A 132,985-nucleotide genomic window follows, 5' to 3' on the forward strand; every position below is an offset into this window, starting at 1 on the left:
CCCCCTCCGGCATCAGGATCGCTGCTCGGCCCCGCGTCGTGCTCCATGGGGCCGCGGCCGTGGCCGGCTGCCCTGCGCTGCCCTCCGGACCCTGGCGCGGCTCTCCCGGCTCTGCACGAGAGCAGAAAGAATCGGTGGCTCGCGGGCCTGTGCCAGTCCCTGCTCACGGCCACCAGATCTGCCTCCATCCCGGCCACCCAGGCTCGCTTTTAACCCCATGGCCGCAGCCCCCTGGTCCCGTGGCCTTTGTGGACGTCCCACGTGGCTCCCAGGCTGCGCCATCGCGCCCCGCCGCGGCCGAGCTTGGCGGGGCCAGGACACCGCTCGCCTCTCACGTGGGCCCCTGGGGCTGGGCAGGAGGCAGAGGCCACGGTGCCAGTCCAAGTCCACGTCCCCTCTCACCCACCCACCCACGCACCCACACAGGGGAGATGAAAGCAGCCCACGAGGGACCAGAGCCATCCCTGGGCAGGCGGCAGGGCTTACCCGCCCCTGGGATCTCTGCATGGAAACCTGCAAGCGCCTGATGCAGGGGGAAGGGAGCAGGACCCCCCACCCAGCCACGGGCACCCCTGAGCACATGCAAACATCTCCGCCCCCTCTGCCACGGCCGGTCTCGGCTTCCTAGTGTGGCCCCCACACCCTGTCCCACAGCTGCCCCGGGAACTGCTGGGCACCAAATCTGCAAGCAAACCCATGCCCAGCTCCAGCTGCCCCCAGGCCCAGGCCCCTGCAGGGGGTGGGGGGAGGAAGCCCCGATGACTGGGGTGTGACCTGCTGCCGTGCAGCCTCCAGGCACGTCGAGCCCAAGGAAGCCCCAGCGCTGCCCGGGCACCACGCACCAGGCAGGGCCGTGCACCCATGAAGAGCGATGGGCAGGTGAGCGAGCCCCTTTCAGCCCTCCGGCCCACAGGCCACTGTTACCTGGATCCTGGCTTTGCAGCACGCCCAGGGGGCTCCTTTCTCCCCAGCCGCCTGGCCAGCAAGTCCTACCCCTGCCCTGCCATCCCCGCCCCAAGAGGGACAGGAGCAGGCACCAACCGGACACCGTGGTGCCCCTGAAACACAACCCCGGCTCTGCTACGTGACTGTCCCGGGGCAGGGACAGCCCCTCCTGGCTGGACCGGGAACAGCCATGCCAGACAGTGCTGGCTCCACTGTGACTCCTGCTGGTTTAACTGGGAGCGGTGGGAGCCGGGGCAGGTGCCCCTCTGCGACAGGCGCCAGGCACCCCCACGGTCCCTGCACCTGGGGCAGCTGCTGGGGCTCCAGGCCGGCGAGCTGCCCCTGCCAAAATAGCACTACCCGTCGCGCCTGGGATCCGGCAGCAGAGCCCCGGCGCGACGCAGTCGGGGGTGCCCGGCGAGAGGAGGCCGCGGCCTGCTTACCTGGAGAGGCCGGGCGCGGCGGTCAGACCTGGCGAGGCAGCAGCAGGCGGCTGTGGAGCGGGCGGGGATGGAGCGGCCCCCTTCTATACTGGGTGTAACAGAGCTGGATTAGCACGGGGAGAGCAGTATCCTTTACACCCGCCGGCCACCACCGCCGCTGCGCGGTGCCTGCGGCCACCTGTCGCTGCTGGAGCCCGTTCAAAGGACACTCCATTCTTCCTGCTGCCCTCTGCCCGCAGGAGACGGCCCCGAGCAAACAGAAAACAGATGATGGTGCTTCTGGCCCCCTGCCCCTCTGCGGGCAACGCGGCATCCCGCCCCGGGGACCTCCTCCGCCCAAGGGACGGGGGAAGGCAGGTGCCAGCCTGAACCTGCGCCATGGGAGTGCAGGCGGAGAGGGGGCAGGAAACTTCTTCTCCGAGGGAAGCCCCCGGGGAGCGAGGGGTGCCCAGGTGCCCTTCCCCACGTCGCCAGCTGCCCAGGGCCCCTCTGCCCTGGGCCGTCAGGGGAGGCAGCCGCGGCTGCGCTGCCCTGTGCCCAACAGCTCCTGGGACCTGCCCCGTTGCAGAGGGGGAAATCCCCATCCGAGCTCCCAGCAGCACATCCGGGCTGCCCTGTGGGTCACATCCAGGCTGGAGCAGTGCCTCTGACCCTGGGCTCAGCGTGGTGCTGCTGGGTGCCCCTAGATGCCTGGTCACCACCCAGCAGGTCGCCTATAGCCCTGGGACAACACGAGCAGCAGCACCCTGCGCTTGGGCTGAGGGCCTGTAAGGGACCCCCCGCCCCAGGCTCTGCTGGCACCTTGCAGGGCAGGTGCGGGGAGCCAGGGCTATGCATGGGGTCGTCTGTAAGATGCCCCAGCCCCGAATCAGGGCCTTGCCCAGCTGACGAGTAGAGGTCTCGGCGTCTCGCCACGTGACAGGAGCACGGGAGCCACGCTGCAAAGGTGCCCGAGGCCCAGCAGTGCTGGCACCGGACCCCCGGGTTCTGCTCCTCACAGGCAAGCCAGAGGGACACGGGGGTGGCTCCACGGCTGGCTGGCCCCGAGCTGCAGCTCCTCCCGGGCTGTTTTGGGGCTGGCAGGGTTCCTAGCAGAGGCTAGGAGCCTGAGCTGCAAAGTCACCTCCGGCTTCCCCGGTGCTGCCCCGTGCCAGGGCCATCGTCTGGCGGGTCCGCAGCCTCCTGCTGCTTGGAGGTCACAAGCTTTGAGTCATCCGTGCTCACAATCCCAGCGTCTCCCCCACCTTCCCTGCACGCAGCAGGGACCACAGGCTCCAGAGACCCGCGGTGCTGGGGATCCAGAGCAGAGCTCTGAGTTCCCATCGCCGGTGAGCCACGGCTCGAGGGCGGCTCGCACCCAGGCGCTGGCGTTCCTCCTCCGGGACGCAGCCGCTGTTGGCATGCAACACGCGGCCGTCAGCACTGAGCACCCCGAGGCGCTCTGCATCCAGGCCGAGCTGCGCTCTGGGGAGAAGGGGGAGGCGAGATCAGTGCTGCTTGATAGCGAAGAGGACAGGTTAGACGCCACCCCTCCAGCCCATGCATGCCAAGCTGGTGCCAGGCAAGTCTGGGATGCCTCCGGGCACTGGCTACACTCAGGGCAAGGGCTAATGACCTCCCACCCCACAAGCCCTCCGGGCTCCCATGGCTACCAGGACCCACCCTTCCAGGCCACGGCTCTTCCCCAGTTGCTGGGGCCTGCAGAATCCCCCTTTTGCCCCGCACAGTCCCCAGGAGGGTTCAACAGTTTGGCCTGGCCTTCAATTCCCCACTCTGCCACTGCCTCCAGCAGTGCCCTCGGGTGCATCACTTGCCTCTGCGCTCCCACGCGCTGCAGCCCTGCCCTGCATCCCAGGGGGCTGCGTGTCATGGAGCCAAAGGCCCACAGCACAGCCAGGCCTGCCCCCATGCCCCCCCAGCAGGCAGGCTGTCAGCCAGCCCAGGGAGACCCCGTGTTTGTGCAGTCACTTCTGATCCCAGCACAGCCCTGGCAGCCAGCCCCCACCTGGGGATCTGCACCATGGCCAGTGCTGGAAGCACCTCCTTCCTCGTGCCCGCTAGAGGGGACCCAGCCCAGCAGGAGCTCTGCACAGTACGGACCCGGGAGACCGGGCCGGCGCGCTGTCCTGCGGCCTGGCATGCTCAGAGCACTGCAGCTCCCGGAGGCCTGGTAGCAGAGCCCAGCAACCGAGATGCTCTGTCAAGCCGCCAGCTCCGCGCTTCTAGCTAGTCATCAGCTTCCTCAACTCTCGTGCTGGGAGTCGGGTTTAACGAGCGGCGGAGCCAGGACGTGGGCACAACTGCCTTCAATTAAAAGAGCCCTGCTAATTGCTGTCAGGCTGGAGTTGGAGCAGAGACTCCGCTCCTGCTTTCACCTTTGTAGTTTTGGGGGACTGGGTTGCTGTGGGGTGCCGAGTCCCGGGAGGATGAAAGGGCAAGTTTGCCAGGGTTTGTCTAGAGCCCACCAGAGCCCCACTGCTCCCAGGCAGAGCAAGCAGCTGGGCAGGCAGCATCCGGGATAGGAGCTGCAGCGCAAGAAACCCCCTGCGCCCCGGCCAAGGGGGAAGCAGGGCTGAAGGAGAGCCCCTGGAAGGCAAGCAAACCCCCTTTTCTTCCCAGCCAGGCTGGTGGGTTGCTCGTCCCCTGGCACCATGTTGCTGAGGCTTCAGCAAAACCATGGCCCCTTTCAACCCCTTCTTTTAAAGAGGTCTCTGCATCCAACCAAGCCTCCCTTCCTGGGAGCCACCAGGCTGCATTGGGCTGCCAAAAGTGCAAGGAGCAGGGAGGGCACGTCCAGCCTGTTGCAAATCACACCTGGGAGAGGGGGCATTGTGATAAGGTGGGGGGTTAACAAGGAGGAATGAATGCCAGACAGGGCACCTGCCCAGGGACTGGTTCTCGTATGCAGGCATTAGCACCCCACACGTGTCCAGGGTTATTCAGTGTATAACAAGGGTATAAATGATGCAACTTCCATCCCATTTTGGCTGCATAAGCTGCCGGAGGGCTGGCTGCACAGTGAGCAGAGGCTCTCCGGTTAGAATCACCACGGTAAGTTTAACAAGCGCCACGTGCAGCCAGGCAGGGCCCAAGCTGAAGCGTGCGGGACTGAGGCCTGGCCAACACAGCCACTTGCAACACGAGCGCCCAGAGACCTCACCTGGGACAGCCTGGGCTTGCCCACAGCTGCGGCTCACTGGAAACCAAGGAGCCTTGTTCTAGCCCTTGAAAGAGGAAGAGCTGGCAGTCGGCCTGCGTCCACTTCTCATGCCTCATCTACTCATTCTCTCTACTGCACTCACAGCACGAGCGATGTGGGGTGGAGGCCGAGAGAGCTCGGACCCAGGGAGGAAGGAGTTTGCAACAGCAGAGTTGTTCTGAGAGAGAAACTAGAGAGGCAAGGGGAGCAGGGGTGACTGGCCACAACCGCTGGCTTCCACCGTGTGCATGAGGCAGGGGCAGGGGTGGGGACAGCAAGGCATGGCTCTGAAGTGCACTGAGCATTTGTGGCACCGATAGGCTTTGGCCCCGTTATGCTCAGGGAGGTGCAGGGCCTGCTCACAGCATGGCTCCAGGCAGGCAAATGAGGTTCTTAGCAAGTCCCAAGAACCACGTGACGGGTGTCCAACACATTCCACACCCTGCACCCGTGTCTGTCACACCAGCAGGCTAGTGCTAGGTGTGTGCATTTGCAGCTGGCTGCGTGCCGTCAGGCGTAGGCCAGGGAGCGCGGTGAAGGCAAGAGGAGCCAGATGGGTTCTACCAGCAAGGAAGGATATAAAGAGAGGCCTGATCTTTTGATCTTGCCCATCCAGGGCCTCTTGCTAACAGGGCTAGAAATTCCCTCCTCTGCTCCCCGCAGCAGCCAGGACACCCAGGAGCCACCTCCCTGCGTCATGTCAGGCACTTGTTGCTGCCTCTTCCCACCACAAGCCAAGAAAAGAAGAATGAGTCAGTTTGCCTTCCCTGGCATAGCAGCAAGTTAACACCCCAAGGCTATTCCATTCACCTCCTCAGCCCCTTCTGAAGTAGGCTATTTCCCAGCCAACAGCAGCAGGGCTACGAGGTGGCCTAGCGAGATGCAGGGCAAAGACACCTGAACGACAGTGGGGAGCAGAGCCCACGGGTGGGGCCGCAGCAGGTCTGTTGCTCAGCACGCATCGCATGGAGGTGCACGGAAGCAGGACTTGCATACGAAGATGGAGCTGCGGGCTGCGCTGGGGGCCAGTCATGCAGAAAGGCAAAAGCATGCTTGGCAGCTGCGAGCCCATAACCCAAGCTTCCAGCTAGCACAGATGCAGAAGCAAGGACAGACTGCCTTCAGGCCACCTAGAGAGGTGCAGTGGAGAGGAAATGCCCTACATGGGGCAGGGTGGGAAGACACGGAGCGGGGGTACAGCAGCCTTGCTGCCGACATCCCACTGCCCTGTGGGGCAATCAGCACCAGCTTGCAAGGCTCTTCCCTGGGAACCTCTTCCCAGCCCCTGGGTCCAGATGGGACAGTTTAAAACCAAGCTGCCCCTCAAGTGTCTGATGTAGGGGGGCTCTAGAGAATGGGAAGTGAACGAGAAAATGCCAAGTTTTTTTTTTCCACCCAGGAACTTGAGCCAGCATCCACATTGGCTCTAGCTGAAAAACAGAGTGTCCTGGGGATACTTGGCATAGCATCAAGCATGCCAGTTCCCTAGCTACACAGTCGTCACAACTCTGAGCAGCACACTTTAACCTTTATGCTTTTCATGGGCTTGAGAAGCCTCATCACACAGCCAGACCTTGTCCGTTCTCCAGGAAACTTTATACCTGGTCTAAATTGAGCATCGCAGCAGGCTACAAGGCAGATGGCCTCAAGATTCAGAATGAGAACAACGATCCCAAACTGAATCCAGGCCACAGCACTGTAACTTAAGACTGTGCCTGTGCTGGTCGGGGTGAACCCATGTAGTCAACAGCTTCTTAATTGCTTCCATCAGCACTAAGAACTTCCCCAGACAAGCTCTGATCATGCTGCGATAGGTACCATTCAGGGGATGGGGGAAAAAGTCCCAACACTGTGGAAATGTGATTGCTCAGAGCAGTGCCACAGAGGACACCCACTAATGATGCTGCTGGTAGCAAGATCCACAGGTGTTGATCTCAAGTGGTCAGGAAGGTAGGAGCAAGAGGAATGTCTCCTGGAACTTCTCTGAACACCCAACAACCTGACAGCCACCGCTTAACTGCCTGCCAGCAGCAGTGGTACCAAGACATCTCCCAGCACATGAAGCACGCATCACTCCATGCAGCAAAGATGACCTGGAAGCTGTGGAATTCAGAGAAGCAAAGAACACAAACAGTCCGCTTGCCAGCCAATAGCCGAGTTTTTATCAGCAGAAAAGTGAGGTTCTCCAGACATGGCATTTACTGTTGTTGACTTTGTAAACCCGGTCAGTGAGGAAAAGGCAGCAAACCAGAAGGAAGACAGCGGCCTCATTCTCTGGCTCCAAAGATGCCATTGCTTGTGAACGCACTTGTCTTTTAGTGGTGTCGTGCTCAGGAGCAGGCCTCTCGCTTCCCACTTCTCTGGGCTTCAGCTAAGCATTTCAGTCTTTGTTGCTAGTAAGGTTCTCTCTCCCCCCTCTCCCATTCCAGCCTTCTCCTTCAGCTTCCTGCTCTCCTGGAAGGCAAATTCTGCACCCTCTTTTCAGAGAATGCCCTACCTTGGGCATCTGGCAATGCCTCTCCACCCGTACCCCTCGCAAGGTGAGCACTTTGGGGACAGTAGCTGGGCCCTGCTCTTAACATGCGCTGTGGGAACGGAAGTATTTGCTGTCAGCTACAGATTTAGCCTCCCTGCAAAGGGTGCACCTCTCAAGTGGAAGGGATGGACTACCCTGTTTGCAGTAGAGCAAATGTCCTTGAGGGACATTTTCTACCACTCCAAGAACCCTCACATCTGCGAGGGCAGCCGAAGCAGAGGAAGACCAAAGGCAGTGCACTTTGCGCCAACCACTGTGAAGGGCCTAGCCTGACTCCAGCCTCTGGCTTTGGCTACTCTCTGAAACAACCCTCATCCCAGTGAGATCACCACAGAGAATCCTGGAGCTACACCAAGCTTAAAGCATCACTTACACTGGAGACTGTACACCTGAATAGCATCTAAGTATTCTAGTCCGTAAGCCAATAGAGGGAAGATGAGCCCACAACAAGCCCTTGGATGCCTTTCCAGAGGGGCTTGCTGATACAGATGCTTCGGTGAGCCTGGAGTTAGCACTTATTGAAGTGAACATCTCGGCTGTTATTCCCAGACTGCCCCCGTTTGCTAAATCTAGTTTGTTACATGCCATCACGTTCTCAGCAACCATGATGCCTGGAGACCGATTTCTGACCCAATGCTTCCCTTCTGGAAAAGGCAGCTAGACAGAGATGGCTACACCCCTTGTCTGTGAAGGCAATCTGGATTCAAGCCAACTTCCCAAGGGAAGGAACTGAGGCCTAGCAGTGAGACTCATCAGCTCTACTAATCCCTTTCATTCTCTTGACACGAACAATATTTTATTTGTACACAATATCGAAGCCTGGCTCAGTCATAACATGCTGGGCCAGGATGTTACTAGCCATGCCCAGCATGTCTCAGCCAGGTGCCTCAATGAAATTACACTACTCAGAATAAAATAAGGGAGACAGGACTGAGTTTGGAATAAGGAGTCCCAAGTAAAAAAAAGAAAGAAAGAGAGAGAACGGTCTCCCACTCCACCCTGGCGGCTGGGAGGGGATAGCTCCCATGCCCCACACTGCTTTGACATGCATCAGCACCGGAATCTGTCTGAAAAGTTGGGAGACCTTGGTGTCGTCAGTGGCTGGTCACTGGGCTTCACTTCCACGCTACGGTACTTGCGAACTGGGTTTGCCTTGTGCACCTGCAAAAGATAAGGGCAAAGGAGGGTGACGATTGCTGGGGCTCTGGCTGCACTCATTTCACTTCCACCACAATGCAAAATCAGCCACCCATTGGATGCAGCTAAGGGGGTTGTTGAGGCACGAGAGTAAGGCCCGTGCTCGAGATGCGAGGACCAACACCCAAAGCAACAGGATGTTCTGGGGGAGCACATAGGTGCTCTATGCAAGGTGCTGCTGCCCAGGCTGTTTTCTTAGTTTGGTCCAAGTGTCGCTCTAGGCACATCTATACGGCACAAGGCAGTGCCAGGCAGAGGCCTCAAGCTCTGGAACTGGAAGCAGCACAGCGCAGTGCAGGGCCTGAAATCGGGTGGCTAATATAGCTAGGCTTTAAACCTAGCAGCGAAGCAAGGGGACAGAGGTCAAAGTTGGCCTTGACAGCCTCAGGAATGAACTCCAATGCAATGTGCTCAGTTCAGACAGCGGTACATTTAATACATTACTAAACCCAGCCAGACTCTTGTGGTCCTTGCCCAGAAAAGCCTGCTCATTTACCAGTTCTTGTCTCAGCCTGGCAACTTCTTCCTTGCTTTGTTCCTCCACCTGCCGTCTGGCCTCTTCTTGAAGCCTCTCTTTTTGGGCTTCCAACTCAGCCAATCGCTTTTCAAATTCTTGCCGCTCTTTAGCCCTCTTCTCTGTTGCCAGCTCAAAGCTGTCAGGAACTACAGAACCAGAAATGCTCTCTAAGTTTAGAAATAAAAAGGATAACATTGGTGCAACCAGACAGCAGTCACCCAAAGCACAACAATGTTAGTGCGAATAGAGACAGCCCCTTCTTGCAGAGTTCCACGTTTCAGGCAAATGGTGCTGGGATTTGGGGAGGCAAAGAGAGAAATTGTGCTCACATGCATGTGAAGAGCTCAGCTGCCAAGTGCAATTACCCCAGACATGGCAAAGATCTCACCCCAGACAGGGAATAGAGATGCTGGCCACTGTAAACAGCTATATAAAAATGGACTCCGCTCTACCTTTTAATAAGAGTTCCCAGTCCCATAAACACAAGCCTTGGCCACCTCCATCTCTTAACAAATGGAAAGAGAAAGGAAGACTGGCAGCTGTTATGGAAAAGCCAGCTGTCGCTACAGGGAGCTCCTTGCATGCTCTTTACCCTTATCCCAAACTAGTACCCATCAATCATCTGCCAATTGCAACATAGCTGTTAATGCAGCTGCCATGTTAGAGCGGGGGTGGGGGGTAACGAAGAGGAAACTCCTCCATTCCCTGGGGGGACAGGCTGTTGGGAGGATTTGTTGATTAAGTATTGCACAAGCACTATTGGCCACGTGGATGCAGAGGCAACAGCAGGTCTGAAGGCTATTTAACTGTCAGCCCTCCAAGGCAGGCCAGGGCAGCATGGCAAGGGGCTGTAATTCCACCTGATAATGGCTTGTTTTCTTTCTTTGGAAGGAAAGGCTCCTGGTGCACCACAGCGTTGGGACGAGCTTTGAAACAGGCAGCCTCTTTCTGTCGTTTCAGGTCGTCTTTGATCTGGGAGGGGAGGGGAGAGACAGCCCGTCAAACCCTGAAGTAATGAACACACCCCACCACTGAAAAAGCCAGTTTAGGACTTCAGGTTTAAACAGCTGGAACACAAGGCTTGAAACCTCAAAAGGAACATAGCCCAGCAGCTACTGCCTGCCTGTTCCTGTTGGGTAACTGGCTGGGAGAGCAGCTATGGAAGCTGAGTTTTGCAGGGTTTTTGCAGCACAGCAAATTCCAGTATCATATGGACCAAGTAACAACACACACCTCTTACACAGCACTTTTGCTGGTACATTTGAAAGCGTTTTCCAAAAAGGTGGTGAGCAAAGAGCTCTCATTGAGCATGCCTATTGGGGAGTCGCTAAACAAGTGCCTATGGGCTGCCGATAAACCTGGCAGTTTGACTCCCCCCTTTAGGGCTGCCGGTTTTGGCAGGAGGCTGGTATTTACATCAAGATAATTCATCCAACAGCCATTATCAATAACCATTTATGAGATGCAACAGTAGAAACAGTAAACGAGTCAGGATATAGGATCTGCATGTCCCGTTTCTGCTCAAGCAAGACACTTCAGGTAGAAGCCAGACTTTTTCAAGCACAGCTAGGAATCGGGTTGCTGCAGTCCCATGCCTTCAGTCATTGTCCCATTAGTCTTACCTGTTGCTTCCAGTTCTGTAACTTCGTAGCTCCCCGTTCATCGATCTGGAGGTGGAAGGGTTCAGGTTGCGTTGGGTTCTTCACCTTCTTTTCTGGCAGGTTGACATGGTCAAACTGAGGCAGGGGGAGTGCTTTGAACTTTGGCACCTGCAAGAAAAGTTGCAAAACAGCGGTAAAGCAGACAGCTGGGCACAAGGGCTAGTCAGGCCAAGAACTTGCTTTAAAATTTTCAAGTGGCAGATTTAAAACAATTAAGAAAACCCCTCTGTGCACACAGCCTGTCCAGTTCTCTAGCATGGGGGAGGCCACAGCCCCTGTTTTCAAAGGAAGTTACATGCACAAACTCCTATTGAAATGCAATCGATCCTGGGCACTTCCCTCCCTTAGGCACCTTTGAAAACTCCAAAAAAAGCCTGTGTTAATCTGAACACTTCTCTCTTACATCTTCCTCAAAAGCATCTACTAGCAGCCATTAAACTGTATGGCTAAGTGACCTGGTCTAAACACGAAGACTTGGAAGTCAGGCTGCACTGCATTAAGCCTTGGCTTTGGCAATCCCACACGTTTCTCAGCACCTACCTCCTCTTTCTGCAGCTCTTCAATTTTTTTCTCCTTTTGTATTAATCTCTCTCTGTCTCGAGCATCAAAAGAGAAGGGGCAGACTTCCACATGCCTCTGCTCTGGGACTTTAGGCTTGAAGGGCACTCCGTAGTGTGGCATAGGGTTAGCTTTGATTGCCGGTACCATCTCCTGTTCCTAGACAGCAGTATTAGAACAGATATGAAAAGGCCTCTAAGCACAATAGGTCCCAACCAACACTCCCAGATGACAGCAAACGTAGGGCTTTTGGCAAAGGAGAAAGATGCCAAGTGCTGCTAAATCTAAGGATCAAACACAGACAGTAGCTTTGCTCAGCTGGTAACACATATTCCCAATGAGGACTGAGAAGGGTGACATCCCAAATGCAAAGAGACTAAATGCAAGTATCAATCTTGAGACTGCCTGAGCCACAAGTGAGGATTTTGCACTGTTCCAAATTCTGCAACTCAGAGGCTCGAGTGTAGTTTTTCAACTCAGTGCAAGGCCCCTTCCTCTGCACAGGACGGAGGAAGGAGGATGCACCTTAGCTAGAAAAGCCTTTTTCCTACCCCCACAGCCCTAATCATTATAGAAAAAAAAAAATGCAGATCCCCAGCACCCTCTTCCCTTCTCCACAGTGGAGCGTGCACAGCCAAAGTCTCCTGCGACTCCAGAAGCAGTGCAGCATCCCTCAGATGGAAGATATGCAGTCAACTCTGGCAGACACTACTAGGGCTCTGAAGGAGACCGATGTCTGTGACCAGGTAGTCTGTTTTAGCTAGGAGAGTTAGTCTCCATAGGGCGAGTAATGACAACTGGATTTTTGCAAGCGAGTGACTGGGGCAAAAAGATGTTAAACTACTCCTTGCACACCCTTGTGCAAAGGCAAGGAGATGGTCTGACAGAACCACCATTACTACTTGAAGTCCTGCTACGTACTGGGACCCAGCAGTCTCCAAAGGCTGTGTGATGCAAAAGACCTCAGTTGCCATACTATAGAGCCTAGAAACCCTCTCACCTTTTCTTCCTCTCGAGTAAGCATTCGGACTCTGTCCTTCAAGGCAAAGGCTGGGGATTTGGGAACTGTAACAGGAAGTTGCTTCTTTTCTGGAACGCCCTAACAAGGAGAAAAAGGAAGAAGTCGGACACCTTACCTCTAGCTAGGCAACAGCTGAGGGGAGCAACTTGGTGCAAGAGAAGATAAGCATCCCCTGCAGTTCTTCCTTGATGCAAGACACAACATTTGGAGATCTCTAGCAGACACTAGTTGCACAGCACAGCTAGTAGGGAGGTACACTCCAAAGTGCTATTGCCCCCCAGCAGTTTTTCCACACTGGCCAAAACTGCCTTGCAAAGATTCTTACCACGACATCCTCTAAGATTTTAGTCGGGCATGGCCTGGAATGGAATTCAAAGGGCTCCTCCTCTTGCTGTTTCTTACTCTCTCGTTCCCGAATCCGTTTCTCTATTTCCAAGTCAAACCCAATTGGTTGTGTAAGCTCTTTTGCAGGGGGCTTCTTGGGTAGGATTGGCCCACCCTCCAAGATCCTGGGGTCCAGCTCCTGAGCTTTGAATTTGTACCTGCATGGAAAATAAGTATGTAGGCAAGCAAGCAGGAAAGAGCCTTTAGCAGCTACTCCCTCACCAGAGAATCAGCTACAGCAACTGGCAGTTCTGCCCTGCATATTTTACAAGTAAAAGGAGCTGTGCACTGGGTAATTAGCACTGATTAACTATGCCCCTCCTCACATTTTAGACATGGAGCCCTCCAGGTCCACCCTTCCATTCCGTATTAATGCTGGAATGCTTTATCTTAGGCCCCAGCTTCAGAAGTTCAACAAGTCTGGCTACAGAAGAATTCTGTAATGCATGCAGAGACTGTACTCCCACGACAGGCCAGCATTTCTCTCAGCCAAGAGAAAGTCCCCGACAGCACTTCTGATGAACTGGATTGTTTTAATTTCTTCTTGCATGTCCCATAGCCCTATGGTTTAAATCTGGCTACTCTGATTCCCTTTATATTAGTGCTTATTTTTAAGCTGTGTTCGTTCTTCAAGTCACAGTTTGGCACCTCACAAGAATGTTAGGGTGGGTGACAGGTTGCCTTGGGACAGGGTTGCTCTTTCAGGCATCTTCCATAGTATTCTACTTACTGCTGGATTTTCTCTAGTTCCTCTGCCTCCAGCTCTGCTGTACTTTTGCAGGTCACAGGTCTCAGACGCCGCTTTGTTTGAAGCACTGGAGTTTTGGGGTTGGTAAGCCTGGCCTTCAGGGGCTTTGCTGGAATTGGACCTACAAGACCAAACGATAGAAAATGAATGGCTATATTTGCAAAAGATGCAGATGCCCAGACCTGGAGAGACTCCCTCACTGCAGACAGAATTACATCCTGCCTCACTGTTCCTTTGCTGCCCAGATTCCCAGCTCACCACTTTGGTGGGATGCAGTAGCTCCAACTTACCTTCGTCAGACTTCTTGCTTCTTAGATGGTAGCGAGAGGGAGTGCGTTTCTGGAATGATTCAATCTGCTGAGCAAGGGAGACGTACTCAGCGGCAGTTTCTTCAAACTTCCTTTTGTTCCCTTGGGAGAGATTGAAAGGCTTGGGGACAGTGAGCCCCTTTGCCACTCGTACCTGGAGACAGAAGTTGCTGTCATTATGGCGCTCCAAATACAAGATGCTCTGCTGAAACTTCCCATTTGTGGTGGACTAGAACATCCATAAAAAGGGCCAGCACCAGCATGGTAAATAAGCGGGGCACTGAGTAACTTTCCTGAACCTTCTGAATGCCTGCCTATTGTCACAGAATCAAAAGACTGCAGACATTAATCTAACACCACACGGGATAACACAGCCAAGCCTTCCACTTGCATTAAATGAAACCCTTAAGAAATCTTCTTCTCCTGGGACCAAATTGATAGCAGAAGCTACTACCCATGCAAGCTACCCAGTCCCTTAGCTGATAGATGCAACTACAACCTCTAAACAGCATGTTAAGTGGATCTGTACTCCTGCTTGAAACCAATCCTTGGAATTGGGACTTCATTTCTGATTGATTATGCTATTTTAGCCAGAAAGAAAGGATACGTAGCTCTCATCTTGGAAAACTGAAATGTAGGTAAACTAGCAAAGCATGCGCCGCATTTTACATTATTCTCTTTTTGGAGTTTCCTGGGAGCCGAAACAATTAAGCAGCACCCTTGTTGCCCTCTCCTCTCACCGGAGAAGGAGGATGCTTCCTCAGGCCGGACACAAAATTGACCTCCTTGTACTCATTTCCAGGCTGGCTTTCTGTGTGCTGCTTGATTCTCTCCTCAGTGCAGAAATGGAAGTCGACTGGCTTTGTAACCTGAATGATGGCTTTCTTTGCAGGTTGTCCTAAAAGAGGAACCACAAGACTGAGCAGTAGTGAAGCAAGGTCCAAAAACCTCAGGGGGTTGTTTAAAGGACTGACACTGCACATGGTATTCCTGTAAGAACGTGAGTCGGCCCCCTCTCTCTTTTAGAGCACAGAAATTAAGTTTTCTACTTCCAAGTTTTGTGAACCAGTGCAGCAACAAGAACCCTACTCAATGCTGGCACAAATGTGGGCAGAGAGAATGAGCTTGCTCTGCTATCACCCTCCTGCTACTCCCGAGTCAGTGCTTCACCTGACCTGAGCCCCATATAATTATCCCCACCCCTTTACCCAGCAAGAACTTTGTGCCTTGGGAATTCCCTGCAGAGCTCAGACTGTATCTCCTCACATTGAAAGATGCTCTAACAAAAGCAGAGTGCAGCAGCATTCCTGCTCTCCCCTAACTGCTGCCAGGATTCTGACTGTACTGGACACCGGCTGAGAGTAAGCTAGACTCAAAGACTAGAGCAAGTCTGTTATGCTACTTAGCTCATATGAAAGCCTGTGGACTAAAACCCCTTTCGGTCACTTCGTGCGCGCACGCGCGCACGCACACACACTTTGCTTAAGTCACAAGCATTAGGTTCACACCCATCTCACTGTAAACATCCTATTCAATTCCTTTACCAGCTTTGCATCTCTAGGAAGGATTGGCTGAGGTTACATCAAACAAGGGAGATCATCTGGAGAACTGGAGCCAGGGTGTTATTCCCACATGTACACAAGTGTTAGTGTTTCAAAAACAGTTGTTGAAATAGGCAGTTTCTTGCAGCTCCACGTTGGAAACGCTCACTCCAACCTGCAGGCCCTTTCAACACACCAGCTTTCACACCATTCACTTGAGCACAAGGATTTTACAGTCCTCAGAGACAAGGCTGAGAAGTACTTCTGTTCCACCATAATAGCTGGTACCAACCAGTAAGAAGCAACCATGACTGAGTGCTCAAACTGCATGCCATAGTTTTGGATCTCTCCAGCAAGGAGAACGACTATTTGTTGGCTTTTCCCTTAGGCTAGATTAAGACCCAGTAATCACTAGGTGGGCCTGCCACACTTGAGGCCTCCAGGTTCACCTAGAGCCTACCTGCACCAGCAATAGCTGCTTTCAGGGACTCTTCGTTCCTCTTACGCAGTTCAACCACCTCCTGCTGCAGTTGCTGCATCTTTTCCAGCTCCTGCTCCTCTGTGCTCTTCAGCTTGCCAGAAGGATTGCTCCTTCTGAAGGGAGGAGTAGGTCAAAAAAGCAGAAACAAAAACTAGTCCTAGCTACGAGGTTTACCCTCTCCGCTCTGACTGCCCGAGATGCTCCTACTACAATATATATGACAGTAGGTAACCCTGGATCAAACAGGAATAGGGGGTTTATGTTCTTTAGCATCATAATACCACTCAAACAGCAAGATCCAGAAAGCAGGGCAGTGATGAATTATGCTGCTCAGTTTCTGGAGGCCTTTCTACAACTTTGGCCTTTACCCTACATAGCAGATCAGCCTTTGATTCCCTGGCCCAAGATAGCATTCAGATAGACAGCAGGGATGGAAAAGGCATCTCCTCTGGGCTTGTGATTTACAGTATACATGTCTGCAACCCCTGCAAGAATGTTCTTCCACCCAGCCACCCTCCACTATTGAAAGTTTTCTTGGAATAACCAAGTTAACAGTTTAGGCTTATTTTACTACTATAGCTATTGGCACAGAAGAAGTGATCCTTGTTCAAGGAAAGCTACCTACTTCAGCAATGTTGGTGTAGTGTGCACATTCAGCTTGCCTCTGGGTTTTGTTGGGGAGCATTCAGTATTGTGTAAGTGTTCACTCTCTGTGGGTATTTCGGTCAGCACTTCTCTGCTGCTGGAACTGCAAGGAAAAGACAATGATCAGTGCAAACTGGACAAGCTGTTCTCAAGCTGCCAGCATTTTCAGTGCAAGATCAGTTCCAACTCTCACCACTGTGCACAACAACAAACACCTAGTAAGTTCTCCTGTGGTCTAGAGCAGTGATTCTCAGCCAGGGTGTTGCAGAACTTGGGGTGCTGCCAGATCCTCTGAAGGTGCAAGAAGGTATGAGGAGATAAGTAGATAAGCACAGGTTCAGGCTTGTTCCTGCCTGGCTGAATCCCCACCCCCACTGCCTGGCCCCTCTGCAGGGAGACAAGCATTGTCATATATAAAGTATTTTTTTGAAATTGGGTGCCACTCAATTCACAGAAGTCATGGGGCAGGGAGCTTAAGACCAAAAAAGGTTGAGAACCACTGCTCTCAAGACATCCCAAAGTATCTTACCTGGCTACACAACATGGCACAGAGGATTTAGTTTTCCCTGGTACTCTGTCAAGGCAGCAGAAAGGAAACTAATTACTAAGGCTTCAGAAATCATCTTTTGCTTCACAGGTGGACTTTGCATGAACACGCTGTACTTGCTGCTAAGTGAAGAGTGTAGTCCCTGCCTACTTTGAAGGAATACATTCAACAGCAGGTACATTTGGGATAGAAAAAAACCAATAGTTTTCTAACTTAGGACAGTGTTGCATTTAAGTTGAATTTAAGAGCCATTCTAGCTAGAATCCCTTCCTACTCTGATCTTTTGACTCCGATCTCCTGAGCAGCATGTCACGTTTAAAATGAGTTCACACAAACACCGTGTACAGAATGACAAGGCTTAAACTCAAAGCAGTGTCACTCACCTCCCTGGTTTAGCACCTCCCTTGGGCCCCAAAACTATTTCACTTGATTTTTTTATGGAAGCAGTATCATGAATCAGGTCCCCATCACCTCTCCCAAGCCAGCTCTCATACACCTCCACTGAGATGGAAGCCTTTCAAGAGAAAGTGTCCCACTTCCTGGCTCCAAGTAAACCTCTAGCAACATACATTTTCTGCTTTTTCAAGGGTGGAATCTCTTCTTTTTTGACTGAGGCAACTGCATGCATCTCTGCTTTGACTTTGGCCAGGCGTTTGCGCTGCTGTGCATTTTTCTGTTGACCAGACAGTCTTCTGGTCATTCTACAGCAGTGGTGGAGAAAAGATTAAAAAAAAAATGTCCGTCAATTCCCTGATGAGGTTTTTGGAATACATCACGTGGGCCTGCCTGTGGCCCCAACATCTATGAGAAAGCATCACCCAAATACAGAACATGCTACATGCAATTATGTTTCACAGAGGAGAGCAAGGACAGATTACCACTAAGGAGGCTTTGAAGAATTTGATTTCTTAATCAGTAAGTGATGATAAACGTCGATTTCACCTCCCACCGAGCTCAACAAACAAATATTTCCATCATTGATAATCAACATGTATAGAAAGGAGGTCATCAGAAAATGTGATAGCTGACGGAGTGTGTGACGACAGGGGGAGCAGGCCTACAGAATCGTGCTGACTATTTTGGACCGCAAGTCCCGGAAACCCCAGGGGACTGGGAACAAAGGAAAAGGAAGTGACAAAGTGGACGAGGGAGCTGCAGGCGAGTGGAGCCAGGACTGCTGCTCCGCTAATGGCAGTCCTATAGTAGTTACATTTGTCATTAATAAATTGTCCGCCTCCCCGCTCTTAATTCCACGCAATCCTTAAAAATTTAAAAATTGATAAAAATCTAAATAAAGGCTGTAAAATAAACATTGATATTATCTGTCAAAATTATTTAAAAAAAAAAAAAATCAAATTCCGTTCCAGGGGAGCCTGCCTGGCCACACCAGTTCCAGGTGGTCACACACTCTACAAGACTGCCGGCACCACAGCTGAGGAAGTCCCTTCCCAACCCTGCCAGCAGGGACTCCAGGTTTGAGGCAGGCACAACAGTAGGACAATATGGAGAAGCTTGTCTGAGCGCAGTCTTCCCACCTGTACTCTCCATTCAGGCACTTGGCGTATGGAGCTACTCCTGGGCACCGTGTCCCACCCTATCAGGCTCCTCCCTATTAACAAGCCCCTCCTGGGCTACTGGCTCCTTGGCCCCTTTGGTTGCCAGCTGTGACCCAGTCTTTAGCCACTCTCTGGGCCCTGGCCCTGCTCCTAGGCCAGTCAAGACCCTTGGGCTCCTCTGGCCCAGCCAGTCTCCAGCTGTGGCTCTCTGAAGCCTTAAGCTCCTCTCTGGGCCCTGGCCCCACCCCTGGGCCAGCAAGACCCTTGGGCTCCCCTGGCCCTGCTGACACTTGTCTCTCCTGGACACCAACCCTTTGGGTTCTCTGGCCATGCTGACACATGCCCCATTTATGGGCTCTGGGCCCTTTGCCCCTCCCACTCTGCCCTCACTCCCAGGCCTGCTGGGACCTCCTGGTTTGCTTATCCCAGCTCGGATGTTAAAGCAGCAGTGTGCCTATACGTAGCCCTGCTGCCCAGGAGCCCCTCTCCCACAGTTTTTAAGACCAGACTGCCTGACCAGCTCAGTTACTGGGCTTATATGCTCCAAAGCCCAGGCCCCTTCTGGTCTGGTGTCTCTCTAACTGGCCCCTGCCACACCTGCAGGCTGCTTTTCAAGCAGCCTCTTCTCTTAGTGACAGATGCACTAAGCAGCCTGTCACATTCACCTAGTCTAGGACACAGTGCATGTCCTGAGGATAAGGGTTATCACAAGACTCTGCGTGAGACTTGGTTAAGTTTACAGTGGGCATTCTTACCTTTGAGAAGTTCCTGCAGGGGCAGAAGCATTGTTGGAGGTGGTTCTCCAAGTTGTCAGGGAGCCAAAAATGTTCTTTGTAACCAAGGTTGCCTGCACCTGCCCTGTTTCTGCATCCTCTGCATCATAATTTTCACCTAATAAAAGCAACAAGGAAGGTTAGTTTCTTCCATCCTATCTTGGTGTCTGCTTACAAGCAAGCCACAGACAAATTTACTAAGCAGTAGCAAACCAAAAGGTCCTGGACTGACCACAGACTGAGAGGTTTTTTCCTTCCTGTTAGAGACCAAGGCTCTAAAGGGCAAGTCTCTGAAAGTAAAAACAAAAGATCTAATTCTGTCAATCCATGCCTCTCTCCCCCAGCTTTCCCAAGATAGTCTATATGCTGATTAACCCCTACTGTTCTCCCAGTAGTTGTAGGGAGCGTAAATTACTTGTTTCAATTCTCTTTTCTGTAACTTAATGCAGAAGTTTTTCATTGAGTTTAAACTTTGGGGAGATACGAGCCTAGGTAGGCTGAGAGAACTCTTTATTTTATTTCAAATCCGTCTTTTTTTATACTAAGAAATCTTATTTTATTAAGAACTCTACTGTTAAGTAGTTTTTACGCTGTTCTATACCATGGAAAAAAGTCAGCCAGACAACCTGGTAAGAGAGGGCCTTACAAGAGTGTTCTGAAGCCAGGGCACTCCACACACACCTTGGTCCAGGGAGAATTAACACTTCCAGTGGAGCTTTCTGCAAAAGGGTTGAGCAAGTTATGCTTAAGGAAGAATACCGAAGACCTCAGAATAGGGGACAGATGGAGCTGGCGCATTGGTGATGTGTATACTGTAACGGTAAGACTCTTACAAAGCCACAACTCAGTCCAAGAGCTTGGGGCAAATCTAGAATTCTTTCCATGAAGATTGGCAGACTCAGTGTCTCAACTGTCTTTCAGCTTGGTCCCAACGCTAGACCGGTTACATTGTTAGAAGAAAAGGAAAGTGTTAAATAGAGAAAGCCAGAAGGGAAAATGCTGAAGAGTCATCTTTCATGGTAGACAGTTGAGAAGATGGAGAATCCCCAGCCTGGTCAGATAAGAAAGATCCCAGAGCAGGAAGAAAGTTTTGACCAAGCATGTCCACAGTGCATTTCTAAACCTTGCCAAGGGTCCATGAAATCTGTAAATCAGGCAGGGATGTTGAGCACCTCTGGGAACTTCATAGGATCATACTAATCAAGTCAAGCTTTAAACCACTCTGCACCAAGCCCGCAGGTTATCTTCTGCCAGGTGATGAACAGGTTGCCCTTCCTCTCCCACCAACTGTGTCAACTTACTGGATTTTACCATCTGGACTTCTGGAAGGTTAGCTTTCGAAACAGCAGGCGTGTTCTGCAAGACAGAGACCACATCCTGCGTAGGAAAGACATTCTCCAAGTTGTCTGTACGATCTGTGAGAAAAATGTAAGTACAGCATAATCAATTATTACTGGGGGCCATAGCAGCAGCATTCATGATGAGTCCACTGTAATACCTGCAAATTCTGCTAATACTCCAAACCACGATTTTGACCCTACAAATTGATCAACTACAACCAATTGTAATACCTTATGACTGAAGTAGACACAAGCCCTCCTTAGGGCCAGTATTGACAGTACTATCCACAAAACTTGAAGGGTTTTCAACAACCAAAAAATGAACTGATTGTAAACCAGTGTAATAAAGCCCAGTGCTATGTCTTGTGCTTACAAGAGACGTGTCAAGGGCCTTATAATAACCATCCTTCAATACCTGGAATTACTATGACTACTGGAGACCACACAGGCAATTTGGAAGTGCCATTCAGAAGCACCAGCACCTCACCAGCACTCAACCCCTCAATGCCACAACTGAGAAGATGCGACTACAGACGTGGAACAAGAGGCTGAAGAAAATACCTGACAGCAAATAAATGAACATCCAGCACCTGAGTCCTTACTATCAGAGGCTGACGAACCATGGCAAAAGTGGCAAAATGTCTCAACTGCCTATGCACCAGAGTTGGACGCTTCAAGGAACTAATGAAGTGGGGCTATACCATTGGTTCAGCCACCTGGGATTGTGGCACGGAGCCTCAGACTATGCAACACCTGCTGCACTGCCCACTGCTTGAAGACACGTGTACAATGAAAGATCTCGCAAAGTACAACAAACGAGCACAAGCATGTGCAATAAAATGGTCAAACGTGGTGCAAAGACACAAGAAAGGATGATCAATTATTCATTACGATGCCACAGAGTATAACTGTGAGAATAACTAAGCCTGCTGTCAGCTCTTATCTCGATAGAGGCGATGTCACCAGTCTTTACACATGCTATTGGCCAGCATAAATCAGCATGATATATTTGCTGTAGAAGCCGGGCCTAGTACAAGACAGCGTTCCAGATTGGGGACGCATTTTCCTTTCCCCAAGCTTTACCTAAGCATACGGTCTCCACCTGCAAGCTACTTACCAAACCAGGAGTCGGCACTATGTACGTCGTCATCGCTCAGAGCTGCAAAGTTGATATGGGTGTCCGGAGCATCAAAAGAATAGCGAGAGCTTGGATGAGGCATCTTTAACCCACCTTGCCTCCAGAAGTGTCACTTGTGCCACTGCAACCAACCAACGGTTCCAATTAATGACTAGAAGAAAAAAAAAAGCCCACTGTTTTAATCTGGGTACTATTTATATAAATAAACTGGGGAAGGATTGGACAGTTTCACAGGTTGTGAACAGCATGAAATCAGTCACAGACCCGCCCATTTTATTCTACTGATGAAGGGAAAAGCTAGGGCAGCAGCTTTGGCATAGTGGTCAGGTCACTTGAACAATCATAGGGCTGGAAGGGACTCCAGGGGGTCATCTAGCTCAACCCCCTGCTCCAGGCAGAAGCAACCCTGTCTAAGGCTCCTTGAGAAATGTTTGTCCATCCTGTATTTAAAACTCTCAGTATCAGCAACATGGGGCTCAGATCCATACCCTGATGTCTTGTGCTCAGACTGAGCTGCTGAAATACAACATAGCCATACACACACAATCCAGCATGGTGTCACAACCCAAAGTTGTGATTTTTTGTTTGTGTGTGCACTTCGGCACCGCTAAATTATTTCCCGCCAGTTTGTCGCTTTCTTTGCACGGCAGAGCTCTCTGCTGCGAGAGAGAACTCTGGTGCAGCGGGGGATTTCCCGCCGAATTGCAGCTTCTTTGCAGTGTGCATCTCTTTCTTGCATCGTAGTGATGCACGCTGTAAAGAAGTTCCCGCCATTTGTATTAGGATTTACGCCACATTATTGGCCCATTCCTAATATAGGCACACGTGGCGGCTAGCGATTGGCTTGCTAGCTGTACATAAGGCTTGGGTAGCTTCCGCCCAAGCCGGAGGAGGGAGGACAAGAGAGATTCTGTGTGAAGATCTCCAAGCGCTGCGGACCCGGTGCGCCTCCCCTCAGCAGGCAATAGAGGCGATAGAACCGAGCCTACGGAGCTTTCGCTTCTCGCCTCTCCCCGTCGCCGAGCGCAATCCTAGACGTATCCCTTTCCTGAAACTTTGGACCCGCGGAGCCTAAGTAACTCTGGGGAAACTTTTCGAACCCAACTTAACCAGACCCGCGGAGCCTAGCAAACTCCGTGGGAGCAATCGATTTGTCGGAGTCCTCCAACGAGGGTTCAAGTGGGAGCTGTGCCTGGAAACCTGTCCAGCCTACGCTGATACCATCTTTGGGTGTAAGTAAACAATCTTTTCAATCAACCACTACGCCTCCGTAACTAATTCTAACTCGCGTGCGCTAAACTGCCCCGCGGTTCTCTCCAGCCCCGTGTGCCCGGGCTGCTGGCCACAGCCCGCGTGCACCGAAGACGGGTCCGGTTCGCCCCCGGCTAGCTCATGGCGGCCAGAATGGGATCGGAATCACCGCCGCCCATGGTGACGAGGACGGGATCGGGGCCCGGCCCGCACACACGGCATCAGGGTTAGAAACACGTTAGTGTTGGAACGTTTAATTCTGCAGAAAGAGAGACAGCTTGACCTTCTGGCTCTCCACGTGTGCCAGGCAAGGCTCACTTGTTACCACTCAGTAGTTTTTCCTGATAGTTTGTCTGATAGAGGGACTCCCCATCACATCTCAGCGCAGCCCTCCCAGGCCATTTTGGAGTCCCGCTACTCCATTTTGCAGCCGGATGAAGGAATCTTAGCAACGCTCAAAACGCCTATTGTGTTCTTGCACAGAGAACGCTGTCTGGCAACGTGACAGAAACGGACAAGCGTATCAACAATCCCACAGCGCAGTCTTAGGACAAAAACGGAGAGGTGCTGTGTAAAGCCCTGGAGAACGCTACAGCACTGCCCCCACCTGCCTGGGCAGGTGATAAACACACTGAGTACAACAGAGCAGCGGCAGTAGCTGCCACCACCTCTGAACCAAAACTGCCACCTTTTCTTAGGAAGTGGTGGAACATGGGACTTTAAACAGGTTCAAAATGAGAGAAACAGCCCAAGAATTAAGTTACAAATCCTTATGCTGAAAGTCTGCCTTTCATCAGGCATGCAATGAAGTAGAGCACAGCCCAAGACGTCATTGCAAAGATCCTCTGCTGCTGTCGGAACGCTGCTTTTATCCAGTACAAACATTTTTGAGGCAGAAAAATACTCTTGTTCCAGAGCAACGGGAGAACAAAGCTAGCTGCCAATCCAGACCATCCCCATTTCAGCCCAGAGCAACATATATATGCCTAAAAAAGGTTGGCTCTAGTCAACAGGAAGGTTTGTCCGTGCATAAATCAAAGCTGCATTAGCAGGTGCCACCATAATTTACAACCCATGGTCACTCCTCTCTAAAGTTGGCTGCGTAGCGAGAAACCTCCCGTTCCCCTGCACAGAAGTGCTGTAGTTAGGGAGAAAGTTGTCATTAGAGAAGAGTCAGCTACATGATTGTGAGGATGTCTGGGCAAGAGCTTAAAAACCCCATAGGAGGCAAAGCAGAAGAGTCACAGCCAAAACCAACTGTAACTGAGCTGAAGACATGGCTGGAATTGGATGCTTTCCTACCCCCCCCTCAACCAGGATCCAGTTTCTGTCAACACTGCTCACTTTTTTTAAAATCAAATGCGTCATCTGCATTCTCCCCTCCTCCCCAAACAAATCAATCCGCCAAGCTGGAGCACCAGGCATCACGTTTCATAGATATTTGTACCCAGAGCGAGACTCTGCTGCCAGACTGATGTAAAGTTAGAGCAGTTTGCTGAAGCCAAGTTACTTCTGACTTTTTACTGTGAGAAACCTAGCAAATACTCCTGCTCAATGGGCACAGGTTTTTGCATGAGAAGTGTGCTCAGGTACACTTCTCTGCAAACCTGCATGAGTTGTCCAGCAGCCATTAAGAGGAAATGCTCCACTGGGCAGTCGTAAATGCTACAAGTTTCTTAGAAAGCCAGCAGGAAGCAGGGGATGATTGTGATTAGATTATGGACTACAGCAAACCTAAAACAGACCAGTTTTGTATGTAAATAGTTTGCTTCAATTGATTTTTGTGCCCCTTTGCCATTCCCACACAGGCTATCACTGCTGAAATAAACCCAGATGCACAGGACAGCAGTGGCCTCTTGGACTTGTGTCAGACTTTAGGAAAAGTTAGGGAGTTTATGGTCACTTCTCATCCCCCCAAATGTGTTTATTCCAGCAGTTCTGTAACCCAAATAAATGCAGGCAAGCTGTTTTGTGCATACTCCACTCCCCTCCAAAGGTAGATTGGGATTTGGTAATCCCTAGCACACTGGAGGCAGAGCAAAGGCTTCCTGCACAACAGTTAAACAACAAAATGGCATTCATTTCTCTTTCATGCCATCTCCACTTGGAAAGTGACCTGTTTATTGCTGGATAGTTTACCCACACTACCAAACACAGGGGGCATTAACTTTGCTAAGGTCCCCTCTGGCTCTGGTCAGCTAGCTGACCTATGTACACTGCATGTGTGAAGGATGCACGTGCCGAGTTACATAACTGCACTTTGCAGAAAGCAGAAGACAAAGGCTTATAAAGGGGAGGTCAATTTGTGTTCAAACAATGGGTTTGTCTATACACAGGATCACTCCTGTGGGGGTTTGCTCTAAAAGAGTGACTTGCACCCGTTTTCAAAGCAGACCGAGCTATACTGGGACAAGGCACTCCTGTTCCAGGATAAGAGTGCCCAAGCATGGAATAATTCAGGAACAGCTTTGCACTGAAAGCTTACTTTATTCCAAATTAGCTTTCAAGTGTATACCAGTGGTTTTCAACCTGCAATCCACAGACCTCTGGGGGTCTGCAGGCTAAGGGGTCCATGAAAGAGGACTATGACCAGTCAAAAGCACATGAATACCCACACTTACAATTCAAAGGGGTCCACGCCTCCATTCAAAATTTCCAAAGGGGGCCACAAATGAAAAAAAGGTTGAAAACCCTGGGTGTAGACAAACCTTCAGGTGGCAGCAAAATTGCATTGACCCCTCATGTCTTTTTAGCTTCTTAATTCTTTAGAAAGAGGATAGATTTCTTGAAAATTAAAGTTTAGTCTTGTCAAGACCGGGTATAACTGAGGAGCTGCAGAGGGACCGAACAAAGTTAAAATATGGTCCTGTTAATTACAATACATTGCCTAGCTCATGACATGTGTTAAGACGTAATTCATGCTATACATTTATGGTCTAAACCAGTGGTTCTCAATCTTTTTTGTACCAGAACCCATTTGTAAATATTGATGACGCCTTGACCCAGTACCCCTCACTCCTGACTTGCTGCCCCGCATCCCCAGCCCTCCAGTTTGTGGGGCAGGGGGTGGGAGTGTGGGGCAGCAGGGCCCCCAAGCAGCCCCTGGCAGGCTGGAACTCAGCCAACCTGCAAGGGAAAAGCCAGGGTTTCCCATGTTTTTCTCTTTTAAAGGACAATCCATATTTACAGTTTGTTCACAACCCTTCCATATATTCTTGTGACTCACTTTTGGGTCATGACCCACAGGTTGAGAAATGTTGGTCTAAACTGACCAACTTCTTGTGGTAGAGCACTCTCTCTTTGACAACCAGTCTGCATCGAGCCATAAAATGCTAGGACGCATACAGAATGGGATTGAAAATCCTAGTGTTTGTACATCAATGCCCTCAGCGCACAGCAGGAGTTAAAGTGAACTGTTGAGGAAGGGCAAGTCAGCAAGCAAGCAAGAGTGTCCGTCTCAAAAGGCCAAGGGCTCATCCATGAAGTAGAAAGACAAGTTTCTTTAACAGGAATGAATCAGTGTATTGTCACAAATATCACTGACTTCCAGAGCTTAGCAGGATTGAAAAAGGAAGATGAGGCACTTCCAGAGGACATCCACAATTATCTAACTGGATCAAGTTAAGGTATACAAGTCACCCTGCTTCAGGGCACAAGCCTGACAATTAGGGTTTGGCAAGGGAGAAACTTTCCCTATGTTCATGTTATTACATAACTGCACGTTGTGGGAATTCCAGCTGTTCCTCTGAAGCCTCTGGGTCAGAATAGTGTTGGAACAGAGGATGCACCAGTGCTATTATCCAAATGGTAATTCCTGTGCAGCAGAATCCCCCCCAGCCACTGGGTCACCAAGTCAGATCATTTTTAAAAGTACTGCTTATGCCTTTCCATACACAACCACATCTGTGCTCTGGGTCACTTGAACACAACAGTGTCTTGACTTTTCCTCTGGCCTGGTGCAGCATTCAGATTGTGCCTTTCTGCAATTCAGCACTCTTTGAACACAGCTTTTATAGGAGTGGGATCCAACCCTTTTGCAGGGCCAAACACAACCTGGAAAAAGCTATCCTCCGCCAACTCTCAGCAGTAAGAATGAGGTCCCTCATTGAGGTGCCATGGAAACCTCTTGTCTTCATATATATTCTGCCTGATGGGCACAAATGAACTTTCTGCTCCCCATTCTCAGCATGGCAGAACATGGTCAGATCACGAGGTTTTTAATTTTGTTTCCAATACTACAGCCCCCTCCAGCCTCTGGGCAGCCTGGAGTGGAGCCAGGGTGCCACGCTACTCTAATGACATGACTAAATCCAACTACAAATAAAGCTATGGAGGCCACCGGTTTTGAATGCGCTCTCTCCCCCTGCTCCCCCTCCCCAAACAGATACGTTACAGGACTGCTGAGCACAAGCCAGAGTCTATATGCGCATAAATATTTGGGTATCGGGGATTCAAAACTTCCTTTTGACTGTGTGGGGAGATGGGAAGGGGTGAAGAGCAAGACAATGCTAGCCTTTCAGAGCAATGGACTTGCAACATTTGATATTTTGATTTCTCAAGGACTATTAGAGGGCTCATCACAACGGTCAGTCGTGCTTTCCCTCCCAACAATGTTAGAACCATGTTTGTTTGTCCGAAACTGGGGTTTTAGTTTCCCTTTATCCCCTCCAGAATTCCTTTACCACTTGCTATCCGCGTCTCCTTAGCCCGTACGCTGCAGCAACATTCCTTCCTCCCGAGGGTGCCCCGGCTGAATTCAGGTTCTCGGATCCAACACCGTTTTACATAACCCCGCTCACTATTGTAACATCTGCATACCAATCTCTTAAGAAATGAGATCTTCAGCTCTGGGTAGATACCGGATCAAATCCCAGCAAATTCTGGAGATCTACCAGCCCCTGTCAACATAAATTAGAAGTTCAGGGAGTGGCCAGAGAGAGGAACGAGTGAGCAGGAACAGAATTTCCCACAAACATACTATGCCCCAGTAATAGCTCTTCCAGTCAGTCTCCCCTCCCAACAACCCAAAAATAGATAGCCCTGACATCTCATGCTCTGTAAATCAAGTTTTATACTACACGAAGTCAGGGTGTTCTAAAAATAGATATTCAAGCCCCAAACATATCATTTTAGCCAGTCTAGCCAATACACTGTCACAGAAATAGGCATTTCCTTGGGTTTTCAAAGCCTTCAGTGGCCAATGATATCAGTGCTATTTATACACCATTTACCCGAGAAACTTGGTCCAGGTAAAGCAGACGTCCGCTAGCTGTCACAACTCCAGACCCTTGTCTAAGGGATACGAAGCAGCCGCGCTAGCGCAGGGCTACACGACCCGGTGAGATTACGCGCCTGTCAATAAAGGCACGCCTGTCAACGTGGCTCCCTCGTTTTACATTTAGGAGGCATCACAACATGCGCAGGCGGGGGGCAGGCAGACGGCAGGCGCGGCGCTATTAAGCCGATTGTAAGCAACTTTGAGAAGCTGAAGAACTCTCGCTCGCCACGTTTCCCGGCTCCTCGTTTCGCTAGGAAACATTAATCTCTTGGCATTAAAGCACGCCCTCACAGAGACACGCGATTTTTGACAGAGTTTGGATTCCAAGCACGGCTGTTTTATTGTTTAAAACGACGTGCTCGCGTGGCGCAGTCGCAACAGCCGTGGGCCTTTTAACGAAACCTGTAGCCGAAGGGGGGGAAAGGCGGCGAGCAGATAACCCGTGCAGTACAGCGGGTTCGCACAAGCGTAGGGCTGGAAGGGCCCTCGCGAGATCGTCGGGTCCGGGGCAGGAAGGGCTGTGGGGGGTCAAACAACCCCACGCGGCGCGCGCCCCATCTCCCAGGTTGCTGCCCGCGAGCCTATTGCGGAGTCTGGGCACACGAACCGTGAAGACGTTTTTCCTTGTATCCAGTGCGAAACCTCCTCCCAGGGCTCGCGGCGAGCAGCGGGCACTGCCAACGGCGCCACCCGCACCCCCAAACCCGGCAGAGCCCAGAGACAGCCCCCCAGAGGGGCGAAAGACGCGTCACTGTCGGGGTGACCGAGGGGCGCAGGTCACCCCGGGAGGCCTGGCCTCTGGACGATGCCCGGCTCGGGCAACATTTCCACCGGGCCTTCCTTTTGGCGGCGTCTCGTCGTTTCTTTGCCTCGGGCTGAAAATGGCAAGCGCCCATCCTTGGTCGCCGCTCTCTCGGGGGCGCGGGAGACCGCTCGCTGCCAGCCGTTTCTGCGACGCCTCAACGCAAACGGCCCCCCGGTGTTTTTCGGCCCGGTTTCCCAGGTGCGACACGAACCAGGCCTCAAGTGCTGAGTTCCAGAAGCGGGGGGAGGCGGGGTGTTTAAGGGACTCCTGGAGCTACCATTTATGGGGCAAAGCGCCGGCCAACAGCCCCTGCGAGCGCCTGTGCAGGGAGCGGGGCGCCCTGCGGACCCCGCGCCCCAGGGGACGCTCGGGGGCTTCGCGCGACCCCTTTTCGCCCCTCCTGGCTCGCCGTCGCCCCCTCTCGGCTCGCTGTAGACTCCTCCGCGGCGAGCCCGGCCCGGGGACGCGGCCCCTCCCGCCGCCGCCGCCGAGCACCGGCAACCCCCCACGGGAGACATCAAGTGTGACCCGGTTTCGCAGCCCTCCCGCCCGGCTCACCTCAGGCCCGCGGCCGCGCCGCTCACCGCGCTCTCTCGCTGCCGCCACCGCCGCCGTTAACGACTTTGAAACATGGCTCCCTCGTTCAAACCCACCAATCAGCGGAGCCCGGCCGCGCCGGTTGGGCCAACCGCCGCCGGGGGGCGGGGAGAGGCCCGGGCCCCCGGATGAAAACAACCCGCCCCCTCCGCTCTCCCCGGAAGCCAGCCGCGAGCGCTGAGGCTGCTGGGATATGTAGTGTGCCTGACTCGAGGCGGCCTGCAGGGAGAGGAGCGGAGACACTACAACTCCCAGAAGGCACCACCAAGCGGAGGAAAAGGAGCGTTCACTAATGGCAGCAGCTGGCCAATCAGTGCTGAGAGGGGGCGGGGCTTCGCTTCCCACCAGCTTTCGGGGGGGGGGGGGGAGGTATTGAAGATGCTGGACTAGTCCATTGTGCAGCTGATGGGGGCGGGGTGCGGACAGACCACAGGGCTTCGCATCTTTTGTGTCCTGTTATTTCCTTCCCGTCCCTTATTTTGTGGGTGTGACATGCGCGCACCTACAGACCCGGGGGAAGGGGCTGCTGCCAGCCCCCCTTGCCTCCCCCACTGCGAGGTGGTATGTTCCCCCTCTCCAGGGTGCAAAGTTGCACGCACCCCAGTTACCCCCCAGCCCCTGGGGTCTCTCCTCCCAGTGCCTCCATGCACAGGTAACTGCATTGCACGCACTGGCAAGCAATCTCCAGGGCAGGCATCACCCCAGGGGCTAGCAAAACCCCACCACGTTGAGCAGCTTTTTTTGACACTCCAAGAACATGAAGCCAGAGCCTTTCAGGATGCTAAAGCTGGGGTGCAGACTCACCCGCACAAGAAAACCTCAGTCTATTCAACAAGAGCACTGGAGAGAAAGAGACTGGCTAGCTGTCACTTGGTACCTCGAACCCTACAGAAGCAGTGAGCATATGCAGCGGCCTTGCGGGCCCCTAGCAATGGGATAAAGTTCAAGGCTTCTCTCCCTGTTTGCCATGACTCAGCAAGAATTGGTTTGGCAAAAATAAAGTGTTTTTCAAGGCTGGTGGAGTCACAAATGAACCATATCCCCAGAGGCAGTGCAATGCAGTCCCACAACTCATTATCCCAATGCAGGAGCTGCAAACACGCACCATGCTTTGGTCAAACTGATTTACTAGCAGTAGCTCAAAGTTGCAGAAAGTAGGTTCAGATTGCACATTGGGAGAAACTTCTTCACAGTTGGGAGAAAGACTGTGGAGTGGACTAACTGCCTAGGAAGGTCTTGCAGAATCTCCATCCTTGGAGGCTTTCAAGAGGCTGGAGAAGCTATGCCAGGAGTGCGCTCTAAAGAGCAAATTTGGAAGACCAGGAACCCTGGTTGGGGTATCGCGAGAAGGGCTCTGCAGTCCAGAGCATATGGGTACTGGAGAAGACCAGCGAGCCAAGAGCCTCTTCCCTTCCACTTCGGTTCAGCTATTTGTATACAGGTGTCTACTGGGGAAGGGAGGAGGCTCTCTGTTCGCTAGCAAGAGAATGAAGCAGAACTCCAGAACGGGCTTAGCGATAAAAATTGATAGAGCTGGAATAAGTTTATGGAGAAGACGGGGTCATGGAAAGGAGAGTTCTAGCTGCAACATGTGTGGGGTTTGCTGTCCCCAGTTGCTGAGCAGAGTGGATGGGGGTGTTTTCTCCAGGCTTCTGGGCTTTGCTGGTTGCCACACAGGGCCAGGAAGGATTATTTTTCCTTTCCCCCCTGTCCTGTGTTGGGCAGGGACTGCCTTCCTCAGCCACACTGGATGCTGGCTACAGTAGTAGGACACTGGCAGTGCATTACCTGTGGCAAATTACAGTTTGGGGGCAATATACCTTGTAGTTTTGTGACAGGGTTGTTTGTGTAATTTTAAGAACAAGCTAGGCAAGCACTTGTCTAGGTTGGGTCAGAAAGAGATGATCCTGCCTTGAGCAGTAGACGACATCCTGAGGACCTTTCCAATCTATTTTTCTAGGATTCCATGACTTGCACAGAAACATTTGGGGGAAAAGTGCCCAACAAGATTCTTTGCATTGCCACACTGCCCAAGAGCAGAGACAGAACAACAGCATTTCAAAGCTTCACCCTGAAATTGCTGCTTAAAAGGAGCATTAGTATCGTGCTTTCAGGGCAATTTGACAAGTCATTCTGGAGACTCACATTCCTCCTAACCACTAAATATTCATTCCTACCCAGCTGTAAGGTATACTTTTAAGATACTTAAAGGTAAAAAACAAACAAACAAACAACCCAAAACAAAACCATTGCCAATGATTTAATTTTTAAGACTATTTTAAGGACTCAGTTCTCCCCACCTTGCAGCTCCCAGTCTGATTTATTCCTGTGTAGAGCAGTTGAAAACAGTAGCAAATCAGAACAGTTACTCAATCACAAGATTACACAGTCACACACAAAAGCCAAAACAAAGCCAGATGGCTCAATTATAACAACTGCATTAATGTCCTGTTTTGCAGGCAGCAAGAATTTCAGATGGTAGCGCACAATCACCACTGCGAATTTACAGAATCACAGAACTCAAATGGTAAATTAAGGACCATTACTTAATGGCTTGCTTTATTCTTCTAATTCTTGTTTGGAAGACTAGGTGCTACACCAGTTAAAACAGATCATACTTCATGCCAAATGGGAAGTATGCATTCACAACAAAAAAAAAGCACAAAAAGTCACAAATAGTAACTTTTGAGCATGACTGTTCTTATATTGTTCTTTATATAATATACTAAGAATATACCTGTTCTCTAAAGCAGCATTTTCAAAATATAGGGCAAGCACCCTGAAAAGTTCCTGGAAGGCAGGACCAGAGTTTAACAGAAAGCAAACAAACAAGCAAAATATGACTCGACAGCACTGAACAAAAACTGTCAGCTAAAGGTGATGGTAAGGAGAGAAGTGGCCAGCTTTGCTGTAATGCAGCATGGACCCCAGAAGTTTGGGAAATGCTGCTCTACAGAAGTCCTACCGTAGTGGACACCAGTGCAGGTCTATAAGGGATGCCACTCAATGGACTCCATGAGGATGAAGAACCCCCGATCTTGGTTACACCCGTCTCCATCACCTCTCTCTAGCCTACAGCAACACAGTACACCTGGCAGGAAGCCATCAGCTCTTAGGAACTCCAGCCAGCAAAGAACAGGTTTCTCCTTGTCATGAAGGCCTATGTGAACACACCCATCCTGCCCTGCCCTTTCTGCATTGGCTTCCCGGGGTAGAGCAGTGCCAGGCTCACCATCACAGCTGTTCAACAGTGGAGTTGTTAGCTGTGTGCTCTAGGTGATCTTTAGATGTGCCACAACTCCTCTGCTTGGAGTTTCTCACCAATAGGGTCCAGCACACTCATGCAGGACACAGCACTCCCCCAGGACCCAACTGAAGGGTAGGCAGATGTGTCCAGAACCAAGGCCCACTCCAAGCCCCCTGTCCTTCTCCCCATTTGTGTCTACAGTGACCACTGACTCTCCCTATGCCTGAAGGAGGATATTGGTACCCAAAAGCTTACAAAGAACATTTTTTCCAGCTATTTAGTTGTTCTAAGGAAAGATATCGCATGTACCCAAAGAACTTTGTTTTTCAGTCCCCATACAGACACCATGCAGCTTACACACTAGAAACCAAAGCAGTCCTACCCTGCCACTGCATTGCACACGCTTCACCCTGGGGCCAGGGGGAGGAGAGAAAAGCAGAGCAGCCCATGACACACGTTGCTCAGAGAATGCCAAAGTGAGCAGGGCACCAGGGCAAATGCACAGCACCTTGATGCACCCTGGGGTAAGGCCAGAAAGGGGATGGGTACAGATTATGGTGGGGTGGGGGGAGGGGGGGTCCTGCAGCTCCCTGCCACCCAGGCCAGGAAGGGGATGGGTGAAGATTATGGTGGTCTGGGGGGGGGGGGGGGGGGGGGGAGGGCAGTTCTGCAGCCTCCTGAGCCTGACCGAGCGTCTCTACCCCTCCCTTTCTCCCCTCCCCACCCAACAGCATAAGAAGGACGCGGGCCCTTTAACACCAACCCGCCCATTCCCCAGTGCAGCCGAGAGGGGGCGCCAAAGCCCTACGCTCTGACGTAGCCAACGTCCTGCACATGCTCACTGGGTCAACAACGCCCCCACCCCCTTCTTGCGCATGCGCCACTACTCACCCTCCTACCCCGCCCCGGAGTGGCGCATGCGCCCTCGGGGCCCCAAGCCGGCACGGCCCTCGCGCATGCGCACTCCCCTCCCTCAGCCGCTGAGGAGAGCGGCTGCCGCTGAACGGGCGATGGAGACGGCGGCTGGGGGCCGCTGAGGCGGCTCGGGGCCCTGAGGGGCGGCCGTAGCGCCCGCTTCCGCCGGGGGAGGGAAGGGGTAGGGGCTGGGCCCTTCAACGGCCTTTCAGGTGAGGGCGGCGTGACGGACACGGAGGGCAGCCAATGGGAGCGCGCCGTCCGCGGGTCCCCGCCCCCCCGGCCGCCTCCCTGCCTGGGATTGGTGCGGAGGCGGGGCACAGTAGTTCCCCAGCCACGCGAACGGGGATGTCAACCCCAGCAGGACCCCCTGGCTGGTTGCCATGGAGACTGGGGGGGGCGCCCCCTGGGCACCCACACCAGGCCACGGTGCCCTCTCCTTCCAGCGTGTGGCGGCCGTGGGCTGTCCTCGTAGCCTCCGCTCCGGGACAAGTCTGCGCCACGGGCGGCTCACGAAACCCCCGACTCACCCTCCTGGGTGGGCAGCGGAGGGCGCCGCGAAACCCCGGCTCGCGCAATGCGAAAGGGCCCCACAGCGCGGGCGCTTCGCACCGTCTTCGGACACCTGAACGTCGCTCCACGAAGAGCGGACTGGAGCCCGACTCCCTTGGAGGTCGCGTCTCCGCCTGCACCCGAGGGACGCCGCAGAGCCCCAGGGAAACTCCGCCGTCTCGGTCCCCGGTGGGAACGTCCCAGCAGGGGAAGCGAGAGCAAGGCTGAGCTGGCACGGTTTCAGCGGGTGTTGGGAAATCCCACCTGGGCTGACAGAGGTCGAAAAATCTCTCAAGATTCCCCTATACGAATAGCCGAACCAACTGCATGGTCTTTTAAGGCAAGCCTTAGTTTTGTATCTGCCACCCTGGCGCTGCGGTGAGGAGCCTTCCAGGGGTGCCCTAGAGAGGGAGAAGCGCTGGCATGTATTGAGTTCCTCCCAACATCTGCCCTTTAGCAGAGATGAGTAGGGAGGGACTTGGAGAGGGTGGGGGCGGGGCTTGTGCCTTGGGGGCGGGGAAGGGAGTAGGCTCTCTGTGTCAAATTACTAATTTGAAGTGTCTCTGCAGCTGGTCCAGGAGGCGCAGCCTGCTGAGATTTCCCAGCCCAGAGTTTTCTCCCTGCAGCTCCTCTCTGGGGGTGAGTACAGAAACACACATGCTCCTTCCCCAGCACGAATCCAGAGAGCCTGTGTGTCTGTCCCTGGTGCACCCGGAAAGGGCGAGGTGGGGCCACCCGGCGTGTCCTCTGCCCCCAGGCCTGAGCATGGGGTGGAAATGGGGCAGAGAGCAGCTGCTTCCAGTGCAAACACAGAAGTGAGGACAATCCTGTAAACAAGGAGTGCTGAGATGCAGGCAAAGCCAGTGCAGAGGCTGCCGGTCCAGTGCATGCTCTGTGGGGAGGGAGCTCTTAGCTCTGAAACAGTAAGGTTTGTTAATAATCTGGTTCCAGAAAAATGACTGCTTAGAATAACATTAGGGGTAAGTCACTTCTCCACTACAGAGAGTGTCTGTGGTGTACTGGGAAAAGAACGTATCTAGGACACACTTCCTCAGGGGCATTTCTGCTCCTCTCTTATGCCAGCGTAAGTCTCTGGAATGCTGGGGTTTCCCTCAAAATGCTGCTGGGCGTTAGATCTTGTCTTTCCTTATCTGTGAGTGTACATGTTCCTCCTCCTACTGACCTATTAACTATGTAGGTAAGTAATACTCTGTAGATTAATAGGCTTCTAGTTTTTCCCAACTTCTTAGGAGCACTACAGCTCTTTTGTGTTCCTTCCTTTGCCACTGTTCTTGAGAGGAGAGGTTTGGGGAGTGAGCCTGTAGCTCCTGGGATCCCACTGAAATGCAAGGGGTCCATTGTAACACTTCCCGAGGTCTGGCCAGAGGAACTGCGTACCTTCAGCACACCTGGGAGCTGGTGAAACTTGACCCGGGGCTAATCCTTTCCAGAAGGGAAAATGGAAAATGATGCTTTAAGCTTCAAACAAACTCCCTTGTGCTGGCTGCCAGCTGCTATTGTTTCAGAGCCTCCTTCATTGTTGGGAAGAGCTTTATGATAGGTGTAAGAGGGGGCCTCATTGTTCTTTTAATGTGCCATTGTTGGTCAATAGAGCACAAGCACATATTTTGAAGGCCTCACCCAGTGCTGGTCCCTTTAAAAAATTCAGGAAGAGCTTTGATCCTCTATGGGAGGCGGAGACCGAGGGGGCGTGAGGCTGAGAGGGAAGGAGGGAGGGCCTTTTGCTTCTCTGCTGCAGAGCTGCAGCACTCAATCAAGGTAATGGAGGAATAGGCAGAGGGTGAGATCCTGGGGCTTCAGGGCCTCGCTGTGCTTTCGTGTTTCCAGCATGCAGCATGGCATGATCACTTCAGCCAGAGCTGCTTTTCCTTCTGAGGCTTTGCCTGAGACAAGGCAGAGCTGGAGGCTGGAGACTGAGCCTCCTAGACCTTTAGCAGAGGGGGTAGACCCCCTAGACCCTATGTGGAGCTACATCACAAAGGAGCTCTCAAGCTGTACCTGGACCATGTAAGGCGGCTGAATGGGATGTGTTGCGCATGCATGCGACTTGCAGTCGTTTGTAAAGCAAATCCAAGGGGGCTTAGCCTAGTTGTTGCTGAAATGGATGTTTTGCTGCCAGTTTTCTGGGCGACTAAATCCTGAAGCCTGAGGTGTAGCTTCAAGGATGCTTGCTTTCTCTGAGCAGTAAGAAGCTGCTGTTGTTAATGCTACAAGTGGAAGTAAAATGCTGCATTGCTAATATGTTCTTGCCTCTTTTTCTTCCCTGCTCTCTAATTGTCTGCTCAGAGGTCAGATGCTTGCACAGATCCTGGAGAAAAGGAGAGTCTGGACTGGGTAAGCACACTGGTGTTCTGGACCATGGACTCGATGAGAATCTCCCTAGTGTGAAAATGTCGAGCAGCAACCGGGAATTAGTGATTGACTTTATATCCTACAAGCTGTCACAGCGAGGACACAGCTGGAGTCAGCTTGAGGGGCAGGATGAGACCAGGACTGAGTTTGCAGGAGAGGAGGACATGGCAAGTGTCCCGAACGGGAGTCCGTCCTGGCATCCCGCTGCCAGCCACGTAGTGAATGGGGCTGCTGGACACAGGAACAACCTGGAAGCCCAGGAGAGTGTTCCGGCGGCTGAAGTGCGGCAGGCGCTAAGGGAGGCGGGAGACGAGTTTGAGCTGAGGTACCGCAGGGCCTTCAGTGACCTCACATCCCAGCTCCACATCACCCCTGGCACAGCATACCAGAGCTTCGAGCAGGTGGTGAATGAACTGTTCCGGGATGGAGTGAACTGGGGGCGCATCGTGGCCTTTTTCTCCTTCGGAGGGGCCTTGTGTGTGGAGAGCGTCGACAAGGAAATGCAGGTGCTGGTTGGACGTATTGTCTCGTGGATGACCACCTACCTGACCGACCACCTCGACCCCTGGATCCAGGAGAACGGCGGTTGGGTAAGAAGCTCCTTCTCCAAGGGAGAGCTCCCCATTCTCCTCTGCCTTGCTAACAGCATTGCACATCCTAGCCCTTGTCCCTGGTGCCCAGGGTGGAACAACTGGTGCAGGGCCTTTCCCATTGTGTTCTTTGCTATGAAGGGTCACTCCATTGTGGTGGAGCAAGGGGATGCTACCCAGGCTTGCCCTCTGGTGGGCCCTTTTCATCCCGCTGTCTTGCCTATCTCCTTGGCCATTCTGTACAAAGGCCTGTTTCCCAGAGCCTTGTGCACCTACAATCCAGGCTTTGTCTGAAACAGAAGGCCCATCTCTTAGGTCTGACCTGGAGTGTCCGTGACCCAGCCCAGGGCTGAGCCAATTCTTTGTTCAGTTGGGACCTCTTAGTGCTAGGCCTGGACTGTTTGGTGTGGTGAGGTCTGAGGCAATGGAAACGGGAATCCCTGGTCTGCTTCATTTGCAAGTGAAGTGTGCTAGAGATTGTCCTGCTTCCTGTGGGCCTCTGCATTACCTGGCAGCCTGGCCCTAGATCAGCAGAGCGTTGCAAGGTAGCACTGAAGTGCAGAGTCAGTGCAAACAGCCTGCTGCTGCCCGCTGGATCCTGAGCAGTGTACGCAGGGTGCTGTCCACAGGCTTGTATGAATGTTACTGCGTGTTCCAGAGACATGCTCTGGTAGCGTCTGGGCTGCCTGAGTTGTGGAAGTGCTTAGGCCTGTGAGATTTTGCTGTGGAATTTTGCCAGGGGGAGGTATTATGGTCTGCGGATGATCTTGCTCACTATTTACTCCCACGTCCCTGTGATGTTGCCTGTATTAGTATTTGCCGAGAAGGGAGGACACAGCGCCAGCTCCTGGCATTTAAATAGAGGAATATCACACCTTTGCACATTGGTGAGCCTGTGGCAGTGGGGAAAAGCTGCATTCACCTTAACACCTCTGTAGCCATAACCACTAATCCCTCCCCAAAGCTCTGGGGGAGCATGGGGACTAGTTCCTTTCAGCCCAGCCTCGCATTCTGGCTGCTAGTGGCACAGGTGACTTGGAAGGGCCTCTTGGAGCTTGTGGAAAGCCAGTGTTAGGTCCAGCACCAGGGTGGAGGCAGCAGGGAGCCTGAGCACCCAGGGCCAGGAATGCCTGGAATGTGGTTGTCCTGGGGCCGCTGCCTGGGGCGTGGCTGCCTGAACAGACTGGATTTTTTTCCAGTTACAAGCAGCCCCCTTGTTTTGTGGATGGCGCTGGGGTTCTTCCCTGCTTTGCAACCCCCATGCAAGCAATACCCCCCACCAGCTTTGGCTCTTAATGCCAGAGATTAGTCCTAGAACCGAGAGCTTGAGTAGAGGTTTGCGAGTCCATGTGGCTGCTGCTGGTGAGGATTGGGTTGTAGCCTGGAGACACTGGAGATAATGCAGTCTGATTTTTTTGTAAGTGAACTCCCTGGGGATTTAGATTAAATCACTGATGGAAAATCACTGGTCCCTCTTGTTGGGAATGTAATACCCTTTCCTCCACCCCCCTCTCCCCTTTCCCCCAACCTAGTATCATTGCTAAGGCTCTTTCTTCTTGTCTGAGCACAGATTCCGTGTTTGGAGCAAATATTTGTTTAGCAGATTGCACGAGGGGCAGGATTCTTGTGTGCCTGACACACCCACTGGTTCCTGCTCTTCAGATCTCCAGCCATCTCCCAGCAGGAGAAACAGCTTTTCTCTGTGCTGCTAGCTTCCTGGGGTGGGTTTGACTGTGTTAGCTGGGTGGTACCATTAGTTGCCAGCTGGTCAGATGGTGTCATACAGGCAGCAGTGTTTCGGCTGTTTGTAAGGTGTGTCAGGCTGCCAGCTGTGGGTTGCAGCCCTAGGAGTCCCTTAGCTGGGGTTTGGGACCAGGCTCCAAACTGGTTGCTTTTTGATGACTGTCATTGGGCTTTTGGCCTTGTCAGCAATAGCGTCTCCCAGCGTCTCTGCTTCATTCTGGTACCAACAGTACTAATGTTGAACCAGTATCACAGGTAGTTGTAAAGGCTCCAGAGCAACTTCATTGTGTTTGGTTTACAGGTGCACCTCCGGTTCACTCCATATCCAGCTGTGTTGAGAACTGGTAGCTTCCATCCCTCTTTCTGCCACAGGCCCTTTGCTCCCTGCCTGCCTGCAGCGACAGGGCCTACCTACACCGGGTTACTGGTCCCAGGCTGAGCAGGCCAATCCCCCACCCTCCCCCCGCCCATTCAAACAATGCTCTTGGAGAGGTGCAGCAGGCAGGCAGGTCCCAAGGAGAGGCATGCAAGTTCTGGCAAGCCTGCTGCTGGCATGTACCAGACGACTGGTGTTTTCTAGAGCGTCTCAGTGTTTCACTTCCTGGAAAGTCTCTGAGGGGGCAGGAGAGCAGTAGCCTCCGAAACGAGGAGTCCCTGCTCTCCCATGGCTTGTGCCAGTGCAAGGGCTGTCTTAGTGCCTGAGATAGAGGGCTGGGGCTCCAATGTCAGGCAGAAACCTTTGCTTTCCTGAGGTGGGCTTGACTGATGGGGCTGCATTCACCATCATCTGGGAGGTTCGCCTACTGCCTTTGGTACCCTGGGCCCCGAACCCTGCCCAACTGGTCATACATGTGGATCCTTAACATCTTGGATTTGTGTGGATGGAGTCACGGAGAACCTGTGAAATGTTGGCACCGTGCAGGCAGAATAGTCCAGGATGGCTTGCGACTAAGCAAAGGCAGCTAGTATAGGTAGTGAGGCTCAAACCACCCTCTGGAAAGAACTGTTTCAGCCACAGGCTGTAATAGAACAGACTCCGGAGGGAAGCGGGGGAGATGCCATGATAGGAATTGTGACAGACTGGACTGGACTGGAAGGGGTGGACCAGGGAGAACATAGTTACACCTTCCTCCTCTTACCTTGCCCAAGTATTAGTGGTCACTGAGCACTAGCCAGGCTGAATCCGCTGTGTGGTCTTGCTGCCTTGCAGGCCAGAACTTGTGGCTGAAACTGGGGAAAACCCTTCCAAAGCTGCAAGAATAGAGAACCCATTTTGTGATTTTTTTTTTTTTTTTTTTTTTTTGAATGATGGGAAGTGACTCAGATGCTTGTCATATGACAGGCTGATGCAGCTGGTAACTCGCCCTCTGAATGCTGTCAGGGCTAGAGCCAGAGGTGTTGCTTCTTGACCCTTCAGGAAAGTCTTCCCTCCTTCTCCCACTGCAGCAGCACAAGGGGGCTGGGAGCAGCCTGTCTGGGATTTCAGTTTTGCCCTGCAATGTTCACAGTGCAGTGACTATAGGGGTGGACTCTGCGGTAGTTTCTGACAGGCCTGAGTGCCGGACATGAGTGCAGGCACCAGTCTGGCTTTAACTGGAAAAGCAAATTATATGGTCTCCCAAACCTACCTGTCCTGTGGGATATATGCTGCCATCTTAGGGGGCCTTAGCCACTGTTAGTGCCTCTGCAAGTTTTGCTGGTCAGGGTTTTCTCAGCCTGCTTGGAGGGTTTGGGTCACCCAAACCTGGCAGGATTTCTGTCATGTGATGTGACACTCAGAGGCTAACTCTTATTATTGCAAGTGATTGTAGCAGGTGTGGTGTGGTTCAGAGAGCTTACAGCATGCATTGCATCTTCCAGGGGGAGGCAGCTTCGCTTGAGTGTGATGCAGCTACTGCTGAATGCAGCAGCACTGGACAGCACTGGATGAGTGCTCTAAGGCACAGATTCTCAACCAGGGACCTCAAGATCCTCTGAAGGGTGCAGCAGGAGGTGCGAGGAGATAAGTAGATAAGGGTAGGCTCAGGTTTCAGGTGCCAGAAGATAAGCAGTTATCTCTCCCTGCCTGACTGCTCCCCCACTTCCACCCCCTGGTTCCTCTGCATGGAGGTAAACACTGCAATATATAGATGAGGGTTTCAAGTGGAGTGCCTGCCACTCTGTTCACAATAGCTATGGAGGGGATCTTCAGTGTAAAAAGGTTGAGGACCACTGTTCTGAGGCATGTAAGGAAGAGCAGGCACTTGGATATGGTGATGAGCAGTGTTGCCTCCAAGGTAGAGGAGCAGTGTCTATGTGAACCTGCTAGGAAACCCAGATCAGCAAAGCTGAGAGGTGCTGAGGCTGTGGGTTTAGCACCTGTACACATCTGAACAAGTGCTGTGGCACCTGTAACCCCCCAGTGGTCCAGGCCTTGAGAGCTGCACCCCCAGGTATGCACCGTGGTAACTGCAGGACATTTGCTGGGCTCTGACCTTTCATAAATCTGATGGGGATTGGGATCTAAAGCTAGGGCTCTGTTCCCAGGCAGCGGTGCTTGGCTCTTCTCTTACTTCTGCCTGAGAACCTGCCCTGTGCCTCTTCTCTGCTTACCATTGGGGGGGCAGGGGAAAGACCTAGGCCTTGCCTTCTTGTGAGGCATAACTACTGTTCCAGGCATCAGGCAGTTCCCTTCTTTCCTTGTCGGAGCCCTGGCAAGTCCTCCTCTCCAGGCTCACAGCCTTGCTTGATGGATCAGCAGGACAAGATCCAGGAACTCCCTGCATGAAGATCCATTTCCTTAGGAAAACTCACTCAGAGCTGGCTGGGGAAATGGGCTGGCTAGCACCCGGTTGCTGTAGCCTGGAAGCTGGGATCGGCTGCAGGCCCTGCTCAGCAGTGGCTCAAGCTGATTCGGAACTGGGAGGTTTTTCTGTAGAGCTCTTCAGGAAATGCCATTGGAATGACTTCCATGCTGCTTCCTGTCCCAGCCCAGCAGCAGCATTCCTGCCGACTAGAAAGTGAAAGATGGAAAGGAGTCTTTTCAGCACTGCTGTGTTCGCCCTTCCTCTCTTTGGGGCCCTCTCTCTTCCTATGTGCATGTCTGTGTTGCATAATTTGATGACATTTCTCTAAGAGTTGCGGTTAGAGCAGGCATCTGGAATGCAGAACTTTTGATCTGCACAGCCTGTCACTGACTGACTTGGGGTAGTCCCCCAAGCCCATGGCTTTCAGTAGTAAAAGTGGAGAATGTTCCCCTGCCCCTCCACGGAGGGTGGGAGACTCTGCGCTCGTAAAGCGCCCAGAGATTCTAGGATTCAGAGAGCGAAGTGTCCTGACTGCTTCTGATTGTCAGCCTCCCTCATTCATTTGAGCCCCCCCTCCACCCCAATTTCTCACTTCTGTTTGGAGTCTGAGAGGAGCCTGCAGGTTTCTGCTGTGGGGATGTGGGCGCTGACCCTGCCGGACATGGAGGTGGGAGTGCGGAGCTCTTGTTGGCACTGTGGACATGGCTGCCATGTGTGTGCATCTGGCATGCACGGCTGCACTTCATTTCTGGGTCCCTGGCTGGATGGCGAGGACTGCGTAAACCTCCCTTATATAATTAGAGTCGGCCTGGGGCTGAGCGTGATGGAGGCTGCGCAGTGAGGGGAGATTCTGGGGTCTTTGCTTTCACTGCTTCCGTCAATATTTTCCCCCTAAATAGTTGGGTAGGAAGCTGTTAGTACAGAGTTCTCAGCAGGAACCAGGACCACCGCTCCGGTACCTAGCTCCCTAGCAATAGTGCTGCTGAACTGGTCCCAGGAGCAATGGGGCTGAGGGGCCCAGGGCAGGAGCTCAGCCTACAAACATACCAAACCTGGGGTAAGCCAAGGAAAGCGCTGCTGGTTACCGCTGAGACAGCAGCGGCAGAGGTCTCTCCTCACCTCAGTGATACTTTGTGAGCCTGCATGGCTGTGCGGGCTCTGCTTGCTCTTGGCATCTTATGGGCATGGTGCAGTGTTGCAGCACTCATGTCACAAATGTCAGCTGGGGGGCAGGGTGTTGGAGAGGTAGGAGAGCACTGTGCTGCCCTCTTCCCCTGCCCCCTACCAGAGAACTTACCCTTGGGTGCTCATTGCTCTGAGTGAGTAGTCAAGATTAACACGGAGAGGAGAGTGGGAGGTACGCTCAGTCCCTCGGTGCCAGTGCCCTGAGTAGGGTGGTGTTCAGGGCCTTCTGGTTTGACGTAGCTCGCATTCTTGTGTCTGAGCCTTCCCGTGACCCAGCGGGCACTTCGTCACTGCCTGTCCTGCGGAGGGGACCCACAGACCTTGCTGCTGAGCCTGCCCGAGCCATCTGTGCTCCATGATCTTGGCCTTCAGCTGCATGCAGAGGGGGACACAGGGATGCATCACTTCTACCCTCTGGGGTGTCGTTCATGGTTGCAGCATTCAGGTGTGGGGATAAGGTTACACTTTGCCACACAAGCAAAACGGTTCAAGCTGGGTGAGGGTGCAGAGAGCCACATGGAGGGCAGAACCGTTAGCAGATGGCTCCAGCTGGGTCTACGGGGCAGCAGGTGTGGGTTTCAGTAGGGGAGCACTTGAAGAGAAGCATGGCAGTTTTGAACCCAGGAGGCTTGTGAGACTGGGCTCCTGCTTCCTCAGCTAGCTAGCCAGGGAGCCGGGTGACCTAGTTATGGTGCTCAGAGCTGTGTGCCCAGGCTTTTGTTTTTAGGTCTTTCCCTTTCTTTTTATCCCCATGTTGATTTTAGACAGAGGCAGGGAGTGACCACACAGGAGCTGCGTGGGGTGGGAAGGGCTGCCTCCAGACGGAAACGCCCAGCCCAGCTCCTCTGCGCAGCCAGCCTAGCTGCATCCGCACGTGTTTTCTCCCGGGCGCGTGCTCACGTGTACTGGCCCTGCGCCGTCTCTTAGGATCCCTTTAATTGGGAACCAGATGCCCTTTGCGCTGCTGCTGCCTCTGGGGCTGGGGGGAGGGCAAGCGGACGGAATTGGGAGCTGCTCCCAGAGCTCTTAAGCAGGGCTGGATGCGCAGCCATGGGGTTGGTTTGTCCGCAGCTTGGCGTGGGGTTGTCTTGGGCTATTCTGTACCTGAAAAAGGAGTTGAATAAAGGTGGGAGTGAAACTCTTGCCCTCAGTGTTCTCTGGACTCACAGCCAAGTGCCTCCTCCAGTGGGAGAGCGGTAGTTCTCCCCCTTTGGGCAACAGCATGTGCCTGGGAAGCAGGCTGGGGTGGGAGGAGGATCTCTGGTTCCCACCGGGGTGCTGTAGAAAGGACCATATTGCCTCCTCTCTGGTGAGGTAGAGGCTGATTTAGGATACGGTAGTAGCCAGCCCCTGGCATCCGCACACCCTGCTTAGGGCTTCTCAGCCCTTGCGATGAAGGCTGTCACAGAGAGGCAGGTAGCCCAGCCCACCGCTGGCTCGGCTGTTGCGAGCCATGGTGGGTGAGACACCTTCCCCCTCCTACACACAGCCATAACTCCTAGGCTTGAGTGATGACGTTCACAGTGCAGCTCAAGCATCGAACAGAAGGCAGCTGGTTTCTCTTGACCCTCCAATGCCCTGAAAGCTCGAGGCAGAGGCTTGGAGCTGGTGCCCAGACCCGGCAAGCTGCAATGCTCTGTCGCACGCACGAGTCCCACGAGAGACCAGCACTTCTGAAACAAGACTGTGGCTTGGGCCTGGGTTGCGCTGGGGTTGTGAAGTGCCCTGCCTGGGACAAAGCAGCAGGTGCTGCAAAGCCTGGCTCCGTATGCATAAGCTGTAGAGAAGGAAATGTGGAGAACCGTCTGTTGGACAGCACAGGTGTCCCTGCACCTGGAGGCCTGGGGCCTGGAGAACGAAAGCTCTCTCTTCCCGCCCCAGGGCTCTGGGCTCTGCCTTAGACTGAGAGAAGGTGGGGAGACTCTTGACACCTGTGACAAGGGCTGCTCCCACCACAGCGTCAACCATTGCATGCTTGGACAGCAGTGCAGAGAGCAGTGGGGCAGCAGGTGCATGGATTTCGGGAGTGATCTTGGTCCACTCACAGATCCTGGGAGTTTTGCCACTGATCTGGCTGGGATAAGGCCAGGGCCTTTATTGGCATAGTGCTGTGGTGAGGCTTTATGGAACTGGAGGCAGGGGTATGTTGCAGGGCAAGTGGCTGTGCTGGCTGGTCTGCCTGGGCCCAAGAGGGGGCTGGGTGCCTACATCAAGAGCCCTCAGGCCAAACTCTGTGTGAGGGCAGCTGGTGTTAACCCTGTGGTCCCAGTAAGCACCTGGCTGTGCTTCCCCCCTGCAGCAATGCAGCCTGCCAGCATGTTGGGCACAACCTCATCCCCCTCAGGCAGGTACCTGAGAGCAGCATGGGGGCAGCCTGTCTTGTGGCAGGGACCTCTAACACCCACCTCCCCCTGCTGCTGGACCAGCTCCCAGCTTTCAGCTCTGCTCCCTCCCCCTGGAAGTCAGGAGGCATTTGGCTCTGAGTGACTTCATGGGCTGAATCATTTAAGAGTTCTTTTGGATTAACAGGAACTGAAAGTGAGCACATCTCCCTGCACTGCTGCAGTCCTCCCCCCTCCGCCGGGCTGCAGTGAGAAGGGACACCAGTATCTGAAATCAGAGACCTTTCCGGCTCTTCTGGGGCAGGAGGGGGAGTGCAGGGCAGGGACCTGGGTCTTGGCTTGTCTATTCTAAAACCAGCCCTTTCCCACTGGCAGGTGTGTCTCGGGGAGCAGGCTTTGGTTCCGAGCCTTGTTCAGGAGGCTTCTGCAGTTCTGGCAGGGCTTGGTGTCCAAGGGAGGCCCCGCAGGCATGGCCCCAAGGCCTGGAGGCCTGGCTGGGTACACGGAGTTGGGTGCTGGGCTCCTGGTGCAGGACCCAGAACGTGTGCCCCTGCACATACAGTCTCCGAAGAAAACACCTCCTCCTTTCCTCTGCACCCAGTTGCACAAGGCCCACACGATTGCACAGGAAGTTCTGTAATGTTGGGAGAAGGATGTGGCGAGGTGGGAAGTGAGCTCAGTTTCCCACTCACTGGGGGCATGATCGTGCCCTCAGAGGCGTTGCTTATACACCCGTCGCTGGCTGCACACTGGCAGGGCCTGAGCAGGTCTGAGGACTTTGGAGAGCTGTGAAACTCAGCTGGGTATCTTCCCACTGCCCCCAGCTCATGCCCCTCACGCTGGAGAGAGGCAGCCAGCTAGGACTCAAGCACCATCTGTCTGGGGGGCAGGGGAAACCTGCCCAGAGCCTGCTTTCCACGGGGCATTAAAGGGGATAGTCCCTGGGAGTGCAGTCCCATTCCCAGCAGGTGCTAATCCCCTGCGTGGATCCGGCTCAAGTGAGACGTGTTCCTCCGGGCGCCTCAGGCTTACGGCTCTCTGCCTCCGCTCCCCGCGCCAGTGCAGCCGTGACGCTGCACTGGGCACTGGAACCTTGGCCCAATTTGTTCCAGAGTAACCCTGATGAAAGCAAATGCAAGAGGATTAGTCATTCATGGGGCCCTTGCTTTGCTGTGCATGGATGTGTCAGCTGATCGGAGCCCTCCTGACGCAGAGTGTGCCAGTGAGACTTGGCTTTCCACACCCATGTGTGTGCCCTGAGTCTGGGGCTGGGCTGAGCTGGGGCAGGGCTTGTCTTCTCCAGAGCAGTGGGGTTGCTGTAGGTGCCATGTGGCTGGGGAGGAGACAAGTGTGGGTGCAGGGTGCCAGCAAAGGCTTGCTTCTGGCTAGAAAGGACCCAGCTGTGCCCTTCCACATCCATCCCCAGCCTCTCTGGAGTCCTGGTGCCAACAAGGGCCCCTGGCACCCGGCTCACTGGGTTAGTTTGTGTGCACATAAGTCCTTCCATTGCTTGCTGTTCCCTTGCTTCTCTCCAGGCCTCAAGTCTGTCTCTTCCAACAGCAACTGCTGAGCAGTGGGGATTGGCTGGGGGCTGCTTCAGGAAGGAGCCCAGTGTTCGCTGCCATTGTAATTGAAATGAGCCAGCTGCTGCCATGTAGGTCAAGCATTTGCATAACAGTTAAAGCCGAGTCCCTGAAGCACTTGCACCTGCAGAGCCTGCTGGTGTGTCCCCCACTAATCCCGGCAGCCAGCAGAGCCATGAGGGGCCTTCTGCAGTGAGCAGCTTGGGGGAGGGGAGGCCTGTCTTCCCCAGGCCAAACCTGCTGACCCCGGGTACAGGGGCCAGGGTAGTGCATTGTCTGGACAGCAAGGGGAGCGCTTTATCCCAGCAACTGCTATGGCAACACACAGCCATTGTGGCTGGGCTCCCCTTGGCCCCGGAGTACCCACAAAGCCATACCAGGGCCAGCGTGGTTTGCAGTCTGCCGTCTGGTCCCGTGCTGGAGAGAGACGGGCAGGGGACACCTCCTGGGTGTCCCTGGGGCTCTGGCAGCCATGTAGGGACCCGTCGAGCCATGTTTACAGGATCTGAGCAGCAGCCACGGGAATACTCCTGTTTTCAGCTCTTCTGGAAGCTCCCAGCTGCCTTTCCCTGCTGGCTGCTGCAGGCTGGCACATGCCAGGCCCATGTGGAGAGCTGGCAGCCCACAGGGGCTCCATAGGTGCTGGTTAAAGGTCTAAGGCAAATGCAGAGAGCCTTGCTTAAAGGGGCTGTCATCCTGTGGCTAAGGCATCTGTGGCAGGAGCAGTAGCCCTGGGCTCTATTTGCAGCCCTGCCACTGACTTCCCATGTGATCCTGGGCAGGTCATTCACTGTCCTGTGTCTCCGTTTCCCCCTCTGAAGATCAGTGGCCCATGTCACAGGAGGGCGGGGGAGCAGCCGACATGCGGGACGTGCTCCCAGGCTGTAACTAGAAGCCTTGTGTGCTGGGCTGGGCATTTCTGGGAAGGCTCGTGAGCTCCTTCCCAGGGGAGGACAAGGAAGACCCTCTCTCCCTTCAAATGGCTCCTTGCAGGCAGGCTGGATCCGGCTGCAGGGAGTGGGGGGGCTGCTCTCCGCCTGCTTTCTCAGCCTGGAACCAGCTGTGCAGAAGGCCTTTGCCTTCTTTCTGAACTCTGCTCCCTCCCCTCCTGCTGGGGTGGGGGGGGCAGTGCCCTGCCGCACTGTTCTCTAGGCTGGTCCCAGGATCTCCAGTGGCTTCTCCCCAGGAAGGAAGCTCTGACTCTCCAAGCCCCTCCCTTTCCCTGTTAACCACCCTCCTCCTTCCTCATCCTGGCTCAGCCCTATTGCTGCCAGGTGGAGATGATTAATCCACTCCATCTGCTCCCCTCACCTGTCCCCGTGCTCAGCACCACTCACTGGATCCTGCCTCCCTAAACACTCAGCCATGGGCTCAGCAAGAGACTACGGTTAGCTCCCTTTGCCCTGGAGGGGCCTGGTCCTTCCTGGGTGCCCCTGCCCACACCTCCAGCCTCGGTTCCAGATGGTTTGGCACTGACCCGAGCCCAAGATGGTGCACTGACTGCCCAGGTCCCCTTGTCTCCTCTCCAACCAAATGTCAGCTCTGAGCAGCCTAGCTCACCCCTCAGGGCTTCCCCAGCACTGCCAGCCGGGTGCACTCTCCATTATTTTGTTTCCAAAGCAGGCCCGCACAGTTGCTGAGCCATGTGTAGCTGCTTCATCTCCCCCAGAGGTGGGGACCTTCCCTGCTGGGTAAAGCATTGGTAATGGCATCGTTCGCATCTCTGCTTAACGTGTTAAGTTGGCTGTTGCTTATGTGGGCTGTCACTGTGCCCTCAGCCCTTCAAGGGGGACAAGGTCCCTTTGGTCTTTGTCCCACGTGATCCAGGTGGACGCTAGCCTGGGAGCCACTGCAGAGAGGGTTCTGTCCGGGTGCTATGTCTCCATACAGCACGGCAGCAGGAGGGAGGAGAAAGCATGAAAACAAGATGAGCTTTGGGTGGGTGGGTGGGCCCTGACTCCTACGCTGCATATGGAACTGGGGTTTGCCTGTAGAGCAGCACGACTTCACCGTGGGCACTGAGCTACGTTTGCCCTTCAAGCTTGTTGGCAAGCTGAGGGGAAGGGGCCGTGACACCGGTGGTAGAACGAGCTGTGCCAGGGCAGCAAGGGCCAGTGAGTCGGTGGAGGGGGCGGCTGAGGCATCACCGTGCTGTTGCTATCGTAGTCATCACGTGAGTAACTCAGGAATGCCAAACATTTCCTCCCCGGTCAAGGTGACAGGGAGAGGCCAGAAGCGTTTGGACGTGTCTGGACAAGTCCAAGATCCAGAACACTGGGCTGGGGCGGTCCAAGCCGACCCCCGGGGTGCTGGGTTTCAGGTACAAAGGAAGCAGGACCTCTGGGTAGCACAGGAGCCAGCCCTGGCCTGCCCAGCCTTCGTCTCCAGTCCTGAGCTAACTCCCCAGTCTGCCTTCTGCCCTTCTCCCCTCTAGGCTTGTTAAGTGTTGGGCATGCCGGGCAGGGCACAGGCCCATCGAGGGAGGTTGTCACAAACCTCACTGACCCTCATGGGCACAGTCCCTCGGGAGGAGAGGGGCATCAACTGGGTGGGAAACTCCAGGGCCCTGCTCACGACCCATCACAGCATGCCCCCTGGTCCTGGAGGAAGGGAGAGGGCTCCTGGCCCCTTTTGTGCCACCACCTGCTTTGTCTGATAGATCTGGACCTCGCCAGCTGCCTCGTTATCTCTTACTCTACAGCACTTCCATTTCTGAGAAACAGCCCCCAAAAACACGTCACAGAATTCTTCCTGTCCACTGGCTCACAGGCAGGTCCAGCATGCGGGCATGAGGGCCAGGCGACCTGCCCAGCCTCCTGGCTCTCTGCCTGGCTGCTCTGGCAGGGACCTTGCTTTATGCTGGCTGACCTTCCCCAGCTCCCCAGACAGCCCCAAGGCTTGGGCAAAGGAGCCTTAAGCTTCCCTGTGCCCAGCAGGTCTTGATATCTCCCAGTCTCCTTCTTAAAATAGCTAGTGTTGGTTCCTGGGGCTGGATAAGACTGTGCATGGAGCTCACTGTGGGAAAGACAGCTCCTGTCATGCCTCACCCAGCACTCCCCTTCCTGGGAGCCCCATTCACCGGGCAGGGCAAGTGGGTGTTGGGGTGCATGGACTGGGCACAAGGGCCTTGGCCTTCTTCAGAAGGGACTCAGTGAGAGACTCTCCACGGTTCTCTCCCCCGCTGCATGCATTTGCCAGCATGCACATGCAAATGCACACACATGTGCGTGCATGCATGCACACATGTGTGCACATGCTGAGCTGTCGGTCCCATTAAGAACAAAGGACAGGATCTTGCCGAGAGGAAGCGGAGACCGTGGCGGCAGGGGGAGGGGCAGGAGAGGGGTCTGTAGCTGCACCTGACCTAGCTGCGCCATGGAAAGCAGCCAGAGACAGCAGCCTTTGTCTCAGCTTTCTTTTCCCTGCTGTCCCTGGGAGGCGGCTGAGAAAGGAGCCGCTCTGTGTGGAGAGATGGCGGTCCGCAAGGCTGCAGTGACCTTGTGCCCTTTGCACCAAACCGTGTTGCTTTGGGCATCTTGGCGAACTGGAGGGACCCTTTAGACACACACCCCAGGGGGGCTTGGCTGCATCACACGCGGCTCTTTGTTGGGGATCTCACGTTCACGTCCCCGGTCCCCTCCCTGGGGATGGAGCAAACCATCTTCCGGAGCCGTGTATTCACTGGCAGCCCGGCATGGCGGGGGGTGCAGGCTGCAGCTTGCGTCAGAGGAAATGGCCGTGGCTCAAAGGCACAGGGTGTCCATGGGACTGGCCTTGCAGCCAAGGCTGACACTCCAGTTGTCAGTGCCTGAACCACCTCCCCTTTCAGGGGCTCTCTCGGGAGGCTGGAGTTGGTTCTCTGGTGACCCCCTACCCATGCTGGGCATGCAACAGCTTGCCCTTTGTGGGCGTTCTGCCCATTGGGCTTTGTCAGCAGAGCGAGCTCCTGAGATCGGGAACATGCTTCCTGATCCCACAGTAAAATGCTTGCTGTTCCCATGGCCCCATGCATGGAGGCTGCTTGCTCACCCCCTTCTTCTCTGTAACGGGAGGCTGACCTGCTCAGCGTTTAAACTCCTCAGGCTTGGGAGCAGGATCAGGGGGAGATGTACCTGCCCTCTGCCATGGGGGCTGCAGCGCTGCTGAAATCCCTGTGTGCCAGCTGGGCAGGTTGCCAACAGCAAAGGCAGTGCTGCGTGTGGCTCTGTGATCACAAATGCGTCACGTGGTCCCTCCCCTCTCACCTGCATGCAGACAGGACATGGGAACTACACTTTTCCGGAGGAGGAGTGGGGGTGCGTGTGTGTACATGATCCATCCCTCACAATAATGGTAGGTGCGACCCATCCACAAAGCCCAGACATGAAATTGCCCGGCCTCTGTGGTCCTTTAAAAGGATGGCGTTATCATGCCAGCTCCGTTGTGCTTCTGCGTAATGCCACGATCAGCGGGCTGGGCTGGCGAGGCGCGTGGCGGAGGTTAGCTGGGACCCGGTTGCCTAGGGGGGGCCATGCTTTGGCTGCAGCGTATTTCTGTGCGGCAGGGCACTGTTCCTCAGCACATGGGTTGCAAGCTGCTGGAGGGCACAAAGGGGAGCTTGTGAGGCCGGAGGCACCAGGAAGATTGTTCCAGTCTGTGCAAGGGAGAGTTTGCTCCCTGCTGCCTATGCAACCCTGCCTGTACCTGTACGTGCTCCATCAGTCCCCATGCTTACAGGCAGCTAGACCCTGGGAGGTCAGGAGGCTTGAATTGGGCACTTATTGGAGGCTGCTGCAGGCAGCCCCTTCAGAGAGGCCATGACACTGGGGTCCCTACTTGGCAGCTGCAGCAGGGAGCATAGACAGGCAAGGGACGTGGCCGCACGCAGCCTCCATGCACTCGGAGCTTGGGAGGGCCCCGTCTGCTCCAGGGGCTCCAGGCCAAACGGAGCCCTGCAGAAAACGGGCGGCTTTGCTGGGGGGCACCACTCACGTATTGCAGGCCTGAGCTTAGCATTGTCTGTGAAACCTCCAGTGCTGATGCAGCGTGGAGGGGGGCAGCCAGAGCCAGAGCATCCCCTTGGGTACCTCTGCTTCTTATGTAACGTTGGTGAAGGAGCCGGTCTGAAAGGAATTGGTTGAGCTACTTGTCAGTCAGCTGTAACTTAGGAACTAAAACCCTTGGGAGATGTCCATGGCAACCGCCACTGCAGCTTGTCCCCAGTATGCTACCGGGAGCTGGATGTGGTTCCTGATGGAGCCGCCTGCACAGCGAGCTGCTGCCTGTCCAGTTCCCGTGAGCCATGCAGCATGGGTCCTTGCACGCTTATCTGTGCCTTCCCAGGCCGGCTGCTGCTGCCAGATTTATTGACTCTGGAAACTGTCCTGCTGGGAGGAGGGTGGCCTGAGCACAGCACGGCCCTGGGAGGAGCAGAGGCCTCAAGCCCTGGGGAAGCAGAGGTGCTGCTGGACTGCTCTGAGAGCACGTGTCTGGGCCCAAGCAGCCTCCTGCAGGGCAGGGCCAGGCCAGGTTACTCTTGCTGCTTGTTATTGTCCCAGTTCCTGTTCGCTGAGCCCCTCTGCTCACCCTCCCTCTGCGCCGCATGTTCTGGGCCGCTGCCGCCCACCAGCCCAGCCAGACTCAAAGAAAACACCGCCGAGCTGTGGTTCGCCCTGGTCTCCGGCCGGCCCTTCCTGAGGCCGCAGCATGGCGGCAAGAAGAAAGCGGGAGCGCTCAATCACTGATAACGTGGCGCTGCCTCCTCAGGGTAAAGTTCTGTGCTGTGGAGCCTGGCTGCCTGCTGACCTTGGATCCTGTGTCCCGCTGGCAGCAGGATTGTTGTGGCTCCGGGCTGGAGCGGAACCGGCCAGCTCCAAGGTCTTTGAGGCGTAACTTGCCTCGCGGTAGGGTTTTATCGCCACTCCCCACTGCTGCTCCAAAATTCACAGGTTTTTCCTGCTGAGGGCTCCATGTCAGGTGGCCCAGGGGACTGGCTTGAGTCCATAGGGTGCAGTTCCCCGTGCTGGGAGCTTGCTGGAGTGGCATGCAGTCTCTGCTGCCCAGGGGTGCAGCCAGCTTGGGCCTCTGGTCAGAGAGTGGCCCAGGGACTTGTGTGGTCCCAGGCTGGAGCATCACAGAGGTGTGTCGTAGAGAAGCGGGGCGGGAGAGACCCTCAGCGGTCATCTAGTCCAACCTCCTGCCTGAGGCAGAATCAGCCCTGTCCAAACCATCCTATCCAATCTATAATCTAAACTCTACATAACCGTCAACCCTAACATGACACAGACGTAACACCCCAACCTGCTACAGGTGAAGCAGGAGACCATGGCAGCCAGCATCCTGGGAGTTGGAAGCACTGGTGTCTCCATGTAATCTGGGCACCTGGGTGCCAACTGCCCTGCTCTAGAAAGGCTTTCATGCCCCCTCGAGGAGCATTGTCCAGATGTGGGGCATCCCACCGCGGCTTCTCAGAGCACAGCTCTGCTTGCTGGGTGACCTGAGACTGGCTTGATGGAGGGCCAACTCCCTGGCCAGGCAGAGCTGCTCCCAGGAAGGAGCAGGGGTGTCTTCAGACTCAGCCTGCAGTAGCCACTGCAGTGCCCACTCTGTGCTGCGGGCAGGCCAAGGCAGGGCAGCTGGCCCCCCGCAGCCCCGGGGCTAGCTCTGTACCTTCCCGGCTTGGGGCAGCCTTCCATAAGCTGTAGGGCATCCCAGGCAGCCTGTGCTCGGTGTCAGGATGGGGAAGGCTTTCAGCTGCTCCTGGAGAGGCAGACGCAGGGGGTTCTGCAGGTGGGAGGTATCTGCTCTCAGCGCTGGGGTGGCAGAGAGAATGCAGTGTCCTGGTGCCGGTGCTACAGGAGGAATCTGACCTGGGGGTATGGCCAGAGTGGCAGGCTGGCTCTGGTGGGCCCTATTCTCTGCCGTGGGCACAGTTGGTCAGCAGCTGCCTCTGCACTGGCCTGGTTTCAACCTGTGTGGGCTTCAAGGTTCAAGCAGGTGCGGTGACTTTGGGAAGCAGGAAGTGCAGGGCTGGCAGAGGCTAGGCTGGGCCAGTGGCTGCAGTCCTGGCTGTGACCCACGTTGGCCTTGCACCCTGAAACCAAGATCTTTGTGTCCCAGAACATCTAGCTGCCCTGAACAACATGGCAGGCAGGGTGCTGCTCTGAGCAGGTCCAAAGTATCAGTGTCCTGCCAGGGTTGGGCTTTGGGAGGAAGGGGCCTGGGGTGACAGGAGGCACCGGTGCAGTCCTAGTTCCACGTGTGCCTCTGGGCTCTGGTCCCCAGTGGCTTCGCCCAGCTCAGCTTCCCCCTGTGGCCCCCCAGGCCTATGGTGCATCCCCTGCCTGGGCTGTCCTCCCCGCCCCTTGCTCTGACACATGATCCTCTCATGACTGCGCAGTGCCTCCACCTCTGCCCTGCACACATGATGCTGGAGGAGGGAGCACGAGCTGCTCCGAGGCAGTGGAGCTGCAGGGCTAAGTCAGAGGCTGACCACACACTCTGCCCTCCCCACTCCCAGCACCTGGTGCTTTTACTGGCTGCAGAAACACTGGGCATCTGCCTTCAGACAGGCAGGCTGCACCGGTGAGGACCGGGCCTAGCTGCCGGGTATCATCCGTGCCCCTCACCCTGTCTCTCTTCTCTCATTGCAGGAGCGGTTCGTGGATCTCTATGGCGATGACGCTGCAGCCAAGAGCAGGCGGGGCCAAGAGCGTTTCAACAAGTGGCTCCTGACCGGGGCCACGGTGGCCGGCGTGCTTCTGCTGGGCTCTCTGCTCAGCCGCAAGTAGCCGGCGTGGCCCCCTCCCCGCCCGGGCGCCCTCCCCCATGACCAGGCACCCACAACACTGTATGGCAGCAGGAACATTCCAGGGGCAGCGCCCCTGCCCACCCCCACCCCACCCAGCATCCAGGCGTGATTCCCAGGTGCCCCTTGCCCCTGGCGCTCGCTGTCCTGCCGCTGAGACCAATGCAGCGTGCGCCTCTGGGCTGGGGGCCCCAGGCCCCCCCCCCACCTCCAACCACAGCATGGAGGGGAACACCTCCCTTTCCCCCCCGCAGGATCCTTAGAGGTATCTTCTGTTAGAAAAAACAGACTTGTTGGTGTGTGTGTGTGTGTGTGTGTGTAGCTGTCACTAATACCAAGCCTTGTGGGTGGGGATAGGAGCCAGGGACCATTTCCATCCCCCCCTCCAGGCTTCCTGTGCATGTGTTGTGAATCTAGGGAGGTTGGTACCACCTTTGCCGTCCACCTGTGGCCCTGGAAGGGGCTCTGAGCTGGCGGCAGTGCAGGGGACATAGTGAGGCATGTGTCTGCCTAACAAAATGACCCACTCCCAGGGCCCCTGTAAGGCAACTATTGCCTGGGAGTGGGACCATGCCTGGCACCAGTCAGAAGGGGTCAGGGCAGCACAGAGTCAGTGCATGGTTGTTCCCTCTGCCATGGGGACCGCTCTCCACACCCCAGCCTGCTCTCCCTGCTGCTGGCTCCCTGTCTCCAAGGGGCAGGGCCAGGCCCTACTCTGAGTCTTGTGACAGGGCCTGGTCCTACCTCCCTGCTCTCCCCCTCTGAAAGTGGCTGGCTGCGGTGGCACCTTCCCTGCATCCACTGCTGCTCCGACCGTCTCCAGCCCCCAGCAGGTAACCTGCTTTGCTCTGCTATTAGCAGCTGTGCGCATGCTGCAGAGACCCTCCAGGCACTTGGGCCAGGGCATGGAAAGGGGCTAGTGCTCCTGCCCCAGGCAGGGCAGACAGGAGCTGAAAATGCTGCAAAGGCAGGAAGATCTGGGCAGAGGAAAAACACAGTGCCAGCAGCCGCACCAGGGAGGTGTTTACCTAGGCTCACGTCTGCTGGCACAGCTCCCCCAGGGGCCCAGGTGGCGGCTTCCCAAGCCCCTTCCAGCAAGCGCAGAAATAAACAGGGCTGCACTCGGGGAGCAGCACACCCTCTCATCTGCCTGCCCTGCCCCTGCAGGAGTGCTGGGCTGGGGGGTACCCCCAAGGGGCAAGCCTGACAGCATTCCCCTCCCTGGGCCCAGTGGGAGGCGGGAGATAAATGTCTCAGGAAACCGGGGAGCCTGGCAGCTGCCGCACGGCTGTGGCTAAGGCCCAGAGAGAGTGTGTGTGTGTGCGTGTGTGCATGTGTGCGCGCAGGGTGAGCTGAGCAGCAGCAAGGTGGCCCTGGAGGTGGGGGTGGGGGAAAAAGGGGGCAGGGGGCTGCTGGAAACATTGCTTGAGGTTTCTCAGGTGAGCTCCAAGACTTGGTCCCAGGGCGCACACGCCTGGGGCAGGGCTGGGAGTGGGGAGGGTGAATCTCTCAGGCAGGCTGCAGCTTCAGAGCTGGGGGTGCTCGTCGGCCTCATTTTCAGCATGGCTGCACCTTTTGGGAGAGCTCCTGCCTGCCCTTCTCCCCCCAGCCCTCCACCAGCACCCCCAGCCCACTGTGCTCCCCACACGGGCCAGCTGCTCTGGCAGCTCCTGGGGCAGGTGTGGGAGTGAGAAGCTTGCAGCACCAGTTATCCCCCTTGGGCAAGGGATAGTCCCAGCCCTGGCCGGGGGCATGAGTTCCCCGTGCAGCTGTCTGAGGACGCAGCCCCGCGGCTGGCGGGCACCCGGCTCCATGCCCAGCCACGCCGCGCCGCTGTACATAGCCCAGAGTAGTTTTATTCATGTGTGAAGATGCTGAGACTATTTTTGTTAACGGTGTGTCTGTATTTATGTGTGTTGGCCGTGCTCCCTCGTGACCCCTCTGCGCGCAGTGGGCTGGCGCCGGCCCCCCCCGGATCGGGGCTGGGCGCCCCAGACACTAAGCAGTGCCCCTGCACGATCGGCTCGCAGCCCCCCACCCCAGCCCCTCCCCGCGCAGGCCGTTGGCTGGAAGCAGCCCCTGCGGCACACGGCAGCGTCTGATGTGCTGTGACCTGCAGGTGGAGGTGCAGTCCACTAATAAACTCTGTTGTTGGAGCCATGTCTCCTGCTGTGCTTCTTGCAGCGAACAGCCCCCAGCCCCACCCCACACATCAGTGCCTCTTCACAGCTACTGGGGAAACTGAGGCAGGGATGCAACACACTCCCCTGCTCCCACCCCAAGCCACACTGCACAGGTGAGTGCCAAGTGCGCAGCCTGGGCAGGGCAGGAGGGCTGGGCTGTGCCTGAGCACAGGGCAGAGCATGCAGGCAGAGGCTTGCCAGAGTCGCCACCTCCTGGCGTGCAGCCTGCCAGCAGGCAAGAGGCTGGAGAGGAGAGCAAAGTTTGTAACCACATGCCCAGGCCTTTCGAGGGGCACCAAAGGGCTGAGCTGCTGGCAGCTGGAGAGTCAGGTGAGGTCACAGCGTGTGACCAAGAGCACCCGGCTCCTTGGGAAGGTCTGGGGGTCGGTCACTGCCCCCACCACCCTGCCCCACGACTGGAAAGCTAGGGGTCTTGGGGCTCCCCTCACCTCGGACAAGACAGCTGCCACAGCCTGGGGTCAACCGTAGTGATTTATTCTGCACAATCAGGTGCCAGCTGCCTGGTGTGCCCTTGAAACTGGTGCTAATCAGGAAGCAGAGAAGGGCAGGGCCCGGGACAGCCCCCATGGGGCAGGCCAGCACCTGGGCCAGCTCCCACCCCACGCAGGACAAGGCACGTGGATGAAGGCACCAGAGAGACGGTTTAGCAGGGCAGGGGCCGAGCCAGGGGCTGGCAATACAGCCTCTGCCCCGGCCTGGCGCTGGCCTCTGGCGGGCACGTCCTTCTCGGGCAGGGCAGGGCAGTGGCAGGCACATCCTGCGGGGGCAGCTGGCAGGGCAGAGAAGGGCCCCCCTACTTTTTCCACTCATTCTTGTCGTAGTCCCACTGGGAGGCGAGGCCCTCCACGGGGTTCGTGCGCATGTCCAGCATCCTCTTGAGCTGCTTGGCCTTCCACTCGTCCGACAGAGTGTGCGGCTTGTTGGGTATCACTGGCAAGGGACAAGGACACAGCAGCTCGTGAGAGCAGACCACCGTGATGCTGACCAGCCCCCGGAGACCTGGGTTCCACCGGCCTGCCACCAGCTCAGTCCCCCAGGGTGTCACCTTCCCCCCCACTCCCCAGGGCTGGGAGCCTGAGACTGGTCCCGCAGGCCTCAGGATCAGGCCCGGATGGGGCCTCCTGCTCCCAGGCCCCACACGTACCAGGCCAGGCTGCCCACGCCCTGGCAGTGCTGGAGCATCAGCCCTGGCCAGGGCTCCCTGAACGCCTCTGCTCCCTGAACGCCTGCTCATGCAGCTGCGCTGCTGGCCCAGAGCCTGCAGGATGCTTCACGGGGGTACTGAGCAAGGCTGGGTGTGCAGTCTTACCTTGGCCCTGGCTGGGCTTAGACCCCTGGGGGCCTGGTGGAGAGCAGGACACAGGCTAGGGGCTCTGCTCAGGCCTGGCTGGGAGCCACTGAGCATCCTCGGTGCAGCCTGGGCCCAGCCAGGGATATTGCTCTTCAGCCCTACAGACCCCTCATGCACCCAGCACCCTGCTCTTGCCTCCCTGGCTCCTTGACCCCCCAGAAAAGCAGCTCCTACACCTGCCCAGGCCAGGCCTGCCACAGAGCCGGGACCCAGGACATGGCGCAGGAAGGCTCTGCTATCCCCATTCCCAGCTCCCAAACCAGCCCGTGGCCATACCATAGTACCGTTGCCATGCCAAGATGAGTCCTGTGAAGCCGAGGAACATGAAGGTGACTCCGAGGATGGTCTTCCACTCGTTGGATGGCCGGTTCATCTCAACATAGGTCTGGCAGAACTTGATGCGATAGACTGGGGACAACGGCGGGGGTCAGGCCATGCCAGGGGCCCTTCTGCCTGGGACCCAGGACAAGTGCCCTGCCCTAGGAGCAGCTTCCTGGGCTCCTGACTGAGTATCAGGGCCCACGTCTCAGCCACTTGGGTGGATTCTTGCTGGCACCTGACCTCTCGCCACTGGGGTGAAGGGCCCTGTGTGGCAGGGCTGCTGGCAGGGGAAGGATAGGAGCTACCCCCTGGCTCAGGTATCTCTGGGGCTTTCCACCTGCGGCAGCAGGATGCGCAGCATTGGAGCTTGCACCCTGGCTGGGCTTGTTGCACTGGGGGCCTCTCCCAGCACAAAGGAGATCTTGGGTCTGCCAGGAATGGGGCACCCTCCACAGCCGGGTGTGACTGCGGTGCAGTGCATGGGCCTGGGCGCAGAGCAAGGGGCTCCCGGGGCTCAAGAGATGGGTGCTGGGAGCCATGCAGATGCCAAGCCCCTTCCCAGTAGCAGAGGGCAATTCCCCAGCCTCCCCACAGCCCAACCGCGCTCCCCGGGACTCTTGCGTACGGGCCAGTTTCTCCTCATTGCTCAGCTCCTTCCAGGAGCCCTTCTGCTTCTCCATCAGCGCCTTCTCGTCCACACTCAGGTCCCTGCGGTACGGGACATCAGGCAGCGGGTAGTTGCGCTTCTCAATGTAATGGGGCACCGACATGTTCTCTTGGATGGCAACTGCGGAGACAGGGCAGAGCCCCCCTCAGGAACTGCCCCCCTGCATCTCAGGAGCCCGTTCCGGGCACTGCTGCCTTTGTACAGCACCTGGCGCCGCAACAGCACCCTGAAATACCAGGGCTAAGGCAAGGGGCTGGAAGGGGTTAATGGGGCACTGGTGCCACCTCGTGGACAGACTCAGGATTGCATGGGCAAGCCACTGACCTTGACCTCCAGCTCTGCCAGACTTTGGAGGGGACAGGACACCCCTTCCCCAAGACAAGCCAAGCCAGGCTCCGGGCCCTGAACACGATCCCTTCCCTGCCTGGCATGTGCCACCTCCTTTCCTCCTCCACCACCCAGGCTTTGCAGTGCCATGGCGGGGCTGGGATAGGCTGGTCTGAGCCAGCTTTAGTGGGGGGAGTTGTGGGCTCCATGCTCTGGGGCAGGAAGGAGGCCCCACGTGGCCTCACGCCCTTGGGCTGAGCTGGGGCCAGGATCCACCTGCCTTCCCAGGGCAGAGCAGCCTCCCTGGGGCCCTCTGCGGAGGCTGGTAGCTGCAGCCCGCAGCAGGGAGTGCCCAGAGGGTACGGGTCCCCCAGCCTTGGCCCAAGTGGAGGCCATGGCTCTCTCTGCAGCCCCTGAGAAGCAGTGCAGCTGTGGGGGGCAGCAATGGCCACAGCCTCCACCTGCCCCGGCCAGGCTCGGGGTGCAGCCAAGGCCCCAGCCGTCCACGGAGATGCCTCTTACCAGACTTGCCATGGCTGTGTGTTGCTCGGACGGCGGCAAGGCCCAGGACGCCTCTCCTGGCCAGGAAGCCCGCGCGGAGGACTGGGAGTGACAGCATCTGTGGGAGGCACATGCCCCGCTGCAATGAGCACCCCTTCCCCTGGAGAGGCCTGGAAACGGGGGCACCATCCTCCTCCTCGCAGCCGGTGCCGGCGAGCCCTGCCTGGCCTGGTGCAGGACGGTGATGGGGGTAGGACTCCATTACCCTCCACCCCCAGCCAGGCCAGGCTGGGGGAGAAAGGCCCCGAGCCCCCGACTTGCGGGTGCAGGAAGGTGTGACGGACCCGGCTCTCCCCACGGTGCTGGCGAGGCCTGTTCTGCAAGGTGCGGGGAGCTGCGCGGGGGGCCAGCCGGATGTTTCCCCCAGAGACTCCTGGGTCCCATTGCCAGCTTTGCCACTGGTTTCCCCAGCGGCCTTGGGCACCTCCCCTCTCTGTGCCTGTTTCCCCATGGGGCGGCTGCCCCGGGGCGCTGGCAGGACCCTGCCTCCTGTGAGCGACTAGATGGCCCGGCTGGCGCCCCCGTGCCCCTTCGCCAGCTGCGGGGGCACTGCCCAAGCGGGTCTCCGGCCGCCTCGCTCCTGGCAGGGCCCGTTTCCCTGGCCGGCCCGGGCCCCAGCAGCTCTTCCAGCTCCCGGGCGGCGGAGGCAGCCCCCTCCCCGGCCCGGCCCGGCCCGGCCCGGGCCCTGCCTCCATATACGGCTCGGCCGGGGCAGCTGGCAGCGAGCGCCCGTCCGGGGTGACCTCTACCGCCGCGGCACGCCGGGGGCAGCTCCCCTTGCACAAGGAGCCGGGGGTGGGGGGCGGCCCCGGGCAGTGCCGGGGGCCCCGCCGCGCCCCGGCCCCGGCCCCGGCCCCGGCCCCGGCCCCGCTCGCGGCCCGGGCGGCACTTACCGCGGGCGAGGCCGGCGGCTGCAGCCGAGCTGGGAGGAAGGCGCGCGGCGGCCCGGGCGCGGGGCCAGGGACTCTTACGGCGGCGGCGGCGGGGCCCGGGCAGCGCGGACCCCCGGCCGCCCTCCGCCGCCGTAAGAGTCCCCGGCCCGGCCGGCCGGCCGAGCCGCTCCTCCGGCCCTGCCCCGGGCGGCGGGCGGGCCGGGTCGGGGCTGGGTTTTTAGGGGCAAATCAGCCGGGTCGGGTCCGAAGCAGCTGGACGGAGCTGGCACCACGCCTCGTCCCAAACGCGCCTGGCGAGTCTCCTCCACCCGGCCCCGGCCCCGGCCCCGGCCCCTGGAGCGAGGATGCTCCCAGACCCAGCGGCAGGCTCCTCCAGCCCGGGCTGGGACTCCAGCTGCCCCCTGCCCCCGAGCTGAGCCCACAAGAGGCAGAAGCCTGGAGCCTTCCCCTGCCCCGTCTCTGACCCGCCTCCACCGCCTCCCCTCGCCTGGGGCTGGGGGCTGGTGGGGAGCTGCGGGGGGCACAGCCTGTCCGAGGCAGGCTCAGCCCCGCACAAACACCAGGGCTGATTTCTGACACAGGCACCCCTGCCCCTGCCCCCGGGAAAGCACAGGGCAGGGGGGCGCAGCTCCCAGCATTGCTGCTATGAGACCCTCAATAGCCGTGGCCCAGCTACGGAGGAAGGCAACCGCCCAGTCTGGACCAGTCTGACCAGGGGGGAAATCCCTTCCTGACCCCACTGTGCACGGGAGCAGGGGGCAAGACGCGCCAGCTTTGGGCCCAGCAAAAGCACTGGCCCAGCCCAGTCACAGCCCCAGCCTGGGCTGCAGCCAGCGCTGGCCTCGGGAAGCCCCTCCAGCCCCTCCTCGTCCTTGCTGCCCCTCTCTGGACCTGCTCTAGCTCTTCTCTCTCTCCCGAGCCAGGCCCAGGCTTCGAGACATGACTGCACCGTGGATTTGTACCAGCTCCCTGTCCTTCACAATTCCCAGTTGTTTTTTGCCTTTCCGACAGCAGGCACCCCAGGCATGGACCTCCAGCCCCTTATTGCAGCCCCCCGTGCAGGTGTGTCCAGCTCCAGCCGGGGAGGAGTGAAGCCCCCGGGGTCCCTTCCTTGCAGCTCTTCTCAGCAGGTGACAAAGCCCCGGCAGCCGCCCACCCGTTAGAGCAGCCCCCAGGTGGCTCTCTGTGTCCAGGGTGCCAAAGAGGCGATGCCCCTTCTCCCCCCGGCCTCCACGGGGACCAGAGACTGGAGGATGGCAGGGGCAGCCACGGGGCTCGGAGGAAGGGGAGCGCAGGGGGAACGCAGGAGCCGGTAGAAGGACAAGGCAGAGACAGCTGAGGACCCCCGTTTAGTTGCATGGCTACAAAATCCTTCTGCCACCTCCCCCAGCGTGGGCAGAGGGGCTGTGAGCCAGCGGTCTGTGCGGGGATGCTCGGGCGAGGGCAGGGTCCTGGCACGGTGGTGGTACAGGGAGGCCAGACGGAGTCAAGGCAAGCACTGGGCGGCTGCTTTCGGGCGCTCAGATTCATACCGCATGTCCGTGGCGACCAGCACGAACCCCTGCAGAGACAGAGCATGGGGGCATGTGGGTGGGAATTCCCCAGGGCTGTATCGGGGCTGGGGGATGGCAATGCCAGTGCTACCCACCTCGTGAATGCTGACGTGGGGCTCCACCAGGCTGATGTTGTGGAAGCTGGGCACCGGGAAGCCTTTCTTCAGTCTCTCTGGGGGGGAGAAGGGGCAGCGGTGAGGGGGGAGGAACTGCCCCTTGGGGTAGGGGCAGGGGAGGGGAGAGGCTAGCACTCACTGTTGACCAGCGACATCCCGACCGCCCGCAGCGCCAGGTTCATCACAGCCTCCAGGTCCTTCACCTGCACGACACGGGGGCACCAGTGAGAGCAGGGCGGGCGTCCCCCAGCTGTGCCTGGCGCTCTGTGCCCAGCCCCTGCTCCCACACACAGCCTGCCTGGGGTGCACTCGCAGAAACATGCAGCTGCGTCCTTCACACCGTGTGCCATGCATGGGCGTGCCAGTCATGGGCATGGTGTGCGTGCAAGCAGAGTACTCATGCTGTGCCCGGTGTCTCCATGGGGCTGCCCGACTCTCTCCCGCGCAGGGGTAAGCTCTCCAGGTGGCTCGGCTGGGTCACCCCCGCCCCCCTAGACCTGAGCCTCCCCTGCTGTCACTCACCTTGACTGGGCCCACGTGCGACTCCACCTGGGACATCCTGAAGCTGTAGGAGACACGGAGGCAAGTTCATGGCCAGGATCACGTGGCAGCAGCCAGACCCCAGAGCACGGGGTTGGGGAGGAAAAACCCATGGAGATCCAGCACTGCCCTTCCTTGGGCATCGGGCCTTGAGGCCCTGGGATGGGGAAGAGGAGCCCAGGGAGCTCCAGGGCAGGGCTGGGCTCTGGTATCTCCTGGACTTGGGGCTACAATAGGGACCCCCCCCAAATGGGCCATGCTGGACAGGGGCAGGGGCAGGGGCACTCACTTCTTCAGCGCCACAGAGCCCCCGACCCTGGCCGAGTCCACGAGCAGCTTCCCTGTCAGGTTGGCATCCTGTCAGCAGAGCGAGGCGTTAGCAGGTCCCTCCTGTCGGCTGGAGCAGAGCCCCCCGATCCAGATGCCCTGCACCCCCCTGGTGCCCTTGTGCACAGAGCTGGGGCCCTGCCCTGCCCCTGCCAGCCTGCAAAGCTAGCTGGGGGGCAGCAGTTGCCCCGGGTGCTTACGACATCCAGCAGGAAAGCGGGTGCCAGGGTGGCATTTGGCAGGACGACAAAGGCTTTGGCAGTGCCAAACAGCGCCAGGTCCAGGGCGCCGGGCCGGCAGCTCAGCAGCGGCTGCTTGCGGGCAGCGAGGTGCAGCTCCATGGGCTGGGCAGGGACGTAGGCCAGCAGCTGCATGGGGAGAGGCAGGGCTTGGGCCGCGGCATGGATGGGATTGCACCCCCGGCACTGGGCCTGGAGCCAGACCTCTCCAGGTGCACGGCGCACGGCCGCAGCCATCCCCGCCCGTGTGTCGGGTGGTACTAAACCCAGGACGCCAGGAGCGGGGCACAGGCTGGGGGGAGCTCCAGGCAGACTCACCTTTGGGGCAAACACCCCCATGCTCATGGTGTTCAGCCGCAATGGGGACCGCTTATGGATCTGAAAGGCACATGCCGGGTGCAGGGTCACTGGGGGATCATGGCAGGGAGCCTGCGGGGGTGGCAGGACCCCCCTGCTCCAGCACAGCCCAGCTGGGTGCAGGCCATGCGCATCCCTCACTGCCCCCAAAGCCACCGTCCCAGTCAGGACACGCAGGGGTCTCAGCTCCCCAAGCCTGGAGGAAAAGGGCCCTGCTCTACCAGGCTGCCCGCCGGACCAGAACCGCCCGGGGCTGGGGTCCCGGGGGAGGGTGCTGTACCATGCTGTCAGTGATGCGTCGCTGCAGGGTCCCGGCGGTGAAGTACACGAATGCTGCCGAGTTGGCCAGGGCCTGGCTGGCAGCGAGGAGCAGCATGCGGCCATCCGAGCCGGGCAGCAGAACAGGCCCGGGCGAGAAGGGGCTCTCCTGCGGGGCCCCCACCCGGTAGACCTCGCCCTGGCGGAGCGGGGAAGCGCGTGAGCTGGGTCTTGCTGCAGCTCGGCTTCCCGCTGCCCCTGGCACAAGCCTGGAGGGATGGCAGCACTATGGGCTCTCAGCCCCCCAGGAGCAGCAGCACACGGGGGGAGGGGGGACTGCCGCTGGTGCGACCTTACCTTGAGATCCACGTCCCCGTGCTGCGCGGTGATGGTGGGCCGCTGCACCAGGGAGTAGTCAAGCTCAGCAACGGGGTCGATCTGAGCCGAGACTGTGGCAAGGGGTTAGGGCAAGGGGTTAGCAGGGCTCTCCCCCCTGCCATGACTTCCAGGCCCAACCCCTGCCCCGGGAGGCTGGAGTCAGGTCGGAGCAGAGCGGGGCAGCCCTGCTTGGGCCTCTGTGTCTGCAGGGAGCAGCTGATCCGGAGTCACACCGGTCCCGGCTCCTGGCCCCCAAGCCCCGACTTCCCCCCACCCCGCCGCGCTGGCTCTGCCGCTGCGCGACCCACCTCGCATGGTCTCCAGGACGCGCTCCAGCCTTTCCACCCCTTTCCTGAGCTCTGGGCAGAGCTGGGGGAAGAAAGCAAGAAGGCTGCAGGTCAGACACCCTTCCCCAGCAAACAGAGCAGCTCTGGGGCAGAGCAGGGCAGGAGGGAAGGGTCTGCCCTGCAGGCACCTCCTGGGTCAGGCGGCTCCTTCCCTGGGCTCAGAACAACTCCCGAGACAGAGATTTGTCCCCAAACGGCCACTGCTGGGAGCCGCTCGCTCCTGCAGCCGTGACGCGGGGGCATCCAGCATGACATGGGGCCGCGGGGGCAAGTGTGGGCGCATTTCATCCCGCGCAGGAGTGGAAAATGATCTGCACTGATGCAGGTGCACGCTGGGCAGCACTGCCCTGCAGGGGTGGTTTCCCGGAGGATAACAGCCTAGCGCTGCTGCTGACAAAGTGCAGGGCTTCGGGCGAGTGCCCGACCCCGTTAGACTCCGGGTCCCCCCCCGGCTCTTTGCTTTCCCTCGTTTTTTGACTACAAAGAGCAGAGCAATTCTTCTGTCGCCAAGAGCACAGACAGCCCCAGACAGGCCAGGGCTTGTCATGCTCTGGGGTCTGGTTTGAAACCTCCGGGCTCATCTTGCAAGTCGCGTGGAGGTGTTGGCATGCCTGGCAGTGCTAAGGACCTTGTGGCACCCTGGATTGTGTTAGCTCCTTGGTGGGGAGTCACTGCCCTGGAGCACGGACACAATGCATGGCCTTGCCCCGCGGGGGGCAAGGCCCTCTGCTCAGGGGCGAGGCCAGCCCTCAGGAAGCCAGGCGGGTGGCGGGGAGAGTTACACCAGGGCACCCACCCCCATCCGTCTGCTCCTCTCTCCCTGCAAACTGGTGCGTCCACTACAAAGTCCACCCCGGGCAGAGCTGCTCCGGAGCAGCCGCGCAGGGGTCTGCACTCCTGGTTACCCGGCCGTGGGGGGGTTGACCCAGTGCTTGGCTTGCCACCCCGGGTCCGGCACGGGAGGGAGAGGCGTGGTTAGCAGTGCCAACACTCACGTGCTTGTTCAGCTCCGTCTGCAGCGGTCCCCGGAGAGCACCTGTGAACAGGTTGTAGAGCCAGCTGCGGGGAGACGGAGCACGGAGCCATGAGCGTGGGGCAGCTTTCCAGCCTCACGCAGGTCCCGCAGAGCCCCCGGGCCCGGGCACCCCTGGGGAGGGGACGGGGGGCAAGGTCAGGGCAGGTTGGGGCCTACCTGGCGCCCGTCCGGAAGGTCACATCCAAGCTGTGGACGCTGGACTCACAGCTGTCGCTCCACACGGAGAAGTGCCCGCCGGGCCCCCGGCTCACGCCCAGCACGGTGGAGAGCGAGAGGTCGTGTACGGAGATGTCGAAGGAGCCGCTGTCGTGTCTGGGGGCACGGAGCCGTCAGCGCTTCCAGCCAAGTGCGCACAGCTGGCTCCAGCCCCCCGCACCCCGAGAGCCGGCGGGGGCAGGATTGGGGTCGGGGGGTTCGGGTCACGGCTGAGCGGGCTCTGTCCCTCCCTGGGGTGTGGAGATCCTTCACGCCAGACCCGGGTGCAGACGGGACCCCCCCCCAGCAGCACTCACACAGCCCAAGTCTGCACCGCCCAATCGCCGCCGAGCCGGACGTGGGCGTGCTGGACCACGAGCCGCACGCCCGTCCCCTCCGAGAAGCCCACGGTCGACTCGTTCAGCTGGAGCTCCTGGATCCGGACCCTGCACAGCAGCAGGCAGGCAGGTCAGGCCCCAGGAAGGCTAGGGCAGCCCGGGGATGTCGGGAAACCCCACGGATTCAGGGACGCGGGGCAGAGGCACAGCTCGAGGCTGCTCTCTGCAGACTCCAAGCGCCCGCGGGCTCTGTGCATGTGTGAGAAATGCATGCACGCGTGTCTGCACGTGCTCCATTCACATGTGTGCCAGAAAAGTCCCTGCAGCCTGGGGGACGCTTCCCCGCCCTCTACCTGGCCAGAGTCGGCCAAAGGCTCATCCGGCTGGGTGCTGAGCTACTCGGGACATTCCCGCCCTCTCCACTTACCCCTGGAAAGCCCCACAGGGAAAGAAGGGAGTCTTTCTGGGAAAGCCTTGCTGCCAGGAAGGTGTTGGAGGGGAAGGGGTCAGAGCTGGGGGCAGGTGAGAGGATCCTGGTCAGACAACCGCACACCAGAGGATGGCAAGCACCAGGGAGCGGGGTACTAAGGGGACCCCCAGCACAAAGCTGGGCCCAGCGGGTCTGTGCAGGGACAGCCGGGACCCTAGAGCCACCCCTCTGCCGTAGCTCCAGCCCCCCCAGCAGCAGCAATGGGGGTCGGCGGCTCTTACCGGGACACGGAGTAGGCCACGGTCCCGAAGAGCGGGATGCTGTAGGAGCCATTCAGGTCTGGGATCGGCTCCTTCTGCAGCACCGACTTCAGCAGCTCGAGCCCAAACTGCTGCCCTGGGCGGGGGGAAGGGGCAAGGGGTTGCAATAAGGCATGGGGCAGGCACATGGCAGGGGGCACGGGGACCCCTACCCCTTCCCTCCCAGCTCCCCCCTGCTGAAGTGGAGCCAGCCTGGGCAGCGGGGAGCTGGAGGGGGGTGCTGAGGCCGAGATACAGACCGTACTCCAGGGCTTCCTGCGTCACGCGCACCTTGAGGCCGGCGGGGGTCCCCTGCGATGCAGAGCAAGTGCCCAGCAGGGCCACGACCAGCACCCAGGCCATCCTCGGTGACCGGGCAGCTCCTCGCCCTGACCTGGCGCGGGGAGACAGAGCAGGCAGTGAGCGCCCCACGGCAGGACAGGGTCCGGGGGTCCCGCTCCACAGAGCTGTGCAACAGCCTGGAGCCAGGATGGGACTCACGGGACCTTGTCTGCCGCAGGCACCTCGCACTCCCCGGTGTCCCTGGGGCAGCAGGGATGTCTCATGGGAGATGCCGGCCAGGAAGCACTGGTGACGGTGGAGGGTTTGTCCCGTGAGACCCCAGTGTTGGATGCGTGGCGCTGGAAACCCGCCCTTGCCCAATGCGGTGACTCAGCAGGGAAGCCCTGCGCCCAGGCGGCTGCCCGCCGGAGTCCCTGGCTTCCCCACGGGCTCCTCCGCAGGGTTTTCTCCGGGCCTGAGACCTGCTCTGCTCGCTGCAACCCCAGCCCGTGAGGCTCCGCTGCAGCAGCACATGCCCAACATCCGGGACTGGCCACCACAGCTCCCCTACCTGCCCCGGAGCTGCACGTGGCTTGGCCCCGTCCCAGTTCAGGGTCATTCGACCTGCGCCACGAGCCCAGCCCTGCTCTCGGAAATGAGAGCACAGGTAAAGTGGGGGCTGAAGGCTGGTCTCCCTCTCATGGGGGGGGAAAAAACACGCCTGAGCCAGGAAGTCCACATGCCCGCTGGGTCTCTGCAACATATAGGACTAGCTGGCGCAGTGCTCGCCCCCACGCCGGCATCCCCCTGCATCCAGCATTGCCCCCCGCCCAGGCTGCTGCAAGGTGCCCAGGCCCGAGGCAGCTGGTAATGCTGCCTGCCATCCTCTGGATGTCTGGGAGACCTTCTCCGCCTTCCCGGGAGCAGGTATCCACCTCTCCAGCCTTGATGAGCCCTGGCTAATGAGCCCCAGGTGATACGTCCTCAGAGCAAAGAGCAAGCCTCCGTGACAGCTGTGGTCGCCGATACCGGCGGGCCCTGTGCCTGGTCCACACTCGCCCCGATGCTCTGCCCAGCAGTGCCCCTCTGGACCGTGCAGCAAGGCGGTGGCGTGGCCATGACCTGCAACCTGGCCATGGGAGAGAGGATGCCCATACCTGCTGGCCTCCTGGCTCAGGCTCCTCACGGGGTCCGCTCTGCCGGCTGCGTCCCAGCAGGAGAGCCCCTGTCCTGTCTCCGGCAGCTGGCACTGGCTGCCCGGCTTCTCAGCTCCCGACAAATCTGGTCAGACCAGATATTCCCTGGGTTTGACAGCCTGTCACCGGCTGAGTCACCCCCGCCTGCACGCAAGGGACAGGCTGAGCATGTGTCCCAGAGTCCCGGGAAGCTGGAACAGGGCGCGGCGGGCACACATCCGGGCGTCCCAGGAAATGCCCTGGCACCAAGTCACGCATGCTGTGGGGCGGCTGCCCCGGGAGCACTTGCCACGAGGCCAGCTCCCCCCAGGCATGCCCAGGCGGAGGGGATTCACGACTGCAGCTGAAGGGATGTCCTCAGGCAGAGGCAGGACCCCCCCGGCATTAAAGTTCGCCCACACACACATGCCTACGCCTGCACACACGTGTGCTCAGGCATGCACATCCTTTTCCCTCGGTCCTACTCAGGCGTCACAGGCCGCTTGCTTCTGTTTGCTCTGGGCTCCGGTTCATGCCAGCTGGTTGTTTGGGAAAGTCTCAGCCCGGTGGGCAGAGAGGGGGCTGCCCTCGGCCATGCCTCCCTGGGGCAAGGACGTGCCCCCTTTTGATTCCCCAGGGCTGGAGAGGGCCAAGGACCCGCGGGACTCCACGCAGCAGCAACGGTTTCATCCACCTGCCAGAGAGAAAGAGAAGCCCGTCAGGCCCCGGGAGACGGGCAGTTCCTCCAAGACCCAGCCTGTCTCAGCCCAGACCTCCCCGGGGTCACCGCATCTGCTCTCTTACTCCCAGCGTCCCTCCCGCTCCGTCCTGGCCCAGGAGCAACCTTGCAACCCAGGACAAACCCCCCCACCCCGCTCCTTGCACCAGCCGCACTCAGACCGCCCCACCCTGAGGGGCGAACCGGACTGTCCACATCGAAGAGCAGGGGAAACTGAGGCACGGAGCGGGGCAGTGGCTTGCCCAGGTGGGGCTGTGGCAGAGCCAGGTGCCCTGCCCTTCCTCCCACCTGCAAGCACCACAGCAAGACAGGCCTTTCCCAGGAAGTCAAATGCATCCCAAGCTGCGGAGGCAGGGAGAGATAGGGCCGGGCCAGGGCACGAAGCGCTCCCACTGTAATAAGCTCAGAGATCGGCAGAGGGCACCAGCGTATAGGCCTAGGGCTCCCGACGGGCTGTGCCCATTGCTCCTGCCCCAGCCGTGCAGAACCCGCCCTGGCGGCTTCCACTCCCCGCCTGCCCCCGCAACCCCCTGCCCCGCAGGGCCAGGCCCCTGGGAAAGCTGGGCGTCCAGGCAGGGGCACGGCCGCAGCTTCCACCGTGGTCATCCCGGTGCTTGCATTTAAACTGTCGAAAGCCGCAGAGCCTGGAGAGCCCTTTCCCCGTCCCGCCTGCCAGGGGAGGTCTCAACATGCAATAGAGCAACTAGGTAGATGCAAGTCGAGGGACTGGGTCTCGGGTGCGATCCCTCTCCTATTCAACACCCTCTGCCATCCCCCATCAGTGGGTGCGAGATGCCAGAGGAAACCCCTTCAGCCACCTTGCTCCGCAGCACAGGGGGCAAAAAAAAAAAAAGAAGAGGACACGTCTGGGAAAACCCAGACGTGTGGTAACTCTCAGCCAGTCCCGAAATGGGAGGGTCGGCCTCCCCTGCAGAGCGCGGGATGGGCCCGGATTCACAGATTCATAGTTGGTCAGGTCGGAAGGGACCTCAATAGATCATCGAGTCCGACCCCCTGCATAGGCAGGAAAGAGTGCTGGGTCTAGATGACCCCAGCTAGATACTCATCTAACCTCCTCTTGAAGACCCCCAGGGTAGGGGAGAGCACCACCTCCCTTGGGAGCCCGTTCCAGACCTTGGCCACTCGAACTGTGAAGAAGTTCTTCCTAATGTCCAATCTAAATCTGCTCTCTGCTAGCTTGTGGCCATTGTTTCTTGTAACCCCCGGGGGCGGCTTGGTGAATAAATACTCACCAATTCCCTTCTGTGCCCCCGTGATGAACTTATAGGGAGCCACAAGGTCGCCTCTCACCCTTCTCTTGCGGAGGCTGAAAAGGTCCAGTTTCTCTAGTCTCTCCTCGTAGGGCTTGGTCTGCAGGCCCTTGAGCATACGAGTTGCCCTTCTCTGGACCCTCTCCAGGTTATCCGCATCCTTCTTGAAGTGTGGCGCCCAGAATTGCACGCAGTACTCCAACTGCGGTCTGACCAGCGCCCGATAGAGGGGAAGTATCACCTCCCTGGACCTATTTGTCATGCATCTGCTGATGCACGATAAAGTGCCATTGGCTTTTCTGATGGCTTCGTCACACTGCCGGCTCATGTTCAACTTGGAGTCCACTAGGACTCCAAGATCCTTTTCCACCTCTGTGCCACCCAGCAGGTCATTCCCTAGGCTGTAGGTGTGCTGGACATTTCTCCTCCCTAGGTGCAGCACTTTGCATTTCTCCTTGTTGAACTGCATCCTGTTGTTTTCTGCCCACTTGTCCAACCTATCCAGGTCTGCCTGCAGCTGTTCCCTGCCCTCCGGCGTGTCCACTTCTCCCCATAGCTTTGTGTCATCTGCAAACTTGGACAGAGTACATTTGACTCCCTCGTCCAAGTCGCTGATGAAGACATTAAAGAGTATCGGTCCAAGGACCGAACCCTGCGGGACCCCACTGCCCACACCCTTCCAGGTCGAGACCGACCCATCCACCACGACTCTCTGGGTGCGACCCTCTAGCCAATTCACCACCCACCGGACTGTGTAGTCATCCACATCACAGCCTCTTAACTTGTTCACCAGTATGGGGTGGGATACCGTATCGAAGGCCTTCCTGAAGTCTACGTACACGACATCCACCCCTCCTCCTGTGTCCAGGCGTTTCGTAACCTGGTCATACAAAGAGACTAGATTGGTCAGGCACGATCTGCCTGCCACGAACCCGTGCTGGTTTCCCCTCAGTATAATTTGTCCTGCCGGGCTCTCACAAATGTGAGCCTTAATAATCTTTTCAAAGACTTTACCAAGGATGGAGGTGAGACTGACCGGCCTATAGTCGCCCGGGTCCTCCTTCCTCCCCTTCTTGAAAATGGGGACCACATTGGCCTTCCTCCAGTCCTCCAGGACCTGGCCCATGTGCCACGAGTGCTCAAATTTTCTTGCCAGTGGCCGTGCAATGACATCAGCCAATGCCTTCGGCACCCTCGGATGGAGCTCATCCGGGCCTGCCGACTTAAACCCATCCAGTTCCTCCAAGTGACCCTGCACCATCTCAGGGTCTACGCATGGCAGTCTGGCGCCTTGCTGCTGTCTCTCTACGATCCCATCGTGAGACTTGTCTTGCCCCTCATTTAGGAACACGGAGGCAAAGAGCTCATTGACAAGTTCAGCCTTGTCCCCCCGTCTGTCACTGATTGCTTCTGCCCGTTCAGTAGCAGTCCTATACTGCCCTGGGCCTTCCTTTTACTCCCTATAGATCTGAAAAACAATTTTTTGTTACTCTTAACTTCGGCTGATCCCCCCGATTGGATAGGAAGGGTTGCTTCAACTGCGGGGAGTCCAGTCACTTCAAGACCAATTGCACAAAGCAGAGCAACCCCGGCAGGCCTGTCCACCGAGCAACAGCTGTGCGCAACGAGGGGGGAGCCCCGAGCCACTCCGAGGGGCGCGCCTGTATCCGCAGGATTACAAACCCGGAGAAGGCGACGGCCTCCCACAGGGAGGAGGCAACAGTACGTGGGAAAACCGTCACTGGGGAGGTGGCATCGGCTATGGGTGCCCGAGAACCATGCCCAGTCCTGGGAGCCCCATCGCCAGCTGGTGGTACCACTTCAATTCAGGTGGCAACTGCTCACCATGGCTCACGATTTACCCTGTGCCGGTCACCTGAGCTCAGGCCGCACTTGGCAGCAGCTGCTGGCAAACTTTTATTAGCCCAGAACGTGACAGACTATTGCAGATCACGCGAGACGTGCCAGCAGATGGGCAGCAGTGGGGTTAAGAGCAAAGCTCCCCTGCAGCCCCATTTACCGTGAGTAGATTTGGAAATTCAGCCAATACATTAGGATTAAGTAATTTTAGATGGATATTAAAAGGGTCCCCAAACCCAAATTTGATGAAACTCGATTTATTCTGGTTTACTCAAGGCCTATTTCTAACTTCCTTTGTTCTAACCCCCGTCTCCCACTGATCAATAAGAAGCTCAATACAGCGTGTCTGGCCGTTAATTCCTCGATACAGCCCCCAGCAGCAGCAGCAGCAGCAAGGGGGTCGGCGGGTCTTACCGGGACACGGAGTAGGCCACGGTCCCAAAGAGCAGGATGCTGTAGGAGCCGTTCAGGTCTGGGATCAGCTCCTTCTGTGCACTGACTTCAGCAGCTCGAGCCCGAACTGCTGCCCTGGGGCAGGGGGCACAGGAACCCTTGCCCCTTCCTTCCTCACCCTGCTGAGGATGAAGGGGACCCCTCCCGGCTCGCCCTGCTGATGTGGAGCCAGCCCGGGCAGTGGGGAACGGGGTGCTGACCGCACAGAGATACAGACCGTACTCCTGGGCTTCCTGTGAGGCCGGCGGAGGTCCCCTGCGATGCAGAGCAAGTGCCCAGCAGGGCCAGGACCAGCACCCGGGCCATCCTCGGTGACCGGGTGGGCAGCTCCTTGTCTTGACCTGGCGCAGGGAGGCAAAGCAGGCAGCAGCTTAACCAGGCTGGGCCATGGCAGAGCCAGGCGCGGAGCCCGGCTGTCCTGCCTCTCCTCCCACCTGCAGGCACTGCGGCAGGACAGGTTTTCCCAGGAAGTCAATGCATCCCAAGCTGCGGAGGCAGGGAGGGTTAAGGCTGGGCCAGGGCACGAAGCGCTCCCAGCCGCCTCCGAGAGCTGTAACAAGCTCAGAGATCGGCAGAGGGCACCAGCGTATAGGCCTGGGGCTCCCGGCACGCTGTGCCCATTGCTCCTGCCCCAGCCCTGGTGACTTCCACTCCCCTCCTGCCCCCTGCAACCCCCAGCCCCGCCAGGCCAGGGCCCTGGGAAAGCTGGGCCGTGGCTGCAGCGTCCACTGGGGTCATCCCGGTGCTTGCATGTAAACCAAAGATGCTCCATCAAAAGCTGCATAGCCTGGAGAGCCCTTTCCCTGTCCCACCTGCCAGCCCCTGCCCTGGGCCCACCCAGGGCCAGGCAGATTGAGACCCAGCCCGGAGCCCACCATGGGGCTGGGTACACCTCTGCCCCGCAGCACCATGCCCCAGACAGGAGACTTCCCTGCGGGCCCAGGCTGCAGCCAGGGGAGGGCTCCTGCCTCCGCGACCCCCAGCTCAGCCCTCCCGGGAAAGGCCTTCGTACCCTGGGCCTGGCGCTGCCTGGTTCTCAATGCTCTGCTTCAGCGTTGCTGCCTACTAGGCTCCACCCCAGAGACAGCTGCATTTCAGGGCCAGGTGAAACCAATTCCTTGCCAAGCATCAGGTGTCTTCTTTGACCCCATCATTACCTCCAAGGCTGCTCCCTTCATGGCCCTCTCAATTAGCCCCTGGTCCTCCTCGTGGACTGCCTGGCATCTCCCTGCCTGGGCTGGATGGCTCTGTTCTCACCCCAGGCTAGAGCACATCTGCTCCTTTAACCACGGACACGGTAAAAAGCTGCACTGTATGTGGGCCTGGCGGAGCTCTGGATCCTGCCCCTCGGGCCCCTCCATCGGCCCTGGGGACCCGTCCAGAGCAGAGACCCTAGCAGAGGACCCATTCACCCGTGGGGCTACCAGGGGCCTGAAGCCAGTGAGACCACTGCTCCAGGGGGAAGGAAGCTCATGCCCCCCAGCGCGTGGGACAGGATCCTGATGGTCCCGTGGCCCAAGAGCCCGGGGGAGGGACCCGGTGCAGTCATGGACCATGCCACACCCCAGCCCTGCCTCCCCACTCTGCACCTGGGAGGAGGAGGTGGGAGTTTGTTCCCATCTGACTCACCCCCAAGCCTCTTGCAGCTCCTACGGCGGCCGGGGGGCAGGATGCACGGGGCCAGCGGAGGTCAGCACAGGGCACGTCCTCACCCTTTGCAGCCTCCCCACAGCTGGGCTGGTTTTGCACAACCCCCTCTGAGGCAATTTCCTCCTTCGGAGAAGTGCCGCTCTCCCCTGCTCCGTGTGGGGCTTTTGCAAGGGCCCGTGCAGGAAATGCAGGCGGCGCTGGGCTTTCCAAAGAAGCTGCACCCCGGCGCCCCGGCACCCTACGCACACCAGCCCTCCCGCTTCAGTTTCCATGCGCAGGCCGAGCTGCTGACTCATCGGGTGGCCGGGGGCAGCCCCTCCGCCAGCCCAGCTGGAGCAGTTGGGCAAGACCAGGCCTTCCCTGAAAACCAGATGCTGCTTCTGGCCGGGGCTTTCCTGGGGGCGCCGGGTTTCAAGCAGCGCGCCTTGCCTTTCTCCATCCCAGGGGCCGGCGCTGGGGACCTGCTGGCCCCCGGCCCCGGCCTGCGTCCCCCCACGCGGCCACCCGCCCCGGTGCCGGGAAGCGCGCTATTCTTAGAGCAGCGCGGTCCAGAGGGAGGCTGATGCTGGAGCGTCACGGCGAGCCAAGGCCGTGCTGCACAGGATCGTTGCACAGGATTGGGGCCTCCTTGGGAGAGGGGCAGAGCCAGTCCCTGCCCCAAAGGCCTTCCAGTCCTCTATGGAAAGGGGTTAAGTGACTCACCCAAGATCAGGGAGTGCGTGGGGCCAGATCCCAGGTCCGGACCTCAAGCACAGAAGCTGGAAGCATCCAGCCATCCCCAGCAGCACGTCAACACTCGGGTCCCAGGGTGCTCCCCAAGCAGGGACTGCCAGCACAGTGGGGCACGCACCCCTTCCCATCCCAGCACCGCTGACCTAGCCAGCCCTCCCTGCCGGACTCGGCTCCCCAGTCTCCAGGAAGCGCAGGAAGAGAAATCCCTGCAAAACGGACGCGTTAGGGGAAACTCTCCCTCCATCAATACAGCCATCGCTGCATGCCCCGGCTCGGCCGGGCCAGAGAGACCCCGGCTGGGCCCAGCCTCGCTGGGAAGGGGTTAAGCACATTCTTTCGCCAGCATGGAGAAGAGGGAGTTTTTGTGTGTCATGCCTGCGCCTCTTGTGCAACGGCGCCGCGTTCCCAGGGCCGGGATGCAGCTGTGGGGGCGTAACGGTTAGCAGCTACAAGGCAGCGTGTGTGCGGGCGCGGAGGGGGAGCCGGCGCTCCGTGCCAAAGGCAGGCTCCCAGCCTGGGAAGGGCCTGCAGCCTCAGACAGAGCGGCGCCTCCGTACACCTGGGAAGTTCAGGTTAAAGAGCTGCGCATTCCTCCGCACACAGCTGATTGAAGCATTAACAAACAGGCAGGCCGCGCCAGGCTCCAGATGGGCTGGGCCCAGGCCAGGAGGGAAGGCGCGGAGCAGGGGGAGACAGCGTTGCTCCAACCAAAACCGCTTCCCCCCCAGCCCCAAGCCCCCCGGCTGGCGCTACACCCATTGGATCCCATGGGGAACTGGCCTCGCACGTGGGCTTTTGGCTGGCAACGGGTGAGGCCAAGGGAAGGGTCTTTTAAGAGTCCTACAGTTGGAGACCAAAGCTTGGTGGGGGTTTAACAGCTGGATGGGGCAGGGGTGTCATGCTGTGCCCTGCACAAGATTCAAGGGCGTAGGGTTGCTGCTCATCCATTTAAAGGAGTGAGCTGCTGGGAGCCTGCTTCACAGATGGCCCTGGGGGAGGGAAGCTCTCTGCAGGATACACCAGGATGGGCACAGCTGGGATTGTCCGTAGGTCTTTCCCCAGGAAGTGTTCCAGCTGCCCCAGGGACTGGAGAACACATGCCGGCAGACGTAGGTAACCATGATCTCTTTTATTACACCAGCTAAACAGCTGGAAAAAACTGTTGTTTGCAGGGGTTTGGGCACAAACACCCCAAACTTTGCAAGGAACAATTTCTTACAACTCAGTTGGTCTAATAAGAGATCCCATTTACCCCAAGAACCTTGTCTGTGTCCTTACACCAGCACCCCCACCCCCATGCCCAGGCCAGAGTCAGTGCTGGGAGCAGGGACCAGTTGGGACAGCTGCAGGGATTTGCCTGCAGCACCTGGAAATCAGCACAGCTCAGCCCAAGCCTATGGTTCATTGAGGGGCCCATGACATACGCCCCCTGCCCCCTCCAAGCCCCCCACGGTAGGGGCTGCCAGGGTCACTTCCACTCCTGCGGTTGGGAATGCTAAACCCCAGAGGCCAGCCGGGACTTGCCTCCTGCGCAGCACAACAGCCTTGTTGTGTGTGTGTGTGTGTGTGTGTGTGTGTGTGTGTGTGTGTGTGTGTGTGTGTGTGTGTGAAGCTGAGCAGCCGGCAGAGCTGGAACAGGCCTCTCTGACAGGCAGGGCTGAGCGCCAGGTGGGGAAGCTCCCGTACCCACTGACTCAGCCCCAAGCCTCACCCACGTACAGCCTAGGGTTGGGTCCGAGACAGCTGCACCCCAAGGGCCACTTCCCCCAGGGCCGGGAGAGGGGCTTCGGGGTCACAAGAAGCAGGGGAGTCCGAGCTCCACATGGGTATTTGTTTAATAACAAAACTCCAGCTATTGTAGAACAATATTCTCGGCAGCATCATTGTAATATACAATACAGGCCCCTTCTCAGGCGTCTGAGAAGCACACGGCTTCAGTGTTTTTCAAAAGAAAAAAAAAGTCAATGGGAGCACGTGACCCCCCTACAGAGAAGCCTCCATGGCTCCGATGCCCCCGGGAGTGCCAGGGCTGCTGCCCCGCGTGGCGGGTCCTGGGTCTCATCTCCGCCCAGGCTCAGCTCTGCTTGCCGGGGGTCTCAAGGGGTCTTCCCCTCGGGTGAATCCAGCTGAGGGGGTGGAAGAAGGGGGAACAGCACCTTCCAGACCCCTTCCCCCCTGCCAGGGGAGGCAGGGAGACAAGGCAGCTAGTCCTCAGCACCACGAGTCCTCCTGGTCAGCGGCACAGGATGTGGTCAGCCGCGCTCACGCAGGTTGCCTGGGGGGGACAGAGGGGGCAAGAGTCAGGCCCAGGTGCAGGAGGGGCATCCCTGCTCCATACCCCAGCACAGGAGGGCAACACTTACTCCTTACCCCACTCCCCTGTATCCCCTCCTCCCCCCCACCCCATCCCAGGCCAGCAGACCCTACTTCTTACCCCATCCCCCTGTACCCCACTATGTCCCAGCCCAGGAGGGCAGCCCCCTGCTCCTTACCCCAAGCCCCCCATATCCCAACCCAGCAGAGCAGCCCCTGTCCCCTGCCCCATCCCTGCACGGCAGACCCTGATCCCTGGCCCAATCCCCTGCAACCCCGCACTGTCTAGGGGGATTACAGCCCCTTGCCCCTGTCCCCCCTCCCCGCAGCCCGGGGGCCGCACCTCGGCGGGGTCGCGCGGGGCGGGCGGCGGCAGGTCGAGGTCGAGCTCCAGCTGCAGCGCCCAGATGTAGTCGATGACGTGCTGCAGCAGCTCCACCTTGGAGACGCGGCGGTGGCGGGGCAGCGTGGGCACGAGCGCCCGCAGCCGCGAGTAGCAGCCCTTCATGTCGTACAGCAGCGACGCGGCCGCGGCCGCCTGCTCCGCCGGCTCCAGCAGCGCCCGGCCCCGCGCCCGGCCCGCCTCCGGCTCCGCGCCCCGCACGCCCGGCAGCGCGCAGCTGGGGCTGGCGGCGGCGGCGCTCGACACCTTCATGCTGAGCCGGCGGCGATAGGACCCGCGGGAGCGACGGCGGCAGGACCCAGCAGTGGTGGCGCCCGGCCGCCGCGCCGCCTGCTTTATACCCTGCCCTGCGGGGGCGGGGCCGGCGCGCGTCTCCGCCCGCCAATGGCAGCTCGGGGGCGTGGCCTCGGGCCCCGCGCCACGCCGCCGGGGCGGGATGTTAAAGAGACAGTAACGCCGGGGGGCGGGGGAGACGGACACGCACGCGATTTAACACGCACAGTTTACAACACACCCGCAGTTTCACACACACGCACATACACACACACGCGATTTGCAACACGCAATTTGACACGCACACAGTTTGACACACATACGATTTGACCCGCAGTTTACAACACACACACACACACACACACACACACACACACACGATTTGCAACAGACAATTTGACACACACAGTTTGACACATGCATACGATTTGACACACATAGTTTACAACACACCCACAGTTTAATACACACACACACACTCTTTACAACACACACAATTTCACATGCTCAGGCACACTTGCTGCCCCCCCCCAGACCCGGGCTCCCCCCGCAATGGTGCAGGGAGCGATGGGGCCAGTGGGGAAGCTCAGGCCTGGTGAGGAGGTGCAGGGCTATGGCTCCCCAAGGTCGCCCCGCAGTGCCTGGGCTGCCCCTGCTCCATGTCCATGAGCTGGGGGTGGCTGCTGGGCACCCCAGACCCAAGGGCCTTGTGGGTCAGGCTTGAGCCCCGAGCTGGCAGAGGCACCGGGTCTTCCCAGGTAGAGCAGGGGCGCCAACGACAAGGCCCTGGTGCCAGGGCAGGGTGGGCACAGCTGCAGCTCCCACCCCTGCACCCAGCTCTCACCCCCCAGTCCTGCCAAAGCAGTGCGGGCACAAGCCCCGTCGTGCCATGGGGGTAAGAGCAGGTATGCCAGGTGCCAGGTGCCCAGGGGGATTCACGCAGCACTGCCTCCCTGCCCTCATCCTGGCCAGGATCCACCTTGGCCTCCTCCCCATGGTGCTCTCGCAGCGCCGAACCCGGCAGAGGTTGCTCCATGGGTGCTTTGCTCCCGGAGCAATTTTTGCCTCTCTGGGAACTCAAAGGCCGAAGATGACTCCCAGGTTTCACTTCCTGCAGGTGATGCCGGCCGGCGCTGCCCTGGAAAGGGCGCGCAGAGGCAAAGGTAGGTTCAGGAGCATCCTTCAGCATGAGCCATGCGCGAGGCCTGGGCAGCACGGAGCACGGACCAGACCGATGGATCCTTCCTGGCTTGAACCCCCGGGGTAGGGCACCCCCAGGAGGGAGCCGATGCCCCTTTGTCCATGGCAATGGTGCCCAACCAGAGCCTGGGGCAGAGGCAGCCTGGTTGGTAACAGCCACCTTGTGATGCCAGGTCAGCGACCCCCAGCGCCAGGGCCCTGCAGCTGGCAGGGGTCTGCAGCTGGCACCGACATGCCGCATGACCACGGGCAAGTCACTTAACCATGGCACGCCTCAGTTTCCCTGTGTCCAACATGGCCTTTGCAGGGGTTCACACCTTCCCCCCAACCCTGTGGCCCTGCAGAGCTTCCCAATGCCCCGAGCTGGTTCTCGTCACCAGACCCCGCTCCCCGCCTTTGCAGGGCTCCTCCAAACCTGCTGGGCACAAGCCCCCCTGTTGCCCAAAGCAGGATGAGACCAGACCCAAATGCGGGGGTGGGGGGTAGTGGGGACCCCCGGCCCCTTCCCCCCTTGCACACAGCAGTGTGAATGCTGAGGCCTGGCTCTCCCCTTCCCCCCCCAGCCAATCCCCCCACTTGAATGTGTGGCCTGTAAAGCAGATGAAACAGAGCCCAGCTGTGCGGAGGTATTGTTGGCGGCAGCAGGAAGCACTGATAGCCTCTGCAGCTGAACAAAGCCTGGGCAGGGCAGAATGGGGAGCCCCAGACAGAGCGGCTCCAGCCCAGCTCTCTCTCACAATCCCGCACTGATCTCCCATTGTTCTCCCTGCCCTCCCCGGCTCCGCGCTGACCTGGGCTGTGGGGCTGCCAAGACAACAGGATGTGAAAGTTAAAGGTGTTTGGGGGGGGGGGGGGTAGGAGCCCAGCTCTGGGGCTGGGAAGGGGCAGCTGGGCCTGGGGACCCGGCTGCAGCCCCGAACGTGCATGACCACAAGCCCCGAACACAAGTCGGCACAAGCCCAGGAACCCCGAACACACATGTGCACAAGCCCTGAACATGCATGTGCACAAGCCCAGCAGCCTGCCCAAATGTGTGTGCACAAGCCCAGCAGCCCTGAGCACACGTGTGCACAATCCCAGCAGCCCCAAACATGCATGTGCACAAGCCCAGGGGTCTTAAACACACGTGCAAATGAGCAGGGTGGCCCCAAACATGCAGGTGTACAAGCCTGATGGCTTCAAGCATGCATGTGCACAAGCCTGGTAGCCTCAAACACATGTGTGTGAGCAGGGTGCTCCCAAATGTCTGTGCACAAGCCTGGTAGCCTCACATGTGCATGAGCAGTGTGGCCCCAAACACGTGTGTGCACAAGCCTGGTAGCCTCAAACACACGTGCATGAGCAGGGTGCTCCCAAATGTCTGTGCACAAGCCTGGTGGCCTCACACGTGTACATGAGCAGTGTGGCGCCAAACACGTGTGTGCACAAGCCTGGTAGCCTCAGGCATGACACACATGCACCCAGGAGATAAGGCTGCAGCTGCCCAGACCCGGGCTGGCCCAGCTGGCCCTCCCCTAACCCCCGTGGTCATGGCTGGAGTGGTTGCTGTGGCACCCGGGGGGGCCTCTGCTCCCACCGGCCTTCCATGGTCCAATGGCAGCAATTTGGGCTCCTTGCCCCAGGCCCAGGCAGAGCCGCCTCTCACCATCCAGCCCTGAGGCTGTATACGAGGGCAGGTGGGTGCGACTGCCTCCCTGCTGCTCGGGTGAAGAATCCCTAGTGTGCACATGCATGCATGCACCAGCGCGCGCACACACAGACATGCATGCCCTCGTCTAGCATGCCATGCCCTTGCATGCGCCAGTGCGTGTGCACACATGCAGTGGCTCTCACGAGCCCGGTGCACAGCCCTGAGCGTGCAGTGCACACAGGCATGCCCGTGCTCCTGCCGGCTGGCCCACGCCGTGATGCCTGCCCTTGCCACAGCACGGCGGGGGTGGGCTGAGCGGCAGGTGATCGGGTGACTGCCTGGCGCCAGCTGTGGAGCTGCTGAATGGGGCCGTGGAAGCCTCCAGCTCCGGCGCAGGCGGCTCTGGCTGTCAGCGAGACGAAGCGAGGCCTTGCGCCAGGGCGGCGCTGCCCGTTCTCACGCTGCTCGTGTGTCTTTGCCCAGGCTCCCAGCCTGGTGCCGAGACAGTGCTTTTCCCACCCCCAGCTCCCGGGTCTCCTTTGCACACCCATCCGTGCCTCACGCCTCGCTGCCCGCTTCTCCATGCCTCCACCCCTGGCACAGGCCTCGCTTCCTGCATGGGGCTCCCTCCACCGGGACCCTCCTGCTTCCTGCATGCCCATGCCCAGCCCTGCTGCACACGGGCGTTGGGGCCTGCCCGGGCTCCATCCTCGCCCCCCCTGGCCGCTCTGCTCAGCGACGCAGAAAATGAGCAGCTTTAAACTGGTGCGGCGGAGCGGAGCAGCTTGGGATGGGACAAGCCGGCACTTCCAGGCTAATTGCTGGGAGCACTAGATCCCCCCCGCAGATAGCTGCAACCCCCAGGCAGAGGTGCGCCAGCTCCGGTCCCCAGCTGCCCTGCTGAGAATGCCCCCGACAGCTGGCAGCCCCAGCCCCGCTCCTCTGCCACGGCCTGATAAGCATCGCTTGGCTGGGAGCAGGTGCGCCGGGGACGGGCTCAGGTGTGTGCCCTCCCTGCAGCAGAGGCTGTGGGAACGCGGGTGGCCTGGCGCGGAGGGCTGAGCGTGTCCCCTTTTCCCTGCAGCTGACGGCCCTCGCTGGGGGGCACAGGGCTGAGCCGAGGCTGCTAGCAAGCAGGGGGAGCAGAAGCCAAGGGGCTCCTCGCCCTCTTGTCCGGGTAGCTCTGGGAGGGCACGGCTAGCTCCGGTCTCTGCATCACGGGCTGCGCTGGAGTCCCAGCACCCTGCCCGCCAGCCCCCACCCCATCTGCTGCCTGGGCTCTGTTCCCGTCGCCCCCCTGGCTGCGGACAAGGATTCCCAGGGTGGGCACGGGTGGCCCCTCCATTCAGGCCCGGAGGAGCGGGCGGGGAGGGGCGCGCCCCGTTCCCACAGAGGCTATCAAAGCAGTTAATTAGCCCCCATCTGCCAGCAGCCCGGCAGCCGCGGCTGGTGGCATGTGAGGAGCTATTGAGGAGGGGACAATGTGCAGGAATGCTTTCACTGCCCCAGCCGGCCGGGGCGGGGGGCGGGGGCGCAGCTGGGCCCCGGAGGACAATGTGGAGGGACAGCCTCCCCCCCAGCCCCGCTTAGATCCGTAGCCGGGCGCTCGGCCTGCATTAGCCTCATGTCAAACCTCAGGACTTGGGGCCGAGAGGTCAAGCCGCAGTCCCCTCCCCACGGGGTGGCTGCCCTGGCCCCGGGTTCCCTGCTCCGTGCCCGAGCTGCTGCAGGGCAGCCCTGATGCCTCCCCCTGCCCCGTGCCTCAGTTTCCCCTCAGTCCTGCAGAGAGAACGACGGGCTCCCCAGGAGAGGCTAGAAGGTGCCGTGCACCGACTCGCGCCCCACCGGCGCCCTGCTGCAAGCCGCGGCGTCACGCAGAGGTCTGTCCGGCATCCCCCTGGGTTGGCGAGGGTCAAGGTCGCCGGCAGCCTCCAGGCTAAGAGCTCCCTGTGGGCCTCTCCTCTGTGCCAGCTCGGAGCCGGTTTGGTACCGGAGCCACCGCCAGCTCCTGGCAAACACGCTGGGAGAAGGGAGCCGTCTCAGGCTGCTCTGCTTCGACCCGCCAGGAGCCCACAGGGAGGGATCAGGAGCGGATCCCGCTGCGCAGGGCACTGGGTGCATTGAGGGCAGGTGCTCCGGGGGGTGTAGGCAGCCCCCAGGGCCTGTCCCAGCCCCAGCCCAGCCCGACCCGGCTCCCTCTGCTCAGGGCGGCAAGGACCGGGCTGCAGAGACAGGGTCCCAGGAGGGAAGGAGCTGAGAGCCGGCTCCCTGCCTGCCCCTCTCCCCCTTTGGGCACGGTGGGAAAAGCAAACAGGTGGCCGCAAGGCTGTCGCCGGCGGGTGCGGGACGTGGCAGCTTGGCCAGCCCTGGCCGGTGTCAGCGCACAAGACGCATCGTCTCATTACCATGTGAATTCTGGGAAAGCGGAGGACCGCCCGGTACCACCCCCCCACCCCCCCGCCAGCCATATGGCGCCCGCACCGCGCGGGGCTGAGCCGCGCTGACGGATCCCAGCGTCTGGGAGCAGAGCAAAGGTTGCCCAGCAGCCGCAGATATCAAAGGGCCTGCACACTAAAGCCTATTCACGGGGGCTCTTCACAACAAGGCTCCCGAGGAGACCACACAAGGCAGGGCTGTTCCCAGGGCCAGCCCGGCTCTGTCCGGCGGAGGGGACAGGCGGGTGGTGACCCTGGCCGGATGGAAGGGGACAGGGCCTGGTGGATGCCCTGCAAGGCTAGGTCTGCACCGGGACCCTGGGTTGCACTGGGCGGGCAGCATCTGTCGCTGCAGTGGGGTGAGTCGTGCCCCCGACGCCTGCCCGTGGCCCACATCTGTGGCCGGGGAGCAGCCCAGGTTTGCAGGGCACGGCTGGGCATGGCAGTGCCACTGTCACAGAGGGGGGTGCCTCCGGATCCAGCCAGAGCCTCCGCGGAGCAGCGAGTCATGGAGCCGGGGGCGGGAGGAGCCCCCAGGCCACATGGCATCAGTCTGGGAAGAGTTACTGATGGGCCAGACATCCCAGGAATGACCCGCACAGGGCACACGCACACAGGTCCGTGCAGCCTTGCACATGCCCAGAGCCCTGACACGCGCCTGCATGCCAGGACGGACATGAGAGAGGAGCAGCAAGGCATCCGTACGGCAACACGCATGGCAGACATGGCACATGTGCAGCAACATGCAGGGACGCAGCAGGACACACAACAGGCATGCATGTGACCTTGACTGAGCAGCACAGGCCATGTGTACCCTACGCGTGTGTCCTGCCCTGGATCTGCAAAGTGACCGTCCAAGCCTGCAGAGACCCCAGCCCTGGGCAGCGCAGCTGGAGCACGGGCCAGGCCCGAGAAACCCCCTGCATATGTGTCCCCCCCACCCCCGGCTCCATCCGCTGCAGCCCAGACCAGCCGGAGCCATGCGGCCCTTCCTGGGATTTATTCCAGCTTCCTGCCCCTCCTCGTGGCCGGCCCAGGCTGCAGCCGCGCACGCCTGCTTCCTTTCCCTGCTTGAGCTGGAGCTGCGGCAAGGGCAGGGGCTGGCGCTGCCCCTGGCACCCAGCCCCGAGCCCCTAGCAGGATGGGGACCCTGCCCAGCCTGAGAGCAGAGGGCACAAAGCAGCGGGGTGCAGGGCCCGGTGCCCCTGCCAGATCCGCAGAACCCACCTCCAGCCCCCCGGCACGGCTGGTACCGAGCTCACGGGCCCCTGCTTCAGAACCAGCCCCAGCATCGCCCAGGCAGTCCCGGGGGGGCTTTAGGGCTTGCATGAGCTGCTACAGCTGGTGCTTCGAGTATCCTGGGCTGAGCAGCCTGCCAGCGGCTGGGATGGGGGGCTGACTGCCCTCGCCCACAGAGCCGGGCCCGTTACAGCCACGAGGCTGGCCGTGCCACCTGGCCCCAGGCCCAGGCTTGCAAAGGGGTCAGGAGGGTCAGACCCTGAGGCTGCTGTGGGCGCTTTGGCCACGGCACCAGGGTACCACTTGGATGACCAGAGGCTGGGGATCGCCCAGGGGAGGCAGGGGCAGGAGCTGCACTGCTGCCATCTCCGGCTGGGGCCTCGCATGGGCACGAGGAGCCGGCGCTCAGCGCGCAGGCCGGACAGGGTAGGAAAGCGCAGGGCGCGGAGGCTGCGTGTCCTTGCCAGGATTCCTGCCGGCTGCACGGAGGCTTCCTGCCAGAGCGGCATGTTTCCGCGGCCGGCCGACAGCTTTCCCATCTGGAGGGACCCCACGGAGAGGCGGAAGGGGGTCTCAGCAGCTGCCCAGACAGAGCGGAGCCAGGCCGGGCCGCAGGGCTCAGCCAGGGAGGCCACGCGAGCCCAGGTGCAGGGCTGCGCTGGGGGGCAGCCGGGCTGCGTGAGCCCTGCCCCGTGTACACAGGGCAGGGGGATGCTCCTGGCACCGTCGGATCCCACAGCTCCCCCTGCAAGACTCTTCCTGCCTGCAAGGGCCCTGGGCTTGCTGCATCGCAGCTGTCACAAGCTGGCTAGGGTCTTGTGGCGGCTGGGACAGGTCTCCGCGTGGCCAGCATAGCTGGGGGCACAGGCAGGAGCCCCCCACTGCCCACAACAGCAGCTCCGGCTTTCCAGAGCCCAGCAGCAGGCTCAGCTCGTGGGCAAAACAAAGCTGGAGCCTGGCAGCTGTCCGGGAAGAGCGGAGCTGGCAGAGCTGAGGTCTGGGGAGAACAAGCACGGGTGCGACAGCCCCAATCCCTTCACCCTGCCTTGCCAGAGCCAGACGTGTATCCTCCTTGAAGGTCAACGCTGACCCCGGCTAGATGCTCCCCAGCAGAAACAATGGGTACGGCCAGAGCTGCTGGCACGGGACAGGGTGCAGCCCTGCCTGGGAGTCGCCGCACTGCGCACAGGAGGCCGCACCCCAGCCTGCACCCTGGAGCCAGGCATCCCCCCTTCCCTGCCCCATCCAGGCATGGGAGGGGGGCATCAAGGCAACGGCCAGGGCTTCAGGGTCCGGCTGCCCCCGCGCTTGGGGCTGGTGTGGGGCCGGGCGAGCGCAGTGTTTGCAGGGGATGCTGGAGGCTGGCGCAAGCACATCTGGAGTCTAGACTCGGCGGCTCTGTGGGCCGGGCCTGCCGGCTGGGCCGTGCCCACACCCCGCTGCACTGTGTTTGCTTAGCTGGAGGCATTTAATTGGAATCCGAGTGGCCCCTCTCGTTCTTGCGGCCGGGGCTGCTGGAAGGGAGCAGGAGTCATCGAAAGCAGCTGGAGGAGGCGGCAAAGGGTCATTACGCGGCAGAAGACGCGGCGCCACTTTCGGGGCGCGGGGAGGAGCGGCTCAATACGGCTTTTGTGGAGGAGCTGCCAAGCCAGCAAATGGCCTGTTTGTTCTGGCAGCAGCCGGGGCAGCGCGGGCAGGGCCTGGAGAGGCGCCGTGGGCCGGAGGCGCCGGGCATGGGCTTGGCCATCCTGGGCGAGCTGCAACTGGCTGGAAGATGCCCGTGCCCTGCCCGAGCTCTGGTGCCAGCTCCTGCAGGCCCGGGGCACGTCCCTGCTGGAACGGGGCGGGCGGGGGCTGCACCCACGACACTGCAGGGACCCAGCGAGGAGACCTGTACTCACCTGGGCAGGGGAGGCTATAAGGGTCCTGGGGCAAGACAGCAGCCTCCAGGCCATGCTGGCTTTGCCATGGAGTTTTGTTTGCAGGGCATGGGGCAAAGCCCCTGCAGCCTGGGGCAGCTGGACACAGCAGCCTGCCGGGGGGCCGGACAACCAGCTTTCTCTGCTCCATGCTCGGGCCAGAGCTGGCCCTGGAGTCCTGCAAAGGCAGTTCCCACCAGTGACCCGGTGCCCTGGGGCCAGGGGTCAGCAGCCAGCGTATTAAATCTTAAGTGTGTGGAGGAGGGGGTGGGGGTGCGAGTGGAGAGGGTCACTTGGAAACAGCAGAGCAACGCAGGCCACCGGGGCGCCGTGTCCAGGGGCAGGGCGGGTCACTGCAGGGCCAGCGTCGCACCTGCGTGGGGAGGCAGGCGGGCAGTGCACAAGGCCAGGCCTCTCTGCCCCTGGCTGGAGCTTGGGGGCAGAGAGGCTGCTGGCGCCCCAGGAGGGGTGTGCCTTGGGGACCAGGTCACGGCCTGGCCCAGGTAACAGGCCCTCTCCACCTACCTGGCCTCTTTCCTCCTCCACCACCCAGGCCGACGCATCACTGTGGGTCACCGCAGGCAGCTCTGCCAGTTGCTGGGAGGCTCCCACGGGCCAACCCTCACACGGAGAGGAAAGGGGCAGCGAGGATAGTGCCATGGCAGCCTCTCTGCTGGCAGAGGAGGGGGACAGGACCCTGGGCAAACAGTTCTGGGGTCACCGAGGAAGGACTGGGGCTTGGGATCCCCAAGCTGCAGTCTTCTGCCATGCTTTCAACCTCCGTGTGTCAGCCTCCTTGTGTGTGTGCAGGGCACCACTACCTAGACCCTGCCACGGTAAGTGTGCCACAGCCATGAGCTTCCAGCAGCTTCAGGACCCGTGCCGGCCCCTCGCTCCCCAGGGAAAGCTGGAGCGCGCCCAGCAAGGAGAAAGACTCGGGGCATGGAGAGCGCAGCAGGCCCAGGGCAGCGCTCCCCCCGGAGAGGAAGACGCAGCCCCCGATCCCCGCACCGAGCCTGGGGAATGAGAGGCAGGGGCTGCCCCTCCTTCGAGATGATTTAATATGAGAGAAAGCGAGTCCACGATACAAAATTTAAAAACCGGCCCCGCAGGGGCCCCCCGCACTGAGGGGCCGGTGATAAAACGGAGCGGGGCAGCCCTGCAGCTGGGGAGGGCAGGGGCGGCTGGTCCGGGCACACGAACACGATGCGGCTACATAGATGGGGGGAAAGGGGAGGCTTCTTGTCGTCGTCGCTTGCGATGGGGCTGGGGCCGGGTGGCCCGGCTTGGCCCAGAGCACCGAGCCCAGCCCAGACCTGCAAGGTCACTTCTCTTTCTTCTCCCCGTCTGTCAGTCCGTCCTTGGAGGCCGCGGGCACCTCCTTGGGAGTGGAGCTCTCCTCGTAGCTGGAGAGGAGAGAGGGAGAAGATGTGGGGGAGGTTAAGCCCCTTCCTCCTGTGGGGAGGCTTAGCCCCTCTGTGCTGTGGAGGCAGCGCAGCCAGCACGGGTGCACGTCACAGTAGCGGGGAGGGTGGCGTCGAAGGCAAAGCCTGCCCGAAGGATGGGCCAGCTGAGCGGCTCGGCTCCCGGCACGGCGGGGAGAGCTCCTGGGTGCGTCGTGCCGGCGTGTCAGGGGCAGCAGGATGAGATCAGGACACAAGCCGCAGGGACCCCGGCGCTGCACCCACCCTGTCAGACTTGTGCCTCGGGGCAGGGGAGGACTGTCAGCACGGAGCCCCAGGCAGGATGAGGAGAGGACCTGGCTGCCCCAGACTGAGCTTCCCAGCACTAGGCCCCGCACCACACAAACGTGCACACACACACACACGCACGCGTGCATGTGCAACTCGGCGGGTATCTATCAGAGGCAGCTCCTAGGCACGTCAAGGCCATGCAGAAGTCATGGGTAAACAGTGCATTTCCCCACCCCACAGGGCATGCAGAACCAGGATTTTCGGGCACCCCGGTCAGCTGGCGGCTGAGGGACGAGCGGCTCCGGCTCAGCCAGGGCTGGCTGCATGTGCAGCAAGGCACTCTCGACTTTCCCCAGGGCGAGTTCACTGCAGCCACGTGGTCAAGGGAAGGGCAGGGGTAAGGGTCCGACAGAGACGCCATCCTGGGACCCCAGCTCTGCACAGAGGAGCGTGGGGGTGGAAGAGATACAGAAGCAGCAAAGCCTCTGCCAGGAGCACAAAGCTGCTGCCCTCGTGCCCACCCTAGACAGCGATAAACAGCAACACCCCCTCCAGCCCCACAAGCAGATGATCCCTTGGGATCAGCTGGCCCAGACTGGGTAAACGGGTAGGTTTCGACTGCGCCCAGGATGGCGCGAGTGGGGAAGGGGCCCCAGCGCCAGGGAAGAGTGCGACAGCAGGGAGGCCGACGGCTCCCCCCTGAAGACAAGCTGCGGCAGGGGAGCGAGCAGGGCAGGAAGACCCTTGAGGGACCGACCGTACCTGGCCAGAGAGGCAAGGAAAGGGCCTGGTGGGCGGAGGCTACATGGCGCTGGGGCTTTGCTGCCGGCGTCGGCGGGGGCAGGACAGTTTCTGCTGCATGGAATCGGCCAGGCTGGCCGGCGAACCGGACACGGTGGGGAAGTGGGTAAGTCGCGGCGTGTGTGGCAAGATTTCAGCAGAGGATTCGTAGCTGCAGGAAAGACAGGAGGCAGGAGGGGAGAGGAAGGAGCAGGACAGAGGAAAGAGAGAAAGAAAGAAAGAAAGAAAGAAAGAGAGAGATAGAGAGAGAGACGGGAGTGAGACCCGCAGCAGCAAGAACTGTTACCTTGGGGAGCCTGCGCATGCCAGCTGCTGCCCCTTTCTGCTGGCCTGGGGCGTGGGCACGGGAGTCAGTCTTCCTGGGAAGCCCAGGGAGCTCACGCCACTGCCAGAGGCAAGTGTAGCAGTTCAAGTTCGTGGGCCAGGGGGAAGGTGGGGAGGAATATGAAAGCAGATAGCAGGGGGTAGAGCCGGCTGGGCCACGAGCAGAGAGACACTGGGCCCCACCTGGGCTGGGGTGGGCCTGACGGCCACGGTGAGGCAACAGACCAGCGCGTACCGCAGCGCGAGCGGCGGGTCAGGGGTCCCACAGCCCATGCCCGCATGCCCAACACGCCGAAGGAAGCCAGAGACTTCTGAGCAGCTCTGGTCTGTGGAGCACAAGGAGTTAACTCTACGCCTGCCCCAACCCCAGTCCAACAGCCTGGCCATCCTGGACTCCTGCCCCTGCCGCTCCCTCCGCGCCATCACGCACATGCACGCAGAGCCTGGGGCACTTGTGGCCCCCGCAGCTCCCCTGCTCGGCCCCGTCACCAGAGCATGAAGCGCCCCAGGGCATGGCAGGTCCCCGTGTTCCCTGCACCCTGCAAAGTGCCAGGCCTTGGGGGCGGGCAGGCTGCCAGCTGAGTGTGGCCAGAGCCGAGGGCGGTGGGGGCACAGGGCAGCCAGCCACATCCAGCCACAGCTTGGTGGCAGGCTGAAAGCTTTGGAGCGCCTCGCGGGCATGGGGTGGAGGGGGAGGCAGCGCTGCACCCAACAGGATTCCTAGGGGTGGGAGCAGTTTCCGGCCCTCCGGCAGATGAGCTCGATGCAGAGCTCCAGATGCTGGAGCAGTCTCAAGGGACGCGGGGTTCTGGGAACCTCCCCAGCCGCTGGCACTCCCCCAGAGCCAGCGCCTGCCTGTGCAGGGCCGAGCTAAGCCTCCCCACTGCTGCCACGGCCTCATGCCCCATTCACTGCAGCCCTGCTGGGACCTGGGTAGCAGCAGAGCCACAGGGGACTCAGCAGCAGGGTGCCCCGTAGCCTCTGCTTTGGCACAGAGCCCTCTCGCCTGGCTGCAAGCCTTCAAGGGCCTTGCTAGTGCCCCCGCAGCCTGTCCTCGTGCGCTTCCCAGGCAGGGAGGTGATGCAGCAGTGGGCGGGTGAGTCACGGGCATGTGTGAAGGGGCGGCAGGAGGCCAGGTGCACAGGAAGCACGAGGGTGGGGGCCGCGAGCCTGCAGCCACCTGCACCAGCCAACACCCAAGGCCAGGCAGGTGCTGGCAGGGCGGGGACACTAGAAACGTGTGCGCCGGGGGAGCAGGGGAATTGCAGCTTCTCTGGGGCTGGCAACTCTCGCCTCGCTCCGTCCATCAGCTCCATGCTGACCCAAGGGGCACAGACAGGCCGCCAGGGAGCCTGGGGGGAGCTGGAGGCTGCAGAGCAAGGGTCCTGCTGCCAGGTGTGTGACACATGGGAAGGCTCAGCAACCAGGGGAGGTCTCCTGGGCCCTCTGCACATGTGACTGGCCCCCAGCAGCTCCCCCTGGCACTGCAAGGAGCCCCCCCCTCCCAAGACTAAGAGAAGCCACGGCCGGCCCGAGGACACCAGTATCATGCCAGGCAGGAAAGCACTGGGGTTGAGGGCAGATAAGCTGCCTCTGCCCTTGGGAGCTGCTGGATAGTGGGACTCAGTCTCCCTGCCCAGGGAAGGTGCCCAGGCAGCACCATACTGCCTCTCAAGCCTTCCCCCGCCTCTCTGGGTCACACCTACACCTCTCCCTGCGGCCTCACCCTCCGACTCACACAGAGTCACAGGTGCTGTAGAGATGCCTCGGGTCACGGAGGAGCTAGTTCACACACCAAGGCAGCAGCTACGGGGCCAATGTGTACGGTCACAAATTCAAGGAACGCTCCCCCACCCCTTACGCCCCAATGAGCTCATACGGGGCTCACACCCTGCCCTGGCCTGGAACTCGGGCCCTGGAGCCTTGATGCACTTCCTACCCAGCCAGGTGCTTACCTGAACATTTCAGTGACTTCTCCCTTCACCAAAGCCACGAGCAGAGGGAACCCGATGCAGGCAGGGACCAGGTACAGCAGCGCCGGCTGGGGAGAGCAGAGGCAGTTAGGACACAGACCGGCTGGAGGGGCTTATGGGCATGAGCTCCAGAAGAGCCAGATGGGCGGATGGCAGCTGGAGGTTGGCACCCAAGTACCAGGGAGGCCCAGGCCCAGCGCAGGATGACACTCAGCTTTGCGGCCTGTGGGCTTTTATCTATCCTACTCCAGAAACCTGTATGGTCCCAGTCCCGAGTTCCTACCTCAGCGAGGTGAGAACCTGCAAAGCCTCCAGGTCCCCTGCCCTGAGCTCACAAGAGGGGGAAGGTTCAGCACCCAGGACAGGGGCGCTGTGCCCTCGCCTGACCCTGGCCAGGCTCTCCAGGCCAATGCTGACACCGTGGTATTATTGGTCTGTTGGAGGCTGGTGGCACTTGAGGCAGTGATGGCAGGAAGTGGAGGGGAGGAGGCTCACCTGGGCATGCTTGAAGATGTGCATGATGAAGATGGTGAGGCCCAGGCCGAAGATGTAAGCCACGAAGCTGGTGTAGAAGTACGTGTGCGTATTCTTCTTCAAGCTGTGAGGGAGCGGAGGGGTCAGCCTGGGACCTCAGACCTGAGACACATACCCCAGCCCTGGGCATGGCCAGGGCAGGACTGACAGGCACACGAGAGGCTGTCACCTGGGGGCAAGCTCTGCGGTCGCAGTCGGGATGACCCCAGTGAGTGTAGGGGGTGAGACATGGGGTGGGAGTGTGGCGGAAGGTGCTGCAGTGAGGTGTGGTCAGCAGCTCATGGCCACACACTCCCATCACTGCTCTAAAGCAGGACAAGTGTTGGCTGTGACTCTCTGCCGGAGGTGGGGGGGATTTCCCAGTAAGTCGGGAAAAATGCTGCAGTGGCCACTGAGCCCTGGGGCACGAGGTGTGAGAAGTGCTTCTCTTCTGAAACTGCCTGCCCCCACCCCGGCGATGCCTGCCCGCTAGCCAGTCCTGACTGCCCGAGACCCCAGGTGCTCCTCTTAGCCCGGTCTACAGTGGCCGAGCACTGCAGGACGCTGCCAGCGCAGGCGTGGCTCACCTGATGTCGAAACGCAGCAGCAAGGCAATGAAGATTCCTGCAGGAGGAAAGGCACCGTCAGTGCAAGGCAGAGGCAGCAGCTGCAAAGCGAGCAAGAGCTCACGCCCAGACCGCGCGCTCGGTAGCAGTCGCAGGCTGCACAGCACCCTCTCGCGGCTGGATTTGGTACTGAGCCGATGCGGGGTGAGCCACCCACAAGTGACCCGTGATGTAGGGGCAGGTGAACAGCTCAGGTAAGGGCTCAGGGGTCCCCACTCTGGACCTTGGCACCAGGCGCATGTCCTTTTCCAGCTGTTGCCCTCACCCGGCCCCAGGAGCCTGGAGGCTGCAGGTTCAGTCCCGAGTAACTGGAGCTCCCCCACCCTTGTCACCCTCCTCACCTGGAATGACAATATCTCCCAGGCCCAGCATGGCGAAGTTGTCAGCTTCCAGCCCCTTCTCCAGCAGGTCCTGGGGGAAAACCACTGGGAAAGAGAAGGGCATGTGAGCAGAAGAGAAGAGGTTGGGCGTATACAGCCCCAACCCAAGCTTGTTCCTGAGTAGAGACCAACCCAGAGAGGGGCAGGTAGGTCTGTGTAGGAATGAGCTGCAGGACCCTGGGCAAACCCTCACAGCTGATTCTCCCATGCAAGATGTTGCACTGCCCTTCCATAGCTGATCAGTGCAAACCCAAAGCAGCAAGGAGCCACTAAGGTGTTCAGCACCCACCTCGAGGCATCACTTCCCCATCTGCCCCCAGACAGCTGTGACCCTGCACCCACCCCATGTCACATACAAGACATGTCAGCAATGGCTGGACAGACTCCCTTTGCTCTTCCTCATGGGATGCAGGCAGTGCATGAATCCCAGCCTAAATGACCGACCCAGCTCTGCCGCGGTTCCCACTGCTGGTGGGACCTGGACACCCCCCCGGCTGCCTGGAGAGCCCATCCTGGCACCCCAGGGAAAGGAAACCCAGGAAGGAGAACACTGCACTGACACATGAAGACACCACATGATGCACATGAGGTAGGCAGTGTGCAGGGCACGGGCAACAAGGGAGACCAACCACAGCAAGGCACGCCCCCCACCCAGGGACAGCAGAAATCGACTCACGTTTTATTGGCGCCTCAAACGATTTGGCAACAGTCACCATCACGTTGGTGCCGAAGACCTAGGAAGGGGCAGACCAGGGCAAGATGAGAGCAGCTGTACAAGCAAGAAGGGAAGAACCTCTTACCCAGCCGTGGCCTGGCCCCGGCCAAACCCCCGCAGGGCCAATCTGGGCCACACCAGCGATAGCGCTGTCAGTCCTGGCCCTGGGGGCTTTGTGCCCTGCTCTCCAGTCCCAGGGCTGGGGGAATCACAGAAGGGCTGGCAGATAGCATTCAGGCCCGGAGTGTCCCCCTGCCAAGACAGCAGCCGGGTGCCCCCTGGCGGCCAATCGGCGGAGGCTCAGCAATCAAACAAAGCAGGTTTCCAGGGAGGTGCTGGGGCTGGCTCCATCCCGGTCTGCCCTGGAGCAACAGGTGAGTCCCCCTTAACTCAGATGGGACACAGGTCACACACATGGGGCTCTGCTCCGACTGAAGGTATGTCAGTTGGGACCAGAGCAACCCCGGAAGGCGCAGTGGTCCAGGCCCCGAGCCAGCCGGCTGGTACAGCTGAAAGCTTTGCTCAGGACCAGACTCAACAGAAAGGGATACGATCGTCAGAGGCGACTGCAGTTTGCTCCACAAGGCACTGTCCATTTCAAGCACCGGCTCCTTGCTGGTCACCGGACTGTGAATACACTGGCCACTGCGAACCTTCACTTTGCATTTCAGGGTGCCTAGTTGTACACACGTGCTGTTGGCCTAACCAGATCTGATGCCAGTTAGTTCCTGGCCGGTGAGCCCCGAGAGCTGGCATTCAGAAGCACCTGAGAGCACGTGGGCCGTGTCAGATTGCTGCCGCTAGGTCACAGAACTCCAGCTAGGGCCCCAGGGAGCCTCCTGCAGACTGTGCCCCGAGGCACCCCCGAGGACACAGGAAAAGTCTACTGCTGCTGCTCTGTGAAGCTCCACATGAGGCTACAAGGGTCTCAGCCCCACATGCACGTCAACTGGCTTTTCACTTCCTTGTTGTGAATCACCTGAGATCCTGCTGTGCGAATACACCTCCAAGATCCCTAGCGACTGCTTGTTGACAGGCCCAAATCAGCAAAAGAGGCTGCACCTCTGAGACAAAGACAAGCCCTTTACATGCACCAAGAGCCTCAGGAAGCCCTGCTGGGGACTGTGCGCGCAGACAGAGCATGAGCACCAGTCAAGGAAATCTAGATATGCTCAAGCAGGGAAACTGAGTCAGCAGTGATGGTATCAGCTCTGCCCTGCTCTGCAAAGGGGCAGGTTTGTCTGGTTAGGAAAAGAGTTGCACCAGAAAGAGCATAAAGGGAATGCACAGCAGTGAAAAACCTGACATCCCAGGCCAACATGGCTCTGGGAGCTTTGTGTGCTCAGGTGGCTCAAGCATCCACCCCAAAGTAATGGAAAACCAGCACACAAACTCACAAGGCCAGGGCTACTGGATTTATTAAATAACAGACTGGGGGGGGCATTAGGCAGCGACTGGAAAACAGCAGAGCACATCTCTATTTGAACAGAAAAAAGCAGTATCCAGGGCCCAAGGGCCCATTGTCTGACCTCAGCTGCTGGCAAAGCTTTTGAAGAAGCACAGAAGGAAAGAAAAGGGGAGAAATGAAAAAAAACACAACCAGAGGGGGTAGCTGGTACCAGCCCAGCTGGAGAGCCTTCCTTGACAGAGACGTGCATTGGCAAGGAACACATAGTAGATCTGATCTGGACTTGAACACAGTGCCTGATCCAGTGCCATTGGGGATCCTCGATCAGCAGAAGGCCAGGCCAGGTAGAGAATGGCAAGATGGGTGAGGAGCTGGCTAAGGTAGAGGTGATAATGGGAGTGGGCTATGCTGAGAAGAGAGCTGTCTGGCCATGGAAGGGCACACAGTGTGTTTCCCACAGGAACAAATTTTGGGGCTGATCTTATGTAATGCTTTCATCAATGATCCTGGTGTAAAAAGCAACACTGCACTAACGAGACCTGCAGAGAAAGCTGGGGGAGAGGTAGTCCATACAAAGGAGAATCTGAATATCCTAGATGGGCTGGAGTAAGGAGACGGGATGAACTGGAAGGGTAGGAGGCACAGAGTCACTGCAGACAGTCTTGTTCCAGTCCCTGAGAATGTAAGTGGAGGGGAACAGAATGGGGAAGGCCTGGCTGTACTCACCGCTCACAGGAAAACCAGGACCCGCTGGGAGGGCAGGGCTGAGGAAGTCACAGGAAAGCCCAGGGCAGGCAATCCCAGCTGAGAGGGGAAGTATCTGTGCTGCTGTGAGAGCTGCCCTGCAATGGCACACGCGATTCTGGCCACCCATGTTCGAGGATAACTCAAACAGGAGCAGGCGCAGAGAATGATGAGGCGGGAACGGAGAGGGAACAAGCCTATCTGATTTACCCTCCCAGAACAGAGGCTGAGAGAGGACACACCAGAACTCCCAACACGCTGAGGATGGAGGGGGCCATTTTAAACACGGGACAACCCCTGTGCAAGAACAAACAGGGTCAAGTGGCCCAGAAGAGCTCTGGGCTGAGAACAAGCAGCCAGGCTCTGAAGCAGCCTCCTCCGGGCTGTAGCAAGGGCTGAGCACCAGCTCGTTTCAAGGGCAAAGCTCGGGCTACTTGCAGCAGGGTAACTTGACGTGGCCTTGCGCTAGCAAGGGATGGGCGCCAGGCTGGGCCACGGTGCACCCACCATGCCCCTCCCGCAGTTATACCCACTTACCCAGAACACGTCGTAGATGAAGAGCCCTCCAAGCAGGATGCAGCCAGTGCTGACGTTGTTCAAGTGCAGCAGCTCCACCCCGTTGAGGGAGAAGGCAAGCCCAAAGAGGTTGTTGGCGATCCAGTGCTGGGAACAGAGTGGGGAGCTGCATCACACCAGTGGCTCAGAGACCAGCTTTCCCTATGTGCAACCCATTGAGGCTCCCTCATTCCTCCCCCAGTGTGGCTCACCCCTGCTGCCCTGCTCCATGCCTTACCTTCCTCAGTAGGTACCAGACCCCCACGACGCTGCTCATAGCCAGGCACACAAGGTCCTTGGTATCAAACTCATAATTCACAATCTCTGCAATGACATAAGAATGTGAGGCCACCTCGTCTGGACAGTGTTACCGCCACGCATGCGCCACGGAAGACACGGGGCTCTGTCCGCAGCTCCAATGAGCTCAGGGGACACTAGATATTAGAAGCCTTCTACCCTTTCCATTACTCGTTTTGCTACCATTGGGGACTACTTGAAAGGCCACATGCTTCTCCCTGAACTTCTGAATGTTAATGGGTTTCACGCCTGCTGAGGCATCCTGCACCAGTGCATGGGCTCTCAGGGGGTAGCTGTGGCCCAGGAAACTGGCTCCATTCTTGGCTCCAGCTCTACAGCATCCTGATGCTGGGATCTTCTGCTGAAGCACAAGGCAGCAGACAGGAAGCCAGAGATCTCAAGGGCAAGTGCCTGGTGTCCAGACGGGCCTGAGCCACAGCCGAAGGGTGCGAGAGGCAGAGCTCCCAAACTACCAACTCGGGGGTGCAGCAAACACAGATGAGCCAAGAGTGCAAGAGCCCCACAAAAGCTGGCAAGCTGACATACCTTCCTTGGCCTCCCCTGAGCCCTGGGTGAAGAGCAGCTGGTACTGCTTGCTGGGGAAGTTAGCCGGGAAGACTTTGTTCATCATGGGGCTGGAAGAAGAGACAGAGCAGGTCAATCCAACAGAAGCCCCCGGAGTATGTTATGCTTCCCCCACCTCCGGGATGGCTGCAGGACACATCACAGACATCCACTCTCAGTGCTTCTCCCAGTCTGATCTCTTAACACGCAGGGCTAGGCCTTTCCCAGGACAGCACTCAGGCTTAGAGAGCCAGAGACCTTGGGTGGGGAAAACGGGAACTGGGGCAAAGCCAACTTCTCTCCAGTGTGTGGGGCAGGCTAGAGGGACTCTTGGTGCTGGAATGACTCCAGAGAGATTGAATTGACCCTGGGAAGTGTGGGTCATCCCTGGGTTGCCCTGAATTCAGGGTTACGTCTGCAGTAAAGCGTCTCAGAGCTGCATTCCCGTCTCCTGCTCTACTCTATTGGGCCACAGTGCTGCTGGGAGCTCCACCTCCAGCTTTCACTGGGCTTTGGGCTTTTCCACCTGGTTTCCCAAACCAGGTTCACCGAGTCCCAGGCTCTTGCAAGAGGATCCAGGCCAGTCTCTCAACTGCTGCCTCAAAGCCAGCCACCACTAAGGATGGTCTCTGGAGAGGGCTGAACATGCCCTGTACCCCTACAGTGTGGTCAAAGTCCATTCAAACTTCTGCAGGCAAGATGGACTAGTTCATACAGTGCTGCATGGACCTGAAGCACCTGGGCTCTGCTCCTGGCTCTGTGCAGGGCCTGAGGTGCACTGACAAGAGAGCCAGTGGGAGAGGTGGCTGGTACAGCAGCTGGCACCAAGCCCAGCTCCCCTAGACGCCCTGGCCTTACCTGATGGTGTGGGACAGAGCAAGAATCCCCAGGACGAAGAAATACATGGAGAGCAGGAGGTTGATGTATTCTTGAGAGAAGATCTGGAAGGCAGAATGAGAGGCACTTAGCACAGTGGTCACAGGTCACAGTCACCATCCTTTGTGTGGCAAGCAGCACGAGACCGGAGCCAGAAGGCACAAGTGGGTTCAGAGAGCAGGCCCATACCATGCCCTGCTTTATCCCATGATATTATTAGCCCCCCTGCCCTTTGCTATATGCACAGGCAACCTTACAGGCTGCATACCCCACCATGATTTATCAGGCGCTAATCCCCCAGCTCAAGCACAACGTGCTCCCAGCCGCTCAAGGCTGTCTTTGGTCTCTTCCTAGAGTCTCCTAAAAATAGACGTTCAAATGCAAACACTCCTAGCGGAGCCAGGTCATGACAGCTACTGTAAACAAATGAAAGAGCAGATGCTCCCGGAGCCACGTGAATTTGGTGGAATGGCAAAGAATCCAGGAGGAGAAGGGCTGCAGGGTTCACCTAGGCAGAGTCTAACCCATCCCACCAAGCACCTCATGTACTTACAGCTCACCTGCCTCAGGTATTTACCAGCCATGCGTAACGTGGCTGGCAGGCAAGGGATGACAGAAGTGCCCAAGCAGCACTACTGACATCTTCACAAGCAAGACACTGAAGAGGGCAGCTGCTTCCCTGACTGGCCAGGAAGGAGCCCTGGATATTTGGTTAGCACTAAGCCACAGTCAGTACTGCCTGGCTCATACTCTGCTATGGTCCTCGGGGATGAAAGGTGTCAAGGCCCAGGCACTGAGGACCTGTTGCCCAGGGTTCTTTAGGAGTCGTCCCCACCCTCCCCACTGCTCACATCACTTGTGTCAACCAGTTCTGTTCAAAGCTCCTAAGGCCACTCCACCTCTGAGCGTCCACAAGCAGGAGCCTAGAAGGAGCTGGAGGACACTACGAGTGCCTGGGAAAACATGCTGGGCCAGCTGGTCTGGGGTCTCAGAGGGTGGAGGGGTGCACTGGTTTAATTCAGATGACTTGAAGGCTGTGAATACTGGTTCAAACTGAAGTTTAGACCACTTTCGTTGCCTCTCCCCAGGGCATCTGCAGTGGTTCAGTGAGTACAACTGGAACGACTCCAGACCAGCTTTGGTAAGCAGAGCAACCTTTCTGACCCAGCAGGGCCTGATGCACGGGCTGCCGCGACCTCTGAGGGCTCTGGCACATTCACTGAACCCAACAGGCTGGTGTCACACTTCTCGGCAGCTCCCCATTAGGAAACAGACTGGGCCTCGTCTGCCAGTTAAATGCAACTGCTTCTTCCACCTTGGCAGCTGGCTGAATTGCTGGCAATCACTAGTGCCTCCAGCAGCAGTTGGAGCAGTATGTGAAGCAAAGCAGGGAACACAAAGGAAGTCAGCAGGATTTACAATGCAAATATCCCTGTTAACCTCTGCTTTCAGTTAGGGCGTCAGACCAGGGTCAGCTCCACAGCGCAGCAGGCAAAGCTGCAGAGCCTCTGCAGTCTGAGCACCAGCTAGTTTCCAGGGACTCTCTGCCCTCCTTTTAAAAGCAATTCCTTGTGGACACAGGCCTGGGCTGACAAAAAGCAACATGATGCAGGGGAACGGCTGTGAGTCAAAGGCCCCAGCCTGCACCAGGCCTGAGCAGCCCCACGATGCAGATGCTGCCGCACTTTGCTCCCCCATCCATTCAACTTTCTGACTCCTTGTTCCATAAGGTACGCTGGGTGGGCTCATGGGCAGGGTGCTGTCCACAACCCAGCACGCCTGTCCTTAACATGCTCTGCTGCCTAGCAAGGCCTGCAGGGTCTCCCACCCCTCCAGTGACATACTGTACATGCAGGCAGTGCAGCCTGCAACAGGGTGGGCTACAATCACGTAGACAAATGGGAGAGAGTCCAGAGGAGGGCAATGAAAACGGCTGGGGCACGTGACTTGCGAGGAGAGGCTGAGGGAACTGGGCTTATTTAGTCTGGAGAAGAGAAGGCTGACGGGGATTGACAGCAGCCTTCACCTCCCTGCCGGGGGGCTGCAAGGACATGGAGCTGGACTGCTCTCGGTGGGGGCAGATGACAGGACAAGGAGCAACGGTTTCAAGTTGCAGCAAGGGAAGTTGAGGTTAGATATTAGGAAAACCTCTCACAAGGAGGGCGGTGACGCACTGCAACAGGCTCCCCAGAGAGGTGGTGCAGTCTCCAACTCTGGAGGTGTTTAAGGCTCGGGTAGACAAAGCCTTGTCTGGGATGTAGTTGGGGCTGGCCCTGCTTGGAGCAGGGGTTGCACTAGATGTGACCTCCTGAGGTCCCTTCAACCCTCATTGCCTACGACTCTATAAATCAGCACTGGAGGGCATCTCAGATTCCTACCGGGCAGGCTGCGACCTGCCGTGAGTAGATCTGGACACAGAGGCAGCCTGGCGGAGACAGAGAAGGAACAAAAAGCAGGAGGGACCCGGTACACACTTGGTACGTCCTGCCCCGTCCACACAGGACCTCGGCAGCTCGCTTACCTTGAAGAAGAGGTAGAGTCCTAGCAGGGTGCAGCTGGCTACGATGGGGAAGCGCGCGGCGTCTCGGCTGGTGATGGTCTCCGGCATGTCAGAGGAGTTCTGAAGGGGGGAAGGCGAGGGGGAGGGCGAGGCTGAACCCACGTCGTTCGTGCCCGCGTGGGCAGAGGGCCAGACCCCACAGCTCGGGGCGGCCGCACGCCGCGCCCCACCGGGCAGCAGGCTGCCTCAGCGCCCCCGCGGACAGCGCTTCGCGAAACGCGGCGACTGGAACGGCATCCGACTGGCGCCGCTCGCTCCCCGGAGAGCAGGGGACCGGGTCCTGTCCCGCACCGCGCGCCCGGCTGGGAAGGGGAGGGAAGGGCCGGGCGAGCTCTCGGCTCCCATCTGTGCAGCCATATGTTGATTACCCTCCCAACAACACCCCTCTCCGGGCACCTCTTTCTCCCTCCCCCATACCAACCCCTGCCCCGAATAGCAGGAAAGATGTGATATGACTTCCATTCATTTAAACCATTGCACAGGCTGCCCCGAGGCGGCCCCGTCCTCCTCGATCGCCGCAGCCCGGGGGCGCGAAACAGTGGCTCGGCTGCGCGGCAAGAGCACCTGTCCCCCCGCCCCCGGGGGAAGGAAACAACGGCCGTGCTGCACAGCTGGCGGTCGCTGTTTGGCTGACGGAGCCAGACGCTGTCACAACCCGGGACGCGCCGACGACCCCCAAGCTCGGCACACTTCCAGGCCGCGGGGAGGACGGGGAAGGGGCCGAGGTGGCACGGGGAGGACGGGGAAGGGGCCGAGGCTGCGCGGTGAGGACGGGGAAGGGGCCGAGGCCGCGCGGCGAGGACGGGGAAGGGGCGACCCTGCGTGGGGGGCGAGCACAGGGGTTTCCCAGGGAGGCTCGGGGGCCCTGGGGGGGCACGAGAGCGCTGGGGACGTGTCCATGGGGGTGGCGCTCAGCAGCGCGGATGGGGAGAGGGGGCGGGGGGCACGCGCACCTTGCTCTTGGCGCAGGCGACGGAGCGCAGCGCGCCGAAGAAGATGGGCAGCAGCGCCATGAGCACCAGGCTGCCGTAGGCCAGCGCCATGCCCTCGGCCGTGGCGGGCGGGCGGGCCGGGCCCGGGGCCGCCTCGCTGCCGTTGAGCGCCTCGCCCGGCGCCGCGGCCTGCTCCATGCTGCCTCCCGCCGGCCCGCTTCCGGCCGCAGCGACACGTCCCCTTCCGCCCGGAACTGCGTCACCGCCCCTGGCAACGCCCCGCGTCGCTAGGGGCCCGCCGCCGGACACGCCCTCCGGGGCAAGCGGGGCCCAATCAGCGCGCGGCCGCCCAGCCCGGCCTATGCCCCGCCCCTCCCCGGCCAGGCCACGCCCCCTCCTCAGCCCCGGGCTCCAGGGCAGCGCGCTCTGGCGCCGCCTTCGGGCTCGGGCTCGGCTCCTGCCGGGGGCTGGCCCTGGGGCCGCGGGGGAGCGCACGGGGCTCGGGACCAGAGCTTGTGCGTCCACCCAGGGCGCTCCAGCCTACCCAGGGCCACCCCAGTCCACCCAGAGCCGCCCCAGTCCACCCAGGGCCACCCCAGTCCACCCAGAGCCGCCCCCTAGTCCACCCAGAGCCGCCCCAGTCCACCCAGGGCCACCCCCCAGTCCACCCAGAGCTGCCCCAGGTCTTTTCTGGCTGGTTTAGGCACTGAAAAATAACCCTCACCCCCCATCGTGAGGGCTGGCCTGAAGGGGCACTGAGTCGTCGCCCAGACAGGCCCCCGCGGCGGGGTGCCACGCAGGATTGGGACCCCTTTGCTTCGGGATGGAGGCTGGGACACGAGAGACGAGGTCCCCGCTCAGGTCTCGGCTGGTTCAGGAGAGGTGTTGATGAGGGAGCTGTTTCCGGCCCCCCTCGGCCAGCAAGACCAGCGGATGCAGGGGTCTGGGCAAGCACGGGAAGGACCCGAGGGAGAGGCGAGAGCGGACCCCCCCAAAGGGGAGCAAAGTAGTGATTGTGCAGGAACGCTTAAGGGAAGGGCTCCCGGTGCTGTTTAACCACAAAGCCATCAGAGGGCGGCCAAATCCATCCCGTGGAAGCGAGGACGGCTCAGCCGGGTCCTGCCTTGTGTGACCTGGGAGCCGCAGCTCTCCCTGGGAGGGGCAGGGGCTCGCGGGGGGAGATCAGCTCCTCTCCCAGAAATCAGGAATGATGGAGGGCAGGAGGGAGCCACAGGACCAAGCACAAGAGCACAGACGTAGCAGCGCTGACTAGCGCATGGCTGTGATTCTGGTCGGGCCAAAGAGACGTGCATTTGTCCTGTGGATCCAGGGCTCCAGAAGTTGGAGGTCCTGGGAGCTTCTTCCCTGCTCAAGTGAGGACGCAATAGCAAGGCCCTCTGGACGGAGGGCTGGGTACCAAATCGAGCCGCCTTCCCAGGCTGAGATGGTCCGGTTACCGAAGGCCCCTATCCCTGGAGGGGACAATGGGATGTCAAATACAAGAGGCCTCCTCTCCTGGGCCTGGGGACGTGGACCCGGCAGCCTCCCGGCACAACCAGAGCAGGTCCTCGAGGGGCAGGCAGCTTTGCTCATGTTGCTCCAAGTGTGCTGCACACTCAGCCTTGCTCACAGCCGTTTCACACATCTCGCTCCCTCTCGCTGCCACCGCCAGCTCACGGGGAAAGGCTGTGAGCGTGGGGGGGGATGGATCGGGACCACGAACACCACTCCGAGCCTGGGGCTCCCTGGGGCTGGGGATACAACCTGACTCCTCCGAATGTCCTGCCCTCACCGTGGCCCCTGGTTGCCCCTCTCCCTCCTCCCAGCCCACCTGCAGCTAGGGCTCTGCAAACAGCTCCCTCCATAAAAATGCCTCTGAAGTGAAAGCAAACTTTCCATGCAGCTGGCGGGGGGCCAGGGCGCTGCTGGAAAATTGGCTGAAATGTGTGTTTTCTTTGTGAATATTTCCTTCCCTCCTGGGTTCTCGCTGCTCAACTGCTCTGCGCCCGTGCTGCCAGCCTGCAGGCCCCTGGCCCCTTCCTCCTCTGCCAGGGAGAAGGGGTGCATTCAGGCTGCTGTCCCATTGCTCTCCCCACTACACAGCTGGCTCCAGAAAAGTTATCACACAAAATGAGGGTTGAAGGGAGCTCAGGAGGTCACATCTAGTCTGACCCCCTGCTCAAAACCAGAAGCACCCCCAACTACATCATCCCAGCCAAGGCTTTGTCTACCCGGGTCTTCAACACCTCCAAGGATGGAGCGTCCACCACCTCCCTGGGTAACCCATTCCAACGTTGCGCTCACCCCGGAAGCAGATCTGTGGGATGAAGTTAGCACAAAGCAGAACCGGGGACCCTGCGCTGATGGGAATTCAGGGGAAGGTTTAACAGCTGGGCCCCAGCGTGACCCGGATCTACCCTGTATTCCCAGTGTACATGCCTTGCGGGGTGGCAGCACTGTGCCGACACTCCAGCGCTTGTACACGTGACGACACGTGGGCCCATACAGCCGCGGTAATGGGCAGTGTAGGCACGGCAGTCCAGCACCTTGTCTGGGCTAATCGTTACCCAAGTAGTCGCTAGCCCCTCGAGGGATCACACCACGCTCCAAGCTGCAGCAGCTAAGCCGCTAGCAGTGCCCAAGGGCTTGGCTGGTAAACACTTAACCGAGGGCAAACACTTTCCCTTCTTGCCCCCTTGGTACTTCTCTTAAGCCATAAGTGACTTTCCTTCCACGGCATTCACCCGGCTCCAACCCCACGGGCCAACGGCTGTAGGAGCCCAGTCGCAGAGAGCGCCGCTCGATGCAACAGACCCGGCATTCTCATTCCCACGGCAAGTCAGGGTGATAAAGGACTGTACTGTGCCCTGCTGCCCAGATGTGTCTGAATCCCAGAGCAGGCTGGGAAGCCACCATGAGCGAAAACCCCTTTGGTCCATTGTTTTCCGTGCAAAGAACGAGTGTTTCTACCTTTTTAGTTCAATGGAAGAGTTTCCTTAGCAGCGCCACGGCCCCACCTGGCCTTTGCTGTGACCACATGGAGCGTCGCAGCCCTTTACAGCACCCATCCTCGAACGTGCAGCATCACAGTGGGGTGGGCAGGGAGAGTCTCCTCCAGGAGGTGTTAGGTTTTGCTCTTAGCTCCACACGAACAACCAGGCTGACTCCAAGCGTGCTTCCCTCCACCTACCCAAGGACTGGTCCCTGGGCTGTGCAATCCGTGCCTCCCAGCACAACCGTGGCCTTCCCTTTAAAAGAAAAACGTGTTTCCCTTCCTCTGGGTCTCAGAGATCCCTTCGATCACCATGTCGCACGTGCAGCGCTGCCTTCCCGAGCATGCAGACAACCCAAGACCATCATCCCAGCCTCTCAGGGAATGACTACATTTAACCAGAAAACAATAAAGCGGCAGACGGGTTCCCTGCTGACCATGCTCCGAGAAGCCTTCGGTAAATATGTGTCGCCCATAATCCTGGTCCGTCACCCAGGGCAGCCTGCCCAGGGGCTTCATTTCAGAGCATCCCTGCCTGGGCTGCAGCCTCCCTTTCCATATGGAAACACCCTCTCCACACTCCTCGTTCGTGCAGTCACTGCTGCAGGATTTCTACCTGCCCTGCAAGACACGCACCAAGTCCAGAACCGAAGGCCAAGGTATGACAGCACAGTGCAGCTATGGGGAGCTGCTGATGTCAATGGAGTCACCCCAAGGGTGGGTTTGGCCCGGGGAAGAAGGTGCTTCCACTCCAGGCCTCCAAATGTCGCTTGTTGGAGTAAGACCTCCCCTGCTCCTTCGCTGAAGGGTGAAATGAGCCTGGAGCGTCGCCGTCGTCTGGGGACTATAAGCAGAGTTTTCCATCCAGCTACAGAAAACGGGCTGGCGTTGGTAAGCCACAATGACCCAGCCAGGGTGCAAACTTCCAGCGTGGCAGGGGTTGAACGTCATGCAGGGAGGCCCTCTCTCTCCTTCCGGAGCAGATCTCTTCAATGCAGATGCTGTGCGGCGAGCACAGCCGACATTGCACTTGCTGCGAGAACAGCCAGCGGCCTGTTTGCTTTCTCTTGCCCTGGGGAGAAGGATGTGTGGCCTCGCTCAGCAGGTCCGCGGCTCTGAGCATGTGCTTGTCCTTATCGGAGCCCGCACGGCCATGCCTCTTGCTGACGCTGGCCTGATAGCAGAGGCAGCCACTTCTCCGAGTGGCCACCCCAGCAGATTTCAGGGCAGAAAGAAGCCTTTTGCCCGATAGCGTCTGGCTGGGATTGCAGCGGTGACCGGGGCCAGGGGAATTTCGGGGTCTCTCTCCAACTCCCAGCCTTTAACGTGCCCATTGCTCAGGCATGGTCTGAGACAGAGCGACACCAGAACGGCAGCACTGGGGTTCCAGCAGGACCCAGTTTCAGGCCTCTGGCTTCTCTCCCCACACCAGGCTCTAGAGATGGCTTGTCTACCCCTGCCAGCAGCCCAAGGTGCAGTGAAGAGGGCGTGAAGCTGAATTCCTTAGTCCATGGCGAGGGGGTGACTAGTCCCCAATAGCAGGGGCTGGGGCCAGCACCAAGGTAGCACTGCAAGGACCATGGAGAGGAGCAGCACATCTGAAATAGCCTCCCAAAAAGTGCCTGGGCCAGGCTGCAGGGCTTGGAGGTGCCCACAGAGCCCGGCCATCGGTGCTGGCCTCAGCAACCGGAGAAGGGTGCAGCCTGCGACCTTCCTGACTGACAGGAGGGGGCATCTGCCACGCCACACGATACCAGCCCCACGTGCAGCATCCCTGGAGCTGCCGGGCCACAGCCGGTTCCCTTTTCTCCCCCTTTCCCAGCACGTCCTCCCACCCACCCGCCTGCCAGCCCCCTGCCCCGGGCATCGCCTCCGGCCCGGGCTGCATTTTTCTGGGTTTGATCTCATTCTTTCCACTCTCCTCCCCGCCCGCCGCCTCTTGCCAATTTTCCATGATCCTGGCCCCTCCTCCGCACCGCGGCTGCATGGAAACAGGGAGCGCTGTTTGCACACAGCGGACAGCTGGATGCTCCCGGGACGCGGCCGGGGCCGGCCCAGGGCCCAGCTTCGGCGACAGCGGAGAGAGCCCTGCGGCCTGGCACTTTGCACTGCACGGGGTGGGGGTTGGCTTGTCAGGGTCAGCATTGCCCGCTCCAGGCAGGGCAGCCTCGGGCAAGGGGCTTGGAGGATGGCTCACGCATTTCAAATACAACTAGGACTGCAGGGCTGCAAGCTTCCTCCCAGCAGTGCCCTGATGCTACCAGCCAGGCCACCAGTGTTGCAAGCTTCCTCCCAGCAGTGCCCAAGCCAGTTGCGGATGGCTTGCAGGGCAGTGAGTGCGAGTGCAGGCAGTTACGGTCTATTTGTTAGCGGATCCCGGTGCTGGCTGGTGCAAGGAGACTTTGAAGTGGGGCTGGGAGCCCGAGCCAAACCCTCTGAGCATCCATTGCTGGGTGATGGACAAGGCAGGTGCTGTCCTCATCTCAGCTTGCCTTCCATGATGCCAGCATGGGAGAGCTGGGCACTGCAGTGTCTCTCTGCCTCCTCCCCAGCAGATGCAGCTTCCATGGAGCAGGGAGAAAAGACGTCTCCGTTGCTTCCCCGCCATGAGATCACTGCATTCCTGCCCCCTGCCCCAGCCCTGGCGCTGAAGACGCAAAGGCCAGTGGAAACTCCTGACCTGCCCCGCGGAGGGAGTGGACAGCCAAGTGGCCCTGGCACAGGCCCAGGGCTTCCGAGCAAGGCCCCTCAAAGCAGCTTCCACATTCCTCCAGCAGCGCAGGCTAAATTAAACACCAGCCACCAGGCCCCATGGCTCTTCTCCATAGCACAGACTCCTCCAGCCTGTCCTGGAGCTGGCCGTGGGCCCGTCCACCCCCAGAGGTGCTGGCTGGGAGGATGCAAAGCCTCGCTGGCCTGTGGAACAAGGCGCCTTGCTACCACTACCTGGGGCCCCGGCAGGCTGGTCCCCGTGTCTCCCCTCTGCGCACTGTCCTGCCCCAGCGGCCCCATGACTTGGGCACATGCTGAGCAAGCGGGAGGGGTGTTCCACCGTGCAACTCTCAAGCATGGCACTGCGAGCAGAGCTCCCCTGGGCCGCGGGAGCAGGGAAGCCCGGAGCTCTCTGGGGCCCTGGCAGCTGCAGCGCCCAGTGCTGCGTCCTGCAGAGCCACACGTCTCTAGCGAGGGGTGCAATATAAACACCTGGCAGCATGACGCATCGCGGGCCTGCGGATGAAGTGCAGAGCCTCCCTGGCCGCGTTCTGGCCATTCTTGGGGAGGCAGCGGAGTGCGGGAGCTCCCGGGCAGGCTGCTGGGGAGGGCAGGACGGGCAGCCTCGGCACCCTCTTGGGCAGGGAGGGTGGAAGCCCACCCGAGAGGGGGGTCTCAGCAGGCCCCGGGCAACTCCACATGGGACCAAGAGATGAGGCCAAGATGCAAGGTGCCAAGGACTGGAGCTGGGACCAAGACCTAAACCAAGTAGACCTCTGCGGCAGGGCGTGGGGAGCTCTTGGGGCAGTGTGATCTCCCCTGTGCACAGATCCCGGCAAGAGGGTACAAGGTGGAGCTGATCATCCCTGCAAGCTGCCCCTTTGGCTCAGCTCTGGGCCGCACCCCAGCCATTCCTCCCCAGCTGAGCACCCCAGAGACCCCCCAGGGCCCAGGTCTCCCTCCCGGGTGCAATGAGCAGCTGGCAGCTCCTTCCCTTCCTCCACACACCTGCTCCTCCTTCCCCTGCCCCACGGTGCACTCCCCTGCTCACCTCATCTCCCCTCCGGCAGCCCCAGCTATGGGGTGCGCTCCCCAGTGCTGCTGCTGCAGCTCTCTTTAGCCTCTCCTAGAAACTCAACCATTTTCATGCAGCCCCAGGACTGGGAGCTCCAGATCTCACAAGCCCTGCTGCTCCCAGCTGTCCTGGACGAGCATGGCCACTGCTAACGACCCCCAGATGCTCCCAGCACCTGGGCCAGACCTGCCCTTCTCTGCCTGGAGGGGAAGGAGCCCTGGCTCCCAGAGCCCCCACTCAGGGGCCAGAGCCAACCTCCCAGGCCTGTTCACCATCTGGTCCCGGGTGGGCAGACCCCTAGATGCACCCCACACACCCCGGAGGAGCTGGAGTCTGGGTGGGACTTAGCTCCTCTGCACAGCCAGCCTGAGTTACCCCATCACATCTCCCAGGTTCCCCCCCACACTGCAGGGAGCCCCCCACAGCTCGCCCACCAGCCCAGGCCTCTCTTCCCCATCCCAGTGCTTGCAAAGGCCCCAGCTCTCAGACACTGGAGCATTGCTCATGCTGCCCCCATCGCCCTGTACCCACCTGCGTGTCTCATCTGACACCCAGACTGTCGGCTCCTTGGGGCAGGGGCTTCTTGCCCTCCATTCATACAGCCCCAAGCGCAGCGCGCCCTGGCCCATAACCAGGGCTCCTAGGTGCCACAACAGCGTCCATGCTGCACCCTGGCATGCAGAGCAGAGCTTCCTGCAGGTCCCGGTCCCCGACTGCGCAGCCTGGAAGAGACCATGAACCCATGCACGGGGCATGGGGCAGAGGTAGCCCCAGCCCCTATCTGGGCACCTTTTACTGTGCAAATCATGCAATAAGGCTGGTGCACGCTGCAGAAACACCCTAAGAAGCCTTCACAAGCCTGGTAGCTGCAAGGCCCTACAGGTCATCCCCTTCTCGCACCCTCAGGGCTTTTGTGCTGCTATTTCCATGCTCCCTGCACCCTGCCGTTGCAGGGCAGGCAGGATAGCAGAGAGCACCAGGAGACCAGCATCGCTCTGGGTTCAGTTTATTCTGCGGGGCTCAGGGGCATCGTCGCGCTCATACAAAAGACAGCGGGAAAACCCAGTTGTAGAAACAGTGCACAAAAGAGCGAGGCTGGTACAAAAGTCCGAGTCCCCGCTGGCAGGACCAGGGCACCGGCTCTGAGGAATGTTGTCCCCCCACGGGCCAGGCCCCACCCCACAACAGTCCTCAAAGCATCCTCCTCTTCCCCCATGCCAGCACTGAAGTGAATATGTCCCTGGAGATGCCCTGTCCCACAAGGTGCCATCGCAGCCTAGATCAAGGCCTCCTTTGAGTGCCCACCAGCACCATGCTTCGTGCCAGCTGCAACACTCAGGGCCATCGTGCTGCCCCCAGTTTCTGCCACAGAGTGCCACATTTAACCCCAGTGCTTTCACATCCTCCTGGTGGTCCCTGCCCTCTCCTGGGGGGCCTCCTCCTTGCAGAGGTACACGCCTGGGCTCCACGCCTCGTCCTGTAGGGCTGCAGGTGAGCAACTTGGGGCTGCTCTGCCCAGGGGAGCGGGACAGGGGCTCCTCTGGCAGGGCCTTACAGCTTCCAAGGCTGCCGCCGAGGGGAGGTGGCTCCATCCCCTGTTGTGGCTGCAGCCAGACCAGGGCAGGGCACACAGTGAGAGTCTGCCAGGCCCCATGCACACGGCTGCAGGAGCGTGCTCGGCCACCTGGCTGCGGGTCTCAGAGCACGGCCAGGTCATGGCAGGACTTGGAGCGGGCTTTCAATGCCACCTTCCTGGCGACCAGGCGGCCGAGGAAGCGCCGGGCCCTCTTGGTGAGGCTCTCCTGGCGTGCGGGAGTGGCACGGCACTGGTCTCCGGCCTCCGAGCCGTCGCGGCGTAGACGGAGCTGGCGCACGACACCCTCAAAGAGCTCAGCCACGTTGTGCTGCAGCGCGGCCGACGTCTCGATGAACTTGCAGTCGAAGACCACGGCGCAGGCCCGGCCCTCTGCAACGACCACGGGGCAGCCCCAGATCAGTGGGGCAAGCGGGGGGCTGTCGGCACAGCCCGTGGGGTGGGTGTGGGTGGAGGGGCACTCATGCTAGCGGGACAGAGCGGCTGCGGGAGGGAAGACTGGCAGCACAGCCCCCTCCAGAGCCTTGGCACAGCAGACACCAGGCCAGAAGCCCCCAGGACCCGGCCCCTGGCTCACTCACCTTCCACGGAGACTTCTCGGCGCCGCACCAGGTCCGTTTTGTTGCCCACCAGGATGATGGGGATGTTCTCAGACTGCCGGGTGCGGCGCAGCTGGATCCGCAGCTCGGAGGCACTCTCGAAGCTGCCCCGGTCCGTGACGGAGTAGACGATGATGTAGGCATTCCCCACCTGCAGGCAGCAGTTGTGGGACCGGTTCTCCTCATCCTGGGCCTGCGCAGGGGAAGGGGAAGGGGAAGGGGGGCGTCACCGCAGGCTGAGGCAAGTTGGCTGGTCTATCACCCACGCCCTGCTTAGGCAGGTCCCCCATGCAAAGCGTGGACATGCAAGATGGGGATGGAGACACCTCCCCCAGATTTTATTGTACAGGGACTGTACCATGCAGCCTCCCTCCCTGCCAGGCTGGACTTGCACCCGCATGGCCTTGTCTGTGCATGGCGTGCCCTGCTCTGGGCAAGCCCCACGACTGCTGGGGGGAGCTTGACACTATCTCCTCTGCAACGCACCAGCTGCGAGTTATGGCCCTGGGCTGGGATGAGCCCCCCGCAGCTGCCTGTGCATCTCGGGTGCCAGGACTGGGCTCCCGGACCAGAGCAAGCTGCCTCGGGGTGATAGGACCCACGCTGAGAAGGCCCGAGCTGCTCACTGCCCTGGGTATCAGCAGAGCTCGCGGCTGCAGGAGCACCCAGCAGGCAGGGGAAGACCTCGCCCGCACCCCAGCTCAGGAGCCGAGCGCCTGGGGGAACTGGTGTCGAGGTCCCGCGGAGCCAGACGTGCCTTCCCACCCCTCTGGGCCCCATCCAGCCCCTACCCGTGGTGCTGGCTCCCAGGTGTCCATCACCAGCAGCGTGGTCTCCTCATCATCCACGGACAGGGTGCGCTCGTACGTGTCCTCTGCAATGAGCCAGCCAGCGGGTCAGTGCCCTGCACCGGGACAGGGGCCTGGCTGGAAAGACCTGGTGCCCTGAGCCCCGCGACCCCCCCGGCACAGCTGGCAGCTCCCTCCCTGCCAGGTCATCCTGGGTCTGGGGCCCGGGAGGCCGCAGCTGGGTGGGGTGCAGCCTCCCCCCACAACCGAACTGAACTGGAGCCGATCCCCTGAAGTCTCAAGCTCTCCGGGGGCAAGTGCCGTGTCCCCCCTCCCTCCACCGGCCACCCCCAGCCCTTGCTCGCCTCGGCGGGGACCCACCTCCCAGCGGCTCGGGTACATCTCTCTCCGGGACACCAGCGAAGAGGTTGACCAGGCTGGTCTTGCCCACGCCGGGGTCCCCCAGCAGCACCACGCGGTACAGCGACTCCCAGGAGCCGGCTGAGTCCGAGGACCAGTTGCTGCGCCACGCCAAGCCCTTGTCCCCGGGCTGGGGCCACCGGGCATGCCCGGGCTGGGTGCTGGGGGGCTCCGGCCGCTCCGGGGGGCTCCGGGATCGGTGGCACAGGGGCACCGGGGTGCTGGCCCGGCGCCGCACCGGGCTCTTGCTGCTGTGCTGCGTGTTCAGTGTCATGCTCTGCAAGGCAGGCAGGGCCGGGGGCTCGGGCTGGAGGGGAGCCCCTCTTCCCGGGGTGCCCAGCCCTGCCCGCATCCAGCCCCGCTGCCCCGGGCAGCTCCAGGCTCCAGTAACCCGAGCCCGTAGCTCAATAATGCAGGACAGCGGCGTCGGGTTACCTGCCCCGGGAGCTGCCGGCCCGACGGCTCCGCTCTGCCTGCGCCCCCACCCTGAGCCGGGCTTTAAAGCCCGGGCGGGGAGGCGGAGCCCCCAGGCGGTCCCGGCCCCCCTCGCAGGGCGGAGCCGGACACCCCCCCCCCGCGCCCGCAGCTGAGACCCCCGGGGACACCGGGCTGCGCCCTCCGCCGCCCCCAGAAAGCCCCTGCCCCATTCCTGGACGCGGGGCAGCTCCGGTGCCCGGCAGCCCCCCGTGCCAAGGTGCCCGCCGCAGCCCTGTGTTGGCTCCAGTGGAGCAGGGCCAGCAGGCTGAGCTCAGCCCCCGCCGCTGGGCAGGAGAGGCCCCGAAGCTTGCAGCTGCAGGGAGGGGAGAAGGGGGCGGGCAAGGTCGCACCCCGCTTTGCTGAATCCTGGATCTGCCCCGCTGGGCCCAACACCCCTGGTCCCTGCCCTGGGCTTTCTGCTTGCACACCTGGGAGTCTCCAGGTGGGAAGAAGACGGATGCTGATGTGCGAAACCCCCTGTGCCCTGCCGCAGGTCCATCCGAACGCATACTGGGCTTTCCCCTCCACGGCCCTCCAACTCTGCACCCCCTAGGACCTGCACCGGGGGCACGTTCACCCACCTTCATAAGTGCCTTGATAGATGCTATCAAAGGCTTCCTGATGTCTGAGAAATAAACCAGGCTAAAAACCCAAGTCCCAGGTCACCTGGAGCCAAACAGGCGAGTGCGGTTGCAGCAGCCAGTGCCTACAGCCGGGGCGACGCGGCTGGCATCGCTTCCAGGCTGGCGGGGTCAGAGGCGGCTGCATGACCTGGTGCCCGTTACAGCTGGGTCAAAGGGGGGTGACTCCTGGCACGAGGGCGGCTCAAATTCACAGCGATCCCCCTCCTTGGGGGCTCCAGCAGAGCCCCGACGTGCGCACGGTTATTCAAACGGGGCAAAAAGGAGTGTCCACATTAAGAGGCTTCATCTTTATTTCACCATCTAGACTGAGAGCTGCATTGGGAACACAGCAGAGTTTCCCATCAACTGGCCCCTCTCCCAGGCTGAATGCCATCAGAGTCCCTCAAGAGCAGGGCGGGCATCGGAGGAAGGTGCAGAGACTGAATACTGACATGGGTGGCAGGACCCTGCCTGGAAATGCACAGGTTTCCATGGAGCCTTGAAAGCGGGAGACCCCGGGGGGGACAGGGTGTTGGCAGCTGATGGGGAGGTACCGGAAGGACAAGGGAAGCACGCGAGCCACAGTGACGAGTCGTTTCATGCCTGAATATCTCCTCTGGTGGAGCTGAAGAGCCTGCACAAAGGAGAGATGCTGGGAGGGGTGGCGGGCCCTCATCCACAGGGTAGGGAGACCTGGCCCAGCAGCAGAGGCGTGAGCTGCTTACCCAGCGTCTGGGACTAGAAGGCGACTTCCTCCTCCCCCTCCAGTGGGACGTTGAGCACGACCTCCTCGTCCGGCAGGCACCTGAGCAGAGAGGAGACAGCTGTCAGGAGCAAAGCCGGGCACAGCAAGGGCATAAGGCTGTGGCTCAGGGCACAAGCCCAGCTCCAGCTCCCAGGCACATCGCGCACTGTGGGAAATCAAGAGTCGGGTGACTTGCCAAATGGCATGCAGCAAGTCAGTGGCAGAGGCAGGAACAAGCCCTTCCTCTCCTGCCTCCCGGACTCTGGCTTGGACCACCCTGCAAGGCCGAGGCAGGGAACGGGGCGCATGAGGAGAGGCGTGAAGGGGCTCTGTTTTGGCAATTTGAATACAAATGCAGAAGGGGAGGGGACCCCCTGCCTCCTGCCCCCCAGCTCTGCTTCTGCCCCACGGGCAGTTTGTGCTCTGCCCGGCCGGGCGGACGTGGGGCATCCCCCTCCCCGCGCCCCGAGTTCCCCTCCTCTCACAGCTGCTTCTGGGGCCAAATCCAACCTCCCCGGGGCTGGCCTCTGGAAAACCAACGAGCTAATTAAAAAGGCAGAAAGAGCCGGGGAAGTCATGTGAAGCGTGTGAGGGGGTCAGTGGGAAACATCCCGGGGGTCATCGTCAACGAGATGGCAGGGGCGGCTCCGGCGAGTCTCCCAAGGCCGTCAGGGCTGGGCCATCACCTCTGCCCGCCTTGGGAGGTTGCAGAAACTTTCCACTTGCTCCCCCTTCTATTTTTAACCCTTTTTCCAGCTGCGCACAGTAACCCTGCCCCCCACCCCCTCCCCCCCAGCTGTCAGGACTAATTAATACCCCTTTTATCCTTTTTTTTATTTGGAAAAAAAAAAGTAAGTCCCAGTAATACATCACAAGGGCCTTCAGCTCCCGCCAGCTTCTGACATGTTCCAGGCGTTCCTTCTGCTTTGGATCATGCCTTTAGCGCTCTCCCCCCCACACCTGGACAAACAGCGGCCGCAGGGCCGGGAGACAGGAGACCTGGGCCCGCTTGTCGGCTCTGCCTCTGGGGGTCCGTGCAGGTCCCCGGGGGGAGCTCTCTATCCAAAACAGAGGGGATCCGCAGGCCTGAGCTGCCTCAGCGGAGCCGCTATGGGCAGGTCCGTCTCCTTCGCAGCGTGTCCGCACACATAGTGGCTGTAAACCAGCGTGCAAACGGGGCCGAGAGCTGCACACTCATTTCATGTGCATGACTGCCAGTTTTACACTCTCTGGTGTTCAAACCCCTTCAGTGTTTAGGCCAAATAGTGCCCTGACTTATCCCCCGCCCTCCCGGCTCAAAGCACTAACACACAACGGCTGGAGGCAGCTGCAAGTCCCCTGGCGCTCTTCCATCACGCTTCTATTTTAAGGCGACAGCATTTCCGCTGGATGCCGCGGCTCTCCGGCGGGCTGTGGACTGCCATCTGGTGTCCACAGCGTCCCAGCCGCCCTCGGGTAGGGATGGGTGGGTTGCAGGGTGGGTTGATTGCCTCCCTCTCTATGTCTGCAGCCAACGGCCTGGCACAGCCTTTCGGTTTGTTCCTGAGACAAGAGCCCGGTACCCCTGCGAATGGGCCGGCAGGGCCTTCTGCACATGGATGTGCCAGCGAGGATATCCAGCTTGCTTCCCATACCTGCTGGCCAACATCAACCAGCCGTGGTGTTTTAGATGGGCGCGGGGATTCTCCAACACTCGGGGCTGAAAGCAACCAGGCTCCGGTGGATGGACGGGGGCTGGAAGGGTGCAACGCCTGCCTTGGAGACCGCTGTTACCCAGCAGGAAGCATGCTGATGATCTTCTCCACCTAGTCGTGTGTGTGTGTGTGTGTGTGTGTGTGTGTGTGTGGGGAGGGGGGTGTTAAACAGCCCACCCAAACGTGGCGTCATTGCCTGCTCTGTGGCTTCACTTTCCCAGCAGCAAAACAAGATGCAGAACATAGGACTTGGCTGTGGTGTGACACAGGAGACGGGGAAAAGGCTCAGTGAGCCCTTGCCTCTTTAGTGACATCAAAAGAGTCCCCTCCATTTCGCAGGCCGGGGAAGTGGAGGCACGGAGAAGGGCCGTGGCTGGACCAGGCGGACAGGAAATCAGTATCAGAGCCGCGGCCAGCACTTCCTCTTCTGCGCTAGGACCATGAGGCCGGACACCCCGCTTCCACGGCAGGTGCCTGGACCATCACTGGGTTTCCATGGGATGATGCTTAGAGCCGGGACGACGGTGCTGGGAGGCCGAGTTTAGTCACACACGGTGCCAGAGCAGCCGGGATGGGAAGCAACCCCCAGAGCCCCCATGCAGAGAGCGAACCAGGTGCAATCACGGACAAGGGTGTCAGGATGGGCGACGGCGCCTGGCCTGGCTGAGGATGTGGGTGCGAGGACTTACCTGGGCTTGCGGAGCAGGACGTCAGCGAAGATCACCTCTCGGGGGTCCCTGAGGTCCCAGCGCAGCCTCTGGATGCCGCGCTGCAGCTCCATGATGTCTTCCTGCAGCTCCTTGATTATCTGGAGGATGGCATGAGGGAGACCAGCTGCTGGGCTGCTTGGTGCCCCCCGCACACTCCCCCCTTCATCCCCGGTCCCAGTGCAAGAGAGCCGTTGCAGTGCAGGACCCTGCACCGCAGGGGATCAGACCTGCCAAGCCTGCTGCCCCCCACCCTCCTCCTCACCTCCTTCTGCATTTGCACTTCTTTCTGCAGCACCCGGTTGTTGGCGGACATCTGCTGCAGGCCGTCCTTGTAGGGAGACAGCATTTCCTGCACACACAGGGAACCCCCCCCCAGGTGAGGGGACAGAAACAGTGGCGGGCAATCCCAGCCCCTGGCTGTGCTGGAATAGGTGCAGAAAATCCAAGACAGCCACAGGGCAGCAGTGCACGGGCATCTGCACTACCGCACTGCTGCTGGGCACAGCTCGCACCCCCCTGGTGCCATAGTGGGTAGGACCCGCCCAGGTCCTTCCACTGATCATCGTGCACCTGAAAGATGGTCACGATCCCCTCACCTCGATCACAGCCCGGATGATCTGCTCCTGCTCCTCCTGCATCTTCTTGCTCAGGCCCCCCAAGACACTTCTTGCCATCTCTTCCAGCTCATCTGTTTCATCCTGGGAATCGCCCGGGTCGGGGGCAAGGAACCAGAGAGCAGAAGGCACATGAGCAACTCAGGACCTTGCTCTCTAGCCCTCGGTCAGGAAGGAGAGGACCCCTCACCTGCTGCTCCTCCTTCAGGCTCTGGATGTCGCGCAGCAGCTGGTCTATCTGGATGGCCTTGGCGGGGTACTCCTTGTCCATGTATGTTCGCAGCACGCCCAGCTCATCCTGCAGCGCGTGCACCTTCCTGTTCACCCGAGCCAGCTCCTGCTGCAGCTCTGACAGAGACACGGGAAGGGCAAGCTGAGCCCCAAGCCCCTCTCTGCGGGCGCTGCCCGCTCAGGGGAGCCAAGGCAATGTTTGTTGCCCGGAGCAAGGCCCTTCCCTATGCAGGGGTCACCGGGGTGGACAGAGAAAGAGGCTGTCTCCCTGTGCAAAGCTTGAAGGATGCTGATGTGAAACCCAGGCAGTTGTGATGCCTGGAGGCAATGACACAAGGAGGCAAGGATGGCAGGCATCTCATGCCAGCTCGGGGTGATGCGTCCATCCTTACTTGCCAGGTTGTTCTCCATGGTTTTCTCTGCCTCGTGCAGCTCCACTGCCGCTGCGCCCAGCTGGTGCTGGCTGGAGTCCTGAAGGGTCGTCACCATCGTCTAGAGAGAGAGGAGCCGCGTTGCCGCCTGCCCGGGCCTCTCTGCAGGACTCTGGGCACCCCCTCGCCACGGGCTGCATTGCCCCAGCTAATGGCAGGGTGGAGCTCCCCCTGAATTGTGGAGCTCCACAGTGCCATGGCATACAAGCTGCTGAGGATCTCCTGAGCGCAGACCCCCCCGGACCGCTGGAGATGCGCGGGGTGAGGCCTGAGCCACATCACGGGTCATGCAGCAGCTTGGACCTCTTTGGGCATGGGTTGGGGGAGCTGAGCGGACCCCGCCGGGCACCCGCCAGCCTCACCCCGAAGACTTCGTACTGCTGCAGCAGCTCTCGGACTTGCTTGACGGCGCTATCCTCAGCCTGCTGCACCTCCTGGACCAGGCGCTCATTGGTCTCTGCCAGGAAGGCGCCGTGCTGCTTCAGCTTGTCCAAGGATGTCCTCTGCGACCTGGTCAGTCTCTGGAAGAAAGCCGGACGGAAGGCACGTACCCGCTTGCCGAGCTTCCTACGCTGCAACATCCCCCCTCCCGGTGCCCGTAGCCCTACCCCGGAGATGGGCCTTGCTTGGTTTTCATGCCAGCCCTCCAGCCATACAACTCCCCCTGCTCCCCCTTTCCTCAGTGGCCAACTGCTTTATCACTGCTTTCGTCCTCCTGCTCCTCAAAGGGCTTTGGGCCTGATTCCTCCTTGCTTTGTTGCTGGGCCATCGCTTGCCTGAGCAAAAGCCGACGTGAGATCAGCTCGTGCTTCCAGATCGGTGGGCCAGCGGTTCCCCTTGGCAGGACTCCCCTGGCCCGCTGCCTGCGGGGGGCCAGGTCATACACCCACCCTTCCCTGTGGGACTTCTCTAACCTCCAGGGAAGGAGGCTCCGATACGACCACTGCAGTGCTAACTCCTTCCCTGCAGCCCAACCTGAGTCATCTTCGCTGCAGGTGAAGCTGGTTTCTTCTCATCCACCTCCTGGGGCCGGGGAAAACCATTGCTCCCCTAACAATGCTCCTTTCTGTACTGGGACACGTATGTCCACACCACCCATTTCCTCTTTCCCAGACTAAATAAGCCCAGTTCCTTCTACTCTGCCCGGAGGCTGCACATCCCAAACCTCCGGTCATGCTTGGGGATCTCCACTGGACCTTCCCCATGCAACTACATCCCTTTCCACCTGGACCTAGTGCCCCGGTGTGCTGGTCGACTGAGGCCACCCCAGTGCCTGGGAAGGCAGAACAACCTCCTGTGTCTTCTGCACATGCACGGCTTATGCCTGACTACAAATGAATCAGGCAACCAGTTTTTCTCCTCCACGAGGACAGGCCCAGCTCGCTGTATGCAGGTGGGTGCAGCCCTGAAGACTTCCTTCATGTACCGTAAAGATTTTGATATTGTCCAGGCTTCTTGCGAGCTCCGTGTCCTTGGCCGACGTCTTCTTTGGAGCAAATCTCTGCTTCCGAAGAGAGGCCGACTTTGCCGGCGAGGCTGATCTGACACCGAACTGGGCTGGTAAAACAGAAGATGCCCCTCACTGACATTTCTGCCTGGTTTTAATGCCTTACCTGAAGGGTGCAGGCCTCACGGATGCCATCCAGGGAGTTTAGGGAATGCCTGCGGTGGGAGCTGAAGATCCAGGTGTGAGGCACTCTGTGCCCTGCTAGCTGCAGCTCCTCTGGGCTTTGCTTTCCCAGATGGGGAATGGGGTAGAGGCGCCGGCTTTGGGGGGCTGCACGGCTGCTCTGTGCCCAGGTGCCCCCCACAGAAAACTGCACCTGAGCTGCCGGAGCGGTGCAGATGGGCAGTGATATGCCACAGGGCGTAGGGGGCAGGAGCTAGACTGACCTGGCTGCCTGCCTCTCTGGGAGCAGGCAGAGCTCACTTCCTTTCTCCTGTCCGGCGAGGCGATGGAGGGCAGAGACACCTTCTTCTTTGCTTCCACCCGCTGCCACTTGCTGTAATCCTGAATGCAGCGTCCCGGGAAAGCAGGACGTTGCTGCTTCAGAGGCAGAGCCACAGCCTCTCTGCAAACACCCGCGTGCGCCCACCCTGGGTTGCCCCTGGCCTTGCACAGAGCCCCAGGTCGGGCTCTGGCTCTCAGCCTGTCTGTCAAGGAGAGGGCACCAGTGTGCCTGGCGCGTGCTCCATCCAAACTGCAACTGCACCTGGGCTCTGCATGCTCCCCCATGCCCCCAGAGCCTGGTTGGACGCGGCCTGGAGGGGACTTACTGTCTTCTCCTGCTCCTTCACCACTTTTGGGGTCAGGGTGCTCAGGCCCAGAGCAGCCATCACCACTCGGCCGCAGGAGGCGGAGGAATGGACCGGGCCCTATGGATAGGGCAGGTTACAGCACGCACGACCTGTCGGGGCTGGGAGTGGGGGGCACGGCCCCCTGGGAGACCATGACCCACTGGGGCACGGGGGACCCGGGACACCTCCCTAGGGCTCCCCCAGGCCTCCGGGTACCGCCTCCCGCTCCGCAGCTCCAGGCACCCCCGTCAGGCTGGTCCCTCTCCAGGGCGTCGTGTGTCCTAGCAACCCAGGAACACAGCCAGCCGCCATGGCAACGGGAGGCGGGTGCGGAAGCAGCTGGAGATGGGATGGCAGCTGGGCCGGCGGCCTGTGCCGGGCAATGCCCCCGCCCGGGCCCATGGGTTACTGCTGCTAAGGAGACCAAAGCCAGCACAGGGGCAGCTGCAAAAGCCAGGCAGGTGCATGCTGCATCGCTTCAGCTGCAAGCCCCTGAATCCATGCAAGTGCCCAGAGAGCAAGGCCAGCGCTCAGAGAGAGCCATGCCTGTCCCCCAACATGCACGCGGCAGTGCCCGGTACGGGATCAGAGCTGGGCGTGCAGAGCCGAAGCAGACAGACCACCCTGCGGGCTTCGAGGTTGCGCTTGTTCTGTTTATTGGAGGGTGCAGATGCCGTCACGTTACAGAGAGGAACAGTCCTGCGGCGCCGGCCGCCCGGGGCGGTTCGTGACTCAGCCTCGTTCTGCTCCCCAGACCCCCTCACTGCGCACGGGAAGGACTCGGTCACCTCCTCAGACCTCCCTCGTGAGCCAGGCCAGAGGCTTTTGCCCGATACAGTCACCACCTGCTCCAGGCTAGCGAAGCGGTGTCCGTCTGGACGCATTTATACCAGAGCAGCCTGGTCCTGGGGTCCAGCTCCCTTCTGCAGAGGCTGGTTCAAGTGCAAGGCCTGTCACCAGAGCCAGCTGCGCGGCTATCCACTAGCACGCGCCAGGCTTTGGTCCATCTCCCTCTGTAGCAAATCACTGCAACTAACTCAGGAACCTTGGATTCAGAAATAATCTCCACCCAAGGCCTCTTCCCGGGAGAATGACAGCAGTCTGACTTCCTGCCCCATCTCCTGCTACTCTACTGCCCTGGGTAGGCATCGGTAGTAATCTCCCCCAGCCCCCAGTGAGCCCAGACATTAGCCCAGTGCTGTGACGTCTGGGGCTGAGTGTTGCTTGCTATTCCATATTGCCAAGACAGCCGCAGAGAAGCAAAGGGACTTGGTCAAGGTCAAACAGGGAGTCTGTGGCAAAGCTGGGACTAGGCCCTGGCTCCTAGCTCTGCCCCCTTCGCTGATCCCAGTTCACCCGGACTCTCCCTATGTGCTGTGCCGAGGAGCAGGAGAAAGGCAGAGAGGACAGGACGGGTCAGACCGGGGGTTAGTACGGGGGTCAGGGCTGGTCCGCGGCGGTGCCTGCACTCAGGCTCTCGTGGCTGCCTCAGGGCTCGATGCTGCCCACCAGCTGCGTGACGAGCATCTGCAGGGCAGCAGCCCGCGCCTGGCTGGCCTCCAGCACGGCCTCGTGGCTGGCGCTGTCCTCGCTGTCGTAGTCCCGCACCACCGTGTTGGTGATCAGCGAGAGGCCGAAGACGCGCAGCCCGCAGTGCTTGGCCACGACCACCTCGGGGGCCGTGCTCATGCCTGGGGGTGGGGGAAGCCGGTCAGCACGGAGTGGACACCACCCAGCTCTGAGCAGCCTGGGACACAGGTGTGAGCGCTGAGCCTGTCTTGGGGCCTGGTGCAGCCCTAGTGTAGACAGGTCCCCCCCTCGCAGCGGTGGCTGCACACAGGACTGGCTCAGGGCTGGCGAGGCTTAGCTCAAGGCAGAAAAGGGCAGGGGCTGGCATCTCAGGGTGGGAAGGAAGCCTGAGTTTGGGCCCCCCTTTGACTTCTTACCGACAGCATCGACCCCCAGTGCCCGCAGCATCCTGGCCTCAGCCACGGACTCGAAGTTGGGGCCTCCCACCATGCAGTACACGCCCTCCCTGACGAAGGCCGAGTAGCCGAGCTGCTCGGAGATCTCCAGCGCCCGCACACGCAGCTCCTTGTCGTAGGCGTTGGAGAGGGCGGGGAAGCGGGGCCCAAACCTGGGGAGGGGAACGAGCCTCAAGGGGCTGCTTGGCTCAGATCCAGTGGGGGAGGCAGCCAGGCCAGGGCAAGGGGGAGGGAACAGGGACACCCAGACACCATTGCCATGAGGCCACGCATGCACAGGGCAGGTTCCACCTCCCTGGGATGCCAGTGTCAGGCCAGTATCATTATGCCCCTTTTCCAGATGGGGAAACTGAGGCACACAATGGGGAAGGGATCAGTCCAAGGCTACCCAGCAGGCCAGTGGCAGAACCAGGGTGCAGCCCGGGTCTTCACAGCCCCATCCACATGCTCCAGCCCCCAAGGTGAGGACAGAGAACATGGCCTGCAGTCTGATGCCCACCTGGAACGGCTCCCCCACAAACCGCCTCCACCCCCACGGGCATTACCGCTCCTCGTTGGGCCCCAGCAGCGGGTTCAGTCCGGCCAGGCCCGGCAGGTTGACGTGGTCCCGGATGACCATGATGTCCCCGGGGCTGTAGTTCTCCGCCAGGCCCCCCGCAGCGTTGGTGACCAGCAGGGTCTCCACGCCCAGCAGCTTGAAGACTCGGACGGGGAACGTAACCTCAGGAAGGAGAGTAAACGGCCCTTTGGGCACCTCGTCCTGGGCCGGCCTCCTCCTGTCCCCTGGGCAGACTGTCCAGACAGTCCCCTGCGTCCCCCTCCCCTCGTGGATCAAGTGCGGACCCCCGAGCCTGCGGACAGCAGCGGTGCCAAGCTGCCCCCGCCGCTCCGTCTCCTGCCCCAACGTGGCCCTGGACTCCACGGCTGAGGCCCTGGCTCTGGGCCTGGCTACGGCTGCCCGTGCCGGCCGCTGGCTGACCTACCTTCCAGAGCGGGTGCCCCTCGTACATGTGGAAACGCCCCTTCATGCAGACGCATGGCTTTCCCTGCAGCTCCCCGAAGACCAGCTGCCCGGCGTGGCCTGCCACTGCAGAGGGGCTGGGCATTGGGTGAATGCAGCATGCATGCCAGCCCGCCCCAGCCCTGCCTTCTCCCACCGCACTTTCCACCAGGCTGCTGCACCCTGCGACCTGCTCTGGAGACTTAGCAATGGGGGCAGTGAGGTGCAATTTGGGACTCAGCCCCTGGCAAGCCCTGCCCCTGCACAGCCCCTGCCCTGTGCCTGGCTCAGGTATGTGCCAAGTCTGGTGGTCACGTGCACCAGAAGCACCTGTCAGGGCCTGACTGCAGCCACGGAGGCGGGCTGGACTGATAGAGGATCCCTCTGAAGGCAGTTTGCAGGAGCAGGGGGGGAAGGCAGCTGGGAGCAGAGAAATCCCCCCCGAGCCCCACATGCAATGAGTGTGCAGAGCCTGGGACCCTGGCTGAAAAGCAGAGCCTGCAGGGAGGCCTGTGCCTGCCCACCCTCTTCGTGCGATGAGCCAAGAGGCAGCCCAGCCCCAAGGCAGGGAGCCAGCTCTGGGACTGGAAAGCACAGGGAGATTAGTGCTGGGCACAAGCCTCCTGCCAGGCTGGCACTGCCAGGGCGAGAGGCCACGTTGTCCCCAAGGGTCCCGGCACATGGGGCAGAGGGTGTATGGGTACCTGTGCTGCTGGGGAAGTTGGGGATCTCCGAGTAGCTGAAAGCCTCCGAACTTTGCAGGGTGTCAGCCAGCAGGCCCAGCCCTGAACCGCAGATGACGGCGATGCGGGGCCGCTGCCGGGTGCGGGACAGGAGCCAGTCCGTGGTCTGCTCACACGCCTCGAAGCTGTGGGGACACAGAGGGTGATGGGCGCCTGGCACCGCTCTCCCCCCTGCCCGCCCCAGTGGGGCCCTTCGGAGCAGCTCTGCCACGGCCGACGGTCCGCGCAGAAGAGCCGGGGAAGTTGGTCCCAGTGGCTGCAGGGGAGGGAGTCCTGCCAACCTGGCGGAGAAGCTGCCAGGGCAGGGGGCTCCTGGTGCATTTGTCTTCACGCCTGCCTCTGGTCCCAGCCACATCTGGGCTCTTGTGCCCTTGCCCGCTGCCACCCCTCACCAGTGCTGCTGGGGAGGGTTATCTCCCATGAGACACGGCTTTCTTTCCCGACCCCTGCCAGGGTTTTATGCCTGTCTAGGTACCCCCTAGAAAATCATGAGCACCTCAGGAGTAGGGGGAGCCAGTAAAGCTGCCCAGCTCTATCCTAGGCGGGCAGAAAGGGGGATGAAAGACTTGCTAGCAGCTAAACAAGCCAGTTACCGAGAGCATGACGTGGGACACGGCAATTCCCTGTGAGCATTGAGGTCCACATAACTGATCACACATGTCCAGGTACACACACGCACACGTGCACACCCATCATGCCACGCAGGCCTTACCTGAAGCTCTCTTTTTCGTGCATCTCGACTCTCCGCCAGGAATACAATTTGCAAGAGACAAAGCACCTGCAAAAGCTGCACCTGGTTCAGCAGATCCCTTGCGGCCCCGGCTGGCTCCTCTCACATATATAGGGCCTGCTGCCAGCCCTGCCCCATTGGCTGCAGTGCTGCTGATGCCAGGGGACCCCGGGAGGGGGTGTGCCAGAGGGTGGGTGGGTCCTTTTGCTCTGAAACTCCCCTTTGTGCAATTGCCCTTGGTGCCCAGCCAAGGATTTCTCCTCCTCTCCACCCCCGTCTGCTGTCCTGCTGTGCCCCCGTGGTACCACCACCTCGGCTGCAACCTTGAGGGGAGCGGGCATGGACATAGGCTCCCCACTAGCCACCGGGCAGCCCCCAGAGCCAGGGCAATTCCCATGGCCCGGCCATGCCTGCAGCATCCCTTGCTGGCTAGGGCAGAGAAGGGACAAAGGAGAGGGCTCAGTTGGCACCCGTGCTGTGGCACCATTCAGCCTGGGGCTTGGTGCTGGTGTCAGGGCACAGGAAGAGGCAGAAGCGTAGGGAACAGACTTCATGTGTGCATCCTTCCAGCGGCTGGACATGGGGCTCCTGCACTGAGCTGCACGGTGCCCACGTGCCAGAGACACCCAAGCTGCATCGGGCACCTGCCGCCCGGCGCTGCACAGCCCGGCTGGAGGGAGCCGGGGAAGCAGAGCCCAGACGTGGGGCCTGGCACAGCTAATCCCCTCAGGAACGCGCCGCACCGCATGAGACCATCATGTGCCCCTGCCTCAGTGCGTGACCCGGGAGCCTGGAGCTCTGTGCAAAGCCGAGCACGGGTGGGGGGCCTCCCTGGCTACCTCTGACCTGGGATTGCTGCGGGCCGTGCTGGGCTGCATGGGGGTGCTGGGGATGCCTGGAGCCCAGACCTCTGCTAGCTCCTGGCTCTCGGGAGGCATCTGGCCTGTCACCTGCACACATGCAGCGCCTAGCACTCACAGGCCGGGTCCCAGACTCCCAAGGCATGAGCACCATGCACGACAGCCGTGCAAGAGGCTGCACGTTGGTTGTGCGAGACCCCATGCAGCCCCTGGGCCATTCACAGCCAGGCCTCGTGTCCTCAGCTGCCCCTGCAAGAAACCCTCACCGTTCCCGGTGACTCGGGGGCCTTAGAGCAGCATTTATTCCCCGGTGCCAGGCGCAGGGGGGATAGCGCGGGGATTAGCCAAAAGCTCGGGGACAAAGGAGCTTTCCCTGCAGTCACGTCCCTGGGGAGGCCAAGGGCCGAGCGCGTGGAGGGGTCACTTGGGCACGGCGCTCCCTCACTGCCCCCGGGCTCCCCGACTCCTCCAGCTGCCTGATCCTCTTTCTCCCAGGGCTGCTCCAGACCCCTGGCCTGCACCCGCTTCCCTCCCTAGAGAAGCTCCAGGGCACAAGGACCACCCACGCTTGGCCCATGGCTGCCAGGAGAGCTGAGGCCTGGCACGGAGCAGGTCTGGGACACATCTCCAGCCAGCGCTTCCAGGGGCGTGGACCCTCCCCCCTCGGGGAGCACTGGCCCCATGCTTTCTTTGCACAGCCAGACTCTGCGGGGGTCCAGTGCAGGTTTCTGGCTGGAGCTGAGACCTGCCCGGAGGTCTGCTCCACCCCTGTCCTCCTGGTCACCTGTCACCTGCCCTCCCAACCTGGTCTCATCCCTTCCAAGGACTCCTGAAAAGAGCTAAGAGGCAAGTGGAGCAGGAGATGTCTTGCATCCCAGGAGACACCTCTCATGAGCACCCATCTAGACCAGGGGCTGCCCATGTGCTGGCGGCTGCTGCCTCCTCTCCAGCCCCAGAGCGGCTCTGCCTGCAGGTGTCTGTGCCTTGCTGTGCGGCTCCAGGTGCAACGGGACAGAGCCCCAGGGATGGAGAGGATCCAGGAGCAGCGAGGTACAATAGGGCATCCCTGACCTGGCACCAGCTCTGGGCGACTCAGGACACACCAGAGCTGCTATGCACGGCCTCCAGCGCTCCCTCCCAGGGCCCTGGGAGTTAATGCAGGACGGGAGAGTCTGTCTGCCCTGGACCAGCTCCACAACCACAGGGGCTGAGGTCTGCCCCTGTCTGGGGGGCTCCCAGAGAGCATGGGAGCCCCCACACCGTGGCTGCCCCCACAAACCTGTGCTCCAGGTGGAGGACAGGGCAGGAGTCTTCCCTGATTGGGATTCAAGGCGCTGCAAGGCCACGAGCTCAGCACAGCAGCCTCGCTGCAGAGGGACGAGGCCGGCGGTGGAGGGCAGAGTGTCGACCTCACACCCCACAACGGGATGGGACCCCGGAGGGCACTGGGGGTGCCTGCATGAGGCTTTCATCATCCCAGAGACTCTCCTGCGGCGCACTCCCACACATGCACACACGCAATGCACACACGTGCACACATGCAATTTGCACACATGCATGTGCTGTCTGACAGCATGGGCTGCAGCATGAGGAAGCCCCGGGGCAAGGGGCACCCCTGGCTGCATCCCCGGCCCCACAGGGCTGTGGAAACAGTGTCTGGCTCTGCCCTCTGCTTGCTCCAGCCTTCCTGGTCCCAGGCAAAGCACGGCAGAGGCCCCCCATGTCCTCCGCAGATGCGGGAGGTGTCCACCGTCCAGCTCAGGGGCTGCTGCACTGCACGGGGTGCCCGCTCCCCTGCCCTGCCCCAGGCGCCCCGGGCAATTAGCAGGGCGGGAGCACGAGGCACGGCAACAGATGGAGGCTCCCAGCAGCTGCCGCAGGAAGCTTCGTCCCCGGTCGTGGCGGTGAAGTGCAGCCACCGTGCTCAGGCTGCCAGGCCGCATTACCACACGTGGGCTTGAGGGGCTGGCGCAGGGCACCCCGCTGGGTCCCAGGCATGTTTAACCCCTTGGTGCCCAGGCTGTGGATACACCCCAAGTGTCCCTGCCTCTGGCTGCAGCCATGCTGGGGCGCTCCCTGCTCTGGGATGCAAATGATGAGGCTGGGCGATGCAGCTGGAGGTGCCTTGGTGGTGCCCAGGGGTTTGGCCCAGGGTGGTGCTGTTTTTGGGGAGGTCCCGTGAGACACCAAAGCAGAGGGCCGGAGGCAGGTCCCAGGTGAGGGCAGGACACCTGGGTCCCGATGGCTGCCAGTTCACCTGCGGTGGTGAGTCACACTGTCTGTCCCACCTCTGGCTCCAGCAGCAAAGCACCTCTGGGAGCTCATTAGTGCTCGTTAGCACCAAAAGGGAAGGTCTGGGTGGTCCCTGGGGTGCCCGGGACTCTGTAAACAAGGCGGCGTGGGGCCCAGGGCTCGCTCGCTGCCCATGGCTTCCAGATGGAGTATGGAGGCAGACTCCCCCCATGCTGCCCTGCTCGGCTCGGGTGCCACGAGGAGCAGGGCTGGAGCGTGTCTGCCCCTGAGGTCCCAGGACCAGGCCCTGCTGGGGTCTGTGACCCTCCCGCAGGCTGGGGGGCTGCGGGCCACTGCTACCCCCACCCATTGGGAAGCCGGGTACTGCCCCACTGGGCACCAGGTGTGGGAATCTCCAGAGCCAGCTGCCGGCCCCCCCTCCCTTGCTCCGAGCGCCAGCTGGGCCTGACGCTGCCGCACCTGCCCTGAGCCCATGCCCGGCTGCAAACACCAGGGCCTGGCACCTCCCCCGCCACGCGCCCCCGGTCCCCCTCACTCACTGCCTCTAACAAGAGGCGATGCCGCGCGTGTGAGACGCTAATTAGCATGGTAATTAAATAATGCGGAATAGATCTGCATAGCAATTAGCCCTGCTTCCAGGCCAGGCGAGATGGCACTGCCGGCAGGAGGGGGCTGCCTCACCCTCTGCCCTCCGCGGGGCTGTTCTTCCCCACAGGCCTTGACTCTTGCCTGGACAGGACCAGCTCTCCCGACCCGGGGCTGCCTGGCTCAGCTCAGAGCAGCTCCCCATCCCGGGGCAGTGTGGGGGCACCCCGGCCATGCCCCCCTGACTTTGCTATGCAATGCAGCCTGTACCTATCGCTCTCTGCCTGCACCTGGGGGGCTGGGCCCAGCTCTGGAGCAAAGACTGCAGCTTGCCTTGCTGCTTCAGAGCTGCCGTGCACTGGCCGGTGCCCACCGTGCCAGTGTAGGAGACAGTGAGGGGCATCGAGGTTGCCCCGTGGGAATGCATCACCAGTGGAGACACGGCTCTCCCACCGCCCCGGGCACAACGGCTGCATGCAGCCGGGACACCGGGCCCCTTGTTTGCCTCGACAACCGCTGTTGCCACGGAAACTAGCTGCACCGTGGCGGCGTGAGGACCCATCCGCCACGCAGGCAAGCCAATGGGCACCATCCCCACTCCCCGAGCCACCGCGTCGCTGCGGCAACCAATGGGCATGCCACCTGCGCCGGGAAGTCCGCAGTCGCTGGGGCAACAGGCGGGCACGATGCCCCGCGTCCGCCCGGAGCAGCCCCCGGCTCGGCAGGGAGCGATTAGCATGCAGCTGTCGGCCCCCCACCCGTGCCCCCGTAAGCTCCTGCTGGCGTCTCGCTGGGGCAGGCGGGGACCTCCGGGGTCAAAACAGCTCCCCTGTTTCCAGGCTGCCTTAATCCTGCTGGGAGCAGAGGGGGTCGCCAAGGGGACCTGCCTGGACCTCTCCCAGCACGCGCGGGCATCTCCCAGGCCCCGGTTCAGCGCCGCCCTGAATCCACACGTGCCAGCCTCGCTCCCTCAGCTGCTCGGGGCCGGAAGATGTCCTGCTGCCTGGTGACCCCGTGCCCCCGGCTCCGGCACGTGGCACCCTCTCCCTGCCCCAGCCAGGCACTGGCTCCTCTCCCTCTCCCCCTGCGCTGGGCTCGGTGCCCGGAGGCCCCTTCCCCCCCAGGAGCAGGGGCAGCCTCCTCAGTGCAGGGAGGAAGAAAGCAAAGCCGAGAGCACCTTGGTGCCCCCCAGGCCCCGGGCAGGGCTGAGCCTCGAACCCGGGGCTCCTTATTCCTGGCACGGCTGGCAGGCAGAAGGAGCACACCCCTTTCCCGGTAGCTGGCAGTGCCCATGCCCAGGCTCTGAGGCCTGTAACCAGTCCCTGCTCCACTGACCCCGTAGCTCGGGGGCACAGGCCTTTCCTTGGGGGAGGCAACCTGGCTCCTGCACCCCCAGCCTGGAGCGGAGCAGGGGGGTCTGGCACCGCGGCCTAGGTGGGGGAGGGGGAGCTGGCGTCTCATTATACCCCAGTCACGCGCCCACTCCATAAAAAGCTGCAATTACAGCCCCTTGCTGATGCCGGCGGCTGTGGGGAGAGAGCTGCGCCGCCGAGCGGTGACGGCGTGCCCACCGCCCCACGCCCTCCCCGCCCGGACCCGTGCGTCCGGCGCTGACCTGCGGGGCCACGCAGCCAGGCGCCGTTCCCAGAAGAGGACGTGACGATGGAGCAACCTGGCAGGGCCCTGAGCAATAAAGAGCCGTGATAAATACGGATCAGGCCCCCCCTTGCACACGCGGCGGTGCACACCTGGTGAGGGAACACAGTGCAAGGGGAGCTGCGAGCGGCCAGGACCGTGCACGGTTTGGCAGGTGCTCGTGCAAGGATGGCGCACGGATGGGCGAGGCGGAGGTGTGCGTGTCAAACCGGGATTGCTCACGACTAGGGCGAGCAAGGCACGGTCACGACGGCGGGCGCTGCGCGTGCAAAGCAGAGCCGTGGGGCTGGCAGAGGCCTGCAGAGGTCACGTCCAGCCCAGGCCAGCCCGGACAACGCCCGCGTCCGACCCCCGAGCCCCCCGACAGCACCTGCCAGCCGCCACTACCCCCCCAGCGCCCCCCAAGCAGGTGCCAACCCGCCCCCGCTCCCCTCGCACGTCCTCCGGCGACCCCACGTGAAACCCGGGGGGGGGTGCTCACACTGACCCCTGCACCCCGGGGCAGTCAGGCCGGACGCCAGCCGGGAGGGGGCCATGGACCCCAAGGGGGCTCAGTATTCAAGTGACAGCCGAGCTTGCCCCCCCCGTCCCGGCGGCAGCTGCAGCGCGGGGCGCCGGCCCCGGGGGAGCTGCCCCGCACCCGGTGTGTAGGGGGGGTGTGACACCGGCGCGCGCCCATTGGCGGATGCAAATACTCCCTGGCTGCTCTCGGCCAATGGCGGCCGAGGGGGGCGGCGCCTCCCATTGACAGAATGGGCGCGGGGCGGCGCGGGCGGGCGCGGTAGAAGGGGCGGCTCCGGCGCGGGGCGCGGTGCGGTGCGGTGCGGTGCGGCCGGGCCGGCTCCAGCGCTGCCCTTGACCTTCGCCCGGGGTCGGAGCCGGAGGATGAGCCCCGCCCCGGGCCGGGGGTAGCCCGCAGCCCGCGCCCCGCAGCATGGGCCAGCACCGGAGCACGAGGAGCCGAGCCATGGAGGCCAAGAGGGAGGGGTGCCCGGCGGACCTCAAGGAGGCGGGCGCCAAGGGCGAGCCCGGCTGGTGCAAGACGCCCAGCGGGCACATCAAGCGCCCCATGAACGCCTTCATGGTGTGGTCCCAGCACGAGCGGCGGAAGATCATGGACCAGTGGCCCGACATGCACAACGCCGAGATCTCCAAGCGCCTGGGCCGGCGCTGGCAGCTGCTGCAGGACTCGGAGAAGATCCCCTTCGTCAAGGAGGCCGAGCGCCTGCGCCTCAAGCACATGGCCGACTACCCCGACTACAAGTACCGGCCCCGGAAGAAGGGCAAGGTGGGCGCCGGCAAGGCCCGCCCGCGCCTGCCCGTCAAGATCAAGCCCTCCGTGCTCGGCCGCGTGGCCTCCGGCCGCAGGCAGCCGCCCAAGCCGGAGCCCGGCGGCAAGGCGGAGGAGCCGCCCGGGGGGCAGGTGCCGGAGGACGCCGGCCCGAAGACGCCCGGCAAGTGCTGGCCCGCGGGCGAGACGGACGACGCCCCCGAGGAGCCGCACGCGGGCCCGGACCCCGAGGCCTCCGCGCAGCCCTTCCTGGAGCAGCTGCGGCCGGCGGGGAGCGAGTCCCCGTCACCCATGTCGGCCGGGTCCCCGCCGTCCTCCTTCGCCTCGTCCGACGAGGAGCTGGAGGAAGAGCTGCTGGGCGTGCTGCCCGGGAGGGCCCCGCCGAGCGCCGCCCTGGACTGGGCCGTGGTCGACAAGGACCTTGACCTCTTCCCCCGGGGAATCCCCTCGCACTTTGAGTTCCCGGACTACTGCACTCCGGAGGTGCGGGAGATGATCGCGGGGGACTGGCTCATGTCCAGCATCTCGGACTTGGTCTTCACGTACTGAGGCCCGCGCCTCGGCAGGTAACTCTTTTCCGCAATCAGGTCTGTTCAGAAACAAAAAGAAACCAGCTGTTTACATGCAGGAATCAGGTATCTCGCCTTGAACGCAGCCGAAGGCTGCCCCATCCCCCTCCGCACACACCCACCTCTCCCCGCGCCAGCCCCGGCTCCCGGCTCTCGGCTCCCGGCTCGGGGCCTGGTGCCGCCCCGTGCCCCAGAGCCTCCGGGGACAACAGGGCTCGACACCGCGGTGATTTTGCCATGAAATTTGACTGTCTAATCAGGTTTTCATTGTCGAGCGCCCCCTCCCCCCACCCTGGCTACAGCTGCTGCTCAGCTCCGCCGCCATCCATCTATCCATCCATCCATCCGTCCATCCATCATCTCCGCCGTGGAGAGGCCCCCCACCCCTCCATCCTGCTTCTACCCCATCTTGTCCCTGCTGCCCTCGCCACTTGTCCCCTTCCCTGTGAATTGGCAGACGCGCTCCCCCCCAGCAGCCTCCCACCCCCTCGCGGCTCTCTGCATGCCTGGGAATCACCACTTCCCTTTGCTTCCATTTTTAGTGCATTTTCCAGCCTGGCTTTCTTGTGCTCCAGTGCCCTTGAGCAGCCCCAGAGACAGGATCCCAGCCCCGGCACGGCGCTCCTGGGTGCACGGGGACGCGACGGGGCTGTGGCGAGCCCCTGCCTCCCCCGCCTTTCCAGCCGACACCCAGGCGCACAAGGTGCCAGCCCTGGGGGCCGCGGTGCCTTCCCGGAGCGCTGGCAGAGGCGCCTGCTCCCCGCTCCCCACTTTGGGGAAGAGCGAAGTTGGCCGCACGTGGTTTGCACGTGGATCCGGGAGGCTGCGTTACTCCTCTCTCCAGATGCTCGCGCAGGCGGCTGCGCAGCGTGGGGAGCCCGTGCTGGGAAGGACCCGTCTCCCTGCCAAGGCGAGCGGGGAGCCCCAGGCAGGTGGGGTGAGGGGCAGGGAGCTGCTCCCTTCGGCACGGCACCCTGGCTTTAGCAGCACGAGGGTCCCTGGCCCTCCGGCCCCGCCAGCCCTGAGCCGCGAGAGGCAGCGGTGCTCTGGCTGGCGGGACTGGTCTGGCACATGCCGTGTGCAGGGCGAGGCTGCTTTGCTGCAGGCACCGGCGTGAGCCAGGGCTGAGCTGGCCCGGAGACGGCGCCCGAAAGGGGCGGCAGCAAAGCTGGGCACCAGGGAGACCTGGGTCTCCGGGGAAGGTCCAGCCCTGCTGTCCTGGGCCGAGGGGACCGGTCCCCAGGGCAGCCGGGCAGGGGCTTGCAGGTCTGCCGGCGCATGGAGCTGGGATTCTCCGTGCCTGAGCTAATGGCTCCTGCCTCCAGCGGAGACGCCTCCTCCCACCGCCTGCGAGCATATGGCTGCGCTGCCAGGCGCGATTTAAAGGCACGGTGCCGTGCTGCAGAGGGACGGGACCCCCGCCCAGGCCGGGCCGCGCTTTGCACAGGGGGCTGGGAACAACCAGA

The 132,985-nt window shown here is 60.0% G+C and overlaps 10 protein-coding genes across 21 annotated transcripts in view; 2 read left to right on the forward strand and 8 right to left on the reverse strand.

Annotated features, from left to right (window-relative positions):
• Positions 1-6,726: 6,726 nt before the first annotated feature.
• TPX2 (TPX2 microtubule nucleation factor) lies at positions 6,727-33,698 on the reverse strand. Of its 5 annotated transcripts, none has more exons than XM_019500333.2 (18): positions 33,608-33,698; positions 21,518-21,689; positions 20,362-20,475; positions 19,043-19,178; positions 17,301-17,432; positions 16,714-16,758; positions 16,165-16,287; positions 15,519-15,652; positions 14,258-14,415; positions 13,500-13,671; positions 13,192-13,330; positions 12,403-12,619; positions 12,057-12,155; positions 11,039-11,215; positions 10,460-10,606; positions 9,698-9,809; positions 8,817-9,004; positions 6,727-8,284 (listed from the first exon to the last, which is right to left on the reverse strand). In XM_019500333.2, the coding sequence occupies exons 2-18, from the start codon at positions 21,618-21,620 to the stop codon at positions 8,174-8,176; spliced, it is 2,307 nt and encodes a 768-aa protein (XP_019355878.1). In that variant the 5' UTR covers positions 21,621-21,689; positions 33,608-33,698; the 3' UTR covers positions 6,727-8,173. The 5 variants fall into 5 exon arrangements, with proteins under 5 accessions (XP_019355878.1, XP_014452368.1, XP_014452367.1 ...); XM_014596882.3 differs by lacking the exon at positions 33,608-33,698 and adding an exon at positions 29,431-29,526 and having other exon boundaries at positions 8,817-8,983; XM_014596881.3 differs by lacking the exon at positions 33,608-33,698 and adding an exon at positions 29,431-29,526.
• Positions 33,699-33,756: 58 nt separating this feature from the next.
• BCL2L1 (BCL2 like 1) lies at positions 33,757-56,727 on the forward strand. Of its 3 annotated transcripts, XM_006259074.4 has the most exons (4): positions 33,757-33,843; positions 34,753-34,822; positions 36,491-37,146; positions 54,417-56,727. In XM_006259074.4, exons 3-4 carry the CDS (start codon positions 36,595-36,597, stop codon positions 54,552-54,554), a joined length of 690 nt encoding a protein of 229 aa, XP_006259136.1. In that variant the 5' UTR covers positions 33,757-33,843; positions 34,753-34,822; positions 36,491-36,594; the 3' UTR covers positions 54,555-56,727. The 3 variants fall into 3 exon arrangements, with proteins under 3 accessions (XP_006259136.1, XP_006259137.1, XP_014452372.1); XM_006259075.4 differs by lacking the exons at positions 33,757-33,843; positions 34,753-34,822 and adding an exon at positions 35,878-35,962; XM_014596886.3 differs by lacking the exons at positions 33,757-33,843; positions 34,753-34,822 and adding an exon at positions 35,991-36,211.
• Positions 56,728-57,228: 501 nt separating this feature from the next.
• Positions 57,229-61,123, reverse strand: LOC102559681 (cytochrome c oxidase subunit 4 isoform 1, mitochondrial). Its single transcript, XM_059713138.1, has 5 exons — positions 60,896-61,123; positions 59,964-60,060; positions 59,073-59,234; positions 58,403-58,534; positions 57,229-57,705 (listed from the first exon to the last, which is right to left on the reverse strand). The coding sequence occupies exons 2-5, from the start codon at positions 60,058-60,060 to the stop codon at positions 57,569-57,571; spliced, it is 528 nt and encodes a 175-aa protein (XP_059569121.1). The 5' UTR covers positions 60,896-61,123; the 3' UTR covers positions 57,229-57,568.
• A 1,102-nt stretch (positions 61,124-62,225) lies between these two features.
• On the reverse strand, positions 62,226-76,006 carry LOC106737498 (bactericidal permeability-increasing protein). 4 transcript variants are annotated; one of them, XM_059713136.1, is made up of 18 exons: positions 74,718-76,005; positions 73,306-73,429; positions 68,748-69,459; positions 67,569-67,702; positions 67,291-67,405; positions 66,559-66,687; positions 66,203-66,358; positions 66,006-66,069; positions 64,972-65,032; positions 64,643-64,734; positions 64,308-64,484; positions 63,989-64,048; positions 63,632-63,799; positions 63,394-63,461; positions 63,087-63,129; positions 62,704-62,767; positions 62,544-62,620; positions 62,226-62,456 (listed from the first exon to the last, which is right to left on the reverse strand). In XM_059713136.1, exons 4-18 carry the CDS (start codon positions 67,669-67,671, stop codon positions 62,382-62,384), a joined length of 1,452 nt encoding a protein of 483 aa, XP_059569119.1. In that variant the 5' UTR covers positions 67,672-67,702; positions 68,748-69,459; positions 73,306-73,429; positions 74,718-76,005; the 3' UTR covers positions 62,226-62,381. The 4 variants fall into 4 exon arrangements, with proteins under 4 accessions (XP_059569119.1, XP_014452366.3, XP_019355881.2 ...); XM_014596880.3 differs by having other exon boundaries at positions 73,050-73,429; XM_019500336.2 differs by having other exon boundaries at positions 73,050-73,429; positions 74,101-76,005.
• Positions 76,007-77,287: 1,281 nt separating this feature from the next.
• Positions 77,288-78,492, reverse strand: ID1 (inhibitor of DNA binding 1). The gene is made up of 2 exons (XM_019500324.2): positions 78,127-78,492; positions 77,288-77,745 (listed from the first exon to the last, which is right to left on the reverse strand). Exons 1-2 carry the CDS (start codon positions 78,436-78,438, stop codon positions 77,704-77,706), a joined length of 354 nt encoding a protein of 117 aa, XP_019355869.2. The 5' UTR covers positions 78,439-78,492; the 3' UTR covers positions 77,288-77,703.
• A 9,434-nt stretch (positions 78,493-87,926) lies between these two features.
• On the reverse strand, positions 87,927-102,059 carry HM13 (histocompatibility minor 13). Of its 2 annotated transcripts, none has more exons than XM_006274281.4 (12): positions 101,866-102,057; positions 100,874-100,972; positions 98,335-98,417; positions 97,459-97,547; positions 96,854-96,939; positions 96,598-96,723; positions 93,870-93,927; positions 93,155-93,238; positions 92,775-92,811; positions 92,170-92,272; positions 91,657-91,742; positions 87,927-88,288 (listed from the first exon to the last, which is right to left on the reverse strand). In XM_006274281.4, exons 1-12 carry the CDS (start codon positions 102,040-102,042, stop codon positions 88,207-88,209), a joined length of 1,110 nt encoding a protein of 369 aa, XP_006274343.2. In that variant the 5' UTR covers positions 102,043-102,057; the 3' UTR covers positions 87,927-88,206. The 2 variants fall into 2 exon arrangements, with proteins under 2 accessions (XP_006274343.2, XP_019355899.1); XM_019500354.2 differs by having other exon boundaries at positions 88,211-89,528; positions 101,866-102,059.
• Positions 102,060-109,613: 7,554 nt separating this feature from the next.
• Positions 109,614-112,503, reverse strand: REM1 (RRAD and GEM like GTPase 1). Its single transcript, XM_019487829.2, has 4 exons — positions 111,986-112,503; positions 111,608-111,690; positions 110,799-111,009; positions 109,614-110,589 (listed from the first exon to the last, which is right to left on the reverse strand). Exons 1-4 carry the CDS (start codon positions 112,374-112,376, stop codon positions 110,321-110,323), a joined length of 954 nt encoding a protein of 317 aa, XP_019343374.1. The 5' UTR covers positions 112,377-112,503; the 3' UTR covers positions 109,614-110,320.
• A 908-nt stretch (positions 112,504-113,411) lies between these two features.
• Positions 113,412-120,174, reverse strand: C9H20orf96 (chromosome 9 C20orf96 homolog). 2 transcript variants are annotated; one of them, XM_059713140.1, is made up of 12 exons: positions 120,064-120,174; positions 119,827-119,925; positions 119,443-119,560; positions 118,976-119,106; positions 117,912-118,070; positions 117,511-117,610; positions 117,078-117,235; positions 116,870-116,971; positions 116,536-116,622; positions 116,253-116,371; positions 113,850-113,929; positions 113,412-113,758 (listed from the first exon to the last, which is right to left on the reverse strand). In XM_059713140.1, the coding sequence occupies exons 1-11, from the start codon at positions 120,157-120,159 to the stop codon at positions 113,863-113,865; spliced, it is 1,236 nt and encodes a 411-aa protein (XP_059569123.1). In that variant the 5' UTR covers positions 120,160-120,174; the 3' UTR covers positions 113,412-113,758; positions 113,850-113,862. The 2 variants fall into 2 exon arrangements, with proteins under 2 accessions (XP_059569123.1, XP_059569122.1); XM_059713139.1 differs by having other exon boundaries at positions 113,412-113,929.
• Positions 120,175-120,207: 33 nt separating this feature from the next.
• LOC109282930 (purine nucleoside phosphorylase) lies at positions 120,208-123,943 on the reverse strand. Its single transcript, XM_059713141.1, has 5 exons — positions 123,537-123,943; positions 122,816-122,919; positions 122,378-122,553; positions 121,794-121,984; positions 120,208-121,538 (listed from the first exon to the last, which is right to left on the reverse strand). Exons 1-5 carry the CDS (start codon positions 123,928-123,930, stop codon positions 121,336-121,338), a joined length of 1,068 nt encoding a protein of 355 aa, XP_059569124.1. The 5' UTR covers positions 123,931-123,943; the 3' UTR covers positions 120,208-121,335.
• Positions 123,944-130,436: 6,493 nt separating this feature from the next.
• Positions 130,437-132,985, forward strand: part of SOX12 (SRY-box transcription factor 12) — a 4,677-nt gene continuing 2,128 nt past the window's right edge. Inside the window, exon 1 of the mRNA XM_006274277.4 lies at positions 130,437-132,985. This exon is cut by the window's right edge and continues 2,128 nt beyond it. Coding sequence (XP_006274339.1) covers positions 130,594-131,499 — 906 coding nt within the window. The 5' untranslated portion in view covers positions 130,437-130,593 and the 3' untranslated portion in view covers positions 131,500-132,985.

The sequence above is a fragment of the Alligator mississippiensis genome, chromosome 9, assembly GCF_030867095.1.
Source record: "Alligator mississippiensis isolate rAllMis1 chromosome 9, rAllMis1, whole genome shotgun sequence".
NCBI classification, from domain to species: domain Eukaryota; kingdom Metazoa; phylum Chordata; order Crocodylia; family Alligatoridae; genus Alligator; species Alligator mississippiensis.

Coding starts and splice junctions, on each gene's coding strand:
- HM13 (XM_019500354.2), bottom strand. CDS start 102,042: ATGGAGCAGGCCGCGGCGCCGGGCGAGGCGCTCAACGGCAGCGAGGCG. Junction 97,548..98,334: donor GCTCTGTCCCACACCATCAG/GTAAGGCCAGGG, acceptor CTCTTCTTCCAG/CCCCATGATGAACAAAGTCT. Junction 91,743..92,169: donor ACATCTTCAAGCATGCCCAG/GTGAGCCTCCTC, acceptor TGCTCTCCCCAG/CCGGCGCTGCTGTACCTGGT.
- REM1 (XM_019487829.2), bottom strand. CDS start 112,376: ATGCGGGCAGGGCTGGGCACCCCGGGAAGAGGGGCTCCCCTCCAGCCC. Junction 111,691..111,985: donor TGTACCCGAGCCGCTGGGAG/GTGGGTCCCCGC, acceptor GGCTCATTGCAG/AGGACACGTACGAGCGCACC. Junction 111,010..111,607: donor CCTGGGAGCCAGCACCACGG/GTAGGGGCTGGA, acceptor TCCCCTGCGCAG/GCCCAGGATGAGGAGAACCG.
- LOC102559681 (XM_059713138.1), bottom strand. CDS start 60,060: ATGCTGTCACTCCCAGTCCTCCGCGCGGGCTTCCTGGCCAGGAGAGGC. Junction 59,235..59,963: donor ACACAGCCATGGCAAGTCTG/GTAAGAGGCATC, acceptor CTGTCTCCGCAG/TTGCCATCCAAGAGAACATG. Junction 58,535..59,072: donor CAATGAGGAGAAACTGGCCC/GTACGCAAGAGT, acceptor CGTTGTCCCCAG/TCTATCGCATCAAGTTCTGC.
- ID1 (XM_019500324.2), bottom strand. CDS start 78,438: ATGAAGGTGTCGAGCGCCGCCGCCGCCAGCCCCAGCTGCGCGCTGCCG. Junction 77,746..78,126: donor CCCCGCGCGACCCCGCCGAG/GTGCGGCCCCCG, acceptor TGTCCCCCCCAG/GCAACCTGCGTGAGCGCGGC.
- C9H20orf96 (XM_059713140.1), bottom strand. CDS start 120,159: ATGGCGGCTGGCTGTGTTCCTGGGTTGCTAGGACACACGACGCCCTGG. Junction 116,972..117,077: donor GCCTGAAGGAGGAGCAGCAG/GTGAGGGGTCCT, acceptor GGCGATTCCCAG/GATGAAACAGATGAGCTGGA. Junction 113,930..116,252: donor GTCCTGCTCCGCAAGCCCAG/GTAAGTCCTCGC, acceptor CTCTCTGCTCAG/GTGCCTGCCGGACGAGGAGG.
- BCL2L1 (XM_006259074.4), top strand. CDS start 36,595: ATGTCGAGCAGCAACCGGGAATTAGTGATTGACTTTATATCCTACAAG. Junction 37,147..54,416: donor TCCAGGAGAACGGCGGTTGG/GTAAGAAGCTCC, acceptor CTCTCATTGCAG/GAGCGGTTCGTGGATCTCTA.
- TPX2 (XM_019500333.2), bottom strand. CDS start 21,620: ATGCCTCATCCAAGCTCTCGCTATTCTTTTGATGCTCCGGACACCCAT. Junction 19,179..20,361: donor AGTCCAGATGGTAAAATCCA/GTAAGTTGACAC, acceptor TGCTTTTATTAG/GTGAAAATTATGATGCAGAG. Junction 9,005..9,697: donor AGAAAACAAGCCATTATCAG/GTGGAATTACAG, acceptor TTCTAAACTTAG/AGAGCATTTCTGGTTCTGTA.
- LOC109282930 (XM_059713141.1), bottom strand. CDS start 123,930: ATGTGGCTGGGACCAGAGGCAGGCGTGAAGACAAATGCACCAGGAGCC. Junction 121,985..122,377: donor CTGGGGCCCAACGAGGAGCG/GTAATGCCCGTG, acceptor TCCCCTCCCCAG/GTTTGGGCCCCGCTTCCCCG. Junction 121,539..121,793: donor ACTGGGGGTCGATGCTGTCG/GTAAGAAGTCAA, acceptor CCCCACCCCCAG/GCATGAGCACGGCCCCCGAG.
- LOC106737498 (XM_059713137.1), bottom strand. CDS start 67,671: ATGGCCTGGGTGCTGGTCGTGGCCCTGCTGGGCACTTGCTCTGCATCG. Junction 64,735..64,971: donor CGTCCTGGAGACCATGCGAG/GTGGGTCGCGCA, acceptor CCCTTGCCACAG/TCTCGGCTCAGATCGACCCC. Junction 62,768..63,086: donor CGCACGTGGGCCCAGTCAAG/GTGAGTGACAGC, acceptor CGTGTCGTGCAG/GTGAAGGACCTGGAGGCTGT.